The sequence below is a fragment of the Haemaphysalis longicornis genome, unplaced genomic scaffold (genome assembly GCF_048455015.1).
Source record: "Haemaphysalis longicornis isolate Haplotype H1 unplaced genomic scaffold, Haemaphysalis longicornis Haplotype H1 scaffold_75, whole genome shotgun sequence".
Lineage (NCBI taxonomy): Eukaryota > Metazoa > Arthropoda > Arachnida > Ixodida > Ixodidae > Haemaphysalis > Haemaphysalis longicornis.
Genome location: NW_027526434.1, coordinates 496,582 through 632,500, shown reverse-complemented (window position 1 = coordinate 632,500; position 135,919 = coordinate 496,582). Strand labels below are relative to the sequence as shown.

General features: G+C 47.8%; 2 long non-coding RNA genes across 4 annotated transcripts in view; one reads left to right on the top strand and one right to left on the bottom strand.

The window, feature by feature from the left end:
- Window positions 1-3,904, top strand: part of LOC144148069 (uncharacterized) — a 76,870-nt gene extending 72,966 nt beyond the window's left edge. Inside the window, exons 4-5 of the long non-coding RNA XR_013317959.1 lie at window positions 2,889-2,981; window positions 3,706-3,904. This is a non-coding gene — a long non-coding RNA (uncharacterized LOC144148069). The remainder of the gene's footprint in view (window positions 1-2,888; window positions 2,982-3,705) is intronic.
- Window positions 3,905-14,569: 10,665 nt separating this feature from the next.
- LOC144148067 (uncharacterized) lies at window positions 14,570-112,256 on the bottom strand. 3 transcript variants are annotated; one of them, XR_013317955.1, is made up of 7 exons: window positions 112,130-112,256; window positions 110,946-111,071; window positions 99,916-100,068; window positions 97,394-97,536; window positions 79,678-79,745; window positions 44,120-44,227; window positions 14,570-14,862 (listed from the first exon to the last, which is right to left on the bottom strand). It is a non-coding gene; the product is annotated as an uncharacterized LOC144148067 (long non-coding RNA). The 3 variants fall into 3 exon arrangements; XR_013317954.1 differs by lacking the exon at window positions 110,946-111,071 and having other exon boundaries at window positions 112,130-112,249; XR_013317956.1 differs by lacking the exons at window positions 14,570-14,862; window positions 110,946-111,071 and adding an exon at window positions 27,591-27,998 and having other exon boundaries at window positions 112,130-112,249.
- Window positions 112,257-135,919: the final 23,663 nt, after the last annotated feature.

Genomic DNA, 135,919 nt, shown 5'->3' with positions numbered 1-135,919 from the left:
ACAAGCGTAATTGGGCACTATAAAGGGCACTATTGGGATTTGGTTAGTCCCACAGCACCAGGTAAGCTTCCCAAAAGTGACCCACTTGGCATTCTTATCGCAGCGGGAGGCCTCAATCCCGAAAAGCCTCCCACATACCCATTGAAAGTTTGAGAATAGGTTGAGGACGTTTCGACTCCAACGCCTATAATCATTCGCTTTACCAGGTGTGACTGCTCTCCCATAGAGCGCCAGCTATCCTGAGAGAAACTTCGGAGGGAACCAGGATCTAGATGGTTCGATTGGTATTTCGTCCCTATACCCGGGCCGGGTGATCGTTTTGCACGTCAGAATCGCGTTTGACCTCGTCCTGCCCGGGAATAGTTCACCATCTTTCGGGTGCCAACGTGTGCGCTCACGCTCGGCCGTTGCTGCTCCCTTGATCGAACCCCTGTGTGGTCCTGGATCGCAACGCGGCCGGCGAAATGCCTTCGCGTTTCATTACGCCTTTGGGTTTCAGGAGACCCATTGACTCGCGCACATGTTAGACTCCTTGGTCCGTGTTTCAAGATGGGTCTGGCGGTTACCGACCCACTTGCCGCTAACCACGAGAGCGCCTCCGCGGGAGAAAGCCCCGCTCGCCCGGTGTCTCGCCACCCACACCGTCACCGCGGGACCAACCCGAACGACCGGAGGCGACAAGCCTCCCCGGCGGGTTCTCCGCTCCTTTTCCAGAGGGTGTCATCGTTCGGGCCTCCCGACAGCCGGGAGAAGCCCATCGGACCTGGACGGGGTGGCCAACTCTTCGGACACGGCACAGGTGTAACCCCCGGAAACCGTCCCCGAAGGAACAGGCAGGTACTCTCCACAGCCGGGCTCAAAGTGGTACTTTTTCATCGATCCGCGTCCGTGGCGGCGTTCTGCCGGCGGTGGGAAGTGCGCACCCCGGAGATCGCGTCACACACAAGCGGCCGGAACAGCTACCCGAGGGGGGCCATTTACCTGATGCCACAAGCTTCGCGTTCGTCCGGATACTAAATCCCACCGCTTTCGATCTTCTAGGGCCCACCAGTTTCACTCTAAGCGGTTTTACGTACTGTTGAAATCTCTCTTCAAATTTATTTTCAAGTTTCCGTCACGGTACTTGTGAACTATGGGTCTCTCGGTCGTATTTAGCCTGAGATGGAGTTTATCACCCACTTAGGGTGGCACTCTCAAGCATCCCGACTCACTAAAGGCTTCATCCAGGGCGCACAACGGCGGAGATGGGTCTGGCCCCCACTCTGGGACAAGCCGCTGTCAGGGGGACTTGTACCGTCGCAAACATCAGAGAACGTCGCCTCCCATACATCACATCTTCCGATCGCCGGCAAGGACGAGGGTTTCGGTGCTGGGCCAGGTCCCGTTTCGCTCGCAGCTACTGAGGGAATCGCTGTTTGTTTCTTTTCCTCCGCTTCGTGATGTGCTTAAATTCAGCGGGTTGTGTCGCCTGATATGAGGTTACTGTTCTTGATTTCACTCAACACATTTTGTTTCCGTTTGGGATTCGCAGAAAGCAGAAAAGACCCACCGAATTCCCTTACCGACATGTAAGTTTAAAGTCGTTGTACAGACGCCTACAAACCCACACGACTACAACACAACACAACATATTACCCAACACGTGCCCCTACGAATGTCCGTACTGTAAAGGAAGGAACGAGATAGTACAGGGAAGACAGGGTGGCTAACCATGGAATCAACTGCACCCAACGCTTATCAATGATTTCGAATAAATGCGTCAAACTTACACAATGAGTACGTTACAGCTTTTCTAACTTTTATTAATAAAATTATTTGTATAAACCTATTATACACATATACTGAAGTGACCAGGCAGTATATTCGAAGGTGTGTGAACATTCGCAGTTTAGAATACTTTGCGAATAGTTTTTGGTATTCGATTTTTACCGCTGCTTCAAATATTTGAAATTTACAAATAGTAGAGCAACGAATATTTGCTCTTCCGCAATACTTGCAAACTTTCAAGCTTCACTGCAAGGTACGGCCTTACGGGTTGGTTTTTTCGCATGACACCGAAGCTGTGCCAAAAGCCTGATGAGGAAGCCTCGAACCAAACAAGTGTTTGCTAACTGTGGTGTAAGTTAGGTCAAATGAAACACTACAAAAGCAAAATTTATAATCTAAAAATAGGTGTCCTGTGTCTTTTATGGCACAAGTGACAAAATAAAGCGTCATTGTTGACTTGTTGGTACGGTATTATCAGCAACTAACATGCCCAGCCTCTTTTAAATAATTGCGGGGGGGGGGGGGGGGGGACGGAGTGCTGGCAATCATATTAAATGTACTTTAATTACTTACTCGGTTCACAGTATTCTGAGGAACAAGCAATTCTCCTTGGCAATGTATGCAAGAATTTCGTTTCACTGCATTGCCCGTGTTTATTTCTATTTGCTCGGTTACATTAAATTGTTTGCATATCAAGCAGTAGTACCTTTACAGCGATGTGTCTAGTTCTGACTTCCTAAGCTGTCTTTTTTATGTAGTTAGTTTTATACACTTTATAAACATAAAAACAAAGTGTGGTTTGACAATATTCAATTTGGAGCACGTTTTTACGATTCGTATTCAAAAATATTTTATTCAATTCACAGCCAACTCTAATTTCTTGGTGTTCAGTAGTGTTATTGACCTGCCGTGTGTATTTTATCAAATCTTGCAACGAACTGACGGAGCAGTATTTGTAAATTACACCTTATTTTAACTTCAATAAAGGTGTTACGATTGTCTTTTTTTTCATGAAGCGTTAGCATGAAACGTGGTAATGATGTTTTTAGGTTAGGCTCTAAACTAACCGGGAGCGCTTATTAAACGATTCAACAAACATCTAAGGCATATGCACTTTCTAGGAACGTATACACAGACTGAGACCTTAGTCATGCTAGATTGGACCAGGCGGTGCGGCGTGTTCTACACCATCGTGCCAATGCCGGATCCAAAAAGTAAGTAATAATTTATTATTCTGCGGAACACGTTTGCATAAGGGCTCGGAATAAAGTCGTTCCAAAACTCCAAACAATTCTTGAAAACACATTTTTTATATGAGTGCGTAATTCTGAACGCATTGTTTGTGTTTGGTGTGAAGACATCTATCTGCAAGAAGAGCATTCATATGTCTAGTTACGGGAAACGTTTTACGATAAAATTTGGGTGTCCTTTGCTTCCTGAAATTTATATTACGCGTGACCTGTCAGCTTAAAAGCTGCTTGATTTAACGACCACAAACACACGGGCGGTTTTCCTTTTGTCCTCCATCAGAAAAGAGGTCGCCGGGGCCGGGAATGGAACCCGCGTCCTTGTTCTCGGCAGCACAACGCCAGAGCCAGAGTCACCGCGGCGGGTACAAAGCCGTTCTTTCTCAACGTCGCTTTGTCACAAAAATTTTCGTACATTTCGTTTTCACATATCTCGGGCAATTCGTTGGTACAGTGTAAGTTTACATCACACTGACTCATTGTCGCGCGGAGATGTACAGCTTTATTGTACCTTTGCATTCTTGGCTTACATTTCTGTGTTTCAAGATTGAATAGATGGTCTTTTTCCCAACTCCAAGCTTCGATGTTCTTTTCGTTAGCTGTGTTAAGAATTTTGTATGAGTGCTACTTACTTGTATTTTCGGACAAAACAATATTCATGTTAATGGTTTTTTCGTTCTGACTTTTTCAGAACCAAGTTTGCGGGCTTGCGAAATGCGCATAAAGACAGGACCGTTCTATTCGATCGAGCCGTTCTTATATCCAACCTGCATTGAATTATTTAAAAGGTATTGTTCAAAGACCCCAGTACTGGTATTCCCTCCAGTCTGTCCAACACCTTTGTGAGAAGTATGCAAGCATATATAGAAATAAAAAACTGCCTCACGAAATGACCGTTTTATGTATATACAGCTTTTTGCGAATTAATAAAATCGAGGGCTATAGAACTCATTGTCACGCGTCTCGACCGGCCAAGAAGAAGAAAACGGGTGCAGGCTTCAGAAAAGACATTTATCACCAAGGAAATCTTGAAACAAGCAAAGCAAAACAAATAAAACCACTCACAGGCGAAAAAGGACTGTTAAGAAAAAAGCACAGTTGCGGCCCAAGATAAATTAAATAGTCTTCTATGATAGCCTACAAAGTCCCACACAAACCGTCCACAAACACACCTACCAAGTGACCACCGCTGAAGTGAACCTGCAGAGTGTCTGGGGAAAAATCGAAGTGCTAGTGGCTTTTTTGTCTCGATGTTGTGCCAACGGCAGAGTGCGACACTGTTCTGGAGCGTCGCCATGGTTGGGGCCGTCGTAGCGGAGGTAGACGGTAAGATGCCGTTTCCCTATAAAACACGCGCCCGTCGCCGCTGGAGCCGCCAAGGCATGGCTTGGCGGAGCGTGGGGAGACCGGAGCCGATGTGTCACCGGCCCGCTCCTGTCCACGCTTGTGCAGAGACGTCCGTGCCTTGGGACGCGTCACCCCAGGCTTCGCTCGTTGGGAACGCGGTGTCTTCCTCCTTGGTTGGTTGGTTGCTGCTAAAAGAATGGCTCATACCCATTCAGGGGTATTGGCCAGGAAATTGGCGCTAACTGATAGAAAAAAAACAGTACTCGGGAATAAAAGCAATAAAGTGAAAGCACTAGAAATTCTCGGTTAGGGAAAAACTATATATATATATATATATATATATATATATATATATATATATATATATATATATATATATATATATATATATATATATATATATATGTATATATATATATATATATATATATATATATATATATAGACCGTTCCATCGGGCGAGGGGGAAACGTACTCTCGTACTCAGCGGTCGCGGCGCGCGGTCGCCTTTCCTCCTCTCTGGAGTGGGCGCGCGATCACGGCGGGCCCGGCGTGGCTGCTCCTTTGCCTTGGCTACGCATCGCGCGTGCGGGTTTACCACTAATTTACGCATTCTTTTAATTAAATGATGCTAATAAATGAGCGAGACTAGCAGCTTGTGAGTTGCACATTTTAAAGCACACAAAAGTTTTGGCAATTTTGTCCTTCTGAGCTCTTACTGCCCTACTTTGGAGTAGTGGCACAAAATTCTTCTACCTTGTTTCCAAACTAAAATGGGTCATTGAAACTTGCCTGTGCCGCAGATGGTATTAGTTCCATCCACCGTTGCTCCGGTCACATTGCGGGATACCCGGCTCCAAGTATTACGTGGGTTGGAGTTGGCGATTTTCACAGTGACTACTACCTCCCTAGGTTGTCCTTTTCCCCAGCCAATCTGAGCGGAAGGGGGGAGGGGGCTACTGAAGGGGATTATACCTCCCTTCTTCCCCCATCCCCTATTCGGGCAAAATAAAATTGTTCAGTCACTCACTCCAGCAAAGGGTTCAGTGTATTACCCAAATTTGATGTGTCGTTATCGGCAACAACAAACCTAGATAAAAGCAACGCAAATGCGTACGCTTGTCTGGTTGACCAACGGCGGACGCCTAATAATAAGTTGGCCAACGGCGGACGCTCTGCAGGAGCTGTGCTGTTCATTTTATTTATGTTGTACATTAGTTGCACGGCTAAATTGTGCTGCAGAGCAGCTTCAAATTTTAAAGAGAGGAAATTTTGTTTACAGTTGGTGGCAGTGTTGATATATCGATAATATTTAATACAAACTATGTAATATGCCAAATATTTACTAAGTCCACCCAAAACTGCCTGTATTAAACCCTGAAAGGATGTGAAACCAAGTCTTACACTGATCACGTCGACACGCGCTTCTGTTTGTTGCCCATGGGCGCCGAGCGTATCACGGTTAGATCGTTTTAATAAACATTATTCTTTGCAGTAAAGCGATCAAAATACCCGCTTTACGTGATCCCGGGCACACACACGCAAACAAAAAAATTGTGATGAAGTACTGCAAACGTGTTCGACATGGCATTGTTTACCCACCGTGGACCACGCTACCTCGAAGCGAATTTCATCTCCACCGCGGCCTTAAAAGCCGCCAATTTAAGCCAGATCGCTTAAACTGGTCCTATGCAACAACCTTCCCCATTTAAAGTATATTACGGAAAAGAACGTACAACGCGCTACAGCTGAAAATTCACCGAGCCGCCGTAGGCGCCCATGCTCCGCGAAGCAAACGCCCAAGCCAGCAAACCGGCCAGCTACGAGAGGGCGCTGCGCACGCAAGATGGCGGCGCCCTCGTTGGAACGGTCTATATATATATATATATATATATATATATATATATATATACAGAAAGAAATGCCGGCAGTCTACAACGCTAAAGAAGGCACAGGGGAATGGTTAAACTATTTTTTACCGTCAGTGACGTTGCATTATTTTTTTATTAATTACATGAGAAAGTGAGAAAGAAAAACACGCGTCCAGAGTGGAGACCGAACCCACGCCTTTCGATTAGATCTCGAATGCCTTACCAATTCGGCTATCTGGGCGACTGTGTTCTCCTTCACTTTCTGGGGTATTTTATATTTACTACAACTGTATCTGACGCTTGAGGGTGGTAGCCAGCACCACTCAGACTACACGGGGAGAACGGGACCTTCTTTTCAACCCGGTGCCGCCTCTGTTGCAGAGGCCGCCACGCGTACGACTTGACCCGTCATTTTCGACCACCGCTTGGCGCACGCCGGACAATCGCCCAATCTGCTTTGTTTGCTTAACTCCCGGACACGTGGCGCGTTACTGCCGCCGCGGGGGAATGCCTGCAAGGCACCCTTCTTGGAACGTACCGTATGTCTCGCCGCAGCGGATGCCTCGTGCTCCGACCAGTTTTGCCTAGACGTCTCCGCCCGCCAACTCACGTGACACCACCAACCGTCACCCATCCCTGCAACGCCGTTCACTTTCGCCGATGCGTCGGCGTCCCTTGCCTCCTGAAGCGGAAAACTTGGCGCCGCAGTTTCGGAGCCAAGAGCTGCGTCATCGTCGAAATGTTCAAGACCTACGTTCTCACCCACCAACGTCGTCGACATCGTAATACACGAAGTCGCCACTCATGCGCTTGTCGACACTGGAGTCGCCGTTTCAGTTATCCGCCTAGAGCTTTGCCGCCGCCTGAAAAAGGTTATGACGCCACATTTTGGAGCACCCTTACGTACTGCTTCAGCACGTTCGATCGAACCAGTAGGTACGTGTACTGCCCGGGTGTTCATCCACGACGTTATGTACATTGTTTAGTTCATTGCCCTTTCTTCATGCTCACATGACGTCATCCTGGGATGGGATTCCCTCCCCCGGCACAACGCTATCATTGACTGCGCCCGAGCCGAAGTTGAGTTCTTTTCGCCGCTTGATATACCATCTGAATTAAATTTCTCCAACACCACTTTCGGTGAAAGTTTCTGTCGCCGACGACACCACTATCCCTTCATGCTCCACCTTCCCTGTGCCCTTGGTCGGCTATCTTCCTTCCGACGTTAATGCACTTTTCACGCCGTCGCATTTGTTCTGCCAACGCCGATGTCTGTTGCTTCCTTTCGCCTTACTCAGTATCCGCGATGGCCAAACCGCCCTGTTCGTTTCTAATCCTGGAGCTAGTCCTCGCTCTTTGCTCCGCGGCGAGTGCCTTGGACGCGCCGAGTCAGTGGAGTCCGCCGTTTTCATCGCCGCTCTAAACGACCTGCCGCACGTTGAGGTGACCGGACTCTGCCCACCTCCTGCCACTGCATCTCGGGTATCCCCGGAAGTTTTCGATCGTGCCATGGACGCCGACCTTACACAGCCCCAACGAGACCAACTGATAAAACTGCTCTGTCAATTTCATTCATGCTTTGACTGTGCGCAGACGTCGCTTGGTCGCACCACGACGGTCAGCCACCCTATCGACCCCGGCTCCCACGCGCCTCTACGCCAGCGACCTTACCGCGTTGCCCCTTCCGAAAGGAGAATAATTGATGAACAAGTGGGTGGTATCATTCGACAATCGAACAGCCCCTGGGCGTCGCCGGTAGTAGTACTCGTGCGGAAAAAAGACGGCTCCATCCGTTTTTGTGTCTACTACCGTCGCCTAAACAAAATAACTCGCAAGGATGTTTACCCGCTACCACACATCGACGACGCCCTAGATTGCCTTCAAGGAGCAGAATATTTTTTGTCCCTTGACCTACGCTCCGGATACTGGCAACTCCCGATGGCAGATGCGGATCGTCCGAAAACAGGCTTTGTCACTCCAGACGGTTTATATGAAATTAACGTCATGCCATTCGGCCTGTGCAACGCGCCCGCCACATTCTAACGGATGATGGACAATATTCTTCGCGGCCTAAAATGGAAGGTATGCCTGTGTTACCTGGATGACGTCGTAGTGTTCTCACCCGACTTTTCTACGCATCTACGGCGACTCGAGCACGTTTTAGCTTGTATGAAGAACGCAGGCCTTCAACTAAACCTAAAGAAGTGCCGATCTGCTGCTCGCCAGCTGACGATCCTTGGCCACGTCGTTTCCAGAGATGGCGTTTTTCCCGATCCGGGCAAGCTTCGTGCCGTGGCTGAATTCCCGAAGCCGACCACTATCAAAGAGCTTCGTAGCTTCATCGGGCTATGCTCGCATGTCCGCCGCTTTGTGCGTAACTTCGCCTCCATCATCCAGCCATTGACACAATTTCTTGGCAACAAGACGGGTCTTTGGTCATGGTCATCGGCTTGCGACAAGGCCTTTTCAACCCTACGTTACCTCCTTACGTCCCCGCCAATTCTTCTCCATTTCAACCCGTCGGCCCCAACTGAAATTCACACCGACGCGAGCGGAGTTGGTCTGGGTGCTGTTCTGGCTTGAAGGAAGGCTGGGTTCCACGAATACGTGGTCGCCTACGCGAGCCGCACACTCACACCTGCGGAGTCGAATTACTCTGCCACTGAGCGGGAATGCTTGGCAATTGTGTGGGCCCTCTCGAAGTTTCGTCCTTATCTGTATGGCCGACCTTTCGACGTGGTCACCGACCATCATGCGCTTTGTTGGTTGTCGTTCCTGAGAGACCCTTCTGGCCGACTGGCACGCTGGGCACTCCGCCTTCAGGACTTTGACATCCGCGTGGTGTATCGCTGTGGCCGCAAGCACCACGACACTGACGCCCTCTTCCGGTGTCCGATGTTGCCTGACCAGACGACTAATTCCCCCTCTGAGTGCTTTGTATCGCTCGTTGACGTGCGTTCCATGCCATCTGAACAGCGAAACGATCTGTGGCCGGGTCATGTCGCTTTGCAACTACCTTTCGAACCCGTCGAAATCGTCGGTACCTCGAGCAATTCGGCGCCAAGCGTCCCACTTCGCTATTCGTGATGGCTTGCTCACAGGCGGAACTACCACCCTAATGGGCGCAAATGGCTGCTCGTCATTCCCCGCCATTGGTGCTCTGAAGTGTGCGGCAAGTTCCACAGTGAGCCTGAGCGTGCTCACGCCGACGTGCTAAAGACCTACGAACGCCTTAGACTGCGATATTACTGGTGTGTATGTACGGCTTCGTTCGTCGTTATGTTCGCTCTTGCACGGACTGTCAACGGCGCAAGCCACCACCCCCTTGTGCGTCTGGCCCGATGCAGCCTTTGGCGTGCCCGATTCGACCTTTTGACCGGATAGGAATCGATCTCTACGGACCCCTCCCCTGTACTGCGGCTGGCAAAGGTGGGTCATCGTATCCGTCGACCACCTGACACGGTACGCCGAAACCGCTGCGCTGCGCGCCGGTACTGCCGAAGCCGTTGCAACATTTCTGCTCAACCGCATCATCCTAGGTCACGGCGCTCCGCGGGAACTTCTGAGTGACAGGGGGCGTGTCTTTCCGACATCTTTCTGACACCCCCCTCACTTCTCACGAAGAACGCGTGCTCTCATGAGGCTTCAGTTTTTGCCCTGCAACCGGGAGAATAGACGAATTCCAACTCTATAAGGATCTAGAGAACTTCTCCCGAGCGCTTGGCTCAGCGAATATTATTGTGGCAAATCACAACACCCTAATATGGACACTAGGCTGCCATCACTACGCCATTGGACTCCTCCCCCACAAAGAGACAAATGCTAACACATCTACATCAAGGCGGTACAACGTGACATTGTAGCTCAATGTAAAAATCGATCACCGCATCACAAAAATGTCTCACAGAAAGAGGAATACGCATTAAAAGGTTTAAGCGGGCACTCCGGCATCACAATCAAACCCGCCGACAAAGGTTACGCAATTGTTATTAGGAATAAGCAGGACTACATCACTGAGGCAGAAAGAGAGCTCAGCGATACTTCTTTCTATAAACCAACCGACACCGACCAGACTTCCCAATTTAAGAACAGGGTAAGCCAGACACTGATGGCGCTCGTCAAGGACAAAAAAATACCAGAAAAAAACTGTAGCCTCAATTCAAGTTTTAAGTCCAGTTCCAGGACGATTTTATATGTTGCCTAAAATACATAAAGCAGAAAATCCAGGCAGACCAATCATCTCCGGTATAGGGGCGGTAACAGAAATGATCTCTAGTTTCATCGATAGCTTAATCACAAACATTCCTCCCACAGTACCTTCGTATGTAAAGGATACAAACCATTTTCTTGCTGATATTATGGATCTAGTTATACCGGAAGATAGCCTGCTAGTCACTCTCGACGTCGCCTCGCTGTATACAAATATTCCACACTCGGACGGCATCCGATCTGTCATCCATGCGTACGATGATGCTTCCCAAGAGAATTCAATTGATGGTGAAACACTCGGCGTGCTTTTAAAGCTTGTCTTCGAGCTGAAAAACTTTGAGTTCGACAATAAGCACTACGTTGCAAATTGACGGGACCTGGATGGGAACAAAAATAGGACCCAACTATGCTAACATTTTCATGGGCACATTGGAGCCTGAATTTCTAAGCAACGCATAGCTTCAGCCTCTTTTGTATTGAAGGTTCATAGACAATATTTTTCTCATTTGGTGCCATGGGGAAGGGGAACTTCTAAACTTTATGACCGCTTTCAACAACGCACACGAGAACATTTCATTCTCCCACTCATATTCCGCATCTGCCATTAATTTTATCCATGTTTCAGTGAGAATATCAGGCAACAAGCTTTTGACCTCAGTGTACAGGAAGCCAACAGACCGACATCAATACTTGCATTTCAAAAGCAACCACGTTAAACAGTGTAAACTCGGCATACCATAAAGTCAGTCTCTCCGTTTTAGAAGGATATGCTCTGACCCAGCTGATTTTGCCTCTAACTGTCAACAACTAACTAATGACCTAACACGACAACAATACCCACCGTCTGTCATCAATGATGCCATTAGGAAGTCTGAAAAACAAGACCGCCGCCACCTGATAACCAACTCAAAAGCCAAATTTTTGAATACGACCCCCAACCTTATTCTAACATATGCCGCTTCGTCCTCCAACGTAAGCAGCATACTCAGAAAGCACTACAACATTTAACTTCAAAGCGAACGGTTGCGAAGTGCTTTCCCTGAGCCTCCATGCGTCGTGTACCGACGTGCGAGGAACATCAGAGATATTGCAACGTCATCTAAGGTCAACACCCCCAGTTTCACTGGCAGCGGACCCAGCAATAAGCCTAGGTGCGAACTGTGCCCCATGATGACTAAAGGCTCTGTCGCCACCAGCACCACGTTTTCATTCTCTTTCCAGATAAGAAGAAAATTTGACTGAGACAGCGCAAACATTGTCTACCTTCTTGAATGCACCATATGCCACGCCCAGTACGTTGGTCAAACTGAGAATTTGTTTAGAATGAGAATCAAGAAACACCCAGCACACAAAGTCCCTACCACACCTCCTATCTAAACATATAAATAATCTAGGCCACCCCTTCCACGCGTTCACAGCTCCGGTGCTTCAGTCCTATTTCAAAACGCATTATGACCGTGAAGCCCTTGAATCGTACCTTATTTACAAGTTTCACACTGTCTTGAGCGGCATAAATGATAACACAGGCCGATTGTCTTGACTGCCCAATCAGGCACCGGAGAAGGCTGATGCAACGAACAACTGAGAAACTTTGTTCTTAAAGAGAAGCGTTTTTACTTCTTCTTTTCTCACTATTTTCAAAGCTTTCTATAGTGTACTGTGTACGTAAGGTACTTTGTACTGTGTCATTGTATTGCTTGTGCATTGTTGCCGCACCGTGTAGGCACGAATGTGCATGAATTTCGCCATGGTACCCCTTGCTAATTTTATTTTCTTTTTTATTATTATTATTATCATTCTGTGTCCTTCTGCACTGAGCAATCGCTAATGGTAATATGATCTTGCATGAACACTCTTCGGGAACTTCATGTGGCACTGTATATCTCCCTCTTTGTATGTGTTATTTAGCCTTATGTCCACTTATATTTCGGTATTTATGTGATCTAGCTTAAACTACCGTTACTTTGCATTGTATTGTCCTTGCATTGCATGACCTTGCCTTTCTGCGTCCGCCTCGTGGACGGTTATCACGTTTTACGCAGGAAATCGCTTCCCCGTTTTCACCCCATGTGAAACCACGTGCCGTTTTGGGGCTTTCTTGGAACCTCTTTCATCCCCGCCTTCCCCCGATGCGGTTCTCGCGCCCCTCCCGCTAAAAAAAAACCCTCTCTTGTCTCAATCCCCCTATTCCTTCCTTCCTCTTTCTTTTTTTTGTGTGTGTCTGAGTGTGTGTTAACGCTTGCACTAGGCGTCCTTAATTTACTGTGGTCTCCCCCACCCTTTTCTCCTAACCAGTCAGTTTCCAGTTAAGAAACCAGCAGGAAAGGCGCACCTCCTTAGTCCCTCGTTTTCTTGCTTTCCCATGGGGACTTCAGTGCCATGCAACGCCTTCCTCTTATTCTACAGCCTCGCCTGCCTTGATTACGCCCCCCGCCTTTCCCCTCTTTTCCCCGGCACCACTCCAACGCTTGCCCCCCCCCCCCCCCCTTGAGTTCTGGGGCTTCGCATACTTCTGTGTCGCGTAGAGCATGCATTTTGCTTGATACATCTCCTTGCCCCGCCTACAACTGAAATGTATTTAAACCGAAGTGATCTGCACTATTTGCATCTTTGAGAAAAAACGGCCCCCGGTCGAAACGTTAGAATAAATGTTGTTATGTTCTTTCAGTTTGACTTCTCTATCGCACCGCTAACCTCACAGCCAGGAACCTTTTCTCTTGTATATATATATATATATATATATATATATATGTATATATATATATAAATATATATATATATACATATATATTTGGAAATGAGGGGCTCGTTAGGAAATACAGAAAGAAATGCCGGCAGTCTACAACGCCAAAGAAGGCATAGGGGAATGGTTAGACTATTTTTTACCGTTAGTGACGTTACATTATTTTTTATTATTACGTGAGAAAGAAAGAAAGAAAGAAAAACACGCGCCCAGAGTGGGGGCCGAACCCACGCCTTTCTATTAGATCTCGAATGCCTTACCAATTCGGCTATCTGGGCGACTGTGTTCTCCTTCACTTTCTGGGGTATTTATATTTACTACAACTGTATCTGACGCTTGAGGGTGGTAGCCAGCGCCACTCAGACTACACGGGGAGAAGGGGACCTTCTTTTCAACCCCCGGGGCGTGACGCGAACGTCTACAGCCTGTCATAAGCGGGTAACTGGCGGGAAACCCTCTTATGCTACCTTAGCATCAAGGCTGCCAGAACCGAGGCCCTCGCTAAGCTTTCGCACGATAAACGGGTTTGGAAATGAGGGGCTTGTTAGGAAATACAGAAAGAAATGCCGGCAGTCTACAACGCCAAAGAAGGCATAGGGGAATGGTTAGACTATTTTTTACCGTTAGTGACGTTACATTATTTTTTATTATTACGTGAGAAAGAAAGAAAGAAAGAAAAACACGCGCCCAGAGTGGGGACCGAACCCACGCCTTTCGATTAGATCTCGAATGCCTTACCAATTCGGCTATCTGGGCGACTGTGTTCTCCTTCACTTTCTGGGGTATTTATATTTACTACAACTGTATCTCACGCTTGAGGGTGGTAGCCAGCGCCACTCAGACTACACGGGGAGAAGGGGACCTTCTTTTCAACCCCCGGGGCGTGACGCGAACGTCTACAGCCTGTCATAAGCGGGTAACTGGCGGGAAACCCTCTTATGCTACCTTGGCATCAAGGCTGCCAGAACCGAGGCCCTCGCTAAGCTTTCGCACGATAAACGGGTTTGGAAATGAGGGGCTCGTTAGGAAATACAGAAAGAAATGCCGGCAGTCTACAACGCCAAAGAAGGCATAGGGGAATGGTTAGACTATTTTTTACCGTTAGTGACGTTACATTATTTTTTATTATTACGTGAGAAAGAAAGAAAGAAAGAAAGAAAAACACGCGCCCAGAGTGGGGACCGAACCCACGCCTTTCGATTAGATCTCGAATACCTTACCAATTCGGCTATCTGGGCGACTGTGTTCTCCTTCACTTTCTGTGGTATTTATATTTACTACAACTGTATCTGACGCTTGAGGGTGGTAGCCAGCGCCACTCATGATTGTCTCAGCATATATAACGGCTTAGTTTTCATACTATAAGAAAATAATGACGCAATAACCACTGTGCGGAATGGAAAACTTTATTACCCGCTGACAAACAGCTTTTCGTCAGCACACAGAAGCCTTTGGCGCCTTTATTGAAACATGAATTTTTTGTTGAAATAACCTGTACTAATCTTTTTCGCCGGGACGAAGGAATGATTACACTGTACAATTAGTGTTATAGACGTAATATTCAGGTGGTGTTGTGCAGTACGTTTTGTACAATTGCTCGCACCGAAATACAAACCAGGGTTGGTCGGGCCATCGCGGTACGTTCTAATGCGCACCTCACAGGTTTTTAGACTCGAACCTGCGAGAAAAAGCAACATAAAAAACGTTTTGGCATAAAATGTTGCATGCATGTATAAAAAAGCATTAATGAGGGCAGCAAAAACTGAGCGCTAATGAAAACATTCAATTTTTCAGGGGTTACCTTCTGAGCCGTAATATTTTCAACATCTAAACTATTAAATGGACATTAAAGAGTGGAAAAGAGATTGCCTGTACAGGTAGAAAACGGTGCAAAGTATCTGCGCCATTGCTGCAACCAGCCGTCATTAAATAAGGTACAACACGCCAAAACATAAAAACTGATGCGGACGCCTCGCACAATTTTTCAGCCCTATGGTTTTGGACGTCACGAAAGCAGTAACGCCGAGAGCTCATTGGTGAAGCAGATCCAAATGTTTGCTTGAAATAAAAAGTTCTGAAGTGCCTGGGAATGTCACAAAATGTAAATTAAAAAACCGCGTTTGATCACCGTTTTTATTAGATAGACACTGCAGCTTTAATAGGTTGCTAGACGGGCTGCTGCGCTCACACCCCAGGTCAAGTGGCAAAGTCAGCCTTAATGCTTTCAGTTTCGGTTTTCCAAAGGCCTGCTTTACCTTGTGTGAAATATGCGAACTCCATAATACACGAAAAAAAGTTGCAGATGACATCTACGTTTAGCTCAGAAGATGTACGTCGCGAAAGCGTTTCTCCGTAGCCGTTACTTCTGAGACGTCGCATTTGCGGCATTTACGATGTATGCTTCACGAGCACAGAGGGTTGGGAAAGGGAGAAATACCAGCAGCAATAGCTTTGAATTGCCATGGCCCAGGAAAGAGACAAGCCCTCGGTGCTTCTGTGGCTTCAGTTGTGAGCGTCAAATGTTGCTGCGGCCGCTTGTTGGGAAGCTTGAACGAGAGGGAGACAGTGTCAGTGGTTCAAGTGTTTATTCTCCAATTCCTTTGCCGGACGGAACGTGCTTTTTTTTTGTAAAGATAGTGACAGCGAGAGAGAGAGGGATAAAGTTGAGAGCGAGGATATTTTGAAACAGCGTGTAAACATATGGGATGGAGCTCAAGCACGGAAAATTAGTTCAGGGTCCCAAAAGCCGCAGTGTCTTGCCTTCCGCTGTCAACCAGCTCACGATGATCACTACGTATCGAGGTGGTCAAAGCTACCTCTTAGATCTCGATAGAAGTGGGATATGCAATGTATGAGTTGTTCTCACGAAGGCATATCATGCATATTGCTAGATTGCGTCGAAACGGGTAGAAGAGTGGATGTATCTCCGAATTTAGCACAGTTGTAAGTTAACGTCTGATCTTCCCAGCGAACATCTTCCCCACACATTCGTAGATACTTGTGTTGGTTTATCGTCAACAGAGTTTGCAACTCTTTGGCATTGAGATCTCTTGTGACGCGGGAACAGATCGCTTTCCTAGGCGTAGGTCGAGGAGGTGTTCGGAACGGTTTTCTTGGGGGGGGGAGGCGGGGGCACAGTACGTGATCCATGTGCCTCTTCGTCGGTGCGTGGTGCTCTTCCAGGACCTTGTGTCCGGGTCTTCTAGGTGATGATGTTGAATTGCTTCATTGGGTATGACAGTAAGCCCTTTGAGAGTCTGTAATGCTGTACACGCTTCTATTCGATGTTACCACTAATCGAATTGCCAACAGGATGACCCCAGCTTCACTTCTTCGATCCTGCGAAGTAGGGCCATGCAGTCACAATGATTGCCAGAGTAGTCAACTACTACGATTGTTGCCTCGTACGTTCGTACATTCATGATTCGCGTATATATCGAATTCACATGATTTGGGAAGTTTCGTCGAAAGAAATTGATTCTGCCAGATCACCTGTAATTGTACAGGTTTGGATTGATGGCTTCGTAGAAAAGTGTTTTTTTTTTGCATTCGCTGGATCGGTGATATGAACATCATTGCGTCCAGCCATTTTTTTTGTGTGTGGTAATGATGGTGCGCGGAGGAGGTGGGGGGGGGGGGTAGGTCTGCTATACGATGGCCCGTCGCGATATTTTTTCTCACCCGCTCCTTTGATGTGGGGAGGGTGGTTTCGCTGATTTTTTTAAAAGCATTATGAAGCCACAATTTGAGGACCTTTTCATTATCATCATCGACCGCCTATGTAGGTCTACTGCAAGAAGGAGGCCTCTCCATTTACCTTTACCCGTTCCAGTCCTGCGCTGCCCGAGCCCGTTCTTTGCCTCCAAATTTGCCTATTTTGTCCCTCCACCGAGTTAATGTCCTTTCCCCTCTGGACTCACCTCTGGGTATGTTTTTTTACCCTGGTGGCCTGCCGTTTGTCATTTCGTCTCACGGTAAAAATTGCGACGTGGAGGGCTGCCTTATATGCAGTCGTTGTGATGATGTTTATTTTGTTGTCTTCAGTGCTGGTATGTTCTCCGATATCCGGCTCATGATCAGTCGCTGAGTGAGTAATCGTTACCGCTCTGATTTTGTCCTCTTCTCTTGATTAGGCATTTCATAATCTAGGCGAGATTGTGAGATTGGCTCTGCCGCATGACTTTGGAGCCATGCGAAGAATGTTTACGTGATATATCGCCGGCTGTGTGGCGCCATTCATCATTTGCCAAACAGAGGTTGAGGTGAACAGAGAACCGCGAGAATATCGAACATGAGTTTGAAAATTCGTGTAATTAGACGGTATATACTAGGCTTTATTTTGTTCCTTTCAGCATATAATCTATTCCCTCCTTAAGTTTTGAGATACTGCTGATGATAAGTTTTCCCGTTTTTATTGGTGTCCAAATCTTGGCGCTATCAGCAGTTCCGGTGAAAAACGCGCCGCAGTGGCTCAATGGATAAGGTGTTGCACTGTTGACCCCAAGCACTTGGGTTGAATTTCCCGTGGTGGCGGCCATTTTTCTGAAGGAAGCAGAAAACCAAAACACCCGGGTGTCGAGATTTCGGCGCATGTTCAAGGGTCGAAATTAATTCGGAGGCCTTTACTACGGCGCGTCCCATATGCCAGGTGGGGCTTGGGCCCCAATGCCACCTAAAATTTAAACCTTTGAACTTCCTTTGGAGGAGGCACTTTGGTGTGATGGAGTCCGTGTCGAATGAACATGCTACATTCCCAAGGGTGTAGAATAACCTTCGCTGCGCAAATGCGGCCTTTGCTGGAAATGCGTTTCGTTTCTTTCGTCGCCGCCGTGGTATCATTGCTGTCCTTGACACACATCAGCTGCCGCTGTGCCATATAACAGGGGCCCTATTCTCAACTGCACAAATTCCTAGGGAATCGGGAATTTGCCGGAAGTCTTTTCTGATTGGCTTTCAATTTCGGTCTCGTGTTTCCGGTTGACAAAGCGGTTGTGTGTGTTTTCTTCATGTTGACGTTTTATGACGTGTACTGTAAACAGTTCTAAAGTTTGCCTCATTTTAATCTACGTGACGTGCACAATTCGTGACCGGCAATGAAAAACTAGAATATATGCAACGGCCATGACAACGTATGCCTGTCTCTGCTATTCAACAACAATACTGCTTTTAATACACGCCCTCTCTGTGATGGGCAGAGATGGAGTGACGTAATTTAAACAGTTGGCGGGAACGGTCACGTCACGAATTGGCAACTTCATACTTCGTAAAAGTGACGTAATGGTATGTAACAGCTTGAAAATGGCGGCTGCTTTTGCCGCGATATTGGGAAAAACATTTCCCCGACCTTCGACGCCGCGAAATGTCCGCGAATTTGCAACAGGCGCAGTTTCGCATGACGCGCGGTTTTAAAGCACGTTTTCTAGCGAAACAAATAATAGTTTCGACTGTCTCCAAGTCAGCGATCACAAAAACCGTGAAGTATTTTGCTTTTATGCTTGGAAAAAAAAATTGTTTGGCGTTACCGCAACATAAGAGAGCAATACAAGCCTCTCCATGGCAAAGAGAACCAAATGCATGTTATTTGTCCACGCTCCACCTAGTCAGCTGGTGGGCCACACGATCAAACACAAGAAAAGTGTCTCGTTTGTTTACTACAGCGTAGATTGAAGTCAAGCGCCTGTGCCTGTGCCTCTGCCGCCAGTTGTACCATATCATGCACTCACTAAGTAACTCTCTTTTCTTGCCACCATGCTACATTTCATCCCGCAGCGATCACCACTTCAAAGTTGGAATTCCAAGCAGCCGTACAAATCTTTATTTTAATTCATTCATGCCCACAACAAGCTCGGACTGGAATCACCTTCCCGCTTCCATCGCATCAATTACTGACCCTGCCAAATTCAAGAGTACCCTATACGCGCACCCTTTTTAAACATGCTTCATTTGTTTGTGCAGATGGTTATTTGTTTTTCCACCACTCCTCCCTGTAACGCCTTGTGCATTGAGAGTAAATAAATGAAATGAAAAGCTTGACGAATGAGTGAATCTGCGACATCGGTACAATACGCGGTTATCACGCGTAGCGCTTTACTGCTCTTGTGTGTCACACAAGCGATGGTCACCGCCGTCTTTTTCTGTGATCGCGGCACAAACTTGTAACATAGCGGCAGACGATAGCCTGGCGGCGTGGGAAGGTGATAACGCAACAAAGCTTGCATTGAAGCAGAGAGCCCAACTATGTTACTAAAAGCGATTTAAATAAATAAATAGATACTGTACAAAATTGTGGAATGTTTTTTAGCTCGACAACCACGTTTCGCTCACTTTTGAATCAACGTTACTCGATCGCCTTGTGGTGTTGACACCAATTTTGACCTGCAGAAATGCGTTGTTCTTGTCAGCCTCAGCTACCGTCTTAATTTTTAGAGTACATGCAAAGTATTTTTATATATTTCTCGCGCAATATTTGATATCTTTCTTGCGCAATGCCTTGATTGCGATCTTTATGAGAAAATCGTCAAATTACACTGCATGTCGTTACAGCTACAAGTGCAGCACGTCACTGATTGCTTACGTCGTGCTAGCGCAAAAAAAAACATGGCGAATTGCCGGCAATTTGTGCAGTCGAGAATCAGGCCCCCAGATTACAGCGAGCAATGGAATGTGTCTGCCTCGGTCGTAGCTTCCGGCTGGCAGCGATGACGTACTTCCGTGAACGCTGGATGAGCACGTCTTGTAGCGGACGGCTGGCAGCCACGGTAAAAGCGAAAAATAAGCCTAATAATGCTATCCCTATAACCCTGTATTGCCCAACGATCGTATGAAACGCCATCTTTCGGGTTATTTTACTCGCAAGTGGGGCTTTCGAATGCCAAGGAATGCCCACTGCATCATTTCTCATAAGTCTAGAGCTTGTTTTTTTTTTTAAACATAGGTTCATAACTCGCCGCATCTGGTCTCAAATACAGTTTGACAGATCTATTCCCCCATCGTAAGCTCGCCTGGCGGGTCTACACCTAATTTTAAAGAGTGTATGTTACACTTTTCATGGTGTATATAATACACATTATATACCCACTTTCTATGTAGGTATACATAAACCGACATGTAAATAGATAAATGCTGCGTTATACAGTAAATGTTTTATGTTGGTATTTATACACTTGCATTTTATGTGTGCATGGTACATTATGGGATATTATATCCCCGGGAGAAAAAAATGTTCTTTGCGTTTCATAATTCTTTGAGCAACGCCACTTGTATGAACGTTGCCTGACGCGTCGCCCGCTTTCCAATGGCAGCGGTAGGGGCGCTTAGTTCATCAACTCAACCCGCCGCGGTGGCTCAGTGGCTAAGGCGTTGCGCTGCTGAGCACGAGGTCGCGGGCTCGATTCCCGGCCACGGCGGTCGCTTTTCTGATGGAGGCGCAAAGCAAAAACGCTGTGTGTGCGAGATTTCGGCGAACGTCGAAGATCCCCAGGTGGTAGAAATTAATCCGGAGCCCTCCACTACGGCGCGCCTCATTGCCTCCGTTGCGTTGGCGCGTTAAACTCCACAATCAATCAAGTTCAGCACTCAACCGGTATGTGGCGCACGCCGGCGGGCGTGCACCCTTACGTCACTGCTCGCGAGTCGCGAACACTGCACCCAATTCTACGGCGTGTGTCTGCCAGCTTGCCTCGAATTCTTCGGGGCACCGCCAGGGGAACACTAGACAAACTTTCAACTATTTTGCATAGTTTCCGAGAAGCGGCGGTGGCTGGTGGACATGAAAGCACGTAGGAAGCCTAAGGAGCGGGAAAGGGTAGGAGAGAGCGACAGGAGAGTGGCTGTTTGGCCATTTTTCGCTCACGCATTAGGCAAGGATTATACAGGCGGCGTTGGTTTCAGTAACAATGCTGTAATACAGCATTAAAATTTTTATCTATTGCCTTTCTTGTTTGCGTATTACAAAGTTAAAGGCTAGCGAGCTTCTACCAGCAATGTCTCCGGCAGGCAGTGGCAAAATCAATTAGATATACTGCCGGTAGTTAGCCGACTCTTCTGAGCACGGTCTTTTGTTCCCTGCTCGCCGATAACGTTGATAAACTGTCGGTAAGGATCGCCTGTGCCAACGGAGCAACGGGTTTTTTATTGCTTCAAGAAAAAAACAGCTCTAAAAATCGCGACAGAAAAAAAAGAAAACGACGAGACCGATGCGCTGCTGATTCCCAACCCGCGTCTGGCGCGAATTTTTAAATGCAGAGCATTTCAGTAACTCACGATGTCACCCGCGTTGACGTCCGTAGTCCGCACCGTCGTAGTCCCTACTATTTAAAAAAAATTACTATCCGGCGGCCGGTTTCGATCCCTCGACCCTGCGGGCGGAACGCAATGTACATGGTGCTCTACCCACTGCGCCACAAAGCCGACACAGAATGGGACGCTACGAACGCGCCTTATATCGTTGACTCATTCAAATTACTGCTGACTAGCGCTCTCTCGTGAGCAGTTGCCACAAGTGCAACAACATTAACGTAACGCAAACTACTTAACGTCGTGCGCCCCCGGAAATGCTCCGCATTTGATCGTGCCCCTCGCGAGGGGGATGTTTCACTGCGTCTTCTCTCGGTCGTGGGACCCGTGGCGCCATCTGGCGGAGGCGCGGCACAACTCGTAGCACTTTGAAAAGACGCGGCGCCAGCCAGCTGTGTGTGTGCGTGCCGCACTTGTACAAATAGCGAGTGCATTGGCTGTCCACAGAGCAAAGCATTCGTGCAAGTAAGCCGTTGCAGTCAGTCAGTCAGTCAGTCAGTCAGTCAGTCAGTCAGTCAGTCAGTCAGTCAGTTAGTTAGTTAGTTAGTTAGTTAACAACTCAGCAAGCATTTGCGTTTCTTGCTTTGTAAACAAAGCGAAACACGCAAGAATGACGAAATTTCCTCGACTCATTCAAACTACGTCAAGAAGCTGCTGATACAACGCATTCACTACCACCAACTCTTTGTTTGTTTCTTCTTTCTATAAGGACACAGCGCAATTTTTAATTTTCTGAAGCGAACACATTACCCCAGAAAACTCTCTACTTCTTGTCAATCCCTCAAATGCATATGTGTCACGAAGAAAACCAAAATCCCTCGCTACAGGAAGTTGGGGAAGCGCAAAAGCTTTCTGTCATCAAAACTGCGTCAGAAGTGCGCCAAAACCTCCGTTAAAAGTGCGTCCAACTTCATCTGAAAGTGCGTCCAATCGATTGTCTTATATATCACTCAAAAGACCCAAATCGCAAACGAACCCGTGCGACCCATTTTTTCACCCGCGAAGAACAAGCGCGTGCACGCAAGGACATTGTTGTTGTTAAATCTTTTATTCAAAAAGGGAAGGCCGGAGGCTTTGTGGGGGAGTTGCGAGGGGAGGATTCATGGTTGAAGGGTGCTCGTATGAGTTCGTGGTATTCGGGAAACGGCATCAGTTTCCCACAGGACAACTGTTCAACATTGAATGGTCCATTCACTGGCGTGGGCCATCGCTATATAACTCGCGCTAGACCGCTCCTAGTGCCGAACCGTATTATAAGGTTAATGGTGTGTTCATCTAATGTGAGGGGATCGATACGGTTTGAGGTATCTGGGTTTGGGGAAGTGCAATTGCGGTATTGAAAGAATTTGGGGCATATCCAGACCAGGTGGTGCAAATCAGTCTGGACGGCTTGCTGACAGTATGGACATTTTGGGTTGATGTGGGGGTAGTGCCATTTGCGAATTGTTTCCGGTGAAAGTGATGCGTCTGTATAGAATTTGTTAATAAATATTTCTTGGGTTCTTGTAAGGGAAAGTCTCTGTGAAACGTGATCCTTCGGTGTAAGTTGCTTGAGTCGGAGTTTCTTTTCGTGTTTGTACTGGTGTATGCGGATGGCGGGGGGTACGCTGGTAGTTTCGGTCGTGTCCAAGCATTCAGGAAGGTCTGAAGGCTGGGCGACGGTGGGATCAGCGGAGGAGAGAAAAGAGCAAGCCTCCTGCGCAGCTTCGTGGGCTGCCTGATTTCCCGGTGCCGCCAAATCATGGCCAGGAGTCCAGTCTATGCGGACTTGAATGCCATAGAGTTTTATAGTCATTGTTGGCCTGATAATTTGGTTTACGGAAGGGTGCGTTGAAAAATGGTCGCCGAAGTTCTTGAAATGCTTCGTAGCAATCAGTTATTATTTTGATCTTTTTTGGTATCGGTTGATGATGGTCATACATCAAATATTCAAAGGCATGGGTAATGGCGAGTAGTTACGCTTCGGTGGGTGTAACAGCAATTTTGGAGTGTCGGGTTCCTATAATGGGTCGGTCATCTGGGGAAACCCAGGCAGTTCCATTTAGTGGTGTCAGGCTGGCATCAGTATAAACGTCGATTTCGTCTGGTTGTTTTTTGGAAAATAGACTCTGACAACGTTTTTCTCTAGAAATGGCCGTTGTGCGGGTGGTGGGGTGAGTTGTTGTTGGTTCGGTCAGGAGAAGTCGTTGCCACGGAGGAATAGGTATCGGGAAGTCAGGTAAGGGGATACAATCTTGCTTATCCCAGGCCGTGAGTATGGCACCTTGATGGGTATGCTTCCGCTTGAAGTTGTATTGGTGGGTTTGCTCTTGAGTAATTTTTTCAATTGGTAGAAGGGCAACCGCAGATTGGAGGTTAGAGATTTTTGTATGGCGTGGTAAGCCAGTGATTGTACGAACAGTCGCATTGTGAAGGACATTAAGAGTGCGTCGTTGGGTAAAATTCAATGTGTAAGATTGGGCTCCATATGAAAGAATACCGACTGCGACGGCGCTGACAAGTGTGTGCACTGCTTTTTGCTTTGCTCCTCCATGCTTATTAGATAGTCTTCGTATGGCATGTTGAGTCGAATTCCATTTCTGTTTTAGTTGATTCAGCCATATAGTCGGGATACTTTTGTAACCGACGGCGATGCCCAGTAGGTGAATGTGATCGAGTTTGGCGGTGATCGGTGTGGTGCCAACGATGATGCAAGGCGGACTAAAGTCAGGAGCTGGGTTGTGGCCAAAAACTGACAGGAATTCTGTTTCATTAGGGGCTAAGGAAAGCCCGAGATCCGGTAGGGTAGATTCAATGCTTTCTACTGCATTTTGAAGGGCCGTAATCATAGTCCGTTCATTCGGGTAGTCCTTTGACCCGGTCCATATTGTGATATCGTCCGCATAAATAGTAAACCTCGCATTACTGTCTCTTTGAAAGTACCGGGCTATCCTAGTCATGGCTAGATTAAAGAGTGTGGGACTGAGGACCGGACCTTAAGGAACTCCTCTGTCGAGGTAGAAGGTACGAGGGGTTCAACCTGGGAGTGTTCCTTGAAGCTTGATGGGACGGGCTTCTAGGAAGTTTTGAACCCATGTCTGTGCTCTTTGGCTAGGAAAGGACGTAGCAAGTTCATCGAGGATGGCGCTTTGACTGACACAGTCAAAGGCCTTTCGGAGATCCTGTGCAAGTACATAGTCCGGGAGTCTCGAGCAGCTTGAGCGATTAATGACGTGTCGCAGCAGCCATAGGCTTTCGGTAGTACCGAGATTCGGGAGGAAACTAGTTTGCGCTGGGTGAAGGTATGGTTCGACATATTCGAGGTAATGCACTATTCGATTATTATTGAGTCGTTCCATGAGTTTGCCTAGGACAGGTGTGAGGGAGATTGGCCGAAGATGGGAAAACTTGTTAGGAGAGGGCTGTTTTTAGTTAGGTTTCGGTATGAGATAGATGAGGAATAGCTTGAGATGTGGAAGTACCTGTCCGGTTTCCCAGGAATCGTTGATTTGTTCCAAGAGTTTGTATCGTGCTGGTTCTGGAAGGTTGCAGAGGTGGTTCCATTGTATGCTGTCGTGTACGGTGGCAGACTTCGGTCTGCCTTGACAAATAGCTGTAGAAGGTTCAGCAATTGTGAAGGGGCTTTCAAGGTCGGAGCATGGTTCCGGGACTGGGATTTCGGGTAGAGGGGATGTTAGAGTTAGTGATACGTGTGAAAAGAAGCTTTTGAGCAGCGACTCTTCGGTATCCATGGGATTCGTGCTGCTCAGCATGATGGTGCTAATTATTGGTGTCTTACTGCGTTTTTTGACCCCAAGGCTTCGGTAAAGTTTCCATAAAGAAGCATAACGTGGTGTTTTCCCAAGGTTGTGACACCGATTTACCCAGTTGTCCCTTAAAAGTTCTTTTTGGTATTGGTTAATGACCTTGTACTGATGTCGGATACGGTGGAGTATGTTGTGCCTTCTTCCAGTTGAGCGGTAGAGCTGGGTGAGGTACTCCACTCGCTTCCAAGTGTTGGCGAGGTGATTGTCAAAGGTAGGGGAATCTTCATCGCATGTAATTGTTTCCAATGCAGCAGCAGAGAATTTCCGTATAATATCAGCCATTGCTGCAAGTGATGTAGGGGGGTCGTATTGAAGCAGACGATCTCGGAAGGAAGACCAATAAAAATGGGTGCACTGTTTCTTGTTCCGCCTGTCCCGGATTTGTTTGCCGCGAAATGTGATGATAATAAGGAAGTGATCACTGCCCCACGTTGTAGAGCAGGGTAGCCATGATTTAGTAACACCTGTCGAGGCCCACGTAAGGTCTGGTGTGGTATCCTTTTGAGATGGATGGAGACCGATGCGGGTAGTGTATATTGTATCATTGATTAGTTGAAGATTTAAGATTTCAGTAAATCGAACGAGCTTTGTTCCGCGAGCCGAATTTGTTGAATATCCCCATGCCGTATGATGTGCATTGAAGTCACCCCCGACGAGAATGGGGGTATTTGGATGTGCATTGATAAGGTATTGAAACCATGTGAAGGGGCCCGTGCCGGTGGAGGCAGGGTATGGTTGATAGTAGGCGGACACCAAGACTAACTTTTTAGCGTGGGGTGGCTGGGCGACAATGGGCACAACTTCGTGCATCTTCGAGTTCGAGGCGGGAACCTGTAATTGTACAGCCGGAATCGACGCATCGACAAATATTGCTGCATACCCGGGGGCTGCTGGTTTTCGTGATATGGAGGGACTTACGAAAGGGTTGTAGGCGGAAATGTTGGGGTATCCAAAGTTTCTTGAATGAGGAGGAAAGCTGGTCTGAGTTGCTTTACTTTACCGGTTCGGCAGTTCTACTGTAGGGCTGTGAGTGATGTGGGAGTCATGCTTTGGATCGAGGTTAAACTTTTCTAGGGGGTTTGCGGATGGGTTCCGTAGGGCGCATCGATTTGAGGACTTGCTGGAGAAGGTCTCTGATTTGGTTGAGATGACCTTCAAAATATTCCGGCATGCGACGGCCGTCGTCAAACCATGCAAGCCGTTCTTAATGGATCTCCGTGCGAATTGTTTGCAACGTCTGGGTCATCTGGTGGTCATTTTTCGCCTGAGAGGTAGAGGTTCGCTTAGAGTTGGGGCTGGGGCCGTGAACTGTGAGTGGTGCTATAGAATGTTTTGATGGCGGGTTATTTAGGGCGTTCCACTTGGGCGCATGCGCTCGCTTCAGCTCAGCGATTTCAGCTTTAAGTTGCTGATTTTCAGTTCGAAGAGCATTCAATTGAGCAAGGATGGCGGCGATTTGTGGATTTTGGTCGGTTGTCCTTGTCCTGGCTGCATTTCTTGTTTCGTTTAAAGGGGCTGTAAGTGAAGCAATGTCTATTTCTTTGGTGCTGTTCTTGACACGGTCTACCCACGAAATTCCTTGAGCTTTATCATTGGAAGGAGAGCTCTGGGTGGTTTGGGGTACGCGTTCAGGGCAAGTTGGGATCAGCGAAATGTGACCGAACTCATCCCAGACCACGCTGTAAATCGCCGAGCCACAGTCGTCTGATTCTGGGTGCTTTTTTCTGCATAAGCGGCACACGGTTTGGGAGATGCAGTACTTTGACCTATGACAAATGTTCCGACAATTAAAATACACCATTCTGCGTGGTTGGTATGGGGACACTTTTACATTGGCCATATAGTATTTGGCAATTTTAGGCGGCACGGGGGAATCGAATGTAATGACAGCTTTGTTAGTGTGGGCAAGGCGGTGGAAGTCGAGGATTTTGGCCTGTTCACATCGTAGCCATTGCTTGATTTTATCATTGCTGTCGCTGGGTTCGATTTCGATAACCACACGAGAGGAGTTGGGCCGGTAGAGGGAAGGCTTTATTTTGATTAGGAGGGTGAAAGTGGCGCAAGACTGAGGAAACTGAAGGTGCGTTACTGTTAGGGGGTGGTCCTTGTGGGTTTCGTTGTACGTCGTGATGTGCAGGCAATTTTCGAGAGTATCGTATTAATGAGAGGCTAGTTCTTCTAGGTACGGTTGGGGGGCAGTGTTACCGATAAGGTGAGCGAGAGTTTGTTTGGGTATGTTGTTAATGTTAAATTTTGTTTTCTGTATTAGCCCGAGCAGATATCGAGGTCGACTCACCCGGTTGATTTGGTTGACAGGAGGGTGTGCAGCGGAGTATCTTTTCCACGTGACCGACTTGCAACGAGGATCGGGGCCTTGATGTCCAGTCTGAAGGAAGTTTTGGAGGCGTCTTGATTCCAGCTGAGTTGAGGAACAGGATTGGTGTCTTCAGCAGGAACAGTTTCTGTTTCATTTATCGCGACGTCTTGCGGTGGGGCCGGATGGTTAGCAGGGCTCGGGTCAGATGGCGTTGGAGAGGGGTGGGGATGCGCGGTAAGTTAGGGCTCTTGCGATTGTGAAGACGATTGCGGAGGCGAGCGGGGTCCTTCAGGTTTATCGGCGGGCATGGATACGCCAGGAACGGCGGCCGAAAGAGCCCCGGTGGTGTCGAGGAAGACATGCCCCATTCACTAGGCCGACGATATTCCAATGCAACTGCGAAGCAGTGGGCGATAAGAGATGCCAGTAAAGAGCGGTGAAAGTTCACTCACTGTAGGGGTACGTTTGAAGTGACCAAAAGGCAGTTTAACGGACAAAAGAACATCAAAAAAGAGACCTGTTGCAAAGTTGACGGTCCATGGTTCACTTCTCTCACGCAAGGACACCATTTTCTGGACAACAATATCTCGTGGCGAAAACTGCTGCTGTACACTCTGGAGGCCCGGCGCCGGCCGTCGAGACCGCCGCCTTAACTTTCTCAGGCGTTTCCTAATCTTTACATTAATCTCACCAGGCGGCAATACCTCCTAAACAGTTGTGCGGCTCTCAGCAAATGCAACAACCATGTCTTCGAAGCTACAAAACATGGGCGTAGTGTTTTTCTAAAACGTCTTATGTTGAAAAAGTGCTATCTCGTTTCAACCACTCACCTTGAAATTGGTAATATATTTTATGCCTCTTCGTCGGGAAGAGAAAGGGAGAGCAGACACGGCGGCGCCGTTTATCTCGAATCTGCCGCGGGTGGTTTGACCGACGCTCAAATCGGCCCCACCGTGGCGCGTCGCCAGTGCATGGAATTTGTGTCGGGCGCTCTGGCATGAAAACTCACACACGCATAAAAAATGAGTGGTTAAAGTCATTTGCGTGGGAGTTTTCCCCGGGGTCTCACTGGAAATAAAAATAACGACGCGTTGCGCCTCTGTCCAGTTTCTTCCTTCCGGCGAGACCTTCCTCTTTGCTTCGCGCTCGCTCGCCACTTTTTGTCTTTGTGTTTTTCTGTTATTTTTGGGGCCGGAGGCGGCGGCAAGGGGGACGGTTGGGCAATGTTCGCAGCAAGCGGAACAGTGGAGAAAGCATCTCGTTGGAGCTGGTTTTAAGCAGAATAATCTTTCTTCGGCTACTCAGGCGCGAAATTGTTGGCCTGTTTGTGTGTCTGGCTGGCTGGCTGCATGCGTCTGTCATAAAGATAATTTCTTATTGCAACCTAATATCAAGTCCTTCTGTATACACGGGAACTGAAGGGGTCGCTGTCATGTAGGTTTATGCATAAAATGTGTACTCTCTACAACAGGACGACTCTCTGTCCCGCAATTCACGCGCTTGACCAAAAGTTAAAAATAGTTCTTCAATGATAGCACCACATCGGTAAAATATTCCCTAGCTACTAAATCTCGTACCCTATTTTTTATTAGCAGTGTTCTGCAAAAATAAGACATTAGGAATATTTCAACCCAGACAGAAATACGATAGTTACATTTGCACTCTTCCTTTATTAAGAATAGACGTGGGGGTATTCTGGCCATCGGAAAAAAAACGCGATAAAACCAACCATTAAAACCACAAACGCAAAAAATTAGACCATCTTGCACTAGTGGAGCAAGGTTGTAAAAACAGCAGAGCTGGCGTTCCCTCTCCGTTCGTCGGAGGCCCGGCTGTTCCACCACACATGGATTTGAGAACGTGCCGCACAAAGTTATCCATGACTGCCAGGCCAAGACCGTTTTGTCCGCGGCCTTTCACATCTTTCCCGAAGTGGAGGGCGTTAGCACGCGCTAGCACCGACGGCAACCGGCTTCGTGAACGCCATCTGTAGCGCCAACTCGGCGTCTGTGCTCCCCACTTCTGGCGCCAACGCACGTTTAAAGGCAAGAACAGCACGCGAGAGATGACGCCACGAACGCTGGACAGAGTGTTCCGGATGGTCGATCTGGCTGATATCAGCGCTCCTCACAAGGCTGAAGCTCAATTGCGCTGTTTTTTTTGTATTTTTAAAAGCTCCTTATTGGGCGCAGGCCCACACTTAAGCCTGGATGATGCCAGGCACTTTTCACAAGGCGCACGTGATCGTGCTCCTCGTGAGGCGCGTTATGTGGCAGGGGCTACAGACGACTACCGTCTTTCGATGATCTTTTGATGAGCACATGAGCCATAATGCAGCACCTGCCTCGCACTCACTCTTCCGGTACAGACCTACACGAACGAAACACTCAAAGCGCGTCACGCAACGAAGCCAGTACGCAAGGTATTTTTGACAAGTGCTGTACCGGCTCCGCTTCACGCAACCAACAACCTCGCATGCGGATTTCTGGACATGGGCCACAAGGAGCGATATGCATGGCGCTCGAAACGCACCATACGTGGCGAACGACAGCGCACCAAGGTGTTTGGAGTTTCCAACGACAAAGGAAACGCACACAGCAGGAAACGCACCTGAATTGACCAATGACATCCAACCCACACCAGTGGATCTAACCACTGCGAACGAAATGCACAGTGCACGGAACGCGACCAAGCTAGTACAAACGGAGGAAACTGTATTCGCGACATTCTCCGCTCCCTTTGCTGCTATCCGGACATGGCTAGCGTATCCCCAACCGCAGAAATGAACCTTGACACAAGTAAGAAATGACCCAGGGCACGCGGCTGAACCGTACCGGAGCATACGAGCTCTGCGGCACCCACAGCTCCAAGCCGAGACCAGCCACCGAATGACATCACACTCGTGCCGGTAGGTCCGTCGACGAGCAGAGAAACGGCCAGCGCATGCGGCTGGTCTGAGCTAGAAGAAATAAAATCTTTGGCACCTCCTACTCCGAGCGAGACTCATCCGACAAACACCATTTCGTACAGGTGGACGTAACAGAGAACAAGCGGAGTCGGAATGAACGGAAGGCTTTAGAGCCTGCTTGTACGGGAGAGATACCGACCTCAGCATCCTCGAAACAACGGGAAAAAGTCGAGAGCTTGAGCGACGAGACGAGCATGGCAAGAACGACAACGAATGAAGCCGATACAGCCGAATGCATCGAATGCCATACCTATAACGTTACGTTTATGACACCAAGGAATGTGGGACCGAACGGACGAGAGGAACTACGCCCGCTTGCCCATATCAATGGTTTCACTTACTAGGCAACCACGGCAAAGATCCACAAGGAGCAGCTGCTTTGTGGAGCCGACGAACTGCCTGGATCACGAGCCACGTTGTCAACTACGGCATTGCCCCAGCGCGATATTAGGAGTGCCGGAATAGAAACGCTGTTAGTGGGTTTGGCAGCGCTTCTACAATGACGTTCGCTTACCTTTACCGTCTTCTCGCCCTACAGGTAATTAACTCACATTCTTTATATGCGCCACCATCTCATTACGCTTAATTGGTTGCGCTTTCAAGCCCACGTTGTTGCATTGAAATTGCTCAGGAATGTAGCCAAGTGTTACTTACCATACTTATATTATCACGGGACATCGCAGAAAACCCTGGCCCCCCCTAAAACTCGTTCATCAACCGATGACGTACCCGAAGACATAATGCCTGCCCTAGATGCTATTATGTCTTCACAAGCTACCATACTAAATGAAATGAAAGGCATTCACCTCAAATTATCAGAAAGTGACAAAGCCTTTGAATATATCTGAAACCACCTTACCAAAATCGAAGCTGACTGTTCATCCCTACTTACGATAAAACTTGCCCAAGTAAAAAACATTGAAGCCGCCGCTGACCAGAATACTAAACAAGTTGCTTACTTAGCATCAATAATAGATGATCTGGAAGACAGATCCCGCCATTCAAACCTTCCGTTTGACGGTGCCAGTGATAGTGATAAAGGAACTTTGGAGCAGGCAGAAAAGCTTGTGACAGAAAACTGCACAACCAATCTTGGCCTTCCCATCCAACCATCAGACATAGAACGCTGACATAGACTGGAAGCATTTAACCACGACACAAAGCGGCGATCATTGTAAACTTCGCTAAATATAAAATGAAACAGCCTGCTTTGTTACATGCCAAAAAACGAAAAAGCACTGACTATGCCATTTCTCAGGACTACTCCCAAAAAACATGGCTTGTCCTGAAACAACTTGTTGAATTCGGAAAATCGCAGCAGAATACCTTTATTCTTCGGCACAACAGACTAATAATCGGTGAAGACATGTACTACTTTGTCCATTCCCTACACAAGGTGGCCCCACGTTCTTCCTAGCTAGCAAATGCCCGTTCGTCATGTTTGTGCCACACGCCCCTGTCATGCATATATACCAATATCAGAAGCCTCTTGCCCAAGCGAGACTCACTGTCAAATCTTATCGGTACGACCGATTGCAACTTAGTCATACTAACAGAAACATGGCTCAAGCCACTGATTAACGATTCGGAACTCATGCCCATTTTTCCCAACTTCGATGTATTTAGACGGGACCGTGTCAACAAACGTGGCAGAGGCGTATTGATAGCCTCACATCACGAGCTACAGTGTTACCTAATTCATATCACTTGCGCATCTGAAATTGTTTTCATATCATCTTGGGCATCATATCCTCCTCTAATCATCGGTGTCTGCTACCGTCCACCCGATGCAGATACTGATTTTGTGACAGACCTGCAAGAATCACTGAACTATTTAAGCAAATCTTACAAAGTCGTCCCCGTCCTTCTTCTTGGAGAGTTTAACTTCCCTTCCATAATATGGTTTGACCTATCATCAACGATGTGTAAAAAAATACAGGATCAGAGTTTGTTAACACTTGCCTAACATTTGGTGTATCATAACTCATAAATTCACCAACAAGACAAACAGTCCTCTCTTTTAGCATATTAGATCTAGTGTTCGCCTCCCACCCGGATAACCTATTAAGCCTCACGCACTCACCAGAATTCAGTGATCATGCGATCCTCGCCGCCTCGTATCAGGCACAAGTAACACCCCAGATAAACCCGCCGCGGTAGCTCAGTGGCTAAGGCGTCGCGCTGCTGAGCACTAGGTCGCGGGTTCGATTCCCGGCAGCGGCGGTCGCTTTTCTGATGGAGGCGAAAAGCAAAAACGCCCAAGTGTACGAGATTTCGGCGCACGATAAAGATCCCCAGGTGGTCAAAATTAATCCGGAGCCCTCCACTGCGGCGCGCCTCATCGCCTGCGTTGCGTCGGCGCGTTAAACCCCACAATCAATCATCAACACCCCAGATAAAAACAAAGAAAAAGCTAACCTTGTATGACAAAGGCCACTACGATTCTATCAATGACGAACTAACCAGGTTCCGCTCTGCATTCCTAACACATTCCCCTACTCGTTCGGTTGAAGAAAACTGGTAACTTTTCAAAAATGCAATGCAGCAACTAATTGAAAAGCATGTTCCTACCATTACATAGTTGAACTCCCATCATCTGAGTGGTTTAATGCTACACTAAAACGCCTCAATAACAAAAAGAAAAAAAACATCAGATTGTGAAAAAGAATAACTCTCAGCATGCCTGGTCCAATTACCGTACAGCAGAAAAAGATTTTGAAGCACTCACTGTAAAACCAAAGCGCGCTTTCAACTCAACGACCTTGCCAGAAATGCTTCGTAATAACCCCCCTCAATTTTGGAAAACAATTATACCTAAGCCGCGCAAGCCCATATCGCTATGTGACCAAATTAACCTCCCTATACCCGACCAACGCGTTGCCCAAACACTGAATACTACCTTTTGTTCCAATTTCACTGATGAACCGAAGGTGATCCTTCTTTCTACCCAGGCCTCAACCATACCGTTATGTCGGACGTTACGTTTGAACCTAGTGGAATTATGAAACTCATTGAGTCTATCAAACTAACCTCCTCATCTGGTGTTGACGGTATTAACTCCAAAGTACTAAAAAACACAAAGCAAATCACGAGTGTTATTTTGTCATGCATATTTCAGCAATCACTGTCATCTGGGGTGGTACCATCAGACTGGAAAGTTGGTAAGATTGCTGCAGTTCCAAAAAAAGGTTCATCATCTTCCCCTACTAACTACCTACCAGTACTAACTGTCACCAGTATTTGTTCCAAACGAATGGAACACATCATTTACTCGCACGTGGTAAATTCTTGAACAGCAATCATTTCTTCCACCCGAACCAACACAGATTTTTAAAAGGAATGTCATGTGACACGCAGTTAGCACTATTTTTTAACGATATCAGTTTAAGTGTTGATGTTAATGTACCTGCAGATGTCTCGTTTCTTGATTTCGAAAACGTTTTCTACAAAGTTCCTCATAAGCCGTTGTTGCGAAAACTTTCGTGCCTAAACATTAATCCCCTTGTTCTTAACTGGTTGAAATCCTTCTTACTAACCATAATAATTTCGTTCAAACTAACAATTTCTCCTCTCCGATGTCACCCGTGGTTTCTGGAGTGCCACAGGGCACTGTTCTAGGCCCTCTTCTTTTCAAAATTTATATTGATGACCTGCCATCTAACATTCTCTCGAACGTAAGGCTTTTTGCTGAAGGTTGTGTTATTTATCGTCCTATTAATAGCGATCATGATGTAGATATCCTTCAGCCAGATTTAACTCTTATTACGAAATGGTGCGAGAAATGGCTAATGACCATGAATGTTAACAGAACGTCGCTCATTTCTTTCCATTGCCGCGAGACGTACCCATTACATAACTACTTCCTGAATGGGTCAGTTATATCATCTGTTTCTTCATATATGTAATTGGGCATTACCTTTTCTCAAAACCTGTCATGGTCTGTCTAGATTACACATATAATAAACGAAGCTAACCGGGTACTGGGTTACTTAAAACTACCCTTAAACTCGCCCCAGCCGCTGTTAAGATACTAGCCTATACTACTCTTGTGCGACCCAAACTGGAATACGCATGTGCAGTTTGGGACACTCATCAATCGAACCTTTCATTGTGCCGTTAATCAGTCCAAAATCGTGCCGCCCGGTTTATTTTGGTGACTACTCATACTACACCAGCGTGACCGACCTTAAGTCTAAAGCTAACCTACCAAATCTCGCAACAATACGCAAAAGTGCCCGCATATGTCTGTACCATAAATTATATCACTCGTCTTCTGGTAACTCCGTCATTACACATGCTCACCGCCACTCATGCCGTATGAACCATCCAAAAGCAGTGTACCCACCGCATGCCCGTACTTCTGCGCATCTTAATTCTTTCTTTATTCAAACAGCCATAGACTGGAACGGTCTCCCCATCGAAGCCACGCACCACTCCGATGCCGACAACTTCAAATCAGCCATCGAACGCATCATCCTTCTAGAAGATTGATGACCTCAGGTAATACCCGTCCCTAGGGGCATTTGAGGATGTAATAAATAAATAAATAATTTAAAAAAGCGAGATCTGAGCCGCAACAATTTTGACCGATTAGCCACGACACCCTTTAACAAAGGCACGCCTGTGCACGCTAAACGAACAGACAAACGGCTCCCACACCATATGCAACACACACCTCAATCAAAGCAACGTCTCCAATGCGCCGAAGTATGCCATCCCTGCACACCGCACCTCGCCACTAGACTAAACGGTCGCCTACGCTTCCACACGCATTATGCACGCAACGAGCACACGAACACCATCCCCGATGGAAGCGACGTGACCAACAAAACGCCTTAAACACTGCCATGATCAGGTCCGTCCAAGTGAATACCACAGTACGCAAAAAAATCAAGTCGATTGGAAATTCACTCAGCTTTGTCTATACGAACATTTGTCTGAATGTTCTTTGTCTTAACGAAGTTTCTAGTATCCGGAACGAAGCATCCATCAATTGTGAAGAAGCGGACAGTGATATGGATATGAAGCAACGTCAATGTACGTGGAATCTTGATTTTGCCTGCGGGCAGGCGCCATTTGGATTCGGAGCAGGATTTTGAAAACATCGGCGTGCCGAGAAACGAAAACGAATGACAAAAGCTGCCGCCCGAAGACACGCAGAAAACGGCAATTTACTGCCACGGTCGCGCCGAGAATCCTCGAGCCCCCCGACAGACTAATGTGGTAAAGACATAGTTGGTTTATTCCAGAGAACAAGAGGAGACACCAGAGGCAACGAGCTTTTTGAGTCTAAGTTTGTGTGAGTGCAGGGGGAATGAAAAAAAAAGTGGTTGAGTTTCAGTGAGATGACATGTCATCACCCCGCTTCAAAGGGGAAACTAATAGCAATCGTCATCATCATCATCATCATCGTCGAGTTCTTTCTATTTTGCCGACCTCACCACCAATTCCCACCTCTCTCATCAGCTCTCACCAGGCTGGTTAGTTTCGTTGATTGCGTTGGAGCTCTCACCAGTGTGATGTTGGTTTCGTCGTGCAATCTTAAGCATAGTGCGAGGCTCTGCGTCGCCAAATATGTGCACACTCACGCATTATAGAAAGAATGACGCAAAATAACGAAACCATGGAATAATAAATGGTCTGTAAGTTTGGAGCAAACAAAATTAGTTCGTGCGGGAATTAAAAATACCCAGTGGCGCAGCTTGAGAAATGCTAAAGACGGTCGTTTAAACCATGGCCCCCCGTATCTAAACTTAAGCCAGGTGCGACTCCAACGACCCAAGTATAGGCGAAATACACTGTATTTTGCAGAAACCTAAAGGGGCAGCTCGTCTTCTCGTCTGTACAAATTCGCAACAAAACCAAGGAATGAATGTTTTAATAATCACACACGTTAACGGCGTGTTTCCTTTCCTTTTCTTTTCGACGCGAAGCATCTCATGCTCGGGGCTGTGTCCCTGCGTCCCTCGTTGTCGTTGTCCGCCCTCCGCACTCCACTGCGCATGCGCGTCTCTTCAGCCCCGTCAGCGTTTGGGCTGACGTAAGCGCAGTCCACTATAAAAAGAAATAGGCGGCGCATGCTTTCGATCCCACGAATCTCTGGCCGCAGCGGGAGGTACGTGGCGCTCTTCCCACTGTGCTACAAACTGAGACGGGAGCATGTGCTAAAAAACGCGCCTTATGTCCTTCACTCATTCAAACTACGTCACGAAGCTACTGGTACAACAAAGGCACGCGAAGCTGAACGTCAACGGAAACGACGAACTGAAAACTAATGGGAACTTCAGTCGACTCCATGGCTACTTAGCATACTACGGGAAGATGGTGCAATTTTTTTCCGACTTCAACGACCAGCTGATCACTCGGTGGGCTTATTTTTTGATGCAGAAGATTTCACAGAGACTAAAAGCTGTCGGAAGGGTGTGGTATCTGATAAGGCCCTCTGATTTCAGTTTGTGCTAGTTTCTGCAGACTGCCTGTGTCCCATGGTGATGTTTCAAAGATGCGTTAGTTGCGGGCGCGGCTTACACTATAAGCTCGTCACCGTCCTGCTCGAGAAGGATATATGCAGCAGATGATGAACGTTTGCGAGCGCTCTCAGTATAAGACGACAGAGCAATAAATTTTCTGTTTTGTGCTTATTTGCTGAACTTCTTTTGTACAATGTTCGGGAAATTTATGCCACACTGCTTGTCCTGGATAGTGATCAACATCCGTGGTATGATATTGCAAGAATAACTGGTGTGCCGTCAGGTTCAACTGCTCCGCTGGATTATGTAAGCGCACAAAACAGATTTACATCCTAGTGTATAGCCCTAGTATGACCATGTGAGGAAACGCTGCTTACATCTACACGGTCAGTAAATCTCGGGGCAGTAATTTAACAATCAGCTCCATGCGTATGGGGCCTTGCTACGCTGGTCTGTAACACAAACCTGGCGCTCATACAGACCAAATGTACCGCACGAAAATCGCCCCAGAAACATTTACACTCTCGTAAATACACCGCATGATTCACGATGTACTGGTGACTGACAGAATTAAAACAAGTGATCACAGATTTTTCCGAATTCGCAACAGTGTGGGTATAAGAAGGGAAAGATTAATGATGCCAAAACGAAAGACGCCTAACTTGCCCTCCGTGGGGCGGAAAGTAGATGACTTACCATTGTTACTTGAAAAAAAAATTCTCTGCGTTGTTTAATGACACCAATAATGTGGACACTCTCAATTATCATTTTGCACATGTGGTCATGGATTCAGCACTAGCCATCGGAGAAAAACAGCCCGCATCCAAGTGTCGGTTATCACAGAAAACTAAGGACCTTACTTATCAGCGCCGGAAAATGTTAGTCCGCACTTCGCGAGACCAAATAGAAAGTGCACAGCTCTCCAAATTCATCAACAAAAGCGAGACTGCCGACATCCGTGCTTTCAATGTTGTAAAAATTGAAGCAACAGTGAAACATGGAGGGAGTTTGAAAACGACTAGAAGGGAGGTCACTATTGGCAAAGATATAATCTATGCACTCCGGGACGCCTGTGGTCACATAACAAACAATATCGATGATGCACTAAAAATAGCCGAAGAATTCTACAGAAACCTACTTGCTTTTACCCCTGCCTCAAACAGACGTTTCACCGAAAAGGGTGTGGAACCCGTTGAGCTGATTACAACCCATGAGGTAGCGATGGCGCTCCAAGCAAAGAAGAAACGGAAAGCTGCTTGAGATGATGGCATTACGTCCGATATATTGTGCCTCGGAGGCAGCGTTGTGCTAACGCAGCTTGGAGTGCGATTCTCGCAGTACTTGAGCTCCTTAAGGAAGCCAATGGAATGAAAAAATGCAAATTTAGTTCTCCTACATAAGAAAGGTGATGCCAAAAAGCTTAAAAACTACAGGCCTATCAGCCTTCTCTCCGTTGCGTACAAATGGTTTCCTAAGGTAATTCTTAACCGCATCAGTGCCATTTCAGACTATCAACACCCACGATAACAGGCCGGTTTCAGGAAGGGTTTCTTAACTTTTGATCATACTCATGCTAAGAACCACGGAATCGAAAAGTGCTAAGAGTATAATGCACCGCTGTATATGACATTCATAAATAGTCAGAAAGCATCTAACTTAGTGCCCACCTAAGGAATAACAGACGCGTTACGGGATCATGGCGTCGACGAGGCATACATTGCGATATTCAGTGATATATACGGCGGATGTACGGAAACAATACGGCTCCATCACAGAACTCGCAAATTTCCTATAGAAAAGGGGGTTAGGCGAGGAGATACAATATCATCACAGTTATTTACAGCCTGTCTGGAGGGTGTGTTCAGAAAGCTTCTGTGGAGGAAAACAGGAGTGAGAATTAATGGGGAATACCTTAGCCACCTATGGTTTGCAGACGACGTTGTCTTGTTCAATCAGAGCAGGACGGATTTGCAGCACATGCTTTGCCAATTGCGCTCAGCAAGTATGATTTCAGGCTTAAAAAAATCCCACCATCTCCACGAAGTGAATGATGATGAGAGGGGCGAAGCTAAAATGCTTATCGGTAAAACCATGAAACATTCGCCCGCACATCATATAAAGACTCGACACGTCAAGCTTACCACCGCTCCGTTGACAAGCCCGTCGACGTCATCGATGTTTGTGGTGATTATGTAGGGCTTCTTTGGGACAATGAGAATCTCCAAGGGTAAGTTGGCGAAATCGGTGTCGAATTTTAGCCACCTTGGCAGTCGCCTTCTGCAGACCATCTTGTGTTTCGTACCCCTGGTACGTGTCTTGAGCTCGCAGGCGACGAACGACAACCTCTTATTCTTACACTCCTCCTTGTTGGGTAGCAACGAACGCGTCGAACGTTTTGACCTCTTCGGCCAATCTTTGGTTGACGAATCCCTAGGGGTATCCTGCCACAATCATCACTAATGTGCCAGATACAGCAGCAACGAGGGACAGGACAGGGCCCGAGCAAGAGGAGCTTCGCCCCTAAAAATGAACACGAAAAAGGCCAACGTAATGTCCAATCGGCACGCCAAGATACATCACTTCCCGGTAGACAATGACGACTTGGAAAGAGTCACCGAATACGTATATTTTGGGCAAGTAATAGCTGCAGATCTAAACCATGAACCGGAAATTACCGGCAGGATAAGCATGGGGTGGGCTGCGATTGGTAAGAACTCCAACATTCTCACTGGTAAGCTTCCCCTGTCACTCAAAAAGTTTGTATTTAATCAATCCGTTCTTCTAGTAATGACTTATGGGGCAGAAACTTGGGGTCTCACCAAACGACTTGAAACCAAACTTGGATCGGCACAACGGGCCATGGAATGACGAATGCTAGAGGTCACGTTGAGGGACAGGAAAACAGCCGAATGGATTAGTGAACAGATCAAGGTGGATGACATTCAAGGTCAAATTTTGCGAAGGAAATGGGGATGGGCTGGTCACGTAATGCGAATGAGGGACAACAGGTGGGCCATCCGTGTGACAGACTGTCTGCCAATAGACCGCAAACGCAGTAGGGGTCGGCCGAGAACTTGTTGGCGAGATGAGCTACGGAAATTTGGGGATGGAAACATGGACTGAGCTAGCACTCGATAGGCGTGGCTGAAAATCTTTGGGAGAGGCGTTCGTCCTGCAGTCGGCAAAAACAAGCTCATGATGATGATGATGATGATGATGATGATGATGATGATGATGAAATACATCACATTTGCGAACAGAGTAGCCGCTCCACACTAATATGTGTTTCGAACGCATGCGGGGAGTAAATTTATGTTGCGAGCGTGCCCCAAAATCAGCGGCAACTCTGGGAAACGGGCCGGAGTCTCCCCCGGCTGGTGTCAAAACGGGCGCTAGGGGGACTTTCGTGGTGTCTCTACAGGCAGCGCTCGAGACGTATGGGGCTTTGCTGTAAAAGTCTCGTGTTTTAAAGCGCGAAGAGTTCTAGCAAGAGGAGGAAACGAGTGTCCCGGTGATGTTAGTATGCGTTACAAAACGTTTCAGTCCGAGGCATAAACGAGTGCCCCCGTGCTGTTTTATTAGGCCTTACGAAACGTTGTCTACGTGACTACATGAGACCAAGATTACGACGACGATGACATGACACGCCGACAGCACGAGCCCGTGAGAATGTTCGCCTACCGCAACCGGACAAAAGCATCATATCTGTCTACACGTTTTGAATGTCAGCGCTCACCAAGATTCGTGGACTCCAATCCGCACGCGTTCAAGACACCGACATTCGCCTCCGCACATACTTTCCCAGCATGTTCGAATTCGCCGGCCAGGTGATACTCAAGCACAACAGGGGGAGGTGAGCTAGCAGCCTCCCGTCGGGCCACTTACCAACCATGCACATCCTCTTGCCACGCCAATCACGACATCTCTCACCTATCGTAACGCTCTCGCTCCACCTGGTCCTTCCGTCTCTCCTACCCTACCGCTCCCCCTCACTGCTCCACAGGCAATCCCTGAGCTTTATGCCCTCATGGTCAATCTTTTGTCGCACTTCGATCGCCGCCTCGCCACACGCCTCTAACGCACCCTGTGCCCACCCCCTAGTCCCCGTCTAACTCGTGACATTCGGCAGGCTCAAACCTCTTTACCCCCCCCCCCCCATCACATTCTTCACCGCATCTATAGGTGCCCTGGCCACCCTTCCTGTCCCACCCGTTCTTCCTACCCATCCATCTCTCATTCTTATTGGGACTGCACTCCGGCATGTCTTGACCCATCCCTCGCCTATATCACCTCCTGGGAGGTCTGGCAGTCTGCCCCGCCGACAGTAAACCGTAAACATCCAGGCTGCCCAGGAACCTCTCTAAAAAAAAGGGGGCATCGGATCCGCACCGGCATTCTGGTGTACTGTGGGATCCAGGGAATTGAACTTTCATATTAGGAGGTGGACTTAGGTCCTGCGGAAAATAGGAGTTTGTTCTTTTACTCTGTACAATACAATTCCACCGGAAGAGACGCTGTGTCAAAGAGGACGACCAGTAAAACTGTCATGTGTTCTGCAGTGGTAGCCATACGCAGATCCGCCGTAAAACACTGTTTTCACATCGTGTAAACGGCGGCTCCGATTTGTTATATAGTTACATATTCAAAAAAAGAATGGCTCGGTTAAGCTTTTCTTCCCCTGGGGAAAACAGGCTTTTATTGGATTGGTTAAAAACCACGTCATTGATGCTAGTTTTAAGCAAATACATGTAACAAATTACCTACGTCAAAATTTGTGGCCCAAAAAAGCAATAAATTTGTAATAAATTTTAATAATTTTAGAATAAATTCATTCAGAAATTTACAGTGGAACACCGCTGATACGTTCCCCGGACTTACGTCGAACCGCTTCTTAGGACGGACCATCACGGTCCCGGCAAACTCCCCATAAAAACAATGCATTAAAAACTGATGATATGACGTTCGTATGCACGTGGGCGCTTCATACGACCCACCCTGGAGCGGGTAAATCGACGCTTTTCTCATATTTTACACCTCTTTGCCGCCTTGTCCTGGCCTTCTTTATTCTTAACCCCCATTTGACGCCCTTTGATGTGCAAAGTTTCGCAGGCGCGTCAGACCAGTTACTGAACAGACGCAAGCAAGCAGGTGGGTACTTGTGAGCAGGAGTTAACCTGCGACGGCCCAATGCAGCAGCAGTACGCCAACGCGCCAACCGCGAGAAGTCGAAGGTGGCAGGTGGACCGTGAATTTGAAGCTCCTGTTGAGCCGCCGACAGACGCAAAAACACATACGACGCAACCCCACGGCGATGACCGAACATCCGCTTCCCCGCCAGCTCCATCCAAGTTTCTTCATTTCAGGACGCTCGAAATCCCTATATCGCTGCTGTATGCTTTTCAGTCGCTTCCAAAGCCGCGTTGTCCCTCGCTCTTCTGTTTGCTAGAGTGCCCTAATTCACGCGCGTCTATCGCACGGGTGGAGAAAACTACAGGAGGCGATGGGTGGAGACATGTATCCGTAGGCGCCGCCATTTTGTGTCTTCCCCTCACCTCCGCAGCAGGTCACTGTAGCAAGACCTCGCTATTATTTTCGCCGCAACACTTTTTACTCGTAAAGGTTGAATTATCCTATTTCGCGTTGCTGCGTCTTGTGGGAAACGAAAACAGCTGTGTTGAGCACTATGACCCAATAGCGACGGCACGGGCCTGTTCAAAGGGTGTGTCCACCATGTACATCATTGCCGCTTTTTAAATGCAGAGCATTTCTTTAACTCACGATGTCACCCGGCGTTGGCGTGCCTCGGCGTCCGCAACAGCCGTTCCAGGTGCGCCCTCTCCCCCACTCCTCCTCTCCCGCATCACGCTACCCTCCTCGCTCTCAACAACAGGTCCGCACCCCTCCCCCTACACTATATAAAAAAATACTTACGGGCGCCTGGTTTCGATCCCACGGCTCTGCGGGCGGAACGCAAGGTACATGGGGCTCTACCCACTGCCCCACAAAGCCGACACAGAATGGAAGGCTACGAACGCGCCTTATATTCTTGACTCATTCAAACTACGTCAAGAAGCTGCTGATACAAGGCATTCACTACCTGTGGGCGGAACGCGAGGTACATGGTGCTCTTCCCACTGCGCCACAAAACCGACACAGAATGAAAGGCTACGAACGCGCCTTATATCCTTGACTCATTCAAACTACGTAAAGAAGCTGATGATACAACGCATTCACTACCACCAACTCCCAAAACACTAAACGTTAACGCAATACACCCACCCCCTATGCGACGCATTTACTCGAGTCCCCCTCCCGGGGACATGGGCCCTTTTTGTTCATCTTCGCCTTGTACTATCGTTCGTTTTGCTTGGAGCTGGCAGTTTCACACTCGCCTTTTCCCATCTTAATTTACTGGACCACGTCGGCCTTATATCGCTTAGCGCACGGCGCTTGGCTGGCAGGCTAGCTGGACGCCGTACAGGGGACGGGGGCACAACATAGGCATTGTGCAATGCAGGCGTTGTGCCTCCTGTTTAACTTGAGGTTTCAGTAAACGTACGCAAATCACGTGAGAATGCGCTAAATATAGTAGCTTAAATAAGTTCTTAGCCCTTCTGTTGCGTGAGGCCACCTAGTAGGCCAGCATTTACCTGCATCCCGGTCGTATGCCACCCCGGTCATACGACGCCTTCTAACGGTTCCTTGAAAGTCGTATTATCGGGGCTCCACTGTAATTTATTCCTGAGTATATTCCTGAGTATCCTGAGTATCTTGAGCACCATTGGCCATGATCCCTTTCAGCCTGCTCAGCAATCGACAATGTGTAAACCGCGATCGCATTTTCTTGACGCTGAACTTCTCCACTTAAATATCCCAACACATTTCATCTTGCTATGGAGAGGAACAGCAGCCCAGAAGGTTTCTTTGATATACCAGCGGCTATCGGACGAGGAACGCTGGTATAGGCACGTGCACTTAGGGTGTCATAAAGATTTGGCAAGAGCAACATTCCACCACAAGTTACTTGCTGAATGCAGTTAAACAGCATTTGCTACCAATATTTCGATCAAAGCACTTACCACCGGGAGGCTTATCTTGTATCGAATAAATTGTGCTTATAATTGCGCATGCTTTAGGCCGTTGTAGATGGATCAGCTTTACCAATTCCTCTGTGTACTTATAAGTGCCTGGAAAATATACACGGTAGCATTAATAAAACGTAACATGCTACAGGTAGTAGCAGTTCAGAAGCGACAGTTTGCACGGCACTCACTTAAACAAAGTACGATAGAGGCTATTACCCTCCGTTGCAATGCTGCTGTGCATCACAAACCTCGGCACAAAATCAGTGTAAACGTGTTGAAAGTTGTGCTAGTAGGATATGATTCATGATACTGCATGCCATTAATCATACTGGTTGGATACATGAAAGCCAACAAGCACAAAGTACTTATACCACAGAAAAAGACTACGTAAAACACAAGAGAAAGATTTGCATAAATGAATGAATGAATGAATGAATGAATGAATGAATGAATGAATGAATGAATGAATGAATGAATGAATGAATGAATGAATGAATGAATGAATGAATGAACAAAAACTGACTGCACACAAACTAGATAGGACGAGAGTACAAGGAGACGTTCTAAACAATGATTTACGAGGGGATTTTACTGCGAAGCAGTGTACGCTCACCCCTCAAGTATTCATAACGGTGAGCCTTCTTTACTCGGCGCCGCTCCGGCGTTCCTCTTCGCCCCTACCGACCCCTCTTTCACAACTGTGAGTTGACCCCTCACGGGGCCGGTAATCTTGGTGACGGTAATGGTGACACCGCGTACCCCGAGCCCCCATACTCAAGCTGTATCCTACTCTGGCTGAGAGTTTTCAGGTGAAGGGCACAATCCACAAACGGTGGCTGTAGGAGCCATGGTCAAGCTCCGGCGGATGTACTCCCTGGCTGTTTACCAATCACCCCTGTCACCAGAACGTCACCCCTGTCACCAACGTCACCCTCGCCACCCCAGTCACCAGAACGTACCCCTGTCCCCTGTTTTTATACTATTGCTTATCGTATTTTCTAAACCCCTCCCAAAACATGATCGGCTGCCGAAAAGGAGCCACACCGCAGTCTCTTTCCCAGCGGTTTAAAACTCGCTTCCTAAACCGAAGAACTACCCTCGCTCCATGGTGATCGAATCGGTCGACCAATATAAACCCCTTGCTTCACAAGTTTATTGATGTTATGGGATGAACGCCAACAATCTCGTTTTGCCTCCCGGCGCGCAAGTGTTCCTCACGCCTTTGCCATTTTGAACAAAAGCAGGTTTCTCGACGTGGGGTAGCGACGAAGGATACCCGATGAAGATTGATGATTGCTATTGGTTTCCCCTTTGTAGCGGGGGGATGACATGTCATCTTACAGAATAGGACTAATATACCTTTATAGTCTTGTTTTAATAATGGTGCTGCTTCGGGCAGGCACAAAACCCTTAATAGGCACAAAATATTTTGCTTTTCTGTCACAGGTGGTAATTGTAACAAGGCAATATTCCCCTCTCTGCTTTTTGTCCACCAGCATTCTTCTTCTTCTTCTCGTCCTCTCGACAGCCTTGAAGTTAACTTTCTCTGTGCTACCTTTAAATCTTAGGGCTTCCGGAAGCGTAATATTTCCATCATGTAGGCCTGGATCGACACCCTCGCAATCTAGCACTATGCGCCACATAATTTCTGCTTCTTTTCCACAGGCCACGCATACCCCATCACTTTGTTAATAATTCCCCACAAAGCTGGTATTTCGCAAGCAGCCAGCTCTAGCCTCAAAAAGCAAAGGACTGCCTTGGGAATTATCGTCGAAATTTTCCTTTCTGATGTTCAACTTCTCAGCCCTGTATATCTCTAACGACGCGTTAGCTTCCTTTTTTTCTGTCGATTTTTCGTTTCAATCTGCCTTGCCTCTTTTTTTGATACGTTGGCTGTTTTGGATTCTCCACTGTTCTTTCCGTAATTCATTGTTAGCCTTCTAGTCTTCTTTAACCACTGCGTGTCCACGCTTTTCAAGTATAGGTACCTAAAAACCTTAGCTTCCCACCTTCGTTGATCCATTGCTCTCAACCTAATCTCAAAACATTTTTTCCTCTGTGCTTCTCGAACTTGAAACGACGCCCAGCCCATGTCTCCCTGTGCTGCTTAGTTAGTTGTTTTTCAATGCGTGACTAAGGCAAAACGGCCTACCGTTCTCTGGTTCACTTCAAGGCCTGATAGAACATCGGAATTTAGGCAGAGTACAGCATTCGCAAATGCAATGCCCGGAACCTCTACTCTTTTCCACGTTCCTCTCACTACTTCATATTTGTTCATATACCCCACTGCTTCTTCTGGGCCTCTCGCGCCCGCCTACAGTCGTTATTCTACCACAGCCTCCTCTGGGTGCGCTGGTCACCAGAGGTGTGGCAAACGGACTTTTCGGTGGCGTCGAGGATGTGTGCCATGAGTAGTTGGGTTGCCTGTTCAACGTGTAGGTGTCTTATGGACATGTAGTATAGTTTGGATGCCTCTGTAAATCCGACTGCCACCTGCTAGTGGTCCCCCTGCCAGCTGGCTGGGCAAAGGCGGTTTCGGCTGCCTAGCTTTGGTCGGTTGCCAACGGCAGCGGTGGGTGAGGGCCAGTTCTCACCCGGGGATGCAAAACCCCAAGGGAGTGGCAGCGACTCCCGGGAACTGCATGGGCCAGTTCCTGCCCGAGAGCCGATGCTGGACGCGGAGGCAGGCCCGGACAGCCTGGGTGGCTACCGAGGTTGGCTCTGGGAACTTGGCAAAAAGCGGTGAAAAAGGTTCCTTTATAAAAGGACCGCCGCAGTCACCCCAAGCGGGCACGACTGCTCGCTGCCGACACGAAGGTTCCTGGACAACAGGATCCAGGGCCTTCGATAGGTGCTCATGATGACCAGTGTCTCTGGCCTTTAGTAGCGACCAGTCTAGGAGGCGCGCACTTGCTAGGACCGAGGAAAGAGAGATTGGCTCACTTCTTAGGGAAGCTTCTCGTTCTCAGTATCGGGAGTAGGGCTGGTCGTACTCTATAAGGATTACTCCTTCCACCTGATGACTGCTGCCGGTATGGGGAGGGTTCCCTGGTGGGTGAGTGGTTGGCATAGGAGCACATTAGAGGTCCACCGAAACCCTATAAGTCACATAGGCTTTCCTATGAAGATAGGTGATTCAGGTGCACATAGGGATCGACAGATGCGTACAGGGTACAGTTACCCCGTCTGTCGGACAGTTAGCTTTACCAGTATCCGAAACCGTCGAGATGAGGGGGATTAGTACCTATGTAGGCTGGGCAGGTGTCTCTTGAGTACTCGGGGGACCTGGTGGGTGTTGCCGGGGGGCTAGTTGTGAAAGGGGTCTGGAGACTAGGTGTCGTCACTCCGTCGCGGGTTCTCCATGTTCTTCGATGTCGGAGCTCAGATAGTCGGAACCTATAGTGGGGTCCGCTGAATTCCAATTGGAACCCTCTGACGCCCATCCTGAGTTTTCAGGCCTATTTTAGGAGTCAGACATCTGAGGATTAGAACAAAAATCTAGCTGTCCCCATTCCCACCAACTTTCCCATAACCCATTCCTTATTACCACCATCCGCATCCCTCATCCCAACCTTTCCTGCTACCGTCCCAGGAGAGATCAGCGGAGTCTCCCGGGCCCACTCTCCTGGCTGTGGTGTCGCTGTGTAGCATTTTTCCCTTTTATTTCCACTTCGGTGGGTATTTCCTTCTCTTCAAAACTCTAGTTGACTTCGGTCCAGTTTGTTTATATTTGATTGGCGTCTCCCGTGATACGTATGTGGTACGGGTTGGGCTTTTATTTTATATTATAGCCCTTTACCTTTATGTATATGTATTCCAGAGTGCTCATGCTTCGTTGAACTTGTTCCGGGAAGATGAACTGCTTAGGCCTTTACCAAATATGTTAGTGGCGTGGGGAAGTGGTCACTACCATATGGGTCAGTGGTCACACCCCACTCAAGGCATGGAAAGAAAACTGCAGATCCAACACCAAAGTGAAGGTGTGAATAAGTGTTGTGTCCGATATTATGGTATGTTTGCTGCTTCTGGATGAAAAGACATGCTCCAGACGAAGTTAAGAATTTCTCAATAAGGCGACCTCGCGCATCCGCGCGAGCATAGCCCGAAAGAGAATTATGTGCATTCAGGTTCCCTATCAGAATGAAAGGTTCGGGTACGTTATCTACCAGGTCCTCGAAATCTGAGCCGGAGAGCTGGAAGTGAGGGATGTAAAGATAACATTGTGTTATAAGCCTATTGAAGCTTATCGTTAGGTTGGCAACCGCCTGTAGGATGGTCTGAAGGTGGACAGCGTGGGACGCCAAGGATGTTCGGGCAATGATGGCCACACCGCCTGAGGATGTGCCACCACCATCCCTGTCCTTTCTAAATACCATTCAAGAAATTTGTGTGCCTGCAGTATAAATGGGTTTCTTGGAGACCCATCACACTTGGCTTACCGGAATGCATTACTTATAGACATCATCAAGATTTTTAAGAAGGCATCTGCAGTTCCATTGGATGGTATTTTCTCTTACCATTATTTAGGTTTAGAGCTACTGGAATATGTGCGTGTTTAGTGTCGACTCTCGGGGCGTCGACTCTTGGAAGCGGTTTTCTCACCTTTTTTACTGACCTGGACGCTGTAGCCCGTTCCTTTCGCTGTGATGCAAGACGGAACGGCTCGGCGTCCATGTCGTCATCCAAAGACATGAGGGTGCCCTGTGGACCAGACCCCCTCGACTTGGCATCCTTTCCGGTTGCTCTTCATTGGAGCCGCGACCTCCGCGGGCGGAAGGAATGCCCCGTGTGGTAGAGATGGCGAGGCAGGGCTGGGACCAGCCCCGGGTGCCTCCGTATCCATCTCCTCCGTGGCTTCGCGTGTGCTTTGGGACGGTGGAGAGGAAGCAGTGCATGCAGCGGCATACCCAGCAGACGTGGTAGTCATCAAACTGCTTCTGGATGAGCAGCCTGCGAGGTGACGGGTTGGACAGGCCAAGGCAACCAGAGGGGCAGGGGCTGGACCAGGTCCGACGGCGGGTACTCGGTCCCCGGCAAAACCAGGTACCGTTCCGCCTCCGTCGAACTGCGTCGGCGTACCTCCTCAGTGGGAAAGAGAAAGAGGCGAACCTCTCTCACACCCGCCGCTCTGGCTCATCGGATAAGGTGTTGCGCTGCTCTAGCACGAGGTCGCGGGTTCGATTCCCGGCCACGGCGGCCGCTTTTCTGATGGAGGCGAAAAGCGAAAATAGCCATGTGTACGAGATTTTGCCGCACGTTAAAGGTCCGCAGGTGGTCAAAATTCATCCGGAGCCCTCTACTACGATGCGCCTCATCGCCTGCGTTGCGTCGCCGCGTTAAAACCTGCAATCAATCAATCTTTCACGCCTCTGGGAAGGTGACGTTTTCCGTGACCTTCACATTGATGATTTGATGTTCGTGTTTGAATTTGTCGTATTTCCATGAGCATGGAGCGTGGGGATCCTGGCAGTTTATAAAGGTGAAAATATCTGTGTTGCAGGTCTCGGATGGGTGTTCTTGCTGGGCGCATTTTGCACAGGTAAATCTGCCACGGCAGGGGTTTCTGCCGTGCCCGAACCGTTGGCACTTGAAAAAGCGCCGTGGGTTCGAGACGTAAGGCCGGACTGTGCATCGGATAAAACCTGCATTGAAAATTCGGAGAGGGGCGACGTTAAGATGTCTGCTTCGTGGGTAGTTTGCCAATTTTTATACGCCTGATACCAGTTACACCCTGACCCCGAAGGCCCTCCAGCAGGTCAGCTTGACGTGGGCCCTCCAGCGGTCGGAGCTTGACCTGGACTCCGACGGCCACCGTTTGTGGTTTCTGCCCTTCACCTTTCAACTCCTACGCATGATAAATTACAGCATGAGCATGGGGCTCGGGGTCCGTGGTGTCGCCAATACCATCACCAAGATAACTCAAGGAGCCCCAAGCGGGGTCGGCTTAAAAAAGCTCTTTAGTGCTATCAAAAAACGTTTCCGCTTCCACACTTTTTAGATATCTAATACCTCGGTTTGCTGGGACCTTTTCTTTAGTTGAGTGCGGCTGACTCTCTGTTTTTCTTTTAAGTAGTCTTCAATATTTTAGTTGTGCTCAATAGTCCCATATACTTTCGCCTGTCTTCTCGGCTTTTTCGTGTGCTGTGTCTCCACAATTTGTATGAAAATATACCGTAGCACTTTGCACTAGGAAACACTTTTGCTTAGCACACTCGAGAATAAAACGACAGAAAAACTGAGGACAAGGCGGTCCATCTCGGGTTATCAATATGCCTAAGCCGTTTTTTGAAGATATTTCGCTCTCCGCTTCCCTCCATTCCGAGGAGGTCCATCCTCTGTCAGCCTGCACTAGTACATTTATTCCTTTACTGTGTACTGTGCGGTAACCAAGTTGGCGTTCTCTAGATGACGTTCTATCTAAATCCGTCGTTGAACCGCCGGTTTGACACACCCTGTCGGAATGTCTGATGTGACAGACAGGCTGATGATGATGATGGTTGTATTTTTGTGGCGCAAGGCCAACTAGGGCAAAGAGCGCCAAAAACCGATGTTTAGTTACCACAGATTAAAGGGTAATACAAAAATTGAATAGCAACAGACGTAAAAACGAATAAAGACAAAGGACATGGCTGATGTAGAGGGCTAGGTTATGATTATGCGTGTTTTGATATGAGATTCAGAAATGTAACTTCAGATAAATACTTAAATACTCATTTGACAGAAAACATTGGTTCATCGCCTAAGAAGTGCGATGGGTGGAGTGGAATTTGTCGTCTAGAGATTTCTGGAAAGTGTTTGCGTCGTGTGGTGTAAAGTGCCTTGCATGTGATTAGTATGTGAACTAAGGAAAGGGCCTCTCCGCACGAGCTGCACTGAGGTCTAGAAGATCCCGTGAGCAGATAGGAATGCGTGGCATGGGTGTGCCCTAGCCGTAGCCTACCCAAGGCGACTTCCGTGTGTCTGTTATGCGAGTCAGCTGTGTACCGTCCCAAGTGTGGCTTTATTACATGCAGTGTGTTGTCTGTTTGTTCACTCCAGTGTGTTTACCATGTTCTACGCAAGTGTTGTCTTATGTGTGGCTTGAGGTCTGTTTTGGGTACCGTTGTAATGTCTACAGTGTTCCCGAGAGCAGTAGCAGCAGCCCACTCGTCTGCCAACTCGTACCCAGCGATCCCAGGGTGTCGTGGGACGCAGCAGAGGAGCAGCTCACGCTTTTGCGCATAGACTGACATAGTGGTGTTGAACACAAGATTAACTATGTGGTTTTTGAGGGGCTTGTGCGATGATAGTGCGCGAACAACACTCAAGGAATATGTATAGAATAGGGAACTGGGAATTTGATTTTCAAGAATGTGTCGTACCACCAGTAAAATTCCATACGCTTCTGCTGAAAGAATTGTTGTGTGCACGCTCATGGTTCTGGCTGCACTGAAAGTTCGACCATGAGCAGCGCACGACACAATAGTGGATGTTTTAGAAGCGTCATTGTAAATTTCTGCACATGTGTATTTAAACTGCAAAGAAAGAAAGTGCTGCAGTATTGCAGCTCGCCGTACTCCTTTTTTGTCAAGTTTCATAAAAGAAAGGTCGGAGGACACAGGGCGAACCTTCCAAGGAGGTAAAATATCTGAAAAGGATGATCTGTACTCATCTAAAAACGAAGCGCTCAGATTCGAGGCTCTCTCTCTCATTGTAAGTGAAAAGGGCAGAGGAACGGATGGTCGATTTACAAACAGCGGAGATGTGGATGTATCGTTCAAGACAGGATAAAAAGAATGGTTATTCGGCTATAAAATTTTAAAAGAATAAAGAAACTCCATGTCTGTTCGTTGGTTCTCCAAGCTCAACTATTATTATTATTTTATTTATTACCTACAGCGCCAAGGAGGCATTAAAGCGGGGGAGGGGGGGAAGCGGGTAGTTACAAACCAAAAAACAAAGAATGAAAAATACAGCAGATATCAATTCGCAACAAAAGAACGCAATCACTCAACTGGAATATAGCACTGTGAAAATTGAAAAGAATATAGGTACATATAATTCAGTACTACACACATTAAAAACTGGACAAACGGCGCATTTCCCTGGGCAGTTTTATGCCACAAAACAGCATGAAAACCCATTTTCATGTTGTTGCAAAAATGCACATTGTAAAAAAAAGAAAGATACTTCCGCCGCACACACACACACACCCGCACACACACACAAAAGCCCTGTCATACTCATCAGTTGTTTTTGGTTGATAGCACAGTTTCGGACAAAGCATCGTAAAAAGAGCTGCTTCCGATGTGCGACACGACTGCTGACGATAACCGATTCCACTGCCTGATAGTTTTGGAAAAAAAGAACTTGCAAGGATGCAGTGTGGCTTTTCTACTCTCGCACTTTGTGGGCATGGACCATCTGCGCTGATTTATAATGTGGCGATGCAATGCACTGTTATCGCGGAACACCCGTTTTAGAAAAGTATACTTCATGGAATAATTTCAGACAGAGCTTGCTTCCGCGGTGTTCTAATATTTCCCATTGCAATGTTTGTATTGAAAATGTTGCACTGTATTCTTTATTTCTCCCATGTTTGCCTAATACATATCGCACCGCGAGGTTCTGAACCCTTTCTAGTTTTTGTTTGTCAATCACAGTCGAAAGGTCCCACACTGTACATGCATATTCCAACACAGAGCGCACATTTGATTTATACAACAGTGCTTTTACAGCCTGTGGAAAATCACGGCTATTTAGACGCAGGAATCCTAGAGCTGGTCTAGCCTTAGCTACCGTGTAGTCTACCTGCCGATGCCAACATGAAGACGGCGTGAAGTACACCCGTAAGTACTTGTACTCTGTAACAGGTGAAAGGGTATTATTATTAATAGTGTAAGAGAGACGTCTTGTTATTTGTTTCCTAGTAATATTCATACACACAGTTTTGTCCAGGTTCAGCTTCATTTCCCACTTTTCACACCATGCTTGAGTTTTGTCTAAATCACTCTGAACCTGAAGGACATCATTTTCAGCGGTTAGTTCTCTATAAATTATACAATCGTCCGCAAACATTCCCATACACGAAATAACTCCCTCACTGATATCATTTATATAAATGAAAAAAAGTAAAGGCCCCAACACTGACCCTTGAGGAACCCCCGATGTGGCCTCAACAAAACCAGACTTTACCGTTGACAAGAACTGTTCACAGACTCTACCGTTCATTTCTTGACCTTAGGTACTCGGAAACAGAGTTTATGATTTGAACATTGATAATATAATGAGACAGTTTTTGTACCAGCAAATTGTGAGGGACCAAATTGAAGGCTTTTTAATCCAAAAAATACAGCCAACATCTGTTCAATTTTGTGATGCCTTCGCAACATCATGAGAAAACTCTCTTAACTGCGTAACGTTTGAGTAGCCTCTGCGGAATTCATGTTGGTAGGGGTTCAACTGGGAATGATCATTGAAATGTTTAATTACGGCTGTGCACAGAACGTGCTCAAGAATTTTGCAACAGACACTGGTCAATGAAACTGGCCGGTAATTTCAGACGATGCTTCGGGGCCCTGATTTGTGAAATGGTACCACAGATGCAATTCTCCACTCCTCGAGTAGCAAGCACTGTTGAAGTGATTTTTCGAAAATTAGTTTTAAGTATTTCGACAATATATGCGCGCAATGTTTTAATAAAGCATTTGGCAAACCTTCTGGTCCAGTAGCTTTAGAAGTGCTGAGACCCTCAAGTAAGGCTTCTATACCATTTGTATAAAAAATAATGGCGTTCATGTCTGGCACCTCGCCCACTAAATGCCACTCTTCTGTATCTAGTCGTGTGTGTACAGCCGAAAACACCGACTTAACATAAGAATTAAAGCATTCGGCCTTTTCGTTATCTTCGTCAGCAACAGAATTACCTACAACAAGAACAGGTATTGAAACCGTGTTCTTTAGATTCCTCTTTGTGTATTTCCAAATTTCCTTAGAATTTTGCTTAATTTTGTTATGAACAGAATCGAAGTAGGCTGATTTGGCAAGGGCTATTGCACTTTTCACATCACTTGTTATTTTCTTTAGGTTATCAAGATTTGCTAATATAGGAGCGCGCTTAAACTTTCTGTAAACTTTATTTTTCCTATTCCTTATGCCGCTCAGTTTTTTAAAGAACCATGGTCTGCTTTTATTCTTTCTTTTGGTTAACCACCAAGATGGAACATAACGATCACGAAGATCCTGAAGTTTTTCTTTGTAAGTCCACCAAAGCTCCTCTACAGAACAACATTCAGGACGTCTTTCTAAAACAACAAAGAATGACTCAAGGGCGCAATTTATTTCAGTAATATTCGCTTTTTCATAATTGTAGACACGTCGATTTTTAGTATTCCTAATTTTTTCGTAATCCAAGTTCATATCACAAATAACCGCTTGGTGCTCGCCAATTCCCGGTATTACCCTTGTGGACTTCATTATATATGGAGCATTTGTACAAAATAAATGAAGAACATGGTTCCATCTAGTTTGTTCGATAACTGTCTGAGTAAGTGTAGACAGGTTAACGACATCTACCATTTCACTATTTATTCCACCGCTTACTCCAGGAAAGGTGGGCTTCTGGCTCCAGTTTAGATTGGGAAGATTAAAATCACCAGCTATAGCAATGTAGTCTGTTTGAATGGTTTCATTCTTGTGTGCTAGTTCTTGCAATACATCGGCAGAAGCTGAAGGGGGATGGTAAAAGGAACACACCGATTAGGTTTTACCATTTCGAAGTCGGAGTGGGCACCATACTGCCTCGCAGGAATATGGCATATCAATTTCAAAGGATGCTATGCTTTCATCCAGTAATATGAATACACCCCCTCCGTGTTTGTTCCTATCTTTTCTATAATATGTGAAGTGTTCTGGGAACACTTCCCTAGTTGAAATTCCCCAGGGAACACTTACCTAGTTGTAAAGCGGTGCTTTACACCAATACATACGACACGTAGATGACCACCCAAACTTAATAGCCATATAAGAAACTGGATCTACACCATCACAGCCAGGCTATAGCACCCACACCACAGAATCTTCAAATAGCAGTATAGCCACTCTTGTCGCAAGATACCGTACAGTCGTATAACATACACAGTGGCAGTGATATTGACCACATCCTTACAGAGATCCTGACACCGAAAGGGGTCAGCGTAGTCTTTTTGTACTTACCTTATATAGCTCTCCAAGCGGCAAGAAAGAGGACTTCGATTACATACTCGCTACAACCCTGAAACTGGTCAAGAGAAACGGAGTGGTCATCCTGGGAGATTTTAATGCGCCACACCAAGCCTCGGGATACGGCAAAGCAACCGCAAAAGGAAACAAGCTATGGGAACTCATTTATTAATAAGGTCTGACCCTTTACACGAATCCTAACTACCCAACGAAAATTGGTAACAGCATAACACGAGACACCTGTTCCGACCTGACGATGACGAAAAACTTTTCAAGAGCAGAATGGCACAACTCTTAATACACACTTGGGAGCGACCATTGTATTCTCGTCACCACAGTCCCTCTCACGTGCAAGAACCATCCCATAAAGAAAACCGGCTTCGTCAACTGCGATGCATTTCGAAAGCAGAGAGAAAATAGCCCCTCTTCAGAGATTACCAACATAGAAGAGTGGGTTCGTGATCTGCACGATGACGTATCCAGCCAATCCAAGGAGCTGACTTTATCGGAAGGAAACCAGCCTTCGACCCTCATTTACTTCACCTTTGTCAAGCCCGAAGAAAGATGCTCAGGAGATGGCGCCGACAGAAATTGAATAGAAGACTCAAAATTCGGATAGCACAAATTACGGAAGAAGCCACCAAGTACGCAGCGGAACTCATGCGGCAAAACTGAAACGAACTCTGCAACACGTTAGGTAGTGGAAAAACCTGGGCGCTATTGCAAAATTTTCTAGACCATACAAAAAGCCGATCAGCTACGCAAAACACCATCACGAAAATCATGCACCAACACCCAGGAACCAACCAAGATATCCTGGATGCTCTACGGCACAAATATATAGGGCAAAAGCAACCATCGGACAAGCCAGTGGAGTACAAAGGCGACCCCAACAAAGACCTGGACAGATCAATCACCCTGTCTGAAGTCAAGCAGGTGGTTCAGGTCCTCAACAATAACACCACACCGGGAGAAGATAAGGTCACGAACCACATGCTCACAAACGTAGACGATACCTCTATACAGGCTCTTACAACATATTTTAACCACCACTGGGAAGAAGGCACACTGCCAAGACAATAGACTCACGCTGATGTCGTTCTGATTCCTAAGAAAAGAAAGCCACCCGAGCTGGAAAACCCGCAGCCTACTTCCCTAACATCTTGCATAGGCAAACTCTGAGCACGTTGTCCCAAACAGACTTCAGCCTTACATAGAAAACAATAACATTTTGCCACCAACTATGTTTGGTTTTCGTCATCACTTTAGCACACAAGATATTCTCCTCCAACTCCACGAAGAAATTACGTAGCAGATCTCTCCCTACAGCACCAAAGCCATCCTGGCATTAGACCTGAAGGCTGCATTTGATAACGTCAGCCACAAATGCATACTCAGAAACCTCACCGAAAACTGCGGGCAACGTTCTTTCGCATACATAAGCGCCTTTCCCCGCAACCGTACCGCCGCGGTTGGCATAGGGGACCTCAGAACCCGTCCTCTTCCTACTTCAAACAAGGGAAACCCGCAAGGAGCTGTATTGTCGCCAACTCTCTTTAACATAGCGATGATGAATCTTCGAGCTCAATAGACGGCGTGCACGCCGACGACGTCACCATATGGGCAAACACCGGCTCGGCCGGCGAGATGCAGGAAGGCCTCGAGCGTGCGGCCGACATTGTCCAACAGTACTCACGCAACAGTGGTCTTAAATGAGCGCCGGAAAACTCGGAGCTACTATTGATGACGAAAACATGCGGAAAAATTCCATACAACCAACCTCAAATCTCCCTCACATTGGACAATCAAGATATTCCACACGTACAGACTATCAGAATCCTTGGACTCCATCTTCAACAAGATGGCGGTGGATCGCACGCACTTCAACCACTCAAGCACACCACAAATAAAGTCACCGGCATCATGAGCCAAATCGCAAACAGGCGCCTTGGTCTTAAAGAAAACGATACCACCTGTCTAGTACAAGCACTCGTCATCAGCCGGGTAACTTGCACCGCACCCTACATCACAATCAACATGCGACAACCGGAGCAATAAGAAGCCCTCGTCCGGCAAGCCTACAAGAGAGCCTTAAATTGTCCACCCACCACCTCGACGCAGAAGCTACTGGCTCTCGGTGTTCACAACACGGTAGAAGAACACGTTGCTGCACACCTCGTCGGCCAATGAGAAAGACTCCAGCTAACGCCGACGAGCAGGCAGGTTCTCGAACACTTACGGTATCCAACACAAACTACAGGCCATAACCACACGATGACACTCTTACACATGTATCGCGACAAAATTCGCGTAAGACCTATACCTAAAAACATGCACCCTGTATACAACCAGGGGAGACGAGAAGCCCGCGCCCGTGCTCTGCAAATCAAATTTCAAAAAAATTCACAGCATATCCACGGGGTGAATGATGATGAGTGGGTGAAGCTCCTTAGGGGAAATTATCGGTAAAACCGTGACTCTTCAGTGAAAGTTCGCCCAATACATCTGTGTCCGAACGCAACGTCTAGAAAGTCTCGCTTAAACCGCGCGTCGGCACCTTGGGGCTGAGCTCGCCTGATGCGTTTTGCAGACGCCTCACGAGCTCTCACTGCATCGGGGTCTGCCTGCCGATACGCGCGCTTTCTCGCCGCTTCCCGTTCTCTTACGTTTTGGAGATCCTCTTCGCGCCGCAGCCGTGCCGCTTCGCGTACGGCAGGGTCCTCGCGCCGTTGCCGTGACGCTTGGGCCTCTCGTTCTCGAACGCTGGGATCTTGGCGGCGTCGTCGCGCAGCCAGACGACACGCTTCGGCCTCCCGCTCTCGTACGGCAGGATCTTGGCGGCGGCGTCGCGCAGCTTCACGGAGCGCTTCTGCCTCGCGGGCTCGCACATCTGCAGCCTTATCCATCGGGCGACTCCGAGCGCGCGCCAACAGCGAACGGATTTTATTACAACGCTCCCCGCCATCTAGTAAACAATCCAAGAACTAAACTAGAGGTAGCCACGCCATCTAGTAAACAATCCAAGCGCATCTTTTAATCATATACAAGTACCGCCATCTAGTAAACAATCCAAGAACTAAACTAGAGGTAGCCACGCCATCTAGTAAACAATCCAAGAACTAAACTAGAGGTGGCTACATACATACGTCGAGGATGGACAAACCCACGCCTTAAGGAGCTTCGCCCCTAAAATCCAAAGACGTGTGGTACACCGACGCAGCCAGCTACCCAGGGAGGCCAGCTGAAGTCATCAGCGTTATTGATTAGGACATGCGAGAAGAAACGACCACGACAGTGAGTACACCATGCCCTTCAGAAGCAGAGGAAACGGCAATAGCACTAGCCATCACTTCATCCCTGCGAGCAAAACGCTTAACAGTAGTAACCGAATCACAAACAGCCTGTCGCAGCTTTAGCAAAGGCCGAATATTTAAAATCGCCCATCAAATACTGACCAAATATTCGCCCAGTCAACTGCCCACAACTTCAGTTATCTGGACACCAGGACGTAGCGCCCTGGACGGGTACGAACGACAGCATGCACCAACCCGAGCTATGATTATCCGGGCCCCACCACCTCAGGGCGACCAGTCCACAGTTCCAGCGCCAATCCATTTCACATATAATATTCTGCAACATCAACGTTTAAGTCGCCGCTCACTTCCTCCGCCGCACAAACACCTAACCAAAGAGGACACAGTAGAATGGCGCCTGCTGCAGACGAACACATACCCACATCTCAGCCTCCTCCACTCGATGTACCCTGCAGTCGATCCGTCAAATCAGTGCCCACGATGCGGGCGAGAAAAAGCTACTTTTTACCTCGTCACATGGGCCTGTCCCGAAACTAAGATAGTGCCCCTGAATGGCAGCAATCCAACGACTGAGCAGTGGGTTCCTTGGTGGCGCCGGGCACCTACTGGTAAAATAGATACAAGCGACTCCCCGGCCTGGCGCTCGGCCCTTGTGTGGACGACAACGCTTGGGAAGTTCACCCGGCTTGCACGGGAAATCGCCCCTATGGAAAGGGGCGGCTGCAAAAACGCAGGTACTTTTTACCGCAGCGATGGCTCAGAGGTACAGCACTCGCCTCGTATCTGGGAGGTACTGGGTTCGAATCCTGGTACCATCGGACACCCACCGGTTTCTGTAATGGGTACAGGCGTCCCTGGTCGAGTGCATACCCTTGAAGGGGATTTCACATCTGGAAAGCTGCCTTTATCCTATCGAGGGGTCCCTGACCCTTGTCCATCTGGCGGGGCCCCCGGCCATCATGCCGCGTTGCGCAATTGCCGGGGGTGAAATAGTCTGGCGGCATGTCCTGCCACAGGCGGTTGCGGGTTGAGCGTCCATCCTGGCTGTGGAAGGCGCCATGTGAATTCGTGTTCCTTGGTGGCGCCGGGCAACTACTGGTAAAATAGGTACAAGCGACTCCCCGGCCTGGCGCTCGGCCCTTGTGTGGGGCTAAAACGCTTGGGAAGTTCACCCAGCTTGCATGGGAAATCGCCCCTATGGAAAGGGGCAGCTGCAAAAACGCAAGAACTTTTTTTTTCCACCAGGACCTTGTCCAGCACGACCCTGGAAGATCAGCGCAGACTGGTCGAGAGGGCCCGGGTGACATCCAAAGCTACAGAGGCTCTGGAATGAGAACTCCTCTCACTTGGGAAGACGAAGATCTATTTTTTGCCACCAATGAAGTTTTTCCTTCTCCTCTCTCCGTCACCAAGATTACTCAAGGTGCCCCGTGCGGGGGACAGGCAGCCCTGAATTGTCGGTACCTTAAGACCTTTCATACTGCAGAACAATTCATTGCGCACGCGGACGAGGACAGGAAAACAGAACAGAGATACCATGGAGGTCTACTTTCAACTAGTTCTTATTCGGAAGGCATAAATATATATCCACACTTTTTTCCCTCTCACCACCATTGCCCACGTGCTGCATTGACGTGATCAAATGCCGACTCCTGATTTTTAAACGTAACCACTGCATGCTCACACGTCAACGTCGTAATTTTAAGAGATAAGGGGTCTCCATTTCCTCCTAATACTCAGGTCTCGGTACAATACTCGTTTCAAATCTTTCGACACGCTCCGCCACATTGGTTCGTAGTGAATGTCTTGGCCACGTCGAACCCGTTGAAGATCATTTCATCGTCGACGCGTCTGAGAACTGTGCACTACCGACTATCCCGCCAACAGTTTCCTCCCCCACATAAGCAACTGACCAAAGAGGAAGGAGTTATACTTCGCCAGCTCCAAACTAACACCTTTCCCCACAACACGCTCTAGCACAAAATATTCCCCACCCAATTGTCCCCTCAGTGCATCTTCTGCTCCACATCAGGAACACTATACCACATAGTGTGGGAATTCCCGAACATCCCAGACCTCCCTCCCAATCCCAACCCTACGTCTTCACAGTGGGCGGCGGCGCTGACCTGCTCCGACCGCTTTTCCCAGCTTCGGCTGGTGAATAGGGCCCGGAAGGCCGGCTACAGCCAGGGAGTCCTGAACTGAGGACACCCCTCACTAGTCCGGAGTGACTGCACTCAACGGATGGGACAAAGAAAGTTTTTCCTCCTTCTCCTCTGCACGGCGCCGCGCTTTCATCATCCTCATCATCACCAGCCTCTGCAGGGCAAAGACCTGCAGGGCAAAGACCCACTGCAGGGCAAAGACCTCTCCCATTATTCTCCAATTACCCCGGTCCTGTGCCAACTGTGACCAATATATCCTGGCAAACTTCTTGATCTCATCCACCCATCTAACATTCTGCCGCCCCCTGCAACGCTTGCCTTCTCTAGGGATCCCCTATGTCACCCTAACAACCAACAGTTATCTTCCCTTCACATTACATGCCCTACCCACGTCCATTTCTTCTTAATTTCTACTGATATGTCCTTAACACGCGTTTTTTCCCTTACCCACTCCGATCTCTTCTTGTCCCTTAATGTTACACGTATCATTTTTCACTCCATTGCCCGCTGAGTCGTTCTCCATTTAAGTTGAACCCTCTCAGTGAGCCTCCAAGTTTCTGCCCCGTAGGTGAGTACCGGTAAGATGCAGCTGTCATACACCCTCTTCTTCGGGGACAATGGTAGGCTGCTATTCATTATCTGAGAATATCTGCCGTATGCACTCTACCCCATTCTGATCCTTCTAATTATCTCTGCCTCGTGGTAGGGATCCGGGGTCACAACTTGGCCTAAGTAGATATATTCGCTCACCACTTCCACTACCTCGCCCCCTATCTCAAACTTCTGGGCTGTCCTGAGGTTACTGATCATTAATTTGGTTTTCTGCATATGAATTTTCAGGGCCACGGTTCTACTCCATTCGTCCAGTGCGGAAAGCATGCTTTGCAATTCATACCCCGAGTTACTTAGCAAGGTTACGTCATCAGCAAATCTGAGGTTACTGAGGTATTCTCCATTAACCCTTACTCCCACCTGTTCCCAGTACAACGTTCTGAATACTTCTTGTAAACATGCTGTGAATAACATTTGAGAAATTGGGTCGCCTTGTCTGTCGCCCTTCCTTATAGGTATTTTACTGCTCTCCTTATGGAGAATGATGGTAGCTTTGGACCCATTGTAGATCTCCTCTAGTATTCTTACATCATGCTCATCTACCCCCTGGTTGCGTAATGCCTGAATCACTGCTCGGGTTTTGACCGAGTCGAATGCTTTCTCATAATCTATGAAGGCTATATATAGGGGTTCAGTATACTCAGCGCACTTCTTTATCTCCTGATTGATCGTGTGAATATGGTCCATTGTTCAATAGCCTTTACAAAACCCTGCTTGTTCTTTAGGTTGATGGAAATCTAACGTTGCAGAAAATCTGTTAGTGATTACCCTGGTAAGTACTTTGTAGACAACTGACAGTAAGCTGATCTGCCTGTAATTTTTCAAGTCCTTCATGTCACCTTTCCTATGGATTAGGATAATGTTCGTGTTCTTCCAAGATTCCGGTACAGTTGCAGTCATTAGCATACCTCGGCAAAGTTGGCACGGCTCACTCAAACTCACTCGCAATTTTTTTTTCGAATCACCACTCACTCAAACTCAGACTCAATGCGGAGCAGCACATCTGCGCTCACTCAAACTCAAACTCCATTTGAGCGCAAAACTCAGAACTCACTCGGACTCAAAACTCAAAATGTACTCAGAACTCAAAATGTACTCAAACTCAAAATGTAATCAAAACTCAAAATGTACTCAAACTCAAAATGGACTCGAAGCTCAAAATGGACTCAAAACTCAAAATGTACTCAAACTCAAAGTGAACTCAAAACTCAAAATGTACTCAAAACTCAAAATGCACTCAAACTCAAAATGGACTCAAAACTCAAAATGTACTCAAAACTCAAAATGAACTCAGAACTCAAAATGGGCTCAGAACTCAAAATGAATTCACAACTCAAATGGCCTCACAGAGATTGAGACAGTGAGAGAGTGAGAGTGTGAGAGTGAGAGTGAGTGTGAGAGTGTGAGGGTGAGATTGTGAGTGTGAAAGTGTGAGTGTGAGTGAGAGTGAGAGTGAGAGTGAGAGTGAGTGAGAGTGTGAGTGTGAGTGTGAGGTGAGTGAGAGTGGGAGTGAGAGTGAGAGTGTGAGTGTGAGTGAGAGTGAGCGTGAGAGTGTGAGTGAGAGTGAGAGTGGCGAGAGTGTGATTGTGAGTGTGAGTGAGATTGTGAGTGTGTGACTGAGAGTGAAAGTGAGAGTGTGAGAGAGCGAGAGTGAGTGAGAGTGAGAGTGTGAGTGTGGGTGTTAGTGAGAGTTTGAGTGTGAGTGTGAGTGTGAGTTGAGTGTGAGTGTGAGTGTGAGTGAGAGTGAGAGTGTGAGTGTGAGTAGAATGAGAGTGAAAGTGAGAGTGTGAGTGAGAGTGAGAGTATGAGTGTGGCTGTGAGTGAGAGTGAGAGTGTGAGTGTGAGAGCGACAGTGAGAGTGAAAGCGTGAGTGAGAGTGAGAGTGTGAGTGAGAGTGAGAGCGAGAGTGTGAGTGTGGGTGTGAGTGAGAATGAGAGTGAGAGTGTGAGTGTGACTGAGAGTGAGAGTGAGAGTGGGTGTGAGTGAGAGTGAGAGTGTGAATGTGAGTGAGAGTGAGAGTGAGAATGACAGTGTGAGTGTGAGTGTGAAAGTGAGAGTGTGAGTGTGAGTGGAGTGAGAGTGAGAGTGTGAGTGTGTGAGAGTGTGAGAGTGTGAGTGTGAGTGTGAGTGTAAGTGAGAGTGTGAGTGTGAGTGACAGTATGAGTGTGAGTGTGAGTGAGAGTGAGGGTGTGAGTGTGAGTGTGAGTGAGAGGGAGAGTGAGAGTGAGAGTGTGAGTGAGAGTGAGAGTGAGAGTGAGAGTGTGAGTGAGAGTGTGAGTGTGAGTGAGAGTCAGAGTGAGAGTATGAGTGTGAGTGTCAGTGTGAGTGGGAGTGGAGTGAGAGTGAGAGTGTGAGTGTGTGTGAGTATGAGTGTGAGTGTGAGTGTGAGTTGAGTGTGAGTGTGAGTGAGAGTGAGAGTGTGAGTGTTAGTGGGAGTGACAGTGAGAGTGTGAGTGTGAGTGTGAGTGAGAGTGAGTGTGAGTGTGATTGAGAGTGGGGGTGTGAGTGTGAGTGTGAGTGAGAGTGTGAGTGAGAGTGTGAGTGTGAGCGTGAGTGTGGGTTGAGTGTGAGTGAGAGTGTGAGAGTGTGAGAGTGAGAGAGTGTGAATGTGAGCGTGAGTGTGAGTGTGAGTTGAGTGTGAGTTGAGTGTGAGTGAGAGTGAGAGTGAGTGAGGGTGTGAGTGTGTGAGAGTGTTAGAGTGTGAGTGTGAGTGAGAGTGAGAGTATGAGTATGAGTGTGAGTGTGAGAGTGAGAGGGAGAGTGTGAGTGTGAGTGTAAGTGAGAGTGTGAGTGTGAGTGTGAGTGAGAATGAGAGTGAGAGTAAGGGTGAGAGTGAGTGAGAGTGAGAGTATGAGTGAGAGTGAGATTGTGAGTGTGAGTGAGAGTGAAAGTGAGAGTGTGAGTGTGAGTGTTGGTGTTAGTGTGAGAGTGAGAGTGTGAGTGTGAGTGTGAGTGTGAGTGTGAGTGAGAGTGAGAGTGTGCGTGAGAGTGCCAGTGAGAGTGAGAGTGTGAGTGTGAGTGTGAGTGGAGTGAGGGTGTGAGTTTGAGTGAGAGTGAGTGTTTGAGAGTGTGAGAGTGAGTGTGAGAGTGTGAGTGTGAGTGTGAGTGTGAGTGAGAGTGTGAGTGTGAGTGAGAGTGTGAGTGTGAGTGAGAGTGAAAGTGTGAGTGTGAGTGAGTCAGTGAGTGTGGGTGAGTGTGAGTGTGAGTGAGTGAGTGAGCATGTGAGTGTGAGTGTGTACCTTTCTCTATATACCTTTTGCTATATCCTCATAAATATAACCAGAAAGCATTTTTACATTTGTCCAACGTGATCCCCCTCGACGAGACCTTTAATTTGATATCCCAGACACCCTAGCAGGGTCATATGGTATTAATACCAGTCAAAATTACCATGACTCTCATAACTGTAACCAGGACGCATTATTTAGATTTCCGACGTGATTCCCCTAATTGGAACCTTCAATTTGACACCCCACATGCTTTAGCGGCCTTACCTTGAATTTAACCCAATCTATGACTCAGAATGACTATCTCATGATTCGAACTACGAAACCTTTTTTATTTGTACCACGTGATTCTCCTCGTCAAGACCGTAAATTTGATACCCTTCACGCCCTAGCGGGGTCACTTCGAATTTTACCCCAATATAAGACTCACCATGACAATCTAATGGTTATAACCAGGAAGCATTTTTGTATTTCTCCCACGTGATTCCACTCATCAAGACCAATAATTTGACACCCATCACCTCCTAGCGGAATCAATTTGAAATTAAACCAATCAATGACTAACCAGGACTATCTCATGATATAACCCTACCACATTTTTGTCCCACGTGATTTCTTTTATCGGAACCTTCAATTTGATGCCCCGGACACCCAGTGACATCATTGTGAATTGTAACCTCATTTATGATCCATTTTGACTATGTCATCATAATAATCAGGAAGCACGTGATTACCCTCATCGAGACATTTAATTTGATACGCCACACGCCCTAGCGTCATGAACTTGGATTTTAACCGAATCTATGACTTACCATGACTACGTTATGATATATCCATAACGCATTTCCGTCCCGAATGATTCCCCACATCGAGACCTTGAAATTGATTCCCCACATGCCCTCGCGGCGTCATTTTGAATTTTAACCCAATCTATGACTAATTATGACTGCCTGATGACTACAATCAGGAAACATTTTTTTATTTACCCCGCTTGATTTCGTTAATCCGGACCTTTCATTTGATACCTTACACGCCTTATCCTCATGAGTTTCACTTTTCACCCAATCTAATGTGGTCATTATTCTGTCTTAAGGGGCGCTGCCCAGTCAATTCAGCTAATTGATTTGAAACAGCAGAAAGGACAGCCCCCGCCTCTATTTCCCCCCGGCTCTCACATCTTCCTTTGTGACCCCTAGTATATCAAGCCGTTAACAGTAACAGGCGAACAACCAGCACGCCAGCGCCGCCGTGTGCTTTCCCACCACCCTTTCCTACGCTCTTAGTGGATCCGTCAGGAGGAAAAGTTAAGACAACCGTTTTTTATGACCTCACCAGTCAATTATACTCACGCACCCAGCCGCGAAAATTACGTATACAGCAAGTGCTTATGGCCATGAAAATTCAACAAGAAACTAAAAAAAATCAGACACCCCCTCCCTCCCACCCTATCATCCAGATCGCGATTCGTGCCGTACCTGCAGGTAACCTGAATTCTGAGCCCACATTGACGCATGAAACTTAACAGCCAACCATAGCTGCCTGCTAGGCTACTCCTATGTACTCAAACTCAAAATGGACTCAAGACTCCTATGTACTCAGAACTCAAAATGTATTCAAAACTCAATATGTAATCAAACTCAAAATGTACTCAAACTCAAAATGTACTCAGAACTCAAAATGGACTCAAACTCAAAATGTACTCAGATCTCAAAATGGACTCAAACTCAAAATGGACTCAAACTCAAAATGTACTCAGAACTCAAAACGGACTCAAACTCAAATTGTACTCAGAACTCAAAATGGACTCAAACTCAAAATGGACTCAAACTCAAAGTGCACTCAGAACTCAAAATGAACTCACACTCAAAATGCACTCAGAACTCAAAATGGACTCAAACTCAAAATGTACTCAGAACTCAAAATGGACTCAAACTCAAAATGTACTCAAACTCAAAATAAACTCAAAACTCAAAATGTACTCAAACTCAAAATGGACTCGAAGCTCAAAATGGACTCAAAACTCAAAATGTACTCAGAACTCAAAATGAACTCAGAATTCACTTGGTCTCAGGTGTACTCAAACTCAATCGGGCTCAAACTCAGTCGGAATCACTCGGCTCAAACTCACTCAAGCTCAAACTCACCATACCACACTAGCCTCGCGCTCACTCAAACTCAAACTCACGCGTGAGTTTTAGTCCAAATGAGTCTCAGTGAGAGGACTCATGAGTGAGTTCGCCGACCTCTGGTCATTAGGCATTGCGTAACAGCAACTCATTTACCTTTTCACGTTCCATCGACGACGACTTAGCTCCTGCACAAAGAGACGAGTTTCTGACCCTTCCACACTGATTCCGAGGCCCTCTCGATGCCCAACACGCCCCTTTGGGTCGGGAATAGAGTGTACCCATGCACCACTAAGAACGCGACCATAACGTGTGTCACCCACTGACCGCCAAGTAATTGTTGAGATCGTCGCGGACATTCTCTAGCGTGACATTTTGCGGCGTTCGACAAGCCCATGGGCTCTCCTATGGTACTTGCGACGAGAAATAACGGCTAACAAGGGGCGGTTCGCCATGACTAAATAGGATGTTAAAATACGTGAGGACCTCAGAATACGAATTTATTTCTGGAAAAGAGGCCGTAAAAGGAAATTCGTCATGAATAAATCCCGAATTACCCATTAATTAGCTCCCTTCAGCAGTTCGAACGACCTGAAGCAGAAAGAAAATCTTGAATGCAAATGTATATATGTCCCATTTTGCATACCACAAATTTTTGCGCCAATAAATAAAATAAGTGGAATCAATACAGTGAACCCCAAACGCTCAATGGGGTCCTTCGAAAGCCGTTGTCTAGCTGCTTAGACACAGCGACCACCGAGAAAAAAATGTTCAATTGTTTCCAGGACCTGGCACTGCACACATGGTTCCGTAGGTTAAATCCCTGATCTGAAAAGCTAGAAATTTAGCTTTGGAATACTTCTGCGCAGGTCGGTGAAGGTCACTTCGCATTGCAGAGAACCACCACAAAAAACATTTGTACAAGTGCGGCACGCACACACACAGCTGGCTGGCGCCGCATCTTTTCAAAGTGCTACGAGTTGTGCCGCGCCTCCGCCAGATGGCGCCATGGGTCCCGCGACCGAGAGAAGACGCAGTGAAACATCCCCCTCGCGAGGAGCACGATCATATGCGGAGCATTTCCGGGGGCGCATGACGTTAAGTAGTTTGCGTTACGTTAATGTTGTTGCACTTGTGGCAACTGCTGACGAGAGAGCGCTCGTCAGCAGTAATTTGAATGAGTCAACGATATAAGGCGCGTTCGTAGCCTCCCATTCTGTGTCAGCTTTGTGGCGCAGTGGGTAGAGCACCATGTACATTGCGCCCCGCCCGCAGGATCGAGGGATCGAAACCGGGCGCCGGATAGTATTTTTTTATATATAGTAGGGACAACGACGGTGCGGACTATGGACGTTAACGCGGGTGACAGCGTGAGTTACTGAAATGCTCTGCATTTAAAATGAACATTCCACCGGAACTTTAAACTTTGATAGTCTTCAAATGATAGCAGTCAGTCTGAACGGGTAGCCCCTAATTTTCAATCTCGTCTTAATCTTCCATATGCAAAAAGAGCTACATTACGGATGCCGTATTGAACCGGAGCTGTGACCGCAAGGCTAGCTAAATGGTCCGCTATCTCGTTGCCCCGGATGTCCGTATGGCCAGGGACCTAAGACAAACATCCCTCCTTCACGTCCTTTGGAACAAAATCAATAGTGCGTGGACAAGAGGGATGCCAAAGAGGAAGACGCCGGGCCCCAGAACCTCCGGCGTCTCGCCGTCGGATGTTGTAGGGCCCGGCGTCCATCAGCTGCTGGTCCGTTGTACGAACTCTAGCCAGCTGGCGGGCCTCCTCAGCACGCTGAAGGTATTCTTGGACGTCGGAGTTGAGGTCGTTGTCTTCTACGTGTGGAAGCGTGGCGTCAAGCATCGTGGTCGGTCATCTTCCGTAGACAAGCTCGAACGGCGTCATCTGCGTAGTTTCCTGAATAGCCGTGTTGTACGCAAACGTGACATATGGGAGCTCTTCGTCCCAAGTCTTATGTTCAACGTCGACGTACATTGACAACATATCCGTGATTGTCTTGTTCAGGCGTTCCTTTAGTCCGTTCGTTTGGGGGTGGTACGCCGTCGTTCTTCGGTGATCCGTGTTGCTGTAGCATAATATCCCTTGCATCAGCTCCGCAGTAAAAGCCGTTCCACTGTCCGTGATTAGGACCTCCAGGGCTCCATGTCGCAGCACAACTTGGCTTGTGAAGAACTTTGCGACTTCTTGTACAGTCGCCCTCGGTAAAGCGGCGGTCTCTCCGTAGCGCATCATGTAGTCTGTCGCTACAACAAACCACTTGTTCTGGGATCGGTATGTAGGGAACGGACCCAGAAGGTCCATTCCAATCTGTTGGAAGGGCCTCGATGGGACGGCGATCGGCTGCCGAAGCCGATGGGTCTCGTCGGTGGCGTCTTTCGTCGCTGGCAGTCACGGCAGCTCCGGACGTCGTGGGTGACGTCGGATGTAAGGCGGCGCCAGTAGTACTTCGCCTTGATTTTTCCAATTGTGCGGGCTGTACCGAGATTTCCAGAAGAAGGGTCGCCGTAGCACGCTTCCAAAATGTTGTCACGAAGGTATGCGGGGATGACAAGAAGATAATTTGTTCTCGTTCCGCGCAGAAATTCTTCTTCACTGGAACGGAGCTTTTCAGGCTCGATGCTGGTAGGTTGCATTTGAAGGTCCTAGGAATGGCGACGTTGCATCCTTCGAGGTAGTCGATTATTGCGCTTAAATCGGGGTCGGCACGCTGCTGTGCGCTTAGGTCGCTCTCCGTCACGACTCTGAAGAACGTGCTGTCTTCATCAGAGTCTTGTGCTGGCGGGTCGACGGGAGCGCGGGACAGGCAGTAAGCGTCGGAGTGTTTCCTGCGGTATTTATAGACGATTGTAACGTCGAACTCTTGCCTGCGCAAGCTTCACCGCCCTAGACGGTCTCAGAGGACTTTCAAATTGGCGGGCCAACACAGCGCATGGTGGCCTCTCACAACCTTGAATGGTCCACCATACACATATAGGTGAAATTTTGAAATCGGTCATATATTAGTGAGAAACTCTTTTTCAGACGCTGAGTAGTTTTTCTCCTTCATCGAAAGACCACGGCTGGCAAAAGCGATTACTTTTTCGCAACCGCTTTGTTTTTGGACGAGGCCAGCACCCAAGCTTATATCACTTGCGTCCGTGTGCATTTCCGTTTCAGCGTCTTCATCGAAATGAGCGAGCACGGGTGGGATTTGTCGGCGTTTTTGCAGCTCGCAGAATGCTTTTTCTTGGTCGTTTTCCCAGCTAAAAGGGTTGATATTTTTAGTCAAGTGTGTAAGTGGCTCTGCAATTCGTGAGAATGTTGCGACGAAGCGCCGGTAGTATGCGCAGAGTCCGAAAAATCTTCACACACCCTTCTTGTCTTTCGGCCCTGGGAAGTTGGCAATGGCTGAAGTTTTTGCCAGGTCAGGGAGGACATCCCGCGGCGTTGACGACGTGTCCCAAAAACTTGAGCTCTTCGTACGCGAAACGGCACTTTTCAGGCTTCAGCGTTAAGCACGAGGTGCGAATGGCCTCGAGTACAGGCTCGAATATTGCGAGGTATTCTTTGAACGTCCAGGTGAATACAACAACGTCGTCGAGGTATACGAGACAGGTGTGCTTCAGGCCAGATAGCACAGTCTCCATGACTCTCTGAAACGGTGCTGGCGCCGTGCATAGCCCAAATGGCATCACCTTGAACTCGTATAGGCCGTCCGGGCTTATGAACGCAGTTATCTCTCGATCTCTCTCGTCCGCTTCAATTTGCCAGTAGCCTCTCTTCAGATCCATCAATGGCAGAGGTGGTCGAGGGTGTTGTCGATTCGTGGCAGGGGGTGCACGTTCTTTTTGGTGATCTTGTTCAATAGCCGATAGTCAACGCAAAACCTTAATGTACCGTCTTTTTTCTTCACTAGTACGACCGGCGCAGCCCAGGGGCTTTTCGATGGCTGTATAATGTCGTCGCTGAGCATACCGTCGGCTTGAGTCCGGATGGCTTCCCGCTCGTGTGAAGACATGCGGTATGGTGACTCTCGGGTAGGTCGGGCTCCATCTTCGGTTAATATTCGGTGCTTCGCTAGAGGTGCCTGAAGTACTTTTGAGTTCGACGGAAAAGAGTCTGTTTAGCTACGCAGAAAAGCCAATAATTTCTTCCGTTCTGCTTGCGGTAACACCTGATTCACGACGAAGTTCGGAAGCTTGACGGTATCTTCGGGTGCGCGCCCAAATTGCCCAACCGCGATCGCGTCACTTGCCTCTTGCGTTTCTTCTAGGAACGCAAGTGCAGTGCCCTGGTTTAAATGCTGGCACTCGTCAGAGAAATTAGTGACCAGAACGTACGATTGGCGTTGCTTGAAGCACACAATGCCTCTTGTGACAGAGACAGCTCGGCCATGAAGCAGCCTTTCGTCACTCTCTACGATACCGTCGACGTCAGTAACCGAATCTTCACAGTAGACGCTGATTGTCAAGCTTGAGTGGGGTGGCAGGATGACATGATTGTCGGCGATCCCTACAGCAGCACGGTTTTCGGGGTCGCTTCCAGCGTCATGCAGTGATCGGAGTCAAATGTTATAGACATGACCTGTAGATCAACTATTGCACCATTGTCCGTCGAAAAGTCCATTCCGAGTATTACGACTCGGGAGCAGTTCGGCAAAATGACGAACGCCCCCGGGTACGTTGTGCCGTCTATGGCGACGCGGGATGTACTCGTCCCACTTGGCGCCACGAGCTGGCCTCCTGCAGTGCGTATGTGCGGACCGTCCCATGTGGTCATAACTTTCTTCAGCTTAGGCGCAAATGGACCGCTCATTACTGAGCAGCCGGCTCCCGTGTCTATGAGGGCGACTACATCAAGGCCGTCGATGGACAGCTGGACGTCGGAGGCCAACTTTCTTGAGTGCCGGTACATCGTGGCCTCGTATCTCTGCTTGTACGTGTTGACGGTCGGGCACTACGCGCCGTCGTTTTCGTCGTTTTCTCAGCAGCAGGTTCGGTCATGACCGGTACGCGTCGCGCCGTTTTGCTGTCGTCGTGTTCGGGAGTCACGTCAGGGTTACATCGGGTCGTCGGGCTGAGGGCATGTTGTGAATTATGGTCTTCAGCGAGTCGCTGCATCGTTGGAGGGCTTTCATTTTTCCGCGGTGGTGCAACGCTACCTCCAGAAGTTGCTGGTTTGTTTCCCCCGCGTGGGCTGAACGACGTTCTACGTGAGAAGCCAGCAGTGCTACGGCGGTTCGGCGACTGGTACGGCTAGGGCGACGGTGAACGGTTGAAGCGGGCTGGTCCTCGGTTTGTGTTGGCGAGGTATTCGTCGATCTCAGTGGGGCGCTGGCCGGGTCGGGGGCGTGGGCCGTCGACGGAGAACCCTCGCAAACCGAGCCTCTTGTATAGGCAACGAGGATAGATGTGATCGGCCTCTGCGCAGTGTTAGCACAGGGGACGATTGTCGGCGGTTCGCAACACGTCGGTCTTCCTGGGCGTCTGGTTTTGGGCTGCGGACGACGGCATGGTGGACGGCGGCGACAGTGGGGACGGCAGTGACAGTGGACATCGGTAGGCGGAGCATCTTGACGACGGGTTGCAGCAGGGCGGGGTCGACGAACAGCCGCAGAATAGGTCAGAGCCTGTGGGTCGCGGGTTGCTTAGGATGGCATAGATGTTCCCAAAGCGTGTTGTACTTCTTCCCGGATCACGTCAGTCAGGAAAGCGACTGGGGGTGTTGGGGTCGCCGGGAGAAGCTTCCGCAGCTCCTCCCTCACCACTGCACGGATGGCATCGCTTAGTGGGTCGGAGTTAATAGCACCGCTACCAATCGTCTCCGAAACCAGCGCATTGATGGAGCGGTCGTACTGCCTCCTTCGTATTTCAAGCGTCTTCTGCAACGCGGGCGCCTCAGACGTAAATTCGGACACAGTGTTCGGGGGGTTGCGGAGAAGGCGTGCGAACAGCTCTTGCTTAACCCCTTGCATCAGACTCCTTAGTTTGTTTTCTTCGCTCATTTCTGGGTCCGCACCGCACAAAAGTCGCGTCAGCTGCTGGGCCCGTTTTTTGCGTACCAGAGTCGTGAATGTTTTCGAGAGCTCGGTCTTGAATAACTCCCAGGTTGCCAGCGTACGTTCGTGGTTCCGGAACCAAATCCGTGTGGAGTCTTCAAGGTAGAAACACACTTGCCTGAGTGTTTTGTCTTCATTCCATCGGTTAAACGTTCGGACCCTCTCAAGATGCTCCAGCCATTCCTCAGTAACTTCCGTAGGTGATCCATGAAATGATGGTGGTTCCCGGGGTTGCTGCAGAACTACAGGAGAGCTGGATGCGTTGGTCATTGTGGATGCGTTGTTCATGGCACCGGGCGTCACGTCTTCCGCCTTCAATTCATCTAGCAGCAGTCCAAACTCTGGCTTCAGGCCTTGCTGTCGGCGGCTGGCACGAGTTGGGCTTGCTTGACGACTTGAAGAGGGTTTAGGGTGCATGTACCCAGCACCTTCACCAGATGTCACGATGCCAAAGACGACGCCGTTGGCTTGAAGGAAAATAAGTTTATTTGAGTGAACTTGTGCTCCTCTGCCAACTCAAAGAATACACAGGCGGATAAGCAGCCTGTTGTGCAACGGGCTGTTGCGTCCAGGTCAGTAGAGAATGTTAACAAAACCATTCCAACAGTTCAAGCCCTGAAAGTCGACACTTAAACACGCACATATTCCATAGCTCTAAACCTAAATAATGGAAAGATAAAATATCATGCAATAGAACTGCAGAGGCTTTTTAAAAACGTTTATGTTATATGAGTAATTGCATTCCGATCAGCCAAGTGTAATGTGTCTCCAAGAAAGCCATTTAAATTCCCGGCACACCAATTTCATCATTGGTATTTAGGAAGGACAGGTATTTATGTGTTTAGGAACGGTCCTTAGGAAGGACAAGAAGGAGAGCACACACGGTATTTAGGAAGGACAGGCATGGTGGTGGCACATCATCCTCAGACGGTGTGGCCATCATTGCCCGAAAATCCTTGGGGTCCCACACTGGCCAACTTCAGAACAATCCTACAAGCTGCTGAAATTCGAACGATAATCTTCAAATGGCTTATAACACAATGTTGAATTTACATCCCTCCTTACTTCCAGCTCTCGGGATCAGATTTCGAGGGCGTGGTAGATCAGTTCCCCGAACCTTTCATTCTGATAGGCGACCTGAATGCACATAACTCTCTCTCGGGCTCTGCTCGCACAAATGCCCGAAATCACCTCATTGAGAAATTCTTAACATCGTCGGGAGCATGTCTTTTCAACCAGAAACAGCAAATATATTTAATATTAGACACAACACTTATGCACACCTTGACTTTGCTATTGGATCTGCAGTTCACGTTCCATGTGTTGAGTGGGGTGTGAGCACTGACCCATATGGTAGTGACCACTTCCCCACGTCGCTAACATATTTGGTAAGGCCCAAGCAGTTCATCTTCCCAGAACAGGTCCAATGAAGCAAGGTCACTCTGGAATATATATACGCATCCAAACTACACTACACGTCCATAAGACACCTACAGCTTGAACAGGCAACGCAACTGCTCACGGCGTGCATCGTGGACGCCGCCGAAAAGTCCATTCGTTACGCCTCTGGTGACCAGCGCAACCAGAGGAGGCCGTGGTAGAATTAAGTCTGTAGGCGGGTGCGAGAGGCCCTGAACAATGCGTGGGTTATCCTTCGGCAGTACCCCACGTCGGGAAACCTCCATTTGTTTAAAAGGGCAAAGGCGTTTGGAAAGCGTGTGCGTCAGGAGGCAAAAACGAGATAATTGGCGTTCATTCATAACATCAAAAAACTCGTACACAAACACGAAAAGTATAAACACGAATACGCAAATAAAAGGACAACGAACGCACAGCCTGCCTCTGGTCTGCACAACAGAGAACAGACTCGAAGACCAGGCTGACGCCACCCGCACAACACTTCGAACATGTGTCCAGTTCAGTACACTGCACAAACACTTTCATGAAACACAAACTCTCGGCCGAAAAGAAGCCTTTACTAGATAACAACAGGTCACAATCTTATAACTGAGAGTTTTCACTGCATGAGCTAAGGGCTGCTGTGAACACGTTTAAACCCTCAGCTGCATGCCCAGACAACATCGCATAAACAATGATACAACACCCACACGCGGACACACTTGAAACGCTGCTAGATCTATATAATCAAATATGGCTTTCGGGGCACATTACACCCTCTCGGAGGAAGGCCAAAGTAGTGGCTTTCCTGAATGAGGGAAAGGACCCGTCGTCCCCCTCTAGTTACCTTCCCATAGCCCTGACAAGCTACCTGTGCAAGCTCTTCGAGAAGATGGTAAACAGGAGAGACTGATGTACTTTCTTGAGTACAATGGTCTTCTCGTGAGCTGCCAGGCAAGCTTCAGGGCAGGGCGATCAGTTACCGACGAACTCCTGGCACTTGAATGATATATAAAGCATGCCTTCGTGCATAAAGAGTTCCGTATTACGGTGTTTTTCGACATCGAGACGGCCTATGACAGCGCTTGGCGTTACGGCATTTTTAGTTTCCTCAAGTGATTTATTGTCTCGGGTAACATGTTATACACCCTTGTTAGTCACTTGTCGGAGAGAGCGTTTCGCGTGAGAGTCGGTAGTGCACTCTCAAGGGTTCATGTGCAAGAAAACGGCATGACTTAAGGTGTAGTGTTAAGCTGCACTCTCTTCCTAGTCAAGGTGAACTGTCTTGAAAAGGCATTGCCACCTACATTTTCATATTCCATGTATGTAGACGACGTGCATATATCTTTTAAATCATTTAATATATCAATCTGCCAACGTAGAGTACAGCTTAGGGTCAAGAAACTTGCCACCTCGACGAACAACAATGGTTTTAAACTGAATCCTGCACAAAATTCTTGCGTTGTGTTTTCCACGAAGCGTAAGGTCCATCCACACCCAGACATTACTCTTAATGGCATGTCGCTTCCTGTGAACAAGGAGCTCAAGCTTTTAGGTGTTGTGATTGACCACAAACTCATATTCATTCCCTAAATCAGGCAACTGAAGCATAAATGTATCAAAACAATGAATATCCCTAAGGTCCTCTCACACCAATCGTATTGTGCCGACAAAGAACTCCTGCTACTCCTGTGTACTGCTTTGGTAGGGTCTTGTTAGGACTACGGCAGTGTGGTGTACGGGTCGGCGACAAAAACAGCATTAAGAATGCTCGACTCAGTGCTACACTTGGGTCTTCGCCTTGCATGGGGTGCGTTCCACACTAGCTCCTTCCGAAGTTTGTATGTTGAGTGTAACAAGTGCTGCAGTAAGGACCAACGAACGTACATGGACTTGCTCTACGTTTATGAAATTTTATCCCTGAATAACCATCCTTTTAAACGTGTTTTTAAAGATACATCGATATCTCCAGTGTTTGTAAATCACCCGTCCGTTTGTTGGCCGTTCTCACCTACGGTGAGACAGGAAGCTTTGGGTTTTAACATCTCCTTTTTAGACACTTGCACATGTTCTTTTACTGACGTTTTACCACCATGTCCGCTTCAACTTCTATGTTGTGACTTGTCTTTCATGAAAACTAATAAAACGAGGGTACCACAAACAGCTATTTTCAGCACTTCTTGTCTCTTCAGTATAAGTATCAATGTGCGGGGTTTTATAGTGGCGCGTCAGAAGCTCCAACCCCGGAGTCTTGCGCGGCTCATGGGCAAAATTTGATTCACGCAGAACCATGAGCACATAGACCACATTTTATACAGCTGAAGTATATGACATCTTGCTCATTGCAAACACATTCTTGAACACAAAATTCCAAAGTCCATCATGTATATGTATTGCTTGAGCGTTGTGCGCATTGGCATCACAGAAGCCATAAAAAAACAGAACGGTCAGTGTGGCTTTACACACTATCATGTTTATATATGCCCAAAAACTCTTTCTGATCTTGTGCTGGGTTCGAGGCCACGCTGAGAGCGCTGGCAGTGAGGTTGCTGATGAGAGGGCCGCTGTCCCCGCACTCAGGAACGCAATAGACACAACACTACCACACAGTGACCTTAAGCCACATATTCGACAACACCTCGTAAAAAATGGCAAGCACAGTGGAATGAACAGATAGACAATAAACCCCATGTTATAAAGCGCACTTGGAGTGATACACAACTGACTCACACAACTGACATACCGAAGTGACATTAGCAAGGTTGCGGACAGGCCACACGCATGCAACGCGTCTCGCACCTGCTTACTGGATCTCCAAGACTCACGTGTAGCGGGTGTGGAGATGGCCTATCCATAATCCATACACTCATAAATTCAGGGGACTAGAAGCAACATGCCGAAAACACTTTGCACAACTATACAGACAACATAATTCACTACCGTCATCGTACTTTTTAGGGGATGACCCCAATCACAAGCGCACAGTTAAGTTTCTTAGCGATGTCAAGTTTTTACATCTCATTACTTCCCATGCATGTTCAGACCCTGGCCGTTTACAGCAGGCATCTCCATTGACGTTTATGTCATTTCACGTATATTTTCAGTTAAATGTTTTACACTTACTACGCCCTCGTCCTGGTAAAACAACTTTTCCTTGGCGCCGTTTGCCCTGATTCGGCCTTGCGCTATAAAAACCCAACCATCATAGTCATTACCATTTTTTAAGACAAATGATCTGTTTGCAAACAAAAACGCTGAGAATAATTGTACCAGAACCAGAAACTATGTGACAGCTTGTAGCGAAGTGCAACGGTACTCGACCCCTCCTCAGTTGCTGAGCTATCCATCCGGTGAAGGGGGCTTAGAGAAAAGGTGAATTTAAAAGTCGTTGTGGTTTGTAAAAGAATGTAAAAAGGCTGGTGCAAAAAAGGGAGAGAAGAAACCAGGGAGGAAACTGAAAAAAAAATCAATGTTAGCACACAAATACAATAAAAGGTGCGGTTTTAGTGAATACGAGGTGAATGCGCAGCGGCATTAGTGCTCAAATCCTTGTGGAAGGAACACCGCGTCGTACGAAAGAGAAAACTGTAAATATCATCACCATCATCACCATCGTCATCATAATCATCATGTAGTTTCCCCGCTCGTGAAGATTTCATGCGATGCAAAGGGTACCGGATGAGACTATCGCGTTCCGCGCAAAGGCGATTCTTAAGCGCCCTGCAATTTTTTTTCCAGTCAGAGAAACATCGCCACTACAATCACCCAGAGGACGCTGACATTGCCCACGAACTCCACGAAATAAAAGAGTTTAGTCAAAGTTCACCATCGCTTTGCGACACAGAAATGTTTGCTAAAATAACTCATTGCAGCAACAGTCGCGTGAGTGTGGACTAATACAATTCTTGAAACACCATCGACGAAAACTTCCACGTTATTTTTAAAAGCAAAACGTCGCATCGGTTCCATGCTGTTCACAGACCTTACTCAGTGGCCATCCCGAATAGTTTCCTGGAGGCAGCTAGATTAGGTGGTATTAAGGTGATAGGGCGACCTCTTGTGTATTGTAGGTGTCAAGAAACGATTTGATGCAACCACTTAGCTGTGCACTTTGTGGGGTGTGCGTCTGCAACGAGTTCGGAGGTCAGCAAGGTTCAAGCCTGTGGGAGGTACCTCGGGGAAACATGCACCTGCCGGCTCCGACAAAAATAGCACGATGTGCCCTGTCATACCATTTTGGTAAGCAACAGTGGTTTCCAACCCCCATCTGAGTGCTCAAAAGGTGCGTTTCTGTGTTTGGGTGGTAAGAATGCTGACCAACCTCCTAGTGCTCGGTATTTCAGTGGCAGGCGGATCGACCTGCCTGTAACAATTTTCTTTGAAACGACAAGAGCCACCTCAAATGCTTCTTTCCCGAACAAACCAGGAGCTCTTGGGAGAGCTATGAAGGTTTCAATGCATGCAGCGTGTCAGAGCGTTGCTTAAACCCACTGCGGACACTATGACATCATTATGTAGTTCATATGTATAATTTCACTGCGCAAAGGAGACACACACGAGGACAGACACTGTGTTTGTGGGTATAATTTCTTGTGTTCCACCCTGAGCGCAGCGTAATCGTGCTCATTGAACTTACACCAACTGGCGCAGCTGTCTGTGATCCTAATATCAAACAAACACTCCCAATTCGAAGGTCGTAACGTATTTACAATACCCAGCTCTTATCGCTAAAGCCAAGGCTCGGTGGTGTGGCAAGGGATACATCTTGATCGCTCAGTATGGACTACCCGGATTCGAATCCTACAATTACACAATTTCTGATTTTAACTTTTATTCTATTCGTGCCATTGGCCATTGATTGCGCCACCTTTGCGCCAGTCTGATGCTGGAAGCCACGTTTTCGCTTAATGGTGCATGTAATGTATAATGCTTTTTTTTTTAAATCACTTTAAAGAATGATATGTGATGTTCGATGTGTGCTGCATCCAGGTGAATGACGAGTTGGCTTTATTAGAGGCCTTATTTAGCGCATGTGTTCGAGCTTCTAAGGGCTAAAGCTTTGCAGAAGGTTAATTTACGCTCAGCGTAGATAACACATAGCGGTGTAGAAAACCTAGCATGCGATAAGTTATTACGCACTATTTCAAAAATAGGACGCCACGAGTAAATCTTTGTAGGAACTAGACCTGGCCTTGAGGGCTCCGCGCACTACCGAGAGCACCTCTGCCTGCTCCCGCATAATTCCAAGAATATTGCACATGAAGGAAATTAGTTATCTAAGAGGCGAAAGTTGTTCGAAAGTTCTGAATTATGTGTGGCATAAGTATACGAAAGGGCGCATGCGTGATGTGATGAGTAGTGGTAACTAAAAAAACCGTTTGCAGAGTTCATATTTTGTTGCCGTTTGGAATTCAAAGCCGTGTACTGGTAACAAAAAGCTACATACCACGTTTGAAGACCTTCATAGAATAAGGAACACCTGCAGAAAATTGTCCCTCTAGGTCCTCTGCATACCTGCACAAAACACAATTTTTTCATTACGAAAAAGTTGGGTACAGAAAGTTTTTGTTCCTATTGGCCTCCTCCTGTAATAAAGTCATCCATTCCATTGTTCTCACCGAAGTGCTACGTTGTTATTGCTGTACCTTCTTCGGAATACACAATTAATGATTAATTTTTATTACAGAGAACACGAATGAAAAGTACGCAAGGAATTTTGATTTCAACAAGATTATGGGGACGATAGGTGTTACGCCAGTCCAGATTTGCATTGTCGCCACCGTAGCATTGAAAGGAAACTTCTAATGAGAAAACTTGTAAACAAAGCGCAAGTGATAGCAGTTCACAGCCCCGGACAACTGCAACTGTTAAGTACATACACAGAACATCAGATTATCAAAGAACCTCTGTGCTTTTGCGATCAATTTCAAGTTCTTTTGAATAGATCTATTTGTGAACAATGCCACCGTGCGGCAGCTGTATCATCTTTTACTTTCTGTTTTTTTTCTTGGTACCATCCACAATCACTCATATATTACTTCATTGTTCTGGAAACGTGATTTTCCAGCTATATACGGCGGTTTATAGTAGAAAACAAAAATACGATTGTACAACTGACTTATCTTACAGTAGAAATGGCTGTGTGCTGCCTTCCCAACTAGAGACCCTACTAACAAGGCGCGCCTTGTGTTGTTATGGCTTTGTCTTTATTGCCGGATTTGTGGCACATACTATAAAAGAGAGTGACCTTACTCATAATTCCAGATCCACACTCGCGGCATTACCCTTCTGCGTGGGTAAGTATTGTCCCGATGCGTCGGAGAAAGCACCTCGGAGAAAAAACACTGACTGCGCATGTAAAAGTGACTTGTAAATTGTGGAATACGGTTTCGCGGATCAAAACAGTATTCGTTATTTACAAATTTAAAGTAAACGTCCTTTCTGTGAAAGTTATAAATTGCAATTTCGAGGAGGAGGAGCAGGGGGGACCGGAATGAGCAGGGGGAGGAATAAACGTTCAATAGAGGAGTCCAAGTTGTTGGGTGGACCGCCAGGTAAGGGACCTTTGTAGTTGGGAACTCTTGAGTCTTGGCGGATTGCCACATCTGGCCCGGACTACAAGATGTCGGTAATTTGAGTTGGATCTGTCTATCCGATCCTCCCACTGCTCAAATGAGTGATTAGGATATGGGGCAACAGCTAGGGCGTGACGGCTCTCCCACAGCACGTGGTACAGATTGCATGGCTCTATCCAGAACTTGCAATTGTATTTGTATAAGGTCAGACTCATGAAGTGTAGTAATGTACCACGTGGACATAGGTTTGACTGGAGCTGAGAGTAGACGGCCACGCCTTCGCGAGATGTTTTGTGATGCGGAGCCGAAATGGTTCTTCGTCCCAAGGGGCAATACGCTAAGATGTGACTTTCTGGGGCAGATTTCTCGTGTTGGGCTCATAACCGGACGGTTTTATATCACAGAAGCAGACGCCCAGCTTATGGCACTGTGAGCTGAGGCATGAGCCACATCATTTCCTTCCAGGTATAATGAGCAGGTGTCATATGATGAAAATGTTCGGTAAATCAGGTTGGGTAGAGAACATTTTTGCAGCTGTTGATGAAATTCGTCCAATTAGTCCGGATGGCTTCGCACTCGTGTGAAGCGACGCAGTACGGTGACTGTCGGGTAGGTCGAGCTCCATCCTCGGTTATTATCCGGTGCTTCGCCAGAGGTGTCTGACGTAACTTTAAGTTCGACGAAAAACACTCGCTGTAGCGACGCAGCAAAGCCAATAGCTTGTTACTTTCTTCTTGCTGTAACGCCGGATTCACGTCGAAGGGATGCGGAAGCCTGAAGGTATCTTCGGGTGTGCGTTCAAAGTCGGCGACTGCGATCACGTCACTAGCTTATTGCGTTTCTTCGAGGAACGCCATTGCAGAGCCCTTGTTTAAATGCTGGTACTCCTCAGTGAAATTGGTGACCAAAACGTGGGATTTGCTTAAACCGCGCAATGCCTCTTGCGACCGACACACACCGGTCGAGAGGCAGCCTTTGGTCACTCTTCACGATAGCGTCGACGTCGGGAGCAGCACCTTCACAGTAGACGGTGATCATCAAGCTTGCGCGGGGTGGCAGGGTGACATGACCATCGCCGGTCCTTACAGCTGCACGGTGGGCGGGGTTCGGTTCCGGCTTCATGGAGTGATCGGAGGAAAACGTTATCGACCTGGTCGGCAGATGAATTATTGCGCCATTGTGCGTCAAAAGGTCAATTCCGAGAATCACGTCGCTGGAGCACTTTGGCAAGATAACGAACGCGGCACGGTACGTCGTTCCATCTATGGTGACGCGGGATGTGCACGTTCCACTTGGCGTTACGAGGTGGCCTCCTGGTGTGCGTATGTGCGGACCGTCCCATCTGGTGATAACTTTCTTCAGCTTAGACGCGAATTGTCCGCTCATTACTGAGTAGTCCGCTCTCGTGTCTACGAGGGCGACTACGTCAAAGCCGTCGATGGGCACCTTGACGTCGGATGCCACTTTCCTCGAGTTTCCGCTGCGTCGCGGCGTCGCATCTCAACTTGTGCGTGTTGACGGTCATGCATTGTGCGTCGTCGTTGTCGTCGTCTTCTCAGCGGCAGTCTCGGTCATGTCGGGTACGCGTCGCGCCGTGTAGCTGTCGTCGTGTTCGGGAGCCTCGTCAGGGTTAGGTCGGGTCGTCATGATGAGGGCATGTCGTGAATCACTGCCTTCGGCGCGTCCTCGCGTCGTTGGAGGGTTTCCGGTTTTTCGCCGTTGAGCAACTTCACCTCCAGAAGCTGCTGCTTTTAGTTTCCCCCGCGTGGGCTGAGGGACTTTCCGCCTGCGAAATCAGCATTGCTACGGCGGTTGGGCGACTGGTATGGGTAGGGCCACGGCGATCGGTTGAAGCGGGCTGGTTCATGGCTGATATTGCACCGGTATTCTTCGATCTCCGATGGGTGCTAGCTGGCCGGGTCGGGGGCGGGGTGCGTCGATGGACAACCCTCGCAAACCGAGCCTCTTGTAGGGGCAGCGATGGTATATGCTGTCGGCCTCTCCGCAGTGGTAGCACGGCGGACGATTATCGGGCGTTCGCCACACGTTGGTCTTCCTTGGCGTCTAGTATTGGTCTACAGCGCGTCGGGCGGGCGGCATTGGACGTCGGTATGGCTCGGCCTCTTGAAGACGGGTTGCAGTAGGGCGGGGTTGACGAAAGAACTGAGGAGTAGGTCATCGCTTGGGGCTGACGGGGTACTTCTTAAGGCGTAGAAGTCCCCAGCGCCTGTTGAACCTCTTTTCGGATGATGTCAGTCAGGGAAGCCACTTGGTGATGTGGCGTCGTTGGAAAAAGCTTCTGAAGCTCCTCCTTGACCACTGCTCGGTTGGTCTCGCGCAATGTATCGGAGCTTACAGTTGCAGCACCGATGGTCTCTGAGAACGGTGCGTTGACAGGGCGGTCGTACTGCCTCGTTCGAATTTCTAGCGTCTTCTCCATCGCGGCCGCCTCAGACGCAAATTCCGCCCCGTCTTCGGCGGGTTACGCACTAGACAAGCAAAAAGCTCTTGCTTCACTCCTCGCATTAGACACCTGAGTTTTTTTCTTCGGTCATTTCGGGGTCCGCACGGCGAAAAAGTCGCTTCATCTCCTCAACGAAGATAAGGGCCCCATCGTTGCGGTGCTGTGTTCGAGTTTCAAGCAAAAGCGCAGCTCGCTCTTTTCTCACAACGGTTCTGAAGGTCATAAGGAACTCCCTTTTGAATTGAGTCCAGTTGGTCAAAGAGCTCTCATGGTTCTCGAACCAAGTTCGAGCAGCATCTTCTAAGTAAAAGAAGACATACCGGAAAGTTTCTTCGTCGTACCACCGGTTGAAGATGCGGACGCGCTCCAGCTTCTCGAACCATTCTTCGGGGTCTTCAGCGGGGGCTCCCCGGAACGATGGTGGTTCTCTGGGCTGCTGCAGGACGATTGGCGACGTTGTTTCTTGCACCATGGTGTTGGTTGCAGCGTTCCTTCTCTTGGGCCCTTCTGGCAGAAGACCGAACTCGGGTAGCAATCCTTGCAGTCGGCGGCTTTCTCTGGTTGGACTGGCTTGGCAGCTTCTAGATGTTGTAGAGAGCATAAAGGCTTAGTACCGAGCACCTCCACCAGATGTCACGAAGCCAGAGACGATGCAGTTGTCTTGAAGGAAAACACGTTTATTGGAGCGAACATGTGCTTCCCAAAAACTCAGAATACACAGGCGGCGAAGCAGCACTCAACAAAGTTACGTGTGCGAGGGAGCGTCGACGATCGGAATGCCGTGGCGTCTGCTCTGCAGGCTTTTATCTTTCGGCGCGAGTGTCTTTGGAACCGTCGATTTACATCCAGAACATTGTAGATCACAGAACAATATTCTGGGCTAGTGACGTTAGGACGGAACAGTCTGCTTAGCTAAATGAGATAGCCCGTCCGGCATAAAATAAAGAATGCAAGACGCGCTTCTCTTGTGACAGGTAACAGGGCCGGGCGTGGCCGGGCAGTAAAAACAAACAATAAATAAAAAAACGCATAAGGGTTCGCGGCAATATGAGGATGATAAAATTCGATACGCTATTCTGAAATAATTGATTTCGTGAAATTCGTAGTAGTGAAATATTTTTGCATGGAAATTAATGGGGTTTGGTGGGGGATTTTTCAAAATGTTTGTTAATCTGCAAACATTGTTAATCTAAGGTTCGCAATAAAGGGATTTGACTGTAGTGCTGTACCTGTTGCCTATATTTTGCTGCTGCTGACACACAAGTTTCTGAGCCTGTACTTCGGGTTATGCTGTGAACGTTAAAGCGAAGCTTCAATAATCTAGTCGAGTGGTTCCGCCGTCGCAGTAAATTTGGCCTGGCATTCATTCGGGACGCAGCTGGTCCTTGGCCACGCATCACGTGATACTCCGGGCCGATTCCTGCTGACGGCCATGTTCGCCGCTGCCGTCGCTGCTTCCGGCGTGGTGCATGAGCTCTGCCCAGCACGTTCGCGCCTGACCACATGACTCGTCGCGCTTGTGCAATATTGGCCATGAATGACAGCAAGGCCGGGCTGTCTTTTTAAGTGCGAATGCACTTCTTAAGCGAGCCTGGATCGTCCGCCGCCGTAGTCCGCATAGCAACAGCTGCGGGTGCGCGCGCTCCTCGTCTTCCTCCTCGTCTTCCCTAGCAACGGGGGGAGATGGGTGCGCGCTACTATCCTCCTCCCCTCTCCGCTCAGTGACTGCGGGTGTTGGGCGCCTCCTCTCCACTTCGGGCGGGAGAGCTCTCGCTCGCGTAGCGGGCGCTCCGCATTCCGACGCGTGAGGGCGCTCGTGTAGCCCTCGCCGTAACGGCGGGCGCTGCTCTCCTCCTCCTCTCTCCGCTCAGTGACTGCGGGTGTTGGGCGCCTCCTCTACACTCCAAGATCACGATATCCACCGTAATCGCGCAATCAACAACCGTGCATTCGCACTTACACACTCTCCCCCTCGGGGAAGTGCGAGAGAATTTTTTTAGCGTTGTATGGGAGCTGGAGGCCTTGAGCCGTTGTCGGCACGCGGCGTAAGACCACCTCGAGGATTTCTCCCGCCTACTCGGTCGGCTCGGTAAACGCCGGAAGCACGATCACAACCGAAGAAAAATGCAGGCTTGGAACGAATAGCATAATAAATACAGCTAAACTATACGTTAAGCAGGTGAAACCAAGACTTAGCCATGCAGGCGAACTTTTGCTTTGCATATACGAAGTTAGCTGAGCTAGGCTGCAGCCATTTTTGTTCTGTATAACTACACGAATGCGTCAGATCATTATCAAACGTTGATAATTTATGTTGCTCATGCTGTGTGTTTCTTTATCTCCAGAAAATGCTTATAGTGCAATTTTCGCTCCTCATGAATTGTACACATGCTGCCATACAACTGTAGCGAAGGGGACCCTGTCAGGATTTTCTAACCGTTAGTCCCAACCTGCTGCTTTGTTTTTACAAATCATTATTGAATTTTTTTGAACCTTTAATCAGCAAGGTCTTATTTAATAAGGAAGGCGGGTGGTGTGCGTACACGAATGATTGCCGAGAAATACAGTATTGGTGCATCGTCCCCTACAGCGCCGGTGTGACAAACAGCAAACACACAATAGCCTCACTGATCCCAGGGGATCATTAGAGCCGGAAGTCTTGGGGGGCTTATATTCGCCTTCGTTGTCCGTAAATTATTGCTTCGTGGTCAGTGAAATATCTATTCTTTAAATATGGTCTAGAGAACATTTCGGTAGTATAAATCACGCGGTGGGGAATGATATAGTCACGAACCCGGCCACGATGGCTGCCTCTCTAATGCACGAGGAAATCGAAAACGCCCGTGTGTTCAAAATTTAGACGTATGGAAACAATCACCAGGTCGGGAAAAAAATCCGGAGCCATTTACGGAAGCACGCCTCATAGCACAGGTGTAGCCTCGGCGATATCAATGCTACAATCAATCTGTCAACGTCGTCTTGTTATACTGGCGTGCGAACTATGCCTATATCGGGAGGTAAAGTGAGCGCGTGTGCTGTCAGTTTCTTTCGTCCCCGTCCCTGCTCGGTTTTCATCGATCTCTCACGCGACCAACTAGCCCAAACTAAATCTTTAGTCATGCGCATAACACTTTCCCTTCCGACTAGGCCTTCTTCTATGCGCATGGAAGCCCCGTTTAAATTTGTCAGAGCTTTTCCAGCTTCCACGCGAATCAATGATCCGCTGATCAGTGCAAAGGCGGGTTCTATATCGATCAGTGCGACCACATCAATGCCCTTAATGGATAGCCGCCGTATCTGTTCTCTAGTTCGGGTGCGTCGTAGCATAGTATGCGGGTGGTGTGCGTACTGAATTGATTGTCGAGTGGTATACTATTGTTGCATTCTTGTATAGACGCCGCTGTAAACTGCAGGGGACGATGTACCCATGTATGAGGCGTAGAACTTGCCCGAAGTGAGCAAGCCGGAGGCGTATTGGATAGTGGGTCTACCGAATGAAACCGAAAGACGCGAGCAGGCGAAAGCGGAGCACGTACATTTGTGACGTCATCTTCGAACTACTTGGCTGGCCAAGAAACGCGGCACTTACCCCTCACTGGGGGATAGTACAGAGCTAGGCGAGATAATTCGCACCGCGAGCAGGGAACTGATCGGCTTGACCGATATCGAACCGATGCTGACGCCTTTTGTCCACTCCCGGTCGACAGAGCATCGTCCCGACGCTGCGAAGCTGCTGAAACAAATTAATTTACTTTCGGCATTGTGGAAGAGAGTCGGTCAATGCGAGAAGTATTGCTTCATACGCACGACATGAACGACGTCAGGGCGATGGTGACAACGGCGCTGAGAAACAATTTTATCGTCCTATAACCTGGTAGGTTACGTCGCTAACCTGGCGTAACACTTTATAAAGACAAAAGTGACGTTTAAGAAGCTTTTCAGAAAGTCCGCAACGCCGCAAAGAAGTCCATATGCAGGCTTGTTCGCAGGCCTAGAGAACGGCAGTCCTGTGATCGAGGCTGCAATGGTTCGTGTCATGGATTTCTTGCTGCCTTGTTCGCAAGCGCGCCAGTTGACGCGCTTCTGCCGCTCGTTCCGCAAACTCATTTAGTTACGCACTGTCACTGGTAGCGCTATGAGGCAGCAGCGTGTCCAAAAAAGTGTTCAGAGGTCGGCCATCAAGAGGAATGAATGACGTCATCCACATGGTGTCTTTCAGCCGTATTGTAGGCGAATATGACGTGCTGTAATACGGCGTCCCAAGTCTTGTGATAGGAGTCGGTGTACGCGCTCAGCATATCTGCTATTGTATTGTTGAGACATACCGTCAGCCCATTCGTCGGCGGGTGGGAAGTACAGCTGAGTTTCTTAAGTTTCTGAGTTTCTGAGTTTCTGAATTCTTATGGGAAGTACAGCTGAGTTTCATAACTACATCAAAAATCCCACCAGCAAACAATTTCCCTCTGTCCGTTATAACAATAGCACGGCAGTGTGGTGGAGAAAAATACTAGTACTGAAAAACACTGCAATCTCGGATGCGGTTCTTCGTTGAAGAGCTCTCGTTTCCGCGTACCAAGTGGCGTAATCGGAGGCGACTATACTCAATTAGTTTCCCATGGACGATGACGGACATAGTCCCAAGAGGCCCATTTCGGCCGGTTCACATGGCTTCTCGGGCATTTCTACAGGCTGCAAGGAGCCGGCTGGGTGGAGTTGTGCTGCCTTCCGTCGCTGACATTCGCGACACGTAATCACGAAATGTTGCGCGACTGCAAAAGTTCCGACAGTGCTGAATCCTAGTGGTGGCATGGGTGTTGCCAAGGTAACTAGCCGTCAGCTCGCCGGGTTAAGCCTGTAGAACTTCGTTACGAAGTACCGCGGGAACAGCAAGCAGGTAGCTTCGGTAACGCGGTCGAAAATTCGCTTTATATAGGAACAGCAGATCGGAGGCAATTGGATGACAGTGCTCTCGAAAATGTCTCCGGCACAGCTCTACGTCTGCCTGTCGCGGCTTCGAGGATCCGTCTAGCGCGCCAAGACAAGCGTCGCCATTTCCGTAGCCTTTCGCCGAGACAGGGAGGGCTGGTGCGCGAGAGGGGCAATTCGCGACGCATCGTCTTGGCTGGACTTGTAAACTTATTTAACGCCGAAATGTTGGATCCGAAGTCTCTACCCTGCTATTCATCCAGACAGGTGTTTAAGGCTCATCAACCAGCAGAGTGGGTGCGGCACCATGGCCACTCTAAGTAGATGGCCACAAAGCTATGGTCAAAATATAGGTACTGCCCAAAGCAGTGATGCATTCCTTTTCGGTGACCGAGTAGTTGGATTCCGAAGTGTACAACGTATGGCTGGCGTACGCTATCCCTTTTCGATGCCCTCTGGCCATTGCAGAACCAATCCGAGTCCAACAATACTGGCGTAGGCATGGAGTATGGCGGTGGCATTTTCGTCGAAATTGAGACCAGGGGTGTTTTCGACCGTTACCGGAGCTCGTCGAATGCTCTCTCTTCTCGTTTTTCCAAAGGAACGCCACATCATCCCATGTATGATGGGCCAGCAGAGCTGCAAGGTGGGAGAACTTCTTTAAAAATCTATAGGTTGGGTTGTCAATGTCAGCTGGGCCAAGTATAACATTTCTGCATGAAGCGGAAAGCTCACACTTTTGTTGCAAAGTCTATTGCCAGTTCCCACCGTTTCCTGGATGTTTTTGGGCTCCGGTATCGTCTTATGTGTACGTCATCTACTCCACAGGCACATCGGGAGCAGAAATCTTGCAAACTGAAGGCATTTTGCCTCACTTCCGGCGAAGAAAAGCGTCTTCTGCTAAGCGTCGACAGGTGGCTGCGGCACCTTTTGGTAATTAGCGCTTCCTACGTCACGGTTAAGAGTATCCTGTTCCTTTATATTTAACTTTTGTATTCTATTACCACGCTTCTCGTTAAGGTGCATTGGGTAGGCCGACACTAGCGACAACACCATTCGATTACGACTGCCAGGTTCGAAGAGTGCATTCTCATGCGACGCCGACGGCGACACGAGCACGTCGGCAGATGGAGATCTTGCTGTCCACCCCCGCCTTGGAGGATCAGCTAGAGCTGGTTACCAGGGGCCAGGTGGCGAAGGCAGCATAAAGAATCCTGTAAAGAGGGATCCACTCTGATCCAGCACGTTTAGCGCGCACATGGTCTGCAATAAAAGATTTCCCCCTCTTCCTCGGCACATGAAAAGTCCGCGTGTTGCAATGCTACTAGAATACCTTGTTGGGATTCTGTGACTGACTCGCTGACCGAAGACGCCGGCAATGCCGCTCGGCCGTACGGTCGTCGGGAAGCGATCGAAAGCGAAAACTGCATGCGCCCTGACAACATTCGTGCTATAATGAATGTGGCTCTGTTCTGTTAGTTTTTAAAGTGTAACAAACATAGTAAGGTCCACGAAGTCCATAAAGCTCAACGGTAGCGCTAATATAACCCGTATCCCGGCTTACGGCGCCTCCGCCGCTCCCAGTGGTAACAATTCCTTTCCCGTATTAGCGAACTGCACCTTAGTGTGCGACCAGCAACGCTTGTCGAAAATATAAGCACAGTTAGGAGCTGAAGAGTTACGGAAGGTTTATTAGGTAATAAGGAATAGATATAGACCGACGTTTTAAGCGGAAAGCGTAAAACAACAGCCGGCGCGCTCTATTCCCGCAGGGTGAAATCACAGCCGCAGCCGAAATGGCACTGTCTCTGGATATCGGCTCCTAGGTATACAAATCCTTTCCATCACTTTAGCCATTGCGTTGTGGCTTTACGTACTAATGCCAGGCGCTCACGCATGAAAAGTAGCGGGTTCAAATCCCGGCATTGTGTTGCTTTTTTCTTTTCTGGCTCCTAAGTGACATGGTTTGCGAATCGTATGCGTGAATTTAACACGAAACTTTTAAGGGCGAATGCACTTCTTAAGCGAGCCTGAATCGTCCGCCACCGTAGTCCGCATAGCAACAGCTGCGGGTGCGCGCGCTCCTCGTCTTCCCTAGCAACGGGGGGAGATGGGCGCGCGCTGCCTGGCCGCTGACATGGCACATACCCACGTGGGGGATTGGCCAGGAATCGGGCGTGAGAAGGGCTAATGCACCCGCTTAAAGGAGTACTGACACGAAATTTCAAAGCTGAGATCCGCTCTAGCAATCAAGTACAACGACAACACAAATAGGTGTCTGTGAACAAATGCATCTTTCTTTCTTTGTAGTTGTGTGTGTGTGTGTGTGATCTCTCTTTCGCGAACATTACCGAACCGCGCAAATTCAACTCGTGCGTTCGCAATTTCACATTCTTCCCCTCGGGGAAATGCGGGGAATTTTTTTTTTTTGAACTGTGGAACTGCCACATTCAACGTAAATACATCGTTTAAGTCATAGGCAATATTTTTTCACCTTTAAACTCGTGCTTTCTATAAATAGAGAGGCAATTCTACTTCCAGAAGACGAAATACTGACGTGTGGTTCGTGCAAAGGTGGTATGTCTTTATATAGTGTAAGCATAGTTTCATCCCATCCACTTAAACAAAAAACTACGGAGGCTTGGGGAGGGAGCGGGAATATATATGGCCGCGGCCGGAAAGCAAACCATCGACATATGACTAGTGGCAGCAATGAACAGGTAAAAATGAAAGAAGTGCCTTTATAGACAGGAAAGGGGCTCCAGACTACCAGGGAAAAAATCGAAGGCGGAATACTTGTTTTGCGTTATCATCTCAATAGACTAAGAAAGAGGCAGACTCGCACGGCACGAAATTCGCACTAATCTTCCGAGACAGCTCGTAGTGTCTGTTATCGTGTACTTGTCCACTCGTCGATAAAGCAGGTTCACGTAGGGGTTTGCCGAAATGTAAGGGGGGCGGAGTCGGGAGGGACAAATGGAATGCGCGATGCGCTCTAAAAACATCCATGCACCATACCGTGCGCAACACTTTGGCAGATTTTCGGTTATTTTTCAAATTATAACCGATAGAATGTGTACGGCGTTCATAGCGTACCCACAACACGGCAAACCTCTAGATTGGCGAGAATGAGCGGTCAGTTAGGCAGTATATATACCGACGCCAGGTCGTAATGCATGTACGTGCTCAATCTACAAAATTTTGAGGCGATTCTGTAGTCATTCGCTCATATATTTATAACTGTAATATGTACTTAGACGACCTCACCGCGAACGCGCAGCGACAGGTTCGTTCTCTTTTCGCCTGATCTTTCTGCGTGGTGTGAAGGTGTTAAAGGGACACTGAAGTGAATTTGTCAAGCTCCCGTTTTTGCTTGCACCGCGTAGACTGGCTCAAATTAGCACACTTTTCATCCTTTATTTGGTTGACAAATGGGTAATTATTTTACAAAGCGCGAAAGAAGAAAAACTACCATGCGCGGTTTGCGGCGGCCGTACCAACTAAAGCTGTGACGTTAGGAGGAGCGGGCACCGTGATTCGACGATGCCCAAGGTGAGCAACCAAACAAGTTTCGGTTTCGGTTTCGGTTCTGTAAAAAACAACCGTTGGTGTTGTTGGATGGGCATTCTCAATAACTGGGTAATCATCGTACCGCGCTTCTGCCATGTTGTCAGCTGTAAAAACGCATAAAGATAAGCCTCCTAGGACGGATTGGAATCGTAGCATTCCAAACCTACGCAGCATTCCAAGCCGAAACCTACGCAGTGCATGAACGCCCTCCGCGTACCCGCAGACGCCCAAATGTCATGCGCTTTTCCCCCTTTTTTGGAGCTTGCCTCCCTCATGCCTGTGTCGTAAAAAGCGTGTTCGCACCAGGCCAAGGGTCTGTTCATTCTCCAAATGTCATGCGCTTTTCCCCCATATTTGGAGCTTGCCTCCCTCATGCCTGTGTCGTAAAAAGCGTGTTCGCACCAGGCCAAGGGTCTGTTCATTCTGGCCTGTGCCCACTGCCTGCAAGCAGTCGGTGCTTGTGGCAACAGCACGCCAACGAGAACTCGCTAGCGCGCCAGTGCCAGCCTGCGCGCGTTTTGTGAACTATTTCGTGGAGCCATGAACGTTGCGGCCCAAAAAAAGGTGAACTCAATATAGAAAACATCGGCGGAAAACGAAAAAGTTAACTTACAAAAAAAAAAGCACGTACCCGTGGGGATTCGAACTCATGACTTACAAAATACGTGGTCGTAGCATACCTAGCAACCCAGACCGCTCGGTTACGGAGCGGGCTCCGCTGACATTGGTAATATAGGGTAAATATTGTACAACCAGTTTACACTTTTCTATAGTTTTGGCATTTCAAGCAGCTTAGGTGACTATTTGTTGTATTGCGCTCGTGCAGAAAGCGTCTCCCGAGTTTCCACAATAGCTCACGTCTAGCAATTGCATTTCGTAGACGGAAAAGCGTTCGCAGATGCGTAGTCGTGCTGCTGACCGCTGTGCTTGTTCGCCCAGCGCAAAAAAGTGCTTCCCGCACCCTAGTTTTACGCTGTACGGTAAAAATATCAGTTGATTTTATTTCCTTAGTACCTATATTGACTTCGCTGACTCTCCTCCTGCCTTCAAGAGGCCTTATATTTTCCTACTGGCATACCAGTCAGCGAAGCGTCGCATGTGCGCTTGTGCAGCGCTTGTGTGAAGCAACCTTGACTTGGAGCTAGATACAGTGTACAAACTAACCAAGTAAAGAAAGGCAAATTCTACCATTCACAAACGTGTCCTGGCTTCGTTTCAACTGAGCGAACGAATTTCGAAGACCCGTCGGCGGCCGGCGGACGAAACGCAGGGCCGACTGACTCTCTCTGAATTCAAGCCGGGGAGCCGTGCAGTAGCGCAGCCAATTGCAAGCTCGGCTCCTCCCGACGTCACAAGAAAACACCACAGGAAATGGGCGAGCGTAAAGCTTATCCCCTTATTATCCCCTCCCCCCCTTATCCCCTTATCCCCTCCTGACGTCACACGAAAACGCCGCAGAAAATGGGCGAGCGTAAAGAGAGGAGGACAGCATTTTCGAATTAATTTTTCTACTAAATAAAATCGCGTAAACGCTCTCAGGGTGGTCGAAACATGGCCTGGGGACTCCAGACTACAATTTGCGCAAGTAATCCCGCAATGTTTACATATCACTTCAGTGTCCCTTTAAATGCCACCCCATTCCTTACATCTGCTTTTCCAGTCGCCAGAGGAGTTTGAGATTCTAATAATGACAAAAAAGAAATGGCTCAAACGCAACGCAGAAGGTCAGACGGCTCCGTCCCAGAAAGATCCTGCGGCGCACAATATCGCAGCCGACGAGGCGGGCAACCGGATTTTCTTGCAGACGTCACCAAGAAGCGAGACATTATGGGCCTTCACGCTTGCGCGGTGCGAGGAAGTGGATGAAATGACGGAGAATCGTGGTACGGGCGAAAATGGGATGTTCTGATTTGCAATAACTCCACTAATACTCTTTGCATTAGGAAAATTCTTGAAGGAGGTGATTACTAGCACATTGATTTACCTTAAAGTGGAACGCCCATGTATAGGTAAATCCTAATTCAGGGCCTCTTTAAGAGTCGTCGTCGTTGTGGGCTTACACTTCGGCATCACTCCATCGGTGTCATGTTCTAGTCGAGTCGTTATCCCTATTCTCTTGGTATACATCAACGGCGGTTCACGGTCTTCCGAAATTCGGCAATCAGCAACCCTGCTCCCGAAGTCGCTATGTCTAGTTTCCCCACCGGGGGCTGGAAAACCGGCCATCTCGAGGGGCATGACGTGGCGGCGAGAGGTGCGGTGCTAGAGAATTTATTTATTTATTTATTTATTTATTTATTACTCCGTACATGCCCATTGAAGAGCATTGAGTAAGGGGGTTACATTTTTGAAAGAACACACAAAAAAAGAATAGTGGGGAAAAAGAAGAAAAGACAAGTACAAAATATAAAGTTTGGGTAATCAGCTTAGAGACGTAAAGGAAACACGTCATACACGTTTCTAAAGGACAATTATCACAAACGCACAGAGTTTTTGTGGAATTTAAAACATCAGAAAACACTCAAATACAAGGGGGAAAACACCCACAAACAGTAACAATATTATTATGGCAATTCATCATTACACAATTACTGAGAAAAATGTCGGTGCAGATTTTCGGTAAAGCTATCATGAAAGGTAGGATGTCTGTCCCTAGTATCTTACATCAAACATGCCTTCTTTCAGAAGTAGTACTGGTTGACAGTAATCTTTGACATAAAAACAGAGTATAACACTGTTTGGCGGTATGCCATAGCCAAGGACAACAGGTCTTATGGAATATCGGGTAACATGGTCCAAACGCTTGGCAGCTACGTGTCTAGGAGAGCATTTTCTGTGAGAGTTGGTACTGCACTCTTCGGCATTCATGTGCTGGGACACAGCGTAACTCAAGGCGTAGTTTCCAACTCAGCGTTGTTGAGTGTTAAAATAAATCTAGAATACATTGTCACGAACAATTTTTCGTTCAATGTATGTCAACGACATGCAATTATCGTGGAAATCCTGTGAGATGTCCATCCGGGATCATCAAGTCGTGCTTGGCATGAGCAAACCTGTTTCCTAATCAGGTAGAAATGGATTTAAATTTAATGTGGAAAAACGTAACCGTGTTCTGTTCTCCAAGAGAAGGGGAATTAGGCCGGATCCAGGCTTAAAATTCAATGTTGTCGCGATTCCCTCGAAAAGGGAACACAATTTTCTTGGTGTTCTTGACGGACAGCTCGCGCTCACTCCATATTTAAAACAATTTAAATGTAAATAAAAACCAATGAATATCCTAAAGGTTCTTTCGCACCACTTATTGTGTAGATAAACAAATTCTGCGAGTTTTTACTAACCTGTTAGGCTCCCGATTACACTATAGCAATTTTGTCTCTGGGTCAGCCACTAAAGCATACCATGAAATGCTCGACCCGTTTTGCGCCTGAGGAATCGCCCAGCATGTGGTGCCTACAGCCCTAGTACGCTTTAAAGCTTCTGTGTCGAATGGGGCATATACAGCCGGCCACATCAGGGGATATACGTGGACCCTCGTTATCGTGTTAAAATTATGAATGGCTGACTCTGCCTCTAATTCTTCCGTTCTTTTCTTGTCCCTTCTCATACAGAGAGTGAGAGAAAGCGCCGGAACCTTTTGGGTCCTTTTTAGATACTACCAAAACTTCTGCCAAAAATTTTATAGCGACATGACATTTCCACGCGGTAACATGTGACATATCTTTCGCACTTATTCAGAAAAACCAAATGATCTGTAGTGCGATTTCCGGGCCTTTCTTGTATCCGAAATATAAATAGAAGTATGCAGAATTTTGTACTGATCCCTTAAAACTTGCCCCCACTGTTCCCTGGTGCTGCGCACAGACCCACATTTAACGTCTGTAAAACTATAAATGATAGTACTAGCATCTTAAAGGCAGAGGATTACGGTATAATTATTATTGTAAATACCATTCCTTAAACTAAACTGCCCCGGTTTATTGTGCGTACAGATTATCTTAGTTATGCGTCTATATTGTCGTCTAAAAACCTTTGGAAGGCCATGTTGTCAATTTTGTATTTAACACCATTGTGTCGATGTAGGACACAACACTTGAACTGATCATATGCTGGGTTCCAGGCCACTCTGGGACATCTGGTCATGAGACCGCAAAACAAACGGCCGCTTCTCCTGCACTTACAAATACAGTATACATAGCTACAAAACCATGCACTGACCTCCCGCCACGCGTCAGACAGCACCTCCGCAAAAGATGGCAAGCAGACAGGAGCAAACAGATAGACGACAACTTGCGCGTAAGAAAGCCACACTTGGGTCGATACACAGAGAGAGAGAGAGAGAGAATAGTCTTTAATGATACTGGTGAGGTTAGCCTGGCCAAGACGCCTAGCTTGCTACACCAGATGTATGAAAAAATGAAATCAATGAACAGATGATGATAATGACTGTGATGAAGATGACGTGCTCATTAGGAGAGTCCTGTTTAAAGAGTCTGATCAAGTCCTGTGCTTCGCAGGAAAGACAATAGAGCTTTTGTCGCCCGAGATGCTCGTTTGGCGTTCGACCAAGGGCCTAGCACGTCACTTAGAGTTAGTCCTCTAGAAATCGGTCGACCCAAGGACACTAGAAGGGACGTTCTAGCTGCTGTATACCGCGTACACTCACTCACGCCACACAGACCGACGAAAGATGCTTAGCAAGATTAAGGATGAATCACACTTTTCTGACACACTTACACCTGCCTAATAAATCTCCTAGACTTAATTTAGCAAGCGTGGAGATGGCCTATCTGTAGTCCACATCCTCACTTAATGCAATGCACCCAACAAACCACGATGCAAACACTTCTCAAGGCTTCCGACCACACCCTCCATGGTTGTTAGAGCCTTTTTTGGTATTTATCCGAAGTTGAGTTCTCATGTCTCACTTTGAGCCACGCAAGATCACAACCTCGCCCGCTTCACGAGCCATCTTCATTGCCTTTTGATTCATTGTGCTCTTATTCTTGCTGGCGGATTTTAGTATTTATACCGCTCTTATGGAAAAACTATCTTTTGGCCTCTCTGCCTGTAGTGAGCTTTGCACCATAAAAATCCAGTGATAGTCATCATGATCACACTCAGCAGTCCACAAAGTGATGATCACAGTAGAGTGTCCGCCAATCGCGCACCCCGTCATTTAGTCCGTATGCATTTTCCTGAGAACTCCCTTCCTTCCAGCCACATCGAATTAGGGATTCGTCGATCAAGCGAAAAACCTCTACCTTAGGGACTATAAGAGGACACTGTTTTCCTACGAAACAAAAGTTCGGGAGCCGCACATCACAGGGGAATCAAACGAGAGATCCGCTGTAAAAAAATAGGATCACCGTGCACGGGTACGCGCGGGTATCAAAAGAAGCAAAGCGAATTCCAAAGCATATTCTCCGACAATATTAAAAATAGCACAGGTATTTCGTGCAAATTATTAGAGATCTCTTTCATGGTAATCATTGGCTGATAATGATAAAATCTTCTGGGCTGGTAATGATGACGATTATTATGCTCTGATCAGGCGTTCTGTAATATTTTTTGCCTAAGTTCCAAAAACCTGCCCTACTTTCTTCAGAAAAGCAGATAATAATACTTACGACATGCCGGAGTCAATATATTTTCTCTCGAATTTCACAGTGTTGCCGTCATTATAGTACACTCTGTCGATTTTGCAAGTGATGTTTTCGTCTGCCAAATTTCCTCGATAAGTAAATTTGTATGGCAAGTGCTTGCCATAAAACTGAAAATTTGCAAGAATGTCAGTCATTTATCTGCATATAACAATAGCGTAAATTACGCACAGGCACAAATAACACAAAAAAGTTTGGTTTCCCTTGACATTATTTTCGGTATCTTCTTCCATTCCGTGACATAAACACATTGCGTTTCCAAATGAGTGGAAGCCGGGCTCTTTTTGTTCATGTAGCGCCACCCAGTGGCTAGTCTTGAGCACTGCCGCGTTATCTTATTAGACTTCTGGGTATTAGATTTCTATGTCCCAGCGGCATGGAGGAAAGAAAAGGTTAGGAGAGGCCCTGATGTCACATTTGTGAAGCCAAGTCCCGCCATGACTTGAGCCCACGTAGCCCAGCACTCTATCCCATCATCCTTTGCTGTCTCCGGTTTGATTTGACTAACATGGCGTCGCCCTGCCCTCCCGCTTCGAAGCGAAAACAGCTTCGTTGCTAATTCCTCGGTGCGATGTCTGGTTCTAAGCTGTTGATTTCACCTTCAATTTGCCCATTCTAACCCTCACCCAAAGTTTCAATCGAAAAACGGCCTTCGTTTTTGAGATAGAAGGACGATTTTTCAGCTCTTAAGCCTGGCAAAGTAGCGTTTGTCGTCGTCATAGCAACAGGCTCGCGGGATAGCGAACGCAGACGACGGGAGTATTGTTTGGGGTCGTACAGCACTGCGGTCTTTGCGCGCTACGTCTCAGCAGCGATAAATTTCACTTCACTTCATAACGAAGAAACACAAAGTGAGCAAAGAACGAACTGTGGCTCTCGCCAACGCTGAGCGAAGGGGATTTTCCCGGCAGGTCGCCGGCGGCGGCAGCGGCTCGCTCCGCCAATCTCGACGCGACGTAAGCGCCGCTGTGGCGGGGTACGAGTTAAGGCCGCCTCCGACGGCGGAGTTTTCAAACTGGCCTAATCTAAAAACGTTTGTCGTAGCGACTGCGCTGGTTTGCAAGCGTAGCGAGGCAGCGACATACGAAGCGCCTTAAAAAATTGTCCGTTCTATTTGCCCAAATTTGGCCGCCGCAGTTGTAAACAATAATCAACTTTGTCCATGGGCTCAAGAAAAATGACATAACTTCTTCCACACTTTTCGCAATCCATTGGGATACTAGGGGCCTCTCCTGAGTATTCTTTCCTCCATGCAGCGGCAAGCATCGCGGCTTAAAATTGTTACACCCTTGGTTTAAGCCACATGTACCCCACCTTTTTGGAGTACTTCTATTGGAAAAATGCTTCCTTTTGATTATTTGTCCATCTCCTTATGTGAAAAAGGGTCGTTAAGTCATTTAAGGCCTGCTGAAGTGCAAGAGAGGCGTATCCCTACGTTTAGTAAAGTTATGCACCACACGGGAAGTGCCCGGCCTGCACTGACTTGAAAACGGAATGTCGCCGTCACACAGAGAAATGGGAGAACACTTTACTGAAACCCAAGGGCTCTATTTACAAGGGGGCGGAAGACCATAGGGCGTCTGCGACTACCAGGGCCCGGGTGGTCACCACTTCCTGGGCGGCTAGATCCGAGCTTCCCAGGGCTTGCTGCAGTGAGGAGGGGTTGGAAGGGGGGAAGGGGTGCATTTGGACATTCACATGTGGAAGTGATAGTTACTGTCCAATGCGCCGAATCAAAGGCAGTAGAGGGAGAAGAATTGGTGTGAACGTGGGTGTTCGTATTTGGGAAAACGTGTGTCTGCAGTAGGCGCCATATGTGCGCGGCCTGAGGTGTCTGTGGTGGATGACGAGGCGGCATGCTTATGCCGAGAAGGCGGTAGTGTTATGCAATGTCCCGATGAGTAAGAAGGACTGATCGGCTCACATATTGCGCCGTGCGAAGTTACAGCCGGATGCGGTGATGAGGCGCAGGTAAAATTCCGCTGTCGTTCTTACGTTGTCCCCGATTGTAGTTGGGATTTGGTGGCGCGCGGATGAGCGACGACGATGGTATTCGGTGTTGGTGTTGACGGCTGCTATACTGTAAGTACAGGCGTACTACAAAACAGTAAGTAGCTTTATTCCATGGCATGCTGTAAAGAGCAAGTCCACATGGTGAGTGGGTAGATGGCTACAGCCTCACAACGATCGCTATAGAACGCCAGAGGCTACTGTGATGAGAATAACAGGCCCTTGAAAGGAGACTCCACCAGCGCCATTGTCATTGTCTGAGTCTTTAGTGCCAGCGTTTCATTTTTAATCCCCATTCGATGTGTGTTTCCATGCCGCAAAGTTTAGAGTTCTTAGATGTTGCACGAAGCCCTTCTGACTACGTTCATTGTAGTGATCTTCCCCGTCGTTTTGTAAATGCGATGGAATTCACCTAAGAGCGCAAACACCTGCTGGAGCTTCGACAAAACACAAAAATTGAGACCAAAATTTTGTCTTACGTTTTTGAATTTCCATAGGAAGTGTTCGGTATCTTCTTCTTGGCATAGTGCATCCTTTTGCATCCAGAATAATACAACAGAAACAACAAAGCCAAGCATTTTTACGTCCATAGTGAAACCCAATATAATATCCAAAGCGCTTGCGAAAGAAATCTGAGGAAAAAAAATGGAAAACGAAATTTCAGAAATTTACACAAAGTAGTTTGATTCTGATTAAGGTGCGAGCGCCACTGTGCCCTCTGTTTATCTATTGCGAAGCTACTTTTGTGTGGGGGAATTTATTTGCGCAGGAATACGGTCACCCGGTATTGATTGCGCGTAAACGGGGATTGACACAAGAGATAAAATCTATCCGCTCCTTTCCGCTCCGTGTTTCACGTGACCACACGTCACGCCTCCTTGCGTAAGCGTGCGAGGCTGCTGGTATAAGCCTGTGCTGCAAGCCCTCGGGAGCGGAACCGGTGGGATCGGGGACGATTTGGCAAAGTTGTGCCAGAGTCCTTCAAGTTGTGCCGACAATCCCTCCTCGTCCAACAATCTATTACGGTTATCGGAATGCTTCGCGCCCATGGAGCAACAGTGCTTCCATGACTCGCTCTTATCTTAGTTTCCGAACCCGCGGATAGGCGCTACGGCGAATCGTCGCTTTCGTACCACCCACCGAAGGCCAGAAACGTGGACCCGGCTTGATCACCTACCAGCTATCTGCAGAAACTCGGATGATATTCAGCCAGAAAAAATGGCTCTATTTTGCACTGTGAATGTGGTTGGAAAGCCAAGCTGCAAACGACACACACAACAATTGTCCGAGCGACGCCAGTTAAATTCATATATTTAGCTCTACAAAGAGTGAAAACAGAGATTCTGCCGGCCGTTAAGTGGGATTTGCGATGGCGGCTTCACCCGAGCAGCGGAGTCGGCAACGGCTGGGCTAAACCGGCGGACGCTGCCGCTCTAGAGTGGCCGTGCGTCGGCAGAAATAAAACGGGGAGGAGTGTCTTTCGAAGGGTGAGGAATAGGGCAGCAGGCGCGCCTACTGCGTCATCTCTTTCACTGCCTCCCCTTTCTCTTTATCATGTGTCTCCTCCAAAAAGCGCCCTATTTTTTCACAGCCGCTGAATCAAAACCAGCGTCTGTCTCCCCGTCTCCATGTGGAGGCGTAGCATGCTATGTAATGTTGCGATAGCGTTCAGGGAACTTAAGCAATGCTCCAAATTGAGCTGGCAAAGGCTCTTGATCAAATATCGCACGAAAGTGTTTTAAAGATATTAGAACAAGTAAAATGGAGGGTACGTTTTTCTTGATGGTGTGCGCATGTCGTTTACAGGGTGTAGAACTAAGCTCGTTGTTAACAAAACAATTGGCAAACCCATCCCGGTTGAACGGTCTGTAAGCCAGGGTTGCCCTCTGTCCCCGTTGCTCTTTTGTGTCTACATTGAAGCCTTTTGCTTTAGTAATATCAGGAGTCAAAGGGTCAATGGTTTTCTACTAGAATAATGGGAGGTGAGTAGGCTGCGCCTACTCACCTCCCATGCGGACGATATTGCTCTCTTTTGAGTCGATAGGAGCAGCATAAGCGTTGGCGTAAACCCACTAAAGGCTTTGAGTAAATACAGTGGCAATGGCGTAAACTGGCAGAAATGCTTAGGTGTTTGGCATGAACACTGGAGCACTACGCGAGTGTGTTTGAGCGCATCACCTCGCAAACAATGTCAGCGAAGTATTTGGAAGTGCCGTTGGAAAATTATGTCCATAGTGACCCTTATTAGCACATGCAGGTGGCTGAACTGCTATGAAATGCACTGCCATTTCAAGGTTTGCCAAGGCTTCAGCGTATAACGTGTTCTTGTATGCGCAAACTGTAGTTCGTCCTTCATGTACTTCAATGTTCGTGACAAAACGTACAGGCTCTTCATCGTGTATTTGCAGTGTTTGTACGGGGGTCGTCGTGGGAACAAACGAGCCGCGCGAAACTTTTTCGGCGAGTGCTCGTCGGGGGTCGTTCTCTCTCGCACTTCTTTTGCGACAATTTGTCGCCCGGTTTTTGTTTCCGCGTGACGTCAATGATTACTTCTTGCGAACTGCGTGTTACGCGAGGTTATCTAGGACGCTTCCTGTTTTGTTGCTTGGTCTGCGTTTTTTTTTTCTTTTGGCGCACCCAGAGTATATTTTCATTATGTGATACACTATGACATTGCGAATATTGATTTATTTGTGCCGATGTACACATGCATGTAGGGCGCAGGATGGAGACAATACATACTTAAACGATTAAAATAAATGGCAGTGCCGCTATGGGTTACAATGTTCTTTGTTCAACTTGACGTGCGCGTCCTTCCATTAAATACCTGGCAAAAAGAGAACGGTCTATACATTCTATAAGAGGTTGGCTGTTGCCCATACAAAAAGTCCGAGATGGTTACAAAGGTTTTCTTGGAACGTTAGGATGAAGTCTTCTTTTGCGATGTGCTTTAACGCACATTAAAGAACGACTTCCTCCTGGATGCCTACGAGATCAGTTTTCTACCAATTCAAAGCGAGGATGGGTTACCGTTTGAACTTGTATTTGCATGTTACCCATAACCACACCCCATCAGAAAATCACTCTCAAACGGTCCAAGGAATGCTTTTGTGAATCTGTTAGTCTGACTTTTATTTAAAGTGAGGAGGGCTCCCCTCGAGCCTCCCAAATGGTGGCCCGTGTTTCAAACGCTAACGAACATGAAACGATTTTAGCCATTATTCTTTTTGTCACGCGTTGACTAGCAGTTTTAGCAGTGTAGTGTTTTGTTTGCATTGATGTGCGAAAGTATGAACATAAAGAAAAAAAGGCGTAGCTTAGTTGCTAAGACGACGGGCTCCCGCTGCAGTTCTCTTTGAGCTCAGGTTCGATCGCTGTCGGTGTCAGTAGTTTTTAATTAGCCTGGTTGGGAGTTTCTTGTGGTTCACGCCACGACAAACCGTTCGATGGTAGCGGTAGAATGATTTGCCTTAAAAAACAATGCAAGCCAGTTGCAACAAGGGCGAGAACCATTTTGCGAGCAGCGAAAAATCCCCGTCGAGGCTGCCTTTTATCCCAGCGCCGCTACTGTGGACGTCCCAGTGCCTCCGCACCTGCGGGTGGCCCCTTATGTTTACGCACGGAGGCATGCCATGCGGTCACGTAATAAGCGGCGCGCGGAGGCATTGGATGGATTTCATCCATCCAAATACCGCTTAAGCTACAAAGTAATGCTGTCTGACAGCGAGCTTTACCCGAAGTGATTTTGAAGGTGCGTTGCGCTTGCTGTGAAAACAACGACTTGCACGGGAAAAAAACGTAGACTTTCACGAGGCGTCTCATGAAAGTCTACGTTTTTTTTCTCGTTCAAGACTTTGTGTTCACAGCAAGCGCAACGTACTGTAGCGCCCTTTTGTCAGCGCTCTTATCCGGCGCCAAGGTGCTGGCTATTAAAGACGACGACAATAAAGAGACGAGCTGCGCGTGCTGGGTGCATGAGCACGCACTGGCAGTTCGATTCCAAAAGCCTGCCACGCTGGTACTCTCTCTCTTGCGCTGCACTGCTACCCCGTGGTTCCCGACAGTGGTGACCCGGACTAAGACATGACCGACCCCAGCAACCTCGCGCCATCGGGCCCTCATTTGCCTGACGCTTCCTCGCGGCCGCCGGACGTCGCAGTCTTACAGCTCCGTCTACCCACTTTCGTGCGCAAGAACCCGCACGTTTGGTTCGCCCAGGTCGAAGCCGTCTTCGATCTGCACCGCGTCACCTCGGAGACTACTAGGTTTCGCCAGTTGCTTTGCAACCTGCCTCCTGAGGTGGCTGATGAAGTGGCAGGCGTCATCGGTGCACCTTTGAACGATTCTCCGTACCAGCGGCTCAAGCAGAATATTCTGGACCGAACTACGGCGTCCGAGAGCGCGCGCCTCCGGCACCTGCTCACCCACGAAGAGCTTGGAGATCGCCGCCCTTCCCCACTACTCAATACCATGCGACAGCTCGTGGGCGCGGGCAACGTGGACTCTAACGGTGCGCTTTTAAAGGAGCTCTTTCTGCAGCGCTTGCCACAGTCCACTCGCATTGTTTTAGCTGTTGCAGGGGACTTGAGCCTCGACCGCGCCGCCGAGCTTGCTGATAGAGTTCACGACGCGACTTCTCCCTCCGTCGCCAGCCTCGCTTCGACAGCAGAGTTATCGGCCGTGTCCCGCTTAGAGTCTCGGATCGATCAACTTGCCGCTTCCATTGAAGCGCTTCGGACATCCCCTGATCGCCGATGCGGCTCCTCCCGACGTCCTAGCCATCGTTCGTCTTCCCCAGGCGGTTCTTTCTCGCGCAGCCCTCGAAGGTCGTCTATCTGCCGGTACCATCGCACTTTCCAGCACCGCGCCCGTCACTGCACTTCCCCATGCAGCTGGTCGGGAAACGCGACGCGAGATCACTGATGGCGGCATGTGACCTCGCCTTACAACCTGGCCGCCTTTTTCTGGTCACGGATCGCATTTCTGGTTTGCGCTTCCTTGTGGACACCGGTGCTGAGGTCAGTGTATTACCAGCCACCAAGGATGAGCGTACTTCTAAGTCACCTGGACCTACGCTTCGTGCAGCGAACTCTACCTCTATCGCCACGTATGGTCTGCGGTCCTTCACCCTCGACCTTGGGTTGCGGCGCGCCTTCCGGTGGGTCTTCGTAGTAGCCGACGTCAATCAGCCCATCCTCGGCTCCGATTTCCTCACCCATTTTGACCTCGACGTCAGCATGCGTCACCATCGCCTGATTGACAGCAAGACACGCCTTTCCATCCTGGGCGTACTGTCCACTGTAGCTCCAACTGGCATCCGCACGCTGCTTCCCTCATGCCCGTACGCAGGAATCCTCGAAGACTTCCCTGAGGTTACGAGACCTTGCAACTTAAAGCAGCCGCCCAAGCACAGCGTTACCCACCACATCGTCACGCGTGGTCCACCAGTCACAGCTCGGCCGCGCCGCCTCTTCGGAGAGCGTCTGGTGACTGCTAAACGTGAATTCGAGCACATGCTGGAACTCGGTATTATCCGCCCATCGTCCAGCAACCACGCGTCTCCACTGCATATGGTTCCAAAGAAACGTGGAGACTGGCGCCCGTGCGGCGATTACCGGGCGCTCAACGCTCAGACTGTCCACGACAGCTACCCCTTACCCCACATCCAGGATTTCACCAGCCACTTGGAATGGTGCACAATATTCAGCAAAGTGGACCTTGTCAAGGCGTATCACCAAATCTCCGTCGAGCCTGCCGATATCCCTAAGACGGCCATCACTACACCTTTCGGCTTGTTTGAGTGTGTGCGCATGCCCTTTGGGCTACGCAACGCAGCTCAAACATTTCAAAAGTTCATTGCCGAGGTGACGCGTGGCCTTCCGGCTGTATTTGCGTACATTGACGACATCCTCGTCGCAAGTCGCACTCCCCAAGATCACGAGCGTCACCTCCGAGAACTCTTTGAACGCCTCCAACAATTTGGCCTGGTTGTCAACGCCCAGAAATGCGTCTTCGGGGCTTCCGAGCTCGAGTTCCTGGGCCATCACATCTCGGCGCAAGGAATTCGCCCTTTACACTCTCACGTTCAAGCCGTGAAGGACTTCCCCGAACCTACCAGCCTCCGCCAGCTTCGGGAGTTCCTGGGCCCGGTGAATTTCTCGCAACGCTTTATGCCCCACTGTGCCGAACTTCTGCATCCACTGACTGAGCTTCTGCGCACAACCAAGAGCTCCTCATCCGTGATTTCCTGGTCTCCCGAAGCTCAGTCGGCTTTCAACGCTGCTAAACAAGCCGTCGCCGATTCGGTGCTTTTCATCCACCCTAAAATCGACGTCCCCACTCGCATCATGGTGGATGCTTCCAGCGTTGCAATTGGCGCTGTTCTCCGGCAGAGAATCGACTCCGAGTGGCACCCGCTGGGTTTCTTCTCTCGGAAGCTCCAACCAGCCGAGACGCGCTACAGCGTTTTTGGTCGTGAGCTGCTCGCCATTTACGCCACCATCCAGCACTTCCGGCACTTTTTGGAGGGTCAGCCCTTTCACGTTCTCACGGACCATAAGCCTCTGGCGAACGTTTTCCGTAAGAATTCCTCCAAATACGTCGCACGGGAGCTCCGTCAGCTCGCCTATATTTCGGAATTCACGACGGACATTCGGCACATCAAAGGTACCGACAACGAGGCTGCTGACGCGCTTTCACGCATTATCTCCATCGGCAGTGCTGCATCTGCTGTGGACTGGGAACGCCTAGCTGAGGCGCAAATTGAAGACCCTGAGCTGAAAGCACTCCGGGACCACCCGGGTTCCCTCCGTCTCATCCGCTCGTTCTTGGCTCACTGTGGTGTGACATGTCAGCGGCGGCGCCTCGACCCTTCGTTCGGGCTGCCTTTCGTCGTGCTGTTTTTCACTCGCTCCACAACATCTGCCACCCCAGCATCCGAGCCACTCAGCGCCTTGTTACACAGCGGTACGTCTGACCGAGCATCAATGCGGATGTCCGCCAGTGGGCCCGTTCGTGCCTCCCTTGTCAGACAGCCAAGGTGACGCCACACGAAGACTCCAGCGCAGCCTTTTTTGCCACCTAGCTGTCGCTTTGACCACGTGCATCTGGATTTGGTCGGGCCATTTCCTCCCTCTCGTGATTGCCGCTACATTCTGACAATGGTTGACCGCTTCACCCCTTGGCCCGAAGCCGTACCGATTCCGGACATCACGGCAGAAGCGGTCGCAAAAGCCTTCGTTTCGGCATGGGTTTGCCGTTTCGGATGCCCCGGCATTGTTACCACGGATCGAGGCAGGCAGTTTGAATGTATTCTGTTTACTTCCCTCAGCCGCTTGCTTGGCACAAAACACTGCCATACCACGGCGTACCATCCATGTGCCAACAGTATTGTTGAGCGGCTCCATCGCCAGCTAAAAAGTGCTCTCACTGCGCGTCTGGATCGACAACACTGGGTCGATCACCTTCCCAGGTGCTTCTTGGCCTGCGTGCCGTGCTTCGTCGCTACCTCGGCTGTTCAACTGCTGAACTTGTCTACGGCGCACCCCTGCGGCTTCCTGGGGACTTGTTGGTCCCTTCGGCCTCCTCGCCCCAGCCGCTTGAGTACCTCCAACGCCTACAGGACTGCATGCAGCACCTGCGACCGGTCCCGCCTCGGTATTCTGACCACCGCATCTTTGTGCATTCCGACTTGGCGTCTTCGACACACATTTTCCTCAGGCGAGACACTGTAAAGGCGCCTCTTACTCCCTCCTACGACGGGCCGTACCGTGTCCTTAACAAGACCAACAAGTCCGCCACCATACTGTTGAATGGCCGAAAAGAAGTCGTCTCGTTGGACCGCCTCAAACCGGCCTACCTCGAGACGCCACCCAACGAACTGCGCTCAGACATCACAGGCATAAACAATCAACCCCTCGCCCCTAAATCCAACGCTCATCTGCCTCGCCGTCACGTGAGGTTCGACATTCCGTCTGGGTGGGGGGCCCTGTAGCCGCCTTTTGTTAGCGCTCTTATCCGGCGCCAAGGTGCTGGCTATTAAAGACGACGACAATAAAGAGACGAGCTGCGCGTGCTGCGTGCATGAGCACGCACTGGCAGTTCGATTCCAAAAGCCTGCCACGCTGGTACTCTCTCTCTTGCGCTGCACTGCTACCCCGCGGTTCCCGACAGTACCTTCAAAATCATGTTACACCAACTAGCCCGACATCAAGTTTTACTGATCTACCCGAAGGTTTCTTTTTATCCCGGCAGGGCAATGATTACCATTCAATGATTGTTCTGCACAAAAGCTATGTGGATGGGCTGTAGCGCTACAGCCTGCCTATCCTGCATGAAATATTTAAGACAAGCAATAAAAACCTCGAGGAGGCAAGAACCAATAACTTGCGCGCCTTTGTTGGACTTCCGAAGCGGTCTTGGAGTGTTGGAACCGTACAGAGGCGCGTTATTTGCCTTTTGAAGTGATTAGACAACAGGAGACCCTTCTAGTGCACATGAGGCATCGATTGCACGCAAGAAATCACTGCCTAAGTAGTATCGCCTTCAAGTGCATAGGCTCAGGTTTCGCTCAAACGATTCATACCATAACGCTGTCTGCTCCACCGCACCCTCAGAAATAATGCCGTCCCATTTGCCTCCGTTGAACCTTTGTCCGCTACAAATTGAATACGGTATCCTATAAATTGGCTAAAAAAACTGGGCCCCAGTCAGAAATTTTCCGTATCGTTTTAGGCTACATGTATAGAGCGCATTCAGCAAGAACATTCATAGTCAGCGATGACCCATCAACCAAGCAGAGCGCTACATCTGGGGCCGAATTCTCAAAAGCGACGGGGCGTCGCTTTGAAACGACGGGGTAGCGCCATGCAAATGCATGTGTTCTCAGGTTGGGGCCGTCGCATTGGGGTGTTTGCGAAGGGAGTGAGCCGCAGAAAAGCAGTGTGGCAATTGCGCGTAGCTACAAGGGAAACGACGGAGGGCAGTGGGTGCCACTTCGCGCCCTTCGCAAAACACCCCAAAGTGACGGCCCCAACCTCAGAACACATGCATTTGCATGGCGCTATACCGTCGTTTCAAAGCGCCGCCCCGTCGTTTTAGAGAACTGGGCGCCTGGAGTACACACACCACTAACTGGTGAAATGCTTTCATTTCGTCTGGATCTACAAAGGTATTCGACAGCGGCTTAGCTCTATGCTCTGAAAGAGGCAATCGCTTACATCCTGCGCCATGTGCCGCACCAGTGTAGTTTCACGAACTCCAAGGCAGCTGTGCAAACTTTATTTAGGAGAAGTAGATCTTTCCCCAACCAAACCGCAACCTGAGACATCTCATACCTTCACTACCTTGCCTGCTCTCCCGGGCACAACATTACAGTACAATGGATACGTGGACACAGCGGCATCAAAGGGAACCAAAAAGCCGACGAAGGGGCCCGTAAGAGCCTTTTGTACCGGAAATACCAAAATGTGTATTTTACGTAAACAGAAGCCTCTATCAGGCTACCCACTTTGCGGTGACTGAAACAAATCATTTGTGGAGTTGCTTGCAAAATCCGCGCTGCTTTTTTGAACACTATTGACCTATAATTAAAGTCGAGGCTCCCGAGAATGCTCCCTCCTAACCTGAAAACCGTGTATCACCGCCTACGGCGGCAATGTGCATACACAAATAGTTTTGTATTTAGCCTTTGAGCGGCGCCATAACCGCACTGTGATAATTGTTATGTTGAAACAGTTATACACATTTTATTAGAACGTGCTGCCTACATGAAACCGCGATCCCACTTATTCGGAAACATTGAACGTGTAGAACAGGAACCAATAAATCTCAAGAATATCTTAGGATCATAGAATAGTCCCTGAAAGCAGCACCAAGCTCTACGGAGTTGTTTTTCTTATTTGGATGGCATTAGCCTAATTTCAATATTGTAAAGTATGTAATCCAAGCTCAGACAAAAAACCAAATGCGCCTGTCATAGCGCCAAGTCCACAACAGTTCTTTTTCTTTCCTGCCAGCTCTTTCTTGGGCTTTTTCTTCCTCCATCACCAAACGTCAGCAGAGAAGCATCTAGGCTACTCTAAACTCCGGCAAACTCTCTACTTCTTCAATAAAGGGCCTTCTCTCTCTCTCTCTTTGGTCCTATGAACGGAAGTAGGGCAGATACAACGCAGGATGCGCCTCAATCTCGAAGTTGTGAAAAAAGTGCAAGGGCAATGTACGCTTCCTCGATCTTTTTACGAAGTGACTAGTGAGAATAAAATCTCTGCGTATTTGAAATTCCTCCTTTGCGACCGATTTTGCTACCTGTGTGATATTCGGTAAAGTTCATGACGTTAACATGGGGCACAACATCGCTGACACTCCTTTCACATTCAGTTCTTGCAAATAAATTGTAAACTTGGAGTAGACAATTGCATGTCATGTGCCATTGATCAAGAACCAGTCTAATTTTAACTGGTAATTATAGTGCCGTGGGGGAAGTATCCTCCCACGGGGCCATGAAATCGCTATGTATGAGTTATTGAGCCTAATAAACGGTATTATTTATTACTTTAAAGACGTGTCTACGGCTGTCTCATCAAACGCGTGGTTAATGCAAGAAAAAAAAACGATTTGTTCCAGCTTGCTCAGTATTCGAGCCGGGCATACCAAGTGTAGCCTTAGATGCTTAGCTTCGGCCATTGTGCCACTTGCGTATTCGAACAAAAAAGTTTACTCGAATGGTACACTATGTCCGTTGCGGCGTTTCGACCTCTTAAAGAGGGATATTTTGCCCAAACTTTATGCCAGTTGCACTTACTTCCGCCATAAGAGTAGAGATATTTATTCGTGCGGGTTCACAGCCAGATATTGTTAACTTACCACGATCACCTTCCTAGGTCCTCACAATGCTGAGAAGCACACACTGCATCTGTCTGAAACAGTCATCATTAATTCCAAGCAGCTTGGCAGCCACCCCCCCCCCCCCCCGCAAGGCAAATACTCTATTAGTGCCTCCAGCTATGAACTTTCCAGCACTCTCCTGTCGTAGGTGCGCTCTGGAGCACTTAGCCGCAGCTCAGGAATTATGTAGTTTCAGTTTCCAACTTCAAGCAGTGAGTTTATGTGTCGTGGCAGTTGCATGAACGTCCGAAGAATACGAAATCGTCTTGCAGCACATATATTTCCGGCTGTGCGTCCCTCAGCGAACTCACCGTGCCCGTCACAGTGTGGCACCCGGTGAGCTTACTCCAAACGTTCCTTGAGCCTGCAGATACGGCACCTCGCGATATCTATCTTACATTAATATCTGCACTTCCGAAAATGTTCCCATATCTGCCACTTCCTTATAATGGCCATCCCATCCTGTACATTAGTGCATCTATATGTGCCTGCTAGAAACTCTCATCGTAATTTTTTTCTGTAATTATATACAGAAAAGTCAGCCCTCAGAATTAGCAGGCTCCAGTGCCTACCTTGCTGTAATATAGCTGCTAGCGAAAGGCCCTCATATAGTAGCTCTACTTACGGGCAGACGCAAACCTGATTTAAGTGGTCCAACAAAACTCCTCAGTTGCTGCGACCTTCTGCGGTAAGGACGCTTCAAACCACCGCCGTCCGGCGTCGTGCCCAAAGCGCCCAAGCAACGCTTGTTCTGAAAAAGAAATCCCTTAAGCACGTCTCAAGCCTTATACGCTATCTGTACCAAAGGTGAAGCTGTTCACGCTTGCAAATGCTTCGCTATGCGCATCCCATTTCATGGTGCTATTTAAAGACCAGGGAAAAGGCGATTCCTATCATGGCACATTTCAACCCGTGCTCATGCACGCTTCCTAAAACTCTTCCTAGGCACTTCTTACTTCAGCTCTGCGAAAAGTGGCCCTCTTTGAGCGTGATTTCACACTTGCTGATGCGCCTGTGGCACCAACTGGACACGTAGGTGGCCCTTAACATCTACAGATATTTTTTGTCCTAAAACTGGTACACCACATCAGCTGTAGGTATTTTCGTTATTGACTTGCTTTCATATTCGTCAAAAAGCGCCGTATTTAGATACGCACGTTTTCTACACTGAAAAAAGCCGGTCGTGCGTTCTCCTGGAGCAAGCACCTCACACTAAGTTGGCAACCACTGGATGCGGGTTCAATTCCCGGCCGTGGTGGCCCCTTTTTGATACAGACGACAAGCGAAAACGCCCGTGGGTCACGACTTTAGCACAGGTTAAAGATCCCTGATAGTAAAAAATTAATCCGGAGCCTTCCACTACGTGAGCGTCATAAGCGAGGTGTCGCTTGGGAGCGTATGAGCCCCAAAATTTCAATTTCAATTTTGCAACCGTCACTGCTACCTCGTCGGATTGCGTGTTTCCCCCTCTATCTTTCGCCCTGCATGTTTCACCACGACCGGCTAATTATACCATGCCTTACACCAACATTCGTTTAAGAATACAGACAGGATGCTTCCCTGTAAGTGTGTTTTTTTTTTCGTATATTCTTAAGACAACTTAGTCCGCCATCACAGTTCTCGACTGGATGCAAAATCCGCACACATTTTAGGGACAACGATATCGCCCCCTTATGAATCAGCTCTACAAATAATGGCTGAGTTTTTGAAGCTTTCATTTTTTCTTGACATTTTAACACTCCCAATGGATAACATGCGGTCAGTAAGCATCACACTTCGTACCACCAAATACTCGTATAAATTCCTCACCTTTCCAATATGTTTACCTCAGGTTCTAAGCTGATATAAAACTCACAACCTTTACAAACCAAATTCACACTTGCTTGCCTCTCGCAGCGCCCTTGCGCACTTCTAAAGCGGCGAAAAATCACTCCACCATTGCAATTCTGAAAGGAGAAAAAACAGCGGCGACCAGCTGCAGTGAGGCATTGTTTCATAACCGATCCATGTTTTTTCAAATATTTTTCTGCATATTGTGCAGTCCACTGTACGCATTGTTACATAATCGGTCTAAGCGATGACAGTTGTACTTGCACATGTCCAAAGGTTGTAGGCATTCTCCGAGAGAAATATCAAAATCATGTTTATTTATATACAAATGCGTTTAAACGCTTACATAAACTAATACTCATGCAGCGAGAGGTATGCTGGCCCGCTACATATTTTATTTAATGCCTGAAGTCTTGTAACTTGTGTTTTTACATCATAAGGCATATATACGGGAATACTATAAAACATGATTAAACTTTTTATTACCATTTTTATACTAAAAAATAGTTGATACGAAAAACGATGAAGTTGCACAAGCAGAAAAATAAATATGCAGAAGCTTGCTTGTGGCACTAATTGCCTGTCGCAGCCGTACCCACCTGTGCAAGCCTAGGTTGCCATCGATTTTACATACCTAAATGATTTTCTTGCTTTTTTACGCGTTTTGTTTACACGGCACTTGCTGCCTATTTCTTGGTAGAAAGTGGTATTTATCTCACAGGTCAGAAAACAACATAAGCCATCAGCAAACATGGTTAGCCTTGACCAAGACATCTAGTCACACGTCCTTTTAAATTCAGAAATCGCCCGAATGATAACATATCTCCTTGGCGAATCACATGCCGTGGTGAATGGGTGTCATGCACAATATGGGCATGACAAACCAATCGAAATTCATACACGCGGAGACCATTTTCCTGGTGAAAGCGAAATACAAAAAACGTCATGTCCAGACTTCATTCTGTAATAAAGACCCCAAAAAAGTAGTCTGATTAGTAATCCGCTTCATCGCACATTACAAAGCATTGCTTTTATGTGCTTAGGAACATACGAATGTGTAATTTACATTCCCTAAATTCGCAAAAACGTTTGCATAATATTGTAATTTAAACTAACGTAACCCATGTACATTGCACAAACTTTTAGCCATGAGTTATGCGACCCACCACGTTGGTTCAGTGCCCAAGGCGTTGCGCTAATGAGCGCAAGGACGCGGGTGCGATTCCCGGCCGCGGAGGCCGCTTTTTTGATGGAGGCGAAAAGCAAAAACGCCCGTGTGTGCGAGATTTCGGCGCCCGTTAAAGATCCCCTGGTGGTCAAAATTAAACCAGAGTCCTCCACTACGGCGCGCCTCATCGCCTGCGTTGCGTCGGCACGTTAAAGCAATCAATCAGCCATGAGTTATGTGATTATTGGTGGCAGTTTTGTTGTGTGCAATTCGGAAAGCCCGGTCTTGATACCATACTGAAGACATGTTTATCCTCAAGTTTTCCTAAAGCATGCAAAGTGCCCAAGGTAAGGACGCGTTACGGGACGGAGCAGCAGTTCAACATTCAGCCATGCTACCGGGTTTTCTACCAGAGGAGACAGAGATGAAGACCGCTACGGTCTCACCTACAGCCAGCCACATTCCGCATTTCATCATATTGCCTTATTCGCTTCGGTTCATTTTCCATCCACTCATAGAATGACGTTCTTACGGGGGCTAAACTTTTATATGGCAACCATCCAGTGGGATAAACCCTTGCAAAAGGCCTGTGCAGAGATCTGTCTCACCTGGACTCAATTGTTAAGTGACTCAAACCGCAGAATGCCGGGCTATAAAACATCTACGACAACGTCGCAAAAGTCCGGAAAGATCACGTTTACGGCTGGCCGACTCGCACCGAAAAGATTGGGCTAGGTTATTTCCTCTGCTTACGTGGCATGTCTGTACAGGGAGAGGGCAACACGCTTGTGTAGGCGTATGCAAGCTCGCATGTTCGTCATCTCCTATGCTAGTGAGTGGTACGAGATCACGATGTTTGGGAATGCGGAACGGGACAAGCGCACGTCGCTCTTGAAATCTTGGTCCAACCATGCAAGCACAGTGGTCTCGTACTGCGACGGCGGTAGGAAAACGGCCCATGTACTCATTTGCGTGGGAGACATCACTACGACGAATGCAGCCAGACAACGCCACCACCATTAGGCCTGCTTGCGCTCCTTCTTGATTAACGTTTCCTGAATGCGCACAGCTTCAGCTCAGCCCCTTATGCAGCGAGCACAGCCTCGTAATGCTCACAGAGGACTACAACTTCGACGGTTAAAGATCGCATTTTAATCCATCCATACGGGCAGCTAAGCGCCATTCCACGGCTGTCCTCTGGTACACGCCGTGAAGTTACACCACTTTCAACACTGCACCCGCTGCATCGCACAGATCGGTGGTGGCGGTACTGAAAAATGAAAGGCGTGGTGGGGCAGCGGTTTGTAAGCGATGGTCCGTGAAATGGTACGCTTTGCCACGACACCATTTGCAGCAACCCGGAAGGGAATGGATAGGCTAAATGAGTTTCAACACTAAAATGCTTGCTTATAGTGAAACAGACACTGTCCAGCATGCAGCTCAGAAAATAATAAGAGAAAAAAATTCGGCCCATCTCCCCGCTAGGGGGACTCGGTAAATGCGTCGCATAGGGGGTGGGTGTATTGCGTTAACGTTTAGTGTTTGGGGAGTTTGTGGTAGTGAATGCGTTGTATCAGCAGCTTCTTGACGTAGTTTGAATGAGTCAAGGATATAAGGCGCGTTCGTAGCCTTTGAATCTGTGTCGGCTTTGTGGCGCAGTGGGTAGAGCCCCCTGTACCTTGCATTCCGCCCGCAGGGTCGTGGGAGCAAAACCAGGCACCGATAAGTATTATTTTTTTGTATAGTGTAGGGGGAGGGGTGCGGACCTGTTGTTGAGAGCGAGGAGGGTAGCGTGATGCAGGAGAGGGGAGTGGGAGAGAGGGCGCACCTGCGCGCTGAGCTGTTGCGGACGGACGGCGGACGCTACATGTGAGTTAAAGAAATGCTCTGCATTTAAAAATAAGTTGTAGTTCGCAAGGTAAAGTTTCAAGAGTCACGTGATAAATAGCTCAAAGGGAACTGAACAGGGACAGTGCCGTGTGAGCACAGCCACCACCGCTCAGTTCCCACAGCTGTTACGGTGTTCCACTTCGGGAATCTGCAATTGAGCGGGAAATCACGATGCCGCTTCGTGCCAGGTAGCCCCTCTTCCCCTTCATGCCACTGCTGCTGCTTTCTTCATTGTTAACAAGATAACACTGGCCCCGGCGTGTCATGCCCCTGAGGCCACCAAGCGATTCGTCGTGAGGAAGCCCCATATTATGCGACATTCCCTTCTCTGGCTTGGCGGTGCTGGCGTCTAGACAGCGTGCTGGCCACAAACGGTGCCTTCGTTGGCCAAACCTCGATTTCAAACTTGAAGTTTGAGGTGGACGACGTGTTTACGACCCTTCCTCGAGAAGCTTCCAACGACTAGAAATCTACGTGCACCATAAAGCACGCAGGTGATGATGGCAGCCTACAGGCACAACTCTACAGCTGCCCTTAGCGCCGATTGCCACCTGTGTGTGGGATTGCAAGTTATTTCAGCGTCCTTCGGATCTTTCTTGCCCAGAAAGTGAAGTGAATAAGACAGTCGCTGGATTTTTAAAGATGATAATCCTCTTTGAGCTACGTAAAACAGGAAATATATCTGTGTCTGCCATTACGTCTGTCTGTCTCTCGGCCTGTCTGTCTGTCACTTCTTCGATTCAGCCTTCGGACCAAAATCTGAAAAATACTGAAACGTGAGGCTTATATATGCAAAAGTTTTCTGGACCAGTAAATATTGAAACACACTTTATATTTGCAAATATTGTTGAGTAAAATAAAGCATTAGCATGTTCAAGGGAAAACATCAATGCACAATTGTTTGTCGCGATGTTTATTTAACTAAAGATAAATCTGGGCTTCATATTTTCGATAGCTAATAAAAAATACCGCCATCTCCACGAAGTGAATGATGATGAGAGGGCGAAGCTAAAATGCTTATCGGTAAAACCGTGAAACATTCGCCCACACATCATATAAAGACTCGACACGTCAAGCTTTCCACCGCTCCGCTGACAAGCCCGTCGACGACGTCGATGTTTGTGGTGATTATGTAGGGCTTGTTTTGGACGATGAGAATCACCTTGGGTAAGTTGGACAATTCTGTGTGTGACATTTTAGCCACCTTGCGGTCGCCTTCTGCAGAGCGTCTTGTGTCGCGTACCCCCCGTACGTGTCTTCAGCTCGCAGGCGACGAACGACAACCTCTTCTTTTTCCTCTCCTCCTTGTTGGGTAGCAACTAACGCATTGAACTTTATGATCTCTTCGGCCAATCTTTGGTTTGTCAATCCCTAGAGGGATCCTGCCACAACCATAATGAATGTGCCGTGTACAATGTGCCGTGTACGGCCGGGACAGGGCCCAAGCAAGAGGAGCTTCGCCTCTAAAACGTACTTTAAATAACTGTTTTGACCCTCCAATACAAAGCACCCCTCGCGCGATCATGGACCTCCTTGCAGTGTTCTGCGTTCAACAGTGACAAAAGGTTCCTGTGAATGACCCGAGTGGTTGAACGCAAAAAAATTGAATTGACTTGAGCAAACCTCTTCCTCGTTTATCGTGGGACAATAGAAAAGGAGAGGAAGAGAGTAAGGACTGGGCGGGGACAAGAAGTAAGGCGTTTACGTGGTAGAGGTGGCAGAAGAGTATCGTCTTTCGACGACATTTGAAGTGAGCAGGTACGCGGCCAATTTTTTCTAGCCTGCTTGGAATTGACCTTTACCATCTTGGTGCAATATCCAAACTGAAATGGACAATCTATTTTTATTTTTTTCCGGAAACACTTCCTAGAAAATTCTTGGTAATAACGATAACGCCTATTTCGTACGCCTTTTACTGGGATTCATTGTCCGCCTCCTCCACGCTGACCAAAACACGGCACAAGAGTCCACGTTTCAATTCCTGAAGCACACCCTACCAAAGCAATGTATAAAAGCAGCAGCAGTGTGCACGCGATCTTATCGACATTCTTTTAATATTTTTAAGATGATGTCTAGGGAATACATTATTTTTAAGCACTACAAAAGCTCAAGAACATGCCCGACAACAGAAAAAATGAGGTCGAAAACTCAGTACAACACGCCCCCACCCCCAAACTGCAGAGAAGAAAGGTGCCTGTTGCGGCCAATTGTCAGAGCAGCAGAAAAGATGTCACAAGGCAGAATAACTAAATAACCAAAATCCTAGGAAAATCATCATGGCCACCCGGCTTTGTTCAGTCCCGCTTCCGAGACGAGAAATGGTTTTGTTTTCAGAACCCATGTTTTCTTCTTAGAGAGAGGGAGAGAGAGAGAGAGAGAGAGAGAGAGAGAGAGAGAGAGAGAGAGAGAGAGAGAGAGAGAGAGGGATAGAGGGAGAGAGAGAGAGGGAGAGAGAGAGAGAGAAAGCTTTATTGTATAAGCTATAATCTGCTGAACGCGCACCTGGGCGGTTTCATTTGTCGGCGTCACAAAGTGCTTTTGCCCAAACGTGGTAATAGCTGCACCTGTACCTGCCGAGATTGCCCTTTTAAAGTGCTGCAACTCTAACGGCTATTTAGTGTCGTGGTTTTAGTCAGGAGCCCATCAAGAACGATGTTCTGACTGCAGGGAATATTAGTTTGTACAGTGACCTCCCCGTAAACGATGCACAGCCAGTAAATTTGGCTAGCAAGGGTTCTGGCGGCCTAATGAAGTCTAAAGTATATAAATGCACATTTATGTTCGTACACCTTAAAGGAGTACTGACACCAATTTCCAGCGTTAATAAGTTCGCGTCCTTTACTCAGCAGAATACCCTGGCTGAAATGTGAGCGGCCTGCGAAGCGAAGAACACATTTAATTGGATCTCATTAATCTCGCTGACGGAGCAGCAAGCGGAGCGGTTTTCAGGAACTGGACATCAGCGTGACATCATGCCGTGCTAGCCAAGATAAGTGGCGCGGACAGCGCTCGTCAAAAACTCTTGATGTCACTTCACGAGCGCGGAACCGCGAGCCGTGAGCGGACGCCGGCGCATTCACATTCGGGTACACGTAGCCGGCGCTACAGGCATAACCGCCAAAAATAAAGTTACGGGAAATGAAGCGACAATATAGTCCGGAATAGCAGTAGAAGTCACCACCAGGACTTTTATTGAAAGCGGTCATCGAATTTCCGCCGCAATGATAGGCCTAGCACCTTCAGGCAGCTCAGCCGTTCAGCTCCGGCGGCAGTGCGGTCGAAACAACGCCCCCACCGGCCCCTGCAGTGGTTTGACGTCCGCACAAAGCGGTGAGGTCATGCCGAGATTCTGTCGTATGCGCCTTTCGGGATGAAAGGGAGGGAATTTGAAACAGACAATTTTCAGGCCGTTCAATGTGATTAATTATCGCGGGCTGAATTATTTAAAGTGCGGTTTCGGGTTTGCCATACCATTAAGCATCGATAAAAGCAATAGAAGTGGAACATAAAATTTTCCTGTCAGTACTCCTTCAAACGGACTCCCGACGGGATGCTCACAATCTCTTTTCCTCAGCTGAACGTTAATTTGTTCGTGCCACTTATAAAATTAGCATTGTATAGTACTGTTGGGCGCAGTGACCACGGCGGCACACTTAATATAAAAATGCCGAACCATTATCCGCAGTAATTCTGTTTAGGATTTTCCCCATCTCTAGAAACTTCCATCGTGCCACAGGACTGGTAGGTCGAGAAGGTGCTTCCCTTTCGTAAGACAGGAAAGAGTCATAATCCCATCAATTAAAGACCCGTGTTGCTTACCAGTGTACCATACAAAATTGTTGAGCACGTTATCGAGAGTCATCTAGTCCACTTTCTCCAAAGAAATTCCTTTTTATTAGGACCAACATGGTTTGAGAAAAATTACTGCATTGAAAATATGTTGGATAGCGTCACTAATGACCTACTTGGCGCCGTTGATCGTTCGGCACTTATTCACTGCATATTTATTAACTTTCCCAACGCGTTCAATAGATTCCGCCATAAGTTACAAACCTTTAAATTGAAATTAGTGAATTCACATCTAACTATTTCCTAATGTTCGGATTTCTTCTAACTAACCTTGAGCAGTATGTAGCAGGTAATGACTGCAATTCTACGCAACGCCCGTTCACGTGTAGCGTCCCGCAGGGTCCCGTGTTAGGGCCACAATAATTTCAAATTTTTATTACGACTTACGAAACACAATGTAACCGACTATGAGGGTTTTCGCCGACGAATATGTTATATAGGAACAATTTTTTACTCCTGCAGATCAAGCTGTTCTACAGTCTGATGTAGATGAAAATCCTACATGGTTTGGTAGGCATGGTGACTGAAACAGAATACAAATGAATGCGAAGTAATGTGAATACCTCACCAGGAACATAATAGTGCAGTTTGCATGTTCATACCCAGCCACACCCTCCTAACCCTAGTGATCTGTTACAAATATCTCGGGGACTATACATCTGACACCTGACAACACACATAGAACACCTGACAAATGGCGCAAATCGTGTGCCTTGTTTTCTACGCCGAAATATACCTCCTGATTGAAGAGACGTAAAGCTAGCTTTATTTACAAGGTACTGTTATGACTCACTGGCGCCAAGTTTGCGCGGGTCAGTCGCCTGCCGGTCGACCACCCCACCGCTTGTCGACGGAAACGAAGGGAGGCCGACCAGACGCGGCGGCGGCCACTGATTGACAGCGGCTTTTGAGCGGCGTTGAGTGTTGTCGCCCCAAAAGGGATTAAGGAGCCGCCGGTATTCCCCCGGCCTGAGCAACTGAACGCGTGTGCACGTGAAAGCCCAGACGGCGACGACCGGACAATGGGACCCCGTGGCGGCGGCAGCACAGCGAAGAAGGCAGTGGCAATGGTCAAGCCATTAACCCTTCCTGGAGTGATTCCACGAACCTTGTTAATCTGTGCTGTTAGGCTCCCTGGGAACGCAGCGCGCGGCAGACACCAAAAGAATACGCGGCGCCGCGCGGGTCCTGACGAGTGGCAAGGGTGTGTGTGTGTGCGTGTGCTGTGCATCTGCCGACATACTTGAAAGGCGTGCCCCTACCCGAGTCTAAGCAGGAGTATGCCTCGTCGAGTTCGGACCATTACGTCACCTGCTACTGCTTGATATTGAATTCATTCAGATTCGCTTCATATTATCCATTATTACCTCCATATTAGGTAACGCGCCGACGCAACGCAGGCAATCACGCGTGCCGTAGTGGAGGGCTGCGGATTAATTTTGATGACCTGAGCATCTTTAACGTACGCCGAAATCTCGCACACACGGGCGTTTTTGTTTTTCGCTTCCATCTGAAAGCGGCCGCCGCGACCGGGAATCGAACCCGCGTCCTCGTGCTCAGCAGCGCAACGCCTTAGCCACTAAGTCACCGCGGCGGGTAATTACGTGTGAATACTATAGGTAATCTAACAATGGGCCAACAGCTACCATCTTCCTTCATAAGGAGAGCAGTAAATGACCTACAGGAAAGGGCGTCAGACAAGGAGACACAATCTCTCCGATGTTATTCACAGCATGTTTACACGAGCTATTCAGAACATTGGATTGGGAAGGCGTGGGCGTAACGGGTAATGGAGAATACCTTTGTAACCTCAGATTTGCTGATGGCGTTGCCTCGCTAAGTAACTCGGGGGACGAATTGCAAAGCATGCTTACCACACTGGACAGAGGAGTAGAACAGTGGGCGTGAAAATTAATATAGTGAAAGCTCGTTATTTCGAACTCGAAGGGGACCATAAAATTGTTCGAATTGTTCGAAATTGTGCGCAGTTCGAATAAGCGGTCGGCCGCTAGAATGAATGAAAATTGCGCCACACTGCGCGGGCAGAACACAAACAAGCCAGCTCTGGAGCTACTACACGTTTGTTGCGCTCGTTACCTGATCGCAGGCCCAGACCAGCTACCGCGGCACAAGGAAAGCCTGGAATGGCATGCGGCGGAACAAAGGCGCGGCGGCACGGTGCCCGCTGCGGAAGCGATATAAGCTGTCGCAGCAGAGTTTCGCGCGCTACGCCGTTGTTTTTCTGTTTCGTTGTTTTCCATCTCGAGTAAATTTGGTTTGGTTTGTATTTGCAATACATTTGAATCAATCTGGGCAGCCTTCTTTTGCGAGGAGCGATGGAAACCAGGGGATCAAAGTTCGAATGAACCGTTCTTGATACCGGCGCGTTCGAATTATCTGGAGTTTTCCCTTTTGAAATTTACAGGGCTGTGCGGCGACCAGTGCGTGAGTTCGTATCACCCGTTAGTTCGAATTACCTGAGTTCGAATTAACGAGCTTTCACTATGCAGAAAACTAAAGTAATGATCAATAACCTCGGGAGAGCACAGCGTTTTCAGATAGGCTGCAAGGCAGTGGAAGTAGTAAGCGAATATATCTACTTAGGCCAAGTAGTGACCCCGGATCACAACCATGAGGCAGAGATAATTAAAAGAATAACAATGGGTTGGAGTCTCTTCGGCAGGAGTTCTCAGATTATGAATGGCAGCCTACCATTTTCCCTGAAGGAGAAAGTGTATGACAGCTGCCTCTTAGCGGTACTCACCTACTGGGCAGAAACATGGGGGCTCACTAAGAGGGTTAAATGCGAATAGAGGAAGACTCAGGGCGTAATTGAACGGAAGATGATAAGTTTAACATTAACGGACAAGGAGAGAGCGGAGTGAGTCAGAGAAAAAAACACGTGTCAAGGACATATTAGTAGAAATTAAGAGGAAGAAATGGGTGTGGGCAGGACATGTAATGCGAAGGCAAGATAACCGTTGGTCATTAAGGGTAACAGAGTGGATACCTAGAGAAGCCAAGCGTGCCAGGGGGTGACAGAAGGTAAGATGGGCAGATGAGATGAAGTTTTCGGAGATAAATTGGTAGCTGTTACCACAGGATCCGGAAAATTGGAGATCTATCGGAGATGCCTTTTCACTTCAGGGGGCGTGCATAGGATGATGATGATGATGATAAATTACGTCGCTGTGGCAATCCGTGTACCTGGTCGGATCGTTTTTGTCACGTTTCTCGCCTTAGAGTTAGTCGTTTAAACGTACGCACGTTTTATAGACCCCGTTGGGAGCGGGGCACGTGACGAAAACACCCTCTCTGGCTACAATCTTGATATGGTGTTTTTATGGTGCGTGAAGGCATGCACGTAGTGAACCACTGCGGTATTCCATTTTATGCGTTCCACTCTAGGTTCTCCCACTACCTACCTAGCATACGTTGCAGTAGGCTTTCGGACATTGCCGGACATGCTCTTTGTGTAGCCCCCATCACGCAACCTTGAAATCTGCTGGGGCGGCATTCTCGTAGCTGTCCCTTTTGAAAACGTCCCTTTTGCGTCCCTTTCATCGTGACGTACTTCCGGTTAAGCAGTGGGCTTTGGCAGTGGGTTTGCCGCACTTGCGTTACGTCACTTCCTGTTGTTTGCTTTTAGCCAATCAGGGCTCGCCAAAAGGGACACTTCTGAAAGGGACGCAAAAGGGACAAAACTCGAGAATACCGCCCCTGGTTGAAGCTCGTATTCATCTCATGCTGGCAGGCCTTTTCAATGGCGGAGTGCAAGGCCATAAGAGGTATTCCTCGTACGCATTTTTGGAAAGCGCCGATTCAAGCGGGAGAAAGCCCTTTCCGCCCCGTGTTTTGTGATCCAACAGATGCGCCCGAATTTGAATCGAAGGTTTAGGTCCAAACCCCTAAGGTAGCCATTGTCTGGCATCTCGCACGTGAAGGCTAGGCCCATGCGTTGTCTTCAAGACACTTCAAAATGTCGTCCTTCAAATCATCCAGGCTTTCCTCGCACAGGACCAAATGATCGTCAACGTACCGGGAAATTTCTACAAAGGGCTTCCCCTGCAAGCTCCCTGGATGCCGCGGGGAGCCTCTGCCAGGTATAGGTTGGATAGGTAGGGGGTAGTGCGCGATTCTATGCATATACCTGCTCTTTGAAAGTAGTTATGGCCATCGCATGATAAGGCAGTCGATCGCAGGTACATGTCGAGAAGCTCCCAAAAGCATCATATGACACTCCCACCCATTTTTGGAAAGGTACCGACCCCTGGACTTCGGTGGTTTTCCGGAGTACGGCCGGGAGGCTGGCGTTGGGGTAAAACAGAGATATTAGGGGTCGACCGAGAAGCCGGAAACCGAAGAGTCCCGTCTCTTCCCAAGTGCAACAGCTCGGCTGTCGAGTTTGTGACTCTGTTGGGTCTTACCTCAATTTGTGCGAGCTACTTGGCCAGAAAGTTCGAAGCTGGCGCCATACAGGTGCCATTATTCGATGCAATAGTGCAAAATAAAATACCGTGATTATGGTCTTTTGCCGAGAAGACTTGAAGGCATCCCCTCTTTGTTCTTTTTACCTTGCTAGACAAGCTTTCCAGGTCCTCTTTAGCCAGTAATGCCACAGTGTCCTGCTTCGCTTTCTATACCTTCATTGGGTTGATGGGATTGGAGTTCTTGCCGATAGCCTCATCACCCCTCTCGCAGTATCGCAGTAGGACTCCGGATCAAGTACCACAAAACCTCCCTGCTTGTCTTAGACGCATAGCTTCAAGTTTTTCTCTTTTAGCTCTCGCACGATACCACCGAAGCCCTGGTTCCCTGGAGCCTCATCCCTGTGTCTGGAGGGGTAGTTTGCTAATGCTACCGCATTAGCGAAGGCGCAGCATTAGCGAGTTTTAGCATAGCGGGTACCATCCAATAACGCTACGGCGGTGGGTAGCCGGGCCCAACTGGGCAGGAGCACATTCATTCCGGTTGGTGATTAATTCGGCGGGCCGGCTTTCACCATACCCGCGCAATCGCTCCGCTGAGGGGCAACGTCATCGCTCTGCCCTCGCGTGTCTGCGGTGTCAAGTCTCGGTAACGCGCCGCCGTAGGGTGAGCCTCCGGTAGCCGCTCTGCTAAAACTCTCTATTGTGTCCATGTTTCTCTCGACCGTCCTTCCTTTGCTTACGTTCCAGCTGAAATATTTTCAGTGATTATGAACCAACTCTCCCAACACCAAGCAACACTAAAGTGCTTTTGTTGTGGTTTTGCTGCAGTAAAAAGTGGGAACGGTTATTCTGGCTGATCTCACAATGCTAAAGAGTGCGCGAAGTCTGGCGTACGCCGCGTCTTCGCTAGCTACAGCTGGATTGCGATAATCATCCAATTATTCCGCAATGCGACGAGCGGTTGGTTCGACGCCAACATTCGCGCGGCCTAAAAAGGACAATATGTTTTACAGGAAAGCTGTATACCTCTAGCCCCCACTGTTCAATCTCAGTGTGCAAAAAATGGTAAGGCGCCAAGGCCTACGACGCCGAGCACTTGTGTCAGCTAATCGGGCTATAGCAGAGAGCTCAGAATTTGTTTAAGAAACCCACAAAACAAGCGTCGAAATCGCATTATTGATGATAAGGCGCCTGTGACAATGCGAACCCCAACCATGTGTTTCAGGTACAAATTATGTTTGCAGATTAGCTTTGAAGGCTACGCAGGACTTGTGTCACTGAATAGAGCAGTTCTGTACCAAGACGCCAAGCGCATGGGTCAGGCTAGGCAGGACCCAGCATTTGCCGCCAGAATGGCCGAGCGTAGTGTCAGCAGATTAGGTATTAGAGCACCGCCACTGAGGCATGCAAGTCAGCAAGGGTGGCCATTTTGGCGTTTGTGCAGTGCTCTGACATTGCAGCATCTACAGCATGGCCGTTAACTTCGACCAGGTCGTTTGTTCACAACACTAACGAAGGTACAGCAAAACGGCCTCTATACACTTCTGCTGCTGAAATGCTGTTACACGCGTTATTTTTATACGCATTCTGAACCACGCCAGTTGCCCGCCGCCGCAGAGCGGGTAGCCAGGACAGGATAAGCTACCGGGGTTGACCGACTGAACAGAAAACAAAATGGCGGTGCCCATGAACCGTCGCGGTGTATACAAATGTCCCGCAATGCAAACTGTACAATCATCAAGGTGGCGGACGGAATAATAGGAGAAAAGAGAGCGGATACACTGTACCTGTATGGTGACCCTAGCCGAGCGCAAGCGGCAAGCCCGCCGGCACGACGAGGAACATTTCACACGTTCCCACATCACCATCTGTAGTGTTTACAAAAGCGTTGTTGAACATCGAAATTCTCAGGGCGGAATGGCAACCAATTTTGTTCTTCAATAAAGCGTACAATACTGATCAAGAATCTCATGAAAGAAAGCAAAAGACGGTAAAACACGACTTATTTGACCGAAACTGCCTACACCACTTGGTACGTGGGGACGTTGTATTCGGTTGCGTCCATGCTGCTATACATCACCACTGCCTCGCTTGCTTCCGGTTTATGGTGAAGCGAGCCGCTGTTTGTTTTATGGAATAGCTGCGAGGGAAAGGAAGGAGGGGAAAGCGTTGTTTGATTAGCGATTTCTCAGCAATAAAGCCATCATCGCTAAAATGGCTGTGGGAATATCGCACGTTCTTTTGAAACGAACTTGCTGGTTGCCTTCAGTCTCAACTGAAGGTACTAATTTTCTGAACGAGTAATTTTTGAGGCACCATTTCGAAAGTTTTTTGATGAACAAGGAAGCGGCAATCTCAACTTGATGCTAAGTCATTGGTGAAATATAGAAGTTGGGTTTCGCATGAGCAACGTTTCTGTTAGTTAGACAACCACAAAAAAGCTTAAAAGTTGGCCCTCAAAATCTGTATCTGTGAAGTTTTTGCAACCGAAGGCTGTGTTCAAGAGAATGTTAAGCATTGGGAATACTACAAATAGCATATTTTTATCCCAAAAACCTTTGTCATTTAATGCTTAATAATCACGTTTGTTGCTTCACTGACATCCTTCACAGAATTGTGATTTTGGCAAAAACAATGTCGCTTCGTAGTTAAGGCATCACAATTTTCAATCAATGTATTCTACTACTTTCTGTTGCCTTCTGAGGAAAAAGTATTCTACAATAAGATTGTTTAGGGCCGTAGGTTTCCTTCTTCACCGTTTTCATACAAAAGCGCCACTTTCCCAATTTTTTAATTTGTAGCCTAAGTTTCAGTTCGGAGATACAATAAATAAATACTGTTTAGAGGGTAGCACAAAATATCAGTGTCCCCTTACAATACGTTAATCGACATTTTGTCCTAACCCATTGCTTTATTTTATTGGATCTATCTATCCATACCGATTATTTCTGCGATCGCTGTCTCTCCTGATGCGACGCTGTTCATGCTCGGCAGAGGTATGAAGGGGCTTGTTCAGAACAGGGGATAGTTTGGTGGTCTCTACTTTTGTTAACAAATAAATATTGAGCTTCACTGCAAGTGTAGCGGGGTCTCAGTTTAGGACGCTCAAATCTGCGTGTATGACGAGCTTATGCGAATGCTCTTTAAATGAATTTATGGTGCTCCACACTTCGTTTCAGTTCTATTGTTTTTGTATACCTTCAGTAACATAATCTTTTCTGTGTTCGCGTATCAGTGAGAGCGAAACGTTATCCATAGTTCTCTATTGTTCATTACACTAGCTTTTATCTGTGTTGTCTCAATTTACTAAGCCAGTGGTAGCTATTCTCAAAACCTTTAAGTTAGTCGTCGCGGTCCACAGGCAAATGGGCGTTCAGCGTCTTATTCGCGACACCGGCGGGTCCTGTTCATGTCTTAGCAGTGGTCACTAGCATCACATGTTGGAATAAATCTTTGGCTTCATTTCGCTGCAGATGCCCTTATTTATATTCACAGTACATTTTGGTCATTTTCTTCAGTTCACATTCTGTTCCTGTGGACAAGTTTCCGCTGTTCTCTGCCTGACCTTAGTTGTTTATTCTTACGAATGCCTTTTTCAATGCCGAATATTTCCATGCTTTAAAAAGAATTCGCACTGTTTTTGCAACGCTCACACTGGAAGTGCCCAACGAAATGAGGCATTTTCGAACACACTGGAAATTTATTCACAACATAGAAATAGAAATATGGCCTAAAGCCTTGAACAATAAAGCCTTGAGCCTTGTCCTGGAAAGAATATTTACGTCGAAATGAAAATGTAGGCGCTGAGTTCGCAACGCTACAAACTTCAAAACAATACGTGAGGCAAAAAACTAAATTTTCCTCGCCCTGATGCGCAAACTGCTGTACGTTGCCTCGAGCATTGTGTTGATGTTTTGAACAATGCTGTATAAACAACCTAAAAATTGAAGAAATTCTGCTGCCAGAAAAAGGATTGGCTTGCCCCACCACATTCACAATGCATGAATCTTTTACAGAAGCGGTTGTTCAATATATTTATTTATTTATTATTTATTTATTCACGTTACCTAACAGGTTCTCGTAAAAACATTGATTAAGGGGGGCGAGAAAAACAAAAACACAAAATATAACAGAAGCAAACAGAGTACAAAACATTACAACGTGGTAATATAACATAACTTAAAGAGGAAGGACATGGAAAAACATAATTTAGTTACAATGATGGTGTCTAATACAAAGGTGTAGAATACGACAGGTACTCAAACAAATAAATGGTGCCAAAAACATGAGCACTAGGTACAAAGTCAGTACACATATACAGATATGTACAGATATACACAGATACATTTTTTATGGTAAGTAATGCCGGTATACTTGGTTGCGGAATAATGTATGGTCAGTGATTGAAACTATTGTGTTAGGAAGATCGTTCCATAATGTTACGGCTGTGGGCAGTGCTGATAAGTTAAAGGCTTGGGTGTGGCCTTAAATGCGTTTGAAACTTCGCTGGTTGTTTAGTCTATTAGACATGCGCACGGGAGCTTCTAGGGGAAGGGGGGTAGATAAGAGCAGTTTACATGTTTGTGAAGTAAGCAAACCATGGCAACAGCGCGACGTGTTTCCAAGGGTTCGAGAGAGTTATCAATCTCTATTTGAGTTGCACTAAAATAACGGCTATATTTCTGAGAGATGAAACGTGCAGCACGGTTTTCAATTGCTTCGATCGTAGAGAATAAGTATTTTTGATAAGGGGACCAAACAGATGAAGCGAACTCAAGTTGAGGACGGACGTACGTTAGATAGGCCAGTTTACGGACATTCGTAGGGCAGTGTTTTAAATTACGACGTAAGTATCCCAAGGTTCTGGAGGCTTTGGCACAAACAGTAGTTATATGCAGGGAGCAGGAAAGATTGTGAGTTAGATTCACGCCCAGATACTTGTATGAGGAACCTTGGGAGACAGGTAAGTTGTTTAGGACATATTTAAAGGCATATTTAAAGGTGGAAGTGTTACGCTTGCAACTGAATGATACAAACTTGCATTTGGACAGGTTAAGGGACATAAGTCACATTTCACACCAATGGGAAATAGCGTAAGGTCGTTTTGAAGAGCTATGTGGTCAGCGGCGTTAGTGATGGCGCGGTATACAATACAGTCATCTGCAAATAAACGCATTCTGGATGATATATTGCGTGGTAAGTCATTAATATAAATAAGAAATAAAAGGGGTCCGAGAACACTACCCTGAGGAACACCGGAAGGTACATGGCAACGGGAGGAGGAAAAATTATTAACTACTGTACATTGTTGACGGAGAGACAGAAAGTTACGTATCCAAGTTAAAGATAGTGAGTCTAGTTTAAGGGCTCATAATTTTGATATTACTCGACAATGGGCTACGCGATCGAAGGCTTTTGCGAAGTCCAGGAAAATGCAGTCGGTTTGCTGATTTGCGTCCACGTGTAAGTGTAAGTCGGTAGTAAATTCTAGTAATTGCGTGTCACAAGAAAAGTATTTCCGGAATCCATGCTAGTTAGGGAAGAAAACGTTATTACTTTCTAGATGACTGAAAACATGCGACGCAATGATGTGTTCGAGCATCTTACAACAAATGCATGTGAGGGCTATTGGACGATAATTATCGGGTGAGTGCTTGTTTCCGCTTTTAAAAACGGGGACGACTTTAGCAACCTTCCAATCGGCCGGTAGGTTCCCTGACTCTAAGGATTGACTAAACAAATAGCATAATATCTGACTACAAATTGATGAAGTGTTTTGCAGTATTTTTGAATTGATGTCATCAACACCGGCAGATGTAGAGACCTTTAGGTTAGCAATGAGACATGAAATGCCATCAACAGTAATGCTAATGGGTTCCATATAGCGCCAGTCCAGTTCCGGTACAAATGGTACATTGCAGTAGTCTTCACGCGTAAACACAGAAGAAAAAAGTTATTAAACAGAGCTGGCACACTCGCCAGCAGGCACTGGTGCTTGGTTATCATTGTGTAATGTAATGTGATGGTAATCCTGCTCAGGTGCAATAGTCCGCCAAAACCTTCTAGGATTGTGCTGAAGAAGAGAGGGCAAGTCGCTAGAGTAGTACGTTTTTTTTTTTGCGTCACATATTGCACTGGCGTAAGTTTTTAGGAATTCTTTGTATTTTATGAAAGCCGAAGGATTGGAGCCACGTTTTGTTGCCCTATACAAGTGCTTTTTCGTGTTTCGAAGCTTATGTAGTAATCGATTAAACCAGGGATTTGTCTTGTCGTTCGTAATGGTTATTAATGCAACATAAAGATCGGTCAAAGTAGCCATATAATTCCTGTACAGTACCCAACTTGCTTTGATTGTGCGGTCAGTGAAATTGGGCAGAAGTTTCTCATGAAAAAAATGTTCTAGATTCGAGTTCATTTCAACGTAATTCTCCCTGCTGAAGTCGCGAATTTTTTTCGTAACGGTGCCGGCGTGAGCTAGTGGGATGAGATCGAGCAAGATGTCGTATCAACTGCTTCGGGTGCAGTGGTTAAGATGAGATCGAGTGTATTAAATTCCCGAGTGGGTTCATTAACTACCTGGCAAAAATTGAGATCTAACGAAAATTTAAGAAAATTATTTGAGTTTTGACATGATGAAAACAACGTAAGCCAGTCTATTTGAGGAAAGTTGAAGTCACCGAGAAGGTATACATAATCTGAAGGAAAGCTGTGGGTTGCCATTTCAAGGCTCTGACGAAGGTTGTCAGCAAATTTTGGATCGGCCGCTGGTGGGCGGTAACAAGCACCAAACAGTATTCTTTTTGTTGCAGTCGTGCATCCTGCCCAGGCTATCTCAAGGGACGAGTTTGTAGGAATAGAAAACGAAGACAGAGATTTCTTAATGCCTATCAGCACACCGCCTCCCCGTCGTCACACACGATCTCGCCGATAGAGGATGTAGTTATTGAAGTCAGAAAAAATTTTACTATCGCGCATATCTGGGTGCAGCCAAGTTTCAGTTAGAAGCACAATATCTGTGTCGTTATCTTCTAATAAAGAACAAAGGTATTCGCGTTTTGGCAATAAACTACGTTTGTTAGTAAGGGTTACCGAGAAGCGTGAAGCTGATGTAGCGGGAAAGGGTTTAGTGCAACCTTGCTGACACTTCTTTCTTGGCTATTGCAATGCCACGACAGAATCGGTTTGACGGACATAGATATAGGTAGCCTTCCCAATGTGCAGCTTATCGACAGAAAGTCTGAACGACTTTTTGAGCGGTCTCGCAAACTCAAGAAGCTTATTCCTGGCTTGCCGCGCACCGGGCTAGAAATAATAATCCGTATCGTTCAGCTTTGGCGCATCGGACAAAATTGCCTGTTTGCTTTGAATGTAGACAGTTTCGCTATTATGGGCCTGGTTTTGTTGGCCGAGAACCTGCCGAGGCGATGCACCCGCTCAAACTGATCGCTTTGAAAGTAGACATCAAGGTGCGCAGAGCAGAAGTTAATCACTTTTTGTTCAGACGCCGCCTAATCTTCCTTATCGTCATCCTCTAAGCCAAAGAACAGAATATTCGACCGCCTCAGCCTGTTTTTAGCATCTTCGCACCTGGCCGATAAATTCCGTAATTGATCATCTACGTCACGAACTGGGTTCGCTGATGGAAGTGTTTTAGCAGAGTCGGAGCCACCGAGTGACGCAACGGTTGTTTCCAATTTCACGACCCTTGTAGCCAAGCCTTGGAGTAGCTTCCTGTTTTTCTTTTACACCTTTCAACTCACTCAAAATTGTCGCCTGCCCGAACTCAAGCCTACGCATTGATTCAAGTATAGAAGACATGATTTCGTCACCAGGACCCGGATTCACCTCAACTTCACCAGAAAGTAATAACAGTAGACTGCACAACCGAACACAGGCACATAACTGAAGCACAAATCGTTTGAACTTAACGTACAGATCAAAGGGATCAAAGGGGCACGACACCGCAACTAAACAGTAATTGCTGATTTTCACGCAGGTAGCATGGCCTAGGTAACTAACCTCGAAAAAACGGTGCAATTAGCGTTGCATTGCTGTTGCAGCATCGTGCCCGAATGCGCAGGTGACCGGTGGGCGTTTAAGTAGTCCGCTTGCAACGCAGATAACTGGAGTTCCGTGTGAAGGTCCGGGTTGCCAGATGTTTGATCCAGTTTACCCCAAACTTGGCGAGGCAACAAATCCTGCCGACGAATTCTGAAGGGAACCGTCAGGAACTGGAGGACACCAAGCGGGGAGCCAGGTGACGCAACCACACAGGAGCGCGGCCTGGAAAAAACGGTGCAATGAGCGTTGCATTCCTGTTGCAGCGTCATGCCCCTAAATAAATAAATAAATAAATAAAAGCATAATTCCTTGGAAGCCATAAAGCATACAAAAAGCATAAAAATTGCTTCTAGCCTATGCTTGGCCTGCAAGCAAATATGATACCAGCGATACCATTGTTTACTACAAGTCGCATGAGTGAAAATTACTTCAACCAAACCTTGGCGACATGCCGGGAAAAGCGGAGTCCAGGTATATTGACAAGAACGTTATCCCTACTTTCGAGAATTTTCATGTAATGGCTACTATTATTAAGTATAAGAATAACTCAAGGCCGGTGCAGCTCCTTGAACAAACTTTTTCAATGTATAACTAGTAAACAGGAGAATGATACTGCAGGGCAAAGTGGGCATGTTCGTTTAGCCTTTGAAAGACATAATGAATGGAAATATTACGAGTGGCAGCAACACGCTCAATTAAAGATGCGTACCTATCCTTTAAAACTGTGTTTTTAGGCAAGCTGTGTTTTCAGGCAACTGTGTTTTCAGGCAAGAGTTTTTAAGCAAGCTTCGGACGTAATAAGGATAACTTCCGCATGTTTGCCAGGTTTGTTGTTTTCTTATGAATGTTTTTTGGAATGCTTCATCACAAGCGATTATTATGCCTAGATAACCAAATGTGCTTTTTCACTATATTCCCATACAAACCTGAGTGGTGATGGACGTCTGGTGGTAACCTTGGAAATACGTTTGAGAAATAACGCAAACGTAAGGATAGCACAGTTGGAAGTGATACCTTTACAGTGAAGGGGTTGTCGTGGCATGCAAACACAATGCGCGGCAGAGTTTGTTCCTTGTGCAACCCCAGTGCTAGATTTCATTCTTTTTGGGAGCCGTAATGACGGCGTCGTTTTGATGGGATGTTTTATTTACACTTGTCACAGACAGCATAAAAAATCGATTAGCAATGCAGAGTTCGCAGTTCCCGTCCAATGCAAAGCACATAATGCTGCTCTACTGTGATATTTATATGGACGCAGATGATATTTTCTATCAATGAGCAAATATGTAGAAAAAAATGAAGTTTGCTCAGATTAAGTATCAAACATCCACATGCTCTTAGACCTCCTGTTAGCCGTCATGATGGTGGGATCGATTTCTGTTAAGAAAGGGGACAAGATAACTGAGCTTTTTGCGTGCCCATTCGTTTCACCTAAAATACACGCAGCAATCATTGTTTTGTATTTTAGGGCAATACGGAAGTAGTATTTGCATAATGCTTTAAAAGTAGGGGAAATAACCGAATCTGCGATGGGAGTGCCGGCCATGAATGTGCCGGCCTTGCGCTGTTATCTCATCCAGATTCCATTAGGTGCTCAATTTGCATGCCGGGCATCGTTAGCCCTCACACTGGCACATTTGATCGGCTTAATGGCCGTTCTGGAGCGTTGTTGTGAAGCCCTCCTTCAGCGGTTTCATAGTTGAGGGTAGCAGTGCAAGAGTATTACCATTAATGTGTCCCCTTCAGTAGAGCATCGAAACCTTTCCTAAAAAATTCACAAACCCATCTCCTATCGGGAACAAGGGTTCACGCGAAGCTTGTAGGGATGGGACACGTAAAGAGACATGGCTGTTTGAGAGAAGACTGCTGCTAATTTGCACGAGTCCACTGTAAGCAATCGGGAGGGTTTGTGATTAGTATCCGTCAATTTTACAAGTTAGCATTACAACCTTGCTGACGGGGCCGCTCCAGTTGGCGTTCTTGGAAAGCCCCTCGCCCTTCGTAGAAACGGACCAAGCGTGGCCTACCCATGGCGCAGCCGGGATTGAACTGGCTGGAGAAAAAGGCGCGAGGGGCGAAATAATCTGCCTTCTCTTTTTCTCCGGAAGGAGGGAGCGCCTCTGATTTTCTGAGATTATGCCGTCTTGCTGTGATCCGTGAGTTTGAGCCGTGAGTTGCAGTTCCATTAGGTAATAATCAAGTTGCAACTCACGGCTCAAATCGAATGACGGTCGGGGCGCAAATCGGATGTCACTCGGAGCGCAACCTGATTGTAATTTCGAGTCGCCGTACTCCGCACCTTCGCCATCATTCACGGAGTGGAGATGCTGCCATTTTTATTGTGATAAAAAATTGTGCATAAGCAAAATATGGTGTGGACAAGCATAAAAAGTCAACCGCCCGCAAACAAACACCATGAAGAGCGAACCCCAGTGAGGCAGACGACAAATGCGAGAATCCTTAAGTCGAAGTCACGCAGACACGCTTCGCAGCGCCGGCCGTGGTCGCGCTCACCGCCGTTAACACAAAGGGAGGTTGTTGTGAACCTGCTCTCATGTTTGTGCCAGCGAGAGTGGGAGAGAGAGAAAAGGGGGAGAGAAAGGGGGAAGCGATGTTTCATTGCACTAGAGCACGGAGTGTGAGCGAGAGAGGGAATAAACTTCATTGAGTTTGCCAACGGTTACGCTTAGTCAGCCGTGAGCCCTTGGGCTCTGCAAGCAGCGTCATCAACCATACAGCTGGAAGAATCAGGGTTGACCTTCCGCGCCGGAGCTGAGTGTCACGGTCTCCCACTGCTCACTGTTAGTGATTGTGCGTCCATTTGTGATGGCCTGCGGACATTGCCATAGCATATGCGCTAGGTCCATTCGTTCGTGATATCTATGACACTCGGGAGAGCAACGCTCTGGGTCACCAGTAGGTACACAGAAGGGTTTTCATCATCAGCGGCTCCAATTCAGCGATTCAAAATTTCTTACGAGGGCACTTATGAAGGCAGGTGTCCGCAATCCCAATTTCTCGTCGCCACTTTGAAAACCGGACAGGCATAACTAGCCTAATTTGGACCCCCGCCCACTCCAGCCTTGCAGGGAAAAAGTCGGTGCACAAAGCCGCTCGAGGCTTTACCAACAGAGCGGAAGGCATCGCCGCTGCGGACCCCGTCCCCATGTCGGGCAGGGACAGGTTACTACCATGCAGTGACATTACAAGTCATTATTGTTTCGCCCGGGCCCACTTCCCAACTGCTCACCCATCCTTCAAAAAGCGACATTCAATGGATGGGTGACTCGTAGAGACCGACTCCTATCGTATCAAGAGCGTAAAAGCCGTTTTGTTTTCCTGTGGAATTTTTTTCAAAGAACTCACAGGCAAACATGAATCGTTTATTAGGGCCGCCCAAGGAAATTTCGTGCGTTTGCTATTCCTTTCTCGTTAGTTTATGATAAAGAGCAGAGTGGAAATAAGTGTATCAATGTCGAAAAATGTGCTGGTTATGAGATCTGGACAATCATTCCTGTGTTGATTTCTACTAGTCCGACATTGCTGGATAAGAGTAAGTATGTAACAAACAGCAACAATAATATTATTAACAACAATAGCAACGAAAACAACAACAAAGTACTCATAACACCAACGTTCTACTTCCGACATCTATGATATCCCATTTGTGAATGATGGCAGCATAAAATGTCTTGTCTTTTTTCAGTGATGTGAAGGATGAAAGGTCTTTTTTCAACTTTAAGCTTCAACCCGACAACCGCCAGCACTTCACAAGAAGCGCGCTCACACCGCCGCCGCTCCGAACAATATTTTAAGCTACACCAAAGAAAGGCTGCTCGCCCTTTGGACCTTAGCTGCATATTTGAAAGGAATGCCCGATAAATATGACAGAGGCGATAGTTGGAAACGACGCACAACATAATTATTGGCATGAAGTTGTGACGATATTGGGAAGCTGGCGAATTCAGCAAGTTTCTTGCGAAAAGAAAATTACCATGTACCTGCTGCACCGTTGGTAATACTGGTTGCGCAGCAAACAAAGTTAGATTTCCTCCAATTGAATTTTGTTGTGGGCCAGTGGAGTGTGTGCCGCATTGAATGAGCTCCTCGGGAAAAATAAATTATGCTTTACACCTTTCCGAGTTGTCATATGTTTCCTTAATTGCGAAGGGCTTACATGCTCTATTACGCACGTAAAAAGGCAACAGCAAGGTTTCGGTGCCCGGAAGATAACCATAGCAATTTGTTACGGAAGTCAGCTGCGGCTCAAATAAATCGCAAAGGAAAGGAGCTTCCGTTGCCATGCGCCGCCTGGGCAAGCAAGGGACCACACGGAGGCACGGCGAGTATGGATCGCTGTAGAACGAGAGA